Source organism: Thermobia domestica, chromosome 4 (genome assembly GCF_964235325.1).
Source record: "Thermobia domestica chromosome 4, izTheDome1.hap1.1, whole genome shotgun sequence".
NCBI lineage: Eukaryota > Metazoa > Arthropoda > Insecta > Zygentoma > Lepismatidae > Thermobia > Thermobia domestica.
Genome location: NC_137457.1, coordinates 297,787,188 through 297,912,963, shown reverse-complemented (window position 1 = coordinate 297,912,963; position 125,776 = coordinate 297,787,188). Strand labels below are relative to the sequence as shown.

The 125,776-nt window shown below is 34.8% G+C and overlaps 2 protein-coding genes across 4 annotated transcripts; one reads left to right on the top strand and one right to left on the bottom strand.

Moving 5' to 3' along the window:
* Window positions 1–21,609: 21,609 nt before the first annotated feature.
* Window positions 21,610–60,509, bottom strand: LOC145684224 (F-box only protein 9). 2 transcript variants are annotated; one of them, XM_081756313.1, is made up of 9 exons: window positions 60,352–60,509; window positions 54,340–54,498; window positions 51,573–51,710; window positions 49,359–49,527; window positions 43,425–43,564; window positions 42,144–42,307; window positions 37,751–37,939; window positions 33,016–33,256; window positions 21,610–29,677 (listed from the first exon to the last, which is right to left on the bottom strand). In XM_081756313.1, exons 1-9 carry the CDS (start codon window positions 60,352–60,354, stop codon window positions 29,486–29,488), a joined length of 1,395 nt encoding a protein of 464 aa, XP_081612439.1. In that variant the 5' UTR covers window positions 60,355–60,509; the 3' UTR covers window positions 21,610–29,485. The 2 variants fall into 2 exon arrangements, with proteins under 2 accessions (XP_081612439.1, XP_081612440.1); XM_081756314.1 differs by having other exon boundaries at window positions 49,485–49,527.
* Window positions 60,510–61,194: 685 nt separating this feature from the next.
* On the top strand, window positions 61,195–111,879 carry vtd (RAD21 cohesin complex component verthandi). Of its 2 annotated transcripts, none has more exons than XM_081756311.1 (14): window positions 61,195–61,332; window positions 67,977–68,159; window positions 71,412–71,641; window positions 73,754–73,937; window positions 76,860–77,049; window positions 80,094–80,274; window positions 87,119–87,315; window positions 88,624–88,844; window positions 89,434–89,631; window positions 91,954–92,274; window positions 94,406–94,732; window positions 97,473–97,604; window positions 98,765–98,920; window positions 102,724–111,879. In XM_081756311.1, exons 2-14 carry the CDS (start codon window positions 68,016–68,018, stop codon window positions 102,847–102,849), a joined length of 2,607 nt encoding a protein of 868 aa, XP_081612437.1. In that variant the 5' UTR covers window positions 61,195–61,332; window positions 67,977–68,015; the 3' UTR covers window positions 102,850–111,879. The 2 variants fall into 2 exon arrangements, with proteins under 2 accessions (XP_081612437.1, XP_081612438.1); XM_081756312.1 differs by lacking the exon at window positions 61,195–61,332 and adding an exon at window positions 61,456–61,739.
* The last annotated feature ends 13,897 nt before the right edge of the window (window positions 111,880–125,776 follow it).

Sequence of the window (125,776 nt, the reverse complement as noted above, 5' to 3'; positions counted from 1 at the left end):
TCTATTTACAACGTTATTTTTTTATATCAAAATTGATAATGTGTATTTAACTTTAAATATCTAGATTTTATTTAAAATGAAGTAAATTATGATCACTTGTAAACTACGTATGAGATCCTTGAATAGTAGTGAGATCCTTGATCCCTTTAATACATGCAGTATGCTATACATATTCAATTGTGAATACTTATATAAAAGAAGTACAACATCCAAAAGTATTAGTAGCTATGTAAATTATCAAAGAAAAAAATGTGTTCTACAATATTATCTCCAAAGATTATATATTAGTTAGATAAACCTAGGTATTATATTTCATTGTTCATACCTAATTCATTCTAGATCATTCACATCTTCCCATAACCATCTCTGAGGGCCTATTTTGCCCTTACTAATATCCTTTACAAATCACTAGACCACATGGTCATTCCCACTGGTCTCGTGCCTAGCCGCGCGCCTTTCGTGCACGAGGTCTCAGGTTCGATTCTCGGTGGGAAAGCATTTAACAAATTATGGTGGTTCGGACTCCACCTTAAACTATATGCCCACGTCTTATATAGTTTCGGTGCTGAAATGGGAAGCTAAACTTATAAAAAAATAATAACCAACTAGATCGTATACCTCTCGTTATTCATTTAATGAATTATATTACATTCTAGCAACCATTACGCAAGTATTTAAGCTTAACTATCATGTAGTCAGGCTACTGCGTCACAATAAAGCAACTTCTGCCAACAATAACTTATAATTCTTAGAAGTGTGCTGGTATAAAGGTATATTTACATATTAGTAAATATGATGATTAAACGTCAGGGATAAGAAATACTGTATAATAGCTTCAAATTACAAGCTAAGAAACGAAACTTCGGTATTTGATTAGTATAGTTACACATAGATGTTCTTGTAGCTATACAATTGAAATGTTCCCGAAGCTCTGTAATGATTTATCATTTAAAATATTTCAAATCATCAGTAGATCAAAATATAACTGTGATGTAGTTTTCCTTACAGATCTCATATATTTTAAATCAACCAAAATATCATTAATCATTAGAAATCACAATGATAAATTATGAGAAAATGTACTCGATTTTATCAACTGAAGAAAAAATGCAAGGCCTAAACAATAATTGTAGCTTCTCAATATCATCCTTCATTTCTTAAAGATAGCGTAAAAAGTGAGAAACGGGAAAGTATTTCATTAAATTATTTGTGGAACTAAGATGCAATAAAACAAAGTATTTTTTACAAGAATGGATACCGATAATTGCAATAATAATGTAAGTATTCTTATTATTATATTAAAAGAAATATAAATTGTGAACCTTAAATGCTAACTTGATTTAAATTGAATCGTAATGATCAAATATATATATATCTATATACGTGCATGAAATATATGTATATTTTATCAAGCTACGAGAGAAAAAAATAATTATTTTTGTGAATATAAAGAAAAGAATTTCAGTTTCTTGCTCAATCCGAAGTTCTTCCAGAATCCTAGAGAAAGCTTACACCAAAATTTGTATCAATGTTATCTCCAAGATACGAAATATCATTTTATATCAAGCGAAGCAAACATTTTTACTTTCTTTATTACATTGTTATGATCTGTAATTTTTGTTGTGAGTAAAATTTTCACAATCGTGTTCATGTTTACCCAAGAATGTAGCATGAAATAACTACTTACAATTCTGCGTACAAATGGTTCAAAATTTATTTTTAAATATATGTTTCTTGTAAATATTAATTTTCTTGTTCATAATAACACTATCTATGGCTTTAGATTTGATATTATAACAAAAGAATACTAACCAAAGCTTCAACAAAATATGTTACGGTTTCGGATGTCTACCATATCTTTCATCAGACACTATAGAACACAAACGAAGATGCAGTCATATAAGGATGACTATATATATATATATATAGTCATCCTTATGAAAAAATCTAAGTTTTATTGGCTGAAGTCTTCATCCAATCTCGTAGGTGAAGAGGAGGAAAGACACCAATGTGGTATACAAACATGTTAAGGAGACTACTCACGAAATTAACCGAGGTAAGACAGAAGTATTGGGGATAGAGAAGAGAATGATAATAAGGAAGTGGAAAGAAGCAAATTGGATAAAGAAGGTAGGAAGAGATAAGCTGATGAACTGGACAGGGGGCTTACCTATTAATGCGTTATGGCAGAGAATTTTGGATTGCGTAGACACGAATATGGAATTAAAGATGGCCCTTATAAGGATCAAAAATGGCAGCACGTGATTGGCAGGAAAATTGACACGGAGACCTACGGGATTGGCTGAAGGCTTCATCCAATAGAATTTAGACTTTTTCATAAGAATGATCTATATATAAGTCCGTATCTTCCTTTATGTTCTATAATGTCTATATAGTGTACGATGAAGGATATGGTAGATATCCGGAACTGTAACACATTATAGTTTAAAATACAGTTTTTTTGTTCATATATCTAACATAAGAAAAAAATTAAAATAACATATTATGCCGGGTAAAGTTGAAGCATTTGTAAATTTGACATAGTCTTGTCTACAAAGTTTAAGTTCTTAACTGCGTTATATCACACTATTTTAGTAGTTAAAGCTTACATATGTTTTCAAATGACAATGTTGCTTGTCATCTAAAAAAAAAGGAAATAATCTCAAATATTTCATCTACAGACAGGGTTCATTTGACGAATGTATTTTCTCAATACATAATGCCAAAAAAATATATTTGTTGTGTTGACCAAAATAATTTGCATTTAAAGTGTTGTACAAAAACACAAGTTTATCATTAATATAGTACATATTATATATGTTACTGATGTTAGAGAGTTTTCTTAAAGGCATAAGTCAAAAGTTGCTGAATAGAAAATAATAAGGTTATTCCCAAAAAACTATAATCGAATGGGATTTTTAAAAATAAGATATGAATATATTTACGAATTTCATGTAAATTAATAACAGAGAAATAGTGGTGAGTCAACAATAATCTGTAAACTTGTGAAAACTTTTCTTACACAAGAAATGCTAACTTTCACAAAACTACATCCTCGCTATAGGAACACACATTAGCCAGTATTCAAACCACATATTAAAACAGTCCTGAGGCCCCTTTAGGATCCTCCTCTGAAGCGCGAGTTGTGCATGTCCTTATCTTTTCTGCCGAGGCAAACCAGAGTTCATTTGATAAAAGTTTCTGTGCATGGGAAACAGGTAGTTAAAGTCAGTAACAAGACAAAAAGACATGTATATGTCGCGCTCTCTGAGATATTTCCTGAAAGAACTTTGTAGGACTATTTTTATAAGCGGAACGAATTATGTCAGAAGTGTGTCACTACCGGTGAAAATGGGGTTATGTAAAAGTTTATATTTCTTAACTAATAAATGTTTTAACATGTTTTCAGTTTATTCCTGACTACACCACGTGAAACTAAAGTTAAGAAAGGAAAGAGTTTTTTTTTTTTTTTTTTTTGTATATATGTATCCTACAGTACTTTGAATTATTTCTTTGTTTTCAAGCTGCCGATAATATAAAAGACATTTTCTTTGAGGATACCATTTGTAAATTCTTCATTGCAGCTTTGGAAAATTCAAGATTACTAATAAAACTCAAACTGACCAAAGCAGTATATATATATATATATATATATATATATAGAGAGAGAGAGAGAGAGCAGTATATATCTGTGTTACAGTTTCGGCTATGTAACATAGCCTTCCTCAGACACATTATGAGAGAAATAAATACCCAATTTTGACAGGCTATATACAGTCTGAATGCAAGATCCGCCCACTTTCTCATTACAAAACGTGAACTTTTAATTGGTTCTAAAAAGTAAATTTTTAATTAGATGTTGTCACTTTCTCTTTTTGCGTACCTGTTATGAAACTTAAGAACTAAACTTTTAATTAGGTGTTTGTTACTTACACTTTCTATTCACTATTTGTCCATCTGCCGTTCTCCATTGTACACCTCCTCCAACAGCTCGTATTGATCCTTTTAATTCTTTCTTTCTATTCTGTCTATCATCTTTTCCCATAATTCATGTATTACAAGTCCACTAGACCAATTCATAAACGTTTTCTTCCCATATTTCTTAATCCACTGGGTTTCTTTCCACTTTCTTATCACACTCCTTTTCTTCCTTTCTAATCCTTTTACTCCTTCCCAATCTATCTTATGTCCTGTTTCTTTAATGTGTCTAAGGAAGGCTATGTTACATAGCCGAAGCTGTAACACAGATGTATACTCTTAAAATATATATATACTGCACTGGTTAGCTGGAATTTTGTTAGAATACAAGTTGAATATTTTCCTTATTTATATGATATGGAATAAAATACGAACGGAATACGTATACCTAGACTCCTGATGTGAGAGACATAGACGATCTCTATATTACTATGATTACTGGACTGCAATATATTAATCTTAGTATTTGTCAATAATTTTCCAAGTAGAGATACTCCCTGTTTTCTCAGGTGAGTATGGAAGCGTCTTTGTATCATTTTTGATAGCCTATATACAAAATATCAATATATCTATAACAATATACTAACATGAAATCCTGTAATTTATGTGGCTTTAAATACAAAGTAGCACGTGAAATGATAGCATATTTGCATCTTTAACTAACATTTACGTTTTAAAACAACAGTGTAATATAACGGTTCACAAATCGCTATTCCAGATTCTATCCCTGCCAACTTACTCACGCTGCACACACACATTAGCGGTTTACTGTAATTGTACAAACTACTGTACTTTGACTAACTTTCCAAACTGGCGTTTTCCGTAAACCATTGTATTGCATTTTTGTATAATACCAACAGAATTAAGGTAACAGTAGGACATCACGTGCCACCTTACATTGAAAAAACACAGAAACTGAAGTCTATCGATGCTTCAAAATTGATCTTTCCTTTCTTAATGTTAATTAATATTTCAGATTTTTTTTTAAAAGTGTACGCGAAGTTTTACTGAAGCATTGAATTTGGTTCAATTTTGTCAATTGCACACCAGTTAAAGTGAATATAAAATGAAACATTGACTTTTTGACTTATGTAAGAAACATATCATTGTTGTTTTCTCTATTCAATTTTTAAAAGAGTTGAAAAGTATTTATATTTATTGTAAACTACAACATAAAATATAGCAAAACTTATATTTATTTCGTTTAATATTATAAGGGTTTTCTAAGAATTGCAAGCAGTTAAATAAAGCAAAGTGTTTTCAAAATGGCATATTAATCTTGTTTTGCTATTACATTAGCCTATGTAATTGTTGAAAAATGAAATATATACGAGGGTAAGTCAAAAATTATCCATAATGTTGACATAATTCTTCTTATAATGTTCATACTGACTTTTGTCCTAATTTATTTTATTGTCATGCTGTTGTGGTTATGCTATGAAAGTTTGATCCTAATTCCTTTATTTGTCTTCCTTTTGTTGCAGATAGATAATGATCGCTCCATTAGAAGTTCGCACCAAAGAGGAACAAGGAGCAGTGATCCGCTTTTTGTGATCGGAAGGTGTATCGTAGGGTCCGTAATCCATCAAAGACTTTCAGCACAATAGGGGAATAGTACTTTGCCACATCTTGGAGTGTCCAGAGATGGATTGACAAATTCAAAAAATGGTCGCATAAGTGTTACGCGCGAGGAAGGAGCCGGATGACCATGTGCTGCTACAAATAATGACAACATTGAGCATGCACGTGACATGCATGGTTCTGTTAGTCTGACGAGTGACTGTTTCCGTATTGTGTCCAAAGTCTTTGATGGATTGCGGCCCCTGATATACCTTCCGGCCACAAAAAATGGATCACTGCTCGTTGTTCCTCTTTGGTACAAACTTCTAATGGAGCGGCCATGATCTATCTGCAACAAAAGGAAGACAAATAAAGGAATTATGATCAAACTTTCATAGCTGACCACAACAGCATAACAATAAAATAAACAAAGACAGAGGTCCGTATGAATAATGTAAGAAGAATTATATCAAAATTGAGGATAATTTTTTACTTACCCACGTATATTGTTGTATCTATCGCAATTGTTTCTCCATTAAAATATTGCATTATGAGCATAAAATTTATATTATAATGCAATAATAGCATAATTTATATGCTGTATAATTATGTTTTAAAATTATTGTTATTGAGTAATGACTTAACATAATTGAACGATGTATAATTTTACTTAATTTAATGTCATAGGTACCAGCACAACTGAGTTAAAGAACATATTAAATAAGAAATAACTGGAAAGATATTTTACTCTTATGGAAAAATTACGAATACTGTTAATCTGTTATATTTCTTGCGAAGTCTTACAAGATATTAGTGTGATAACTGCCTTGCAGTACAAAAATTATATATATATGTATGAAACCGACAATGAAATTCGTGTGCATAGAACATAAAAGACATTATTATAAATGTGAAAAACGAACACAAAAGTTTAACAACATGAAGGAATAACATTATTAATTTATACCAACTAATTAATACTGATTGACAAAAGAAAGTATAAATAATAAAACATGATTGTGAACTGATCTGCACTGACAAAACAAAAGAACAGATGAAACTGTTATAAGACCATATGGTATAAAACAAACAGACAAAAAAATAGAAGAAAATTTGCTGAAAATAGGTGCAAATGAAACACAAAAACAGTGTTGTGAACTTATGCGTTCGTTTATAGATATTTAGTACGTACTATATATATAGTTTTAAAGGCAAGTGGAATACTGTTGCAAAGAACCAAGAGAATGTCTTTCGTTTTTTTTTTTTTTTTTTCTCCTTTTAAAACAAGAAGGTACATATACTAAAACTTAATGTTAGTTGATTACGTAACTTCCATTTAAATCATGATAACAATTATAATTAGAGATAGTTTATAAAATCTCTCAATAGTCAATAGAAAGTTTACAATTATCAAACATACTATTGTAATGCATTATTATAGATCAAATAAGTCGAATTCCATTCTATATAAGAACTTAGTATATATATTGTCAGCACAAGTTTAACTAAACATGGATGTTCTATATACAATACAAGGCTTATTTAACTACTAAAAATATAGATGACATAATATCCAATTAAAAGAGAAAAAAACAACAGAAAAACAAGTTAACATTAGCAATAATGCATGCATTTCAATCTTTCAAGGAATGTGATTTTGAAATAATCTCAAGTAAACATACAGAGTTTTTTCTTTTTCACGTACATAACAACTTTCGTCAGTTCAGCCACCACATAAAAATATTGTATTTATTAAAGGAAGTATCACCGTTCTCTTTAATGTATTTCTTTTAAGTAATATGAGTTCCATGCAGATACGAAGAAAAGGTGTGTTTAGTTGACCGATATACGTTACTTCTATATTGCCAAGTTGGTTGGGGTGATAATCATAATGAGACAAAATAATCAAATACAAAACGTAATCGCGACTTAAAAAGGACTACCTAATGAAATCTTGAAATATTTGAAAATTTACTATACTCAAATTAAAAGTTTTGAAAACAGTCATCTTCAAGTTAATGATATTTTACAAACAATATTACTACTTTTGGCTTACAGTTTTCAAGCGCTTACAAAATGCCATCAAGTAAAATGGCCGCCGTTCTCCAGATGTCATTCAATGTTTCCTAGTACGTCCGAAAGTCAATTATTAATATCCAACTTAAAATAAATTTCACGTTGAAAAAACTTTAATATTCATCTGTGTTTCAGTATCTCTATGGGCCCGGATAGGGTTGCAGCAATGTAAACATGTATACTTAATACCTTTGAAGATTTTCTAGCATCAAAACCAGTCACGCTGAAATTTGTGATGTTATTATACCTCAAATTATTCATTTAGTAATGTTCTTCATCAATCTTTCCACCAATATTTCGAGTTAAACACTCAGACACTCATTCTCAGAAGAATACAGTGGCTTAAGAGCCTGACATACTAAAAATAATACAAAATTTACCAGTTTTCTTTTGCTTGTTTTTCATATGTGAAAGAAGATAATGAAAAGCAACTCACCACAATGATAGATAATGTTATTTTACAACATAAAATATGAACCTGAAGAATTTTTAGTCGTTTTCCATAGAAATTACAGTGTTGCCAGAATAACATTTCCCCCAAAATCTAAGTTAAGGCAACGACTAGAGGAACGAACTCAACTGCGTATCATGTTGTTTTGATATCCTGTGAGCTACTTTTTAAATAATAGTTCTATTTAGTTTGTAATATACAAAATAATTTTAACATACAGTTATTAAAATTAAACAATAATGTTACTTAAAAAGTAGTTCACAGGATTCCAAGACGACATGATACGTAATCAAATGCAGTTAAGTTCGTTCCTCTAGTCGCTGCCTCAACTTAGATTTTGGGGAAAACATTGTTCTGGCAACACTGTAATTTCTATAGATCGCAACATTGAAAATTCTTCAAGTTCATATTTTCTGTTGTAGAATAACATTACCCGTGATTGTGGTAAGTTGCATTTCATTATCTTCTTTCACTTATGAAAAAACAAGCAAAAGAAAAATGATAAACTTTATATTGTTTTAGTACGTCAGGCTCTTAAGTCCCTTTTTACAACGCAATGTGCCCCTAAGAATGAATGATTGAGCATTTCAGCCAAAAATTGGAGGAAAGACAGATGAGGAAAATTGCTAGGTTAGTAATTTGAGATATTACAATGTATCCCACATGCTCGACAAGTAATTATAGTGATGTTATAATTAATTCAAATAGTTAAAAAATTCTTCTAACATTTGAGTACTTGCTATTCAAATACATTGTTCAGTTATGTGAATAAATTTTTCAAATTTAATATTCTAGAATTCATTCTACATCTGGAGATAATTATCTGAACAATTGTTTGTTATTGAAATAATTATTTTGCTCCAGTATTTGCATAACGAATATTTGTAGAATATCTGGTCCAAACATTTTATTTTTTTTAACAATCTTAGTAGCACCACTATAGAATTCCCTAAAAGAAAAGTGAGTATTTAAGTTATGCAGGTACGGTCATCCTTATGAAAGTATTTCTATAAAACCCCGTATTTTCTCAAGTACACACAAGTCCATTTGTTACTTTAGCTCCAAACTCTTTGTTTGAGCAAATTGATCGTATGAATAATATCAATGGGGATGTAAGACCAGAATTTTTTAACATTATACGCGAGTCTAACAAAGTTATCTTTCTTGCTTTCCTTTGTTTTATTTTTACAGAAAGGATCTGAAATACATGTAGCATACTTCGATAGAATGCATTACATAACAGAAAAATAATTATTCGCTAGTTGTCCAATTTTTATTTAAAGTTTAGCTTATTTGTCCATATTAACTCAAAAGATCAAAGTTGAAAACTCACTCTATTTTTTTTTTTTTTTTTTTTTTTACTCGAAAACTGATTTTGATGGAAAAATACGAAGGGCGAAATTTAAAATCCATGAAAAAATTGAAATATTTGGTAGCTTCTTAACAAGAAAATTATTTAAGATGGAAGAAAATGAGAATTCAGTACTAAAAATTCAGTACACCGATCTCAGTACTAAAAATTCTACAAAAATGCTTGTAAATGTTGCTTGCTGTGATGCTTTTGCTCTTTACATACCATCCCTAACTCGAGTTAAAAAGTTTCATCCATCTGTACGGCGACACAAATTCTTCCTTTTCTCCATTTTCTTTGAGATTTTAGTCTTCTGGTGCAGACCTAGGTCTTAGTTACTTAAATATATCAGTAAGTAATGTTAATGTTTTTTTTTATCGTAGTAAGTTCAATATAAAAAATTATGGAAGTGATAGGTGATGTTAGATGGCGAATGAATTCAAAGGATATTAAAGTACGATGTATGAAACAAAATAATGAAAGGGCATTAAAAGAGTGTGTTAATGAAATTGAAAGAATACTTACTCAATTGGAGCCTAAAGTATATGAAAATGGATCAAGTTTTAAGTAAAAATGAAATCTTTCAGTTTTACGTCCCACGGTTATGCCGTATAGGCTAACGAGGACGGTGATGATGAGAATAAATTAAATTGTGGAAGAAAGAAAATGGGAGGAACAAGAACCCCAAGAAAGGCTACGCACACGTATTTGTCCATCACAAAGCCCAGTTGGCGCGAGCAACTGGTACTAGTACTTCAGAGCTAGTAATAGGTTGAATAAAATAGCAAAAAGGTCAGTTTTCAACATTAAGTTAATTTTTTATTGTTGATATAGCAGTAAAACAAAGATTTTTTTCTCACAAAATATATTACAGTTTTAAGTTTCAACATGTCAGTCAGGTGATGATGAGGTAATATATTGAAACAAATTTTGAGGGGAAAAAGTCAGTATTATTTCTCTATTTAATCGAAGGATTTTTAATACAGAGAAAACGATATACATAATTACATCAGCATGTCATAAACATTTTGAATATGATAAGTTCCTAATGTGAGCGAAGAAAATATTCTTTATATGTATAAAAAAATGAATTTAGGATTACAAGGTGATTCTTTTTGTTTCATGGTATTACTGTGTTTAAAGACTACGTCAGAAGTGTCGCAGTTAATTCGCTGTTTTTAAATAATAATAATAATAATAATAATAATAATAATAATAATAATAATAATAATAATAATAATAATAATAATAATAATAATAAAGTTATAAGGGATGTTAGACATCGCTGTTTTTCTTCAAAATCATGTTATAGGGCTATGTTTCATCAATCTGCTCGAAACTTGTCAGAATTATGAGTAAGATTTGATGCCCGTGTAATGGAAACAAATGATCTCAAACTAGAAAATTACAATTCATAAATCAATGAAATATTTCACGAAAATGTCGGAAATAATGATAATAATAAAAAAAAAATGCATTGTAAGTTTTGTAACGTAGAGCTTTAAACCAAGAAAATATTTAATTAGTATATGGTTGTATATGATACATAACACTACTAGATTCAAAATTGAAAATAGCATATACTAAGTATATGTACTGTAAGGTTTTGATCATAATGATGTTACTGGTGCAATTGGCTCACTTAAGTACTTCCTTCTGTCAAGGACTTGCTACTAAATCAGTAACTTCCAGCTGAACATAGTGAAGTGGATATTGTTTATATGTTGTGAAGAAGAGATTGTGATTTTACGAGTGTACAATAAAATTATGTACTAATACATAAAAAAAATATTGCGAGTACTGTAGGTGGAACAATATATTAAGAATATTAAGTTAGATTTTGTAAGGTATTAAGTTTTAAAATAATATTTTAAACTTACCAAGGCTGACTCCAAAGTTGAACCTTGAATCTGGGGATAACCTATATATCTCCTGTAAGGATTTGTCGAGTAAGTTCCAAAACAAGTTTGACTTCCTTGCCTGGAAGTGACTCCATCCCTTCAGGGTTGGAAATATATAGAACAACTTGAGATATATATATCAAAGTGATCTGCATGACTAGTAAATTAAGTATATAATATGCACTACTCAATTATATCCTGTATTAATGGACCTATAAAGCTGAGAAAAGCATATTCATAATATCTAGTCAACAGTAACTCATTTGGTATCACAACTAATGTGACTCATTGTTATGACTAGATGTGACACATTCGGTGCACGTATTTCAATTTATATATTTTTCACGATTTCACCTATACACGTTGTCAGATCAGTATATTCATTAAATATTCGTCAACTGCTCATCTAGACGAGTTGTTTGATAGGTCACACGGTACAAAAACGTTCCATAAATTTTGAGTTACTGATTAGGGAAAACTAGTCATGGTGGTAATTTGAATTCATCTACTCGATCCGAACAACTCTTTCTTTGTAGCAGCTATATAAACCCAATTTGTCACCCTTCAGGGTTTAAGCCCTCAAGCTACGACAAGGTTCAGGTAATGGGAAGGAAGAAGGCTCAGGTTGGATGTTGTTTGCCGGAGCTTGGCTTTAGTTTTTGGCTATGTGTGAGGGTCATGTAACTCACACGTCACGGTCCTGGCAAGATGGTGCTGCCAGGACTTGGCCTTTGTTTTTAAGGTGTGCGGGCCACGTAACTCACACTCTCTCACGATCACTCTATGGCGGTACACTAATATAGAATATTTATAGTGAAATAATAATTTTATGGTTTTATTACCTTGATATAGGACAGTAGCGGTTCGTGGTCTGTAGAAGTACCGGTTGCAATGTTGCAATATCAAAGGTTTTCTGAATATGTAGTTACGCGCAAGTGTTCCCCTCTCCCAGCATTCTTGAGTCTTATCCAAAACATATTCAGAAAATATGAAGAGGAAAGTCCTTTTAAGCTCCATTTGTATATTTATTGATTAAAGTGTATTCTCTAATATTTCTTTAATATATAAATTATTTCCTTTTTTTTCCAAACAACCACTATCAATGTACGTTTATATACTATTTATATACAAAACTTCTACGTTTATGTTATTGAACAAAAGATAAATCGAGTATATAGCATGTGCTGTAAGCCACGAATGACATCGTTAACCCAAAAAGAAGGGAAAAAAAAGCAAGAAAATTGCATATATTCATGCACACAGTTAAATAAAATTGTTTAATTAAGTAAATATGCATTATTTTAAAGTGGAAGGTATTTTTTCGTTCTTTTCGAGCTTTAAATTTTTCTATAACTTCATTGAAATCTGAAATGCTGATCGCCAAGTTTTTCTGAATAGAAAGCATCATTACTGTAAATATTTTCCGCTTTATTTTCTTTAGGTTACAGAAACACCTCTTTCCTCCGACAATATGCATTTTGTTAGCATTTCTTTGTATGAATATAAGGAACAAAAAGTACATTTTCAGTAACTACGTATTTTTGTCTGCTGTTCTACTATAAAGAAACATGAAATATAAGATTTGTTTCCTTCGAAAATTGAAAAAAAAAAATAGTTTAACATTCCAGCAATTTAGTCTAAAGAAGACAGATGAATATTGAAAGTGAATGATTTGAGATTAATTTTTTATGCTCTCCGCCGGAAATAGAACACGGAATCATGTGCACGAAAGACACAGAGCTAGGAATTAGACCAGTGGTATGATATTTTCTTCTTCGAGACTCGATCGCTCCCTCCCCAGAATAGGATATTTTTTTTATTTTAAAAATAAAATCTATCTTAAGAATTTTCACCCTTGTATTATAAATGTAAAATAAAATCTATTGACTTCGAACGACCGCCCTTCCCCAAACATTCAGCCTGGACCCGCCCCTGCTATCACCAGACACGTATTTTTTCTTGCGAGTTTCTGTTTTGTGAATAACTTCTTTCTTCCAAGCGTCTATATCTCACTCACCCTATCAATTGAGTCAAGCGCTGCCAAGCGGAGAAATTCGTAACTATTACAGAAGCTGACTATATACCAGTTGCGGACGAAAGAGCAATTGGAAGAGGGCAATACGGGAAGATAGCAGCGATGCAAGAGTAAATCCACTTCCCCATGTTAAGAGATAGGCGCTCGCTGCCATATGCTCAATGTTACTGCTTCCAGTGGCAATGCTCACTGCAACTAGAAATATAAATCACTCTCTTTCTCTCAGTTTTTTAAAATTGATTTTTTTAGAAATGCATCAATACTGTTTTGCGCTCAAGAGCAAAGGTTTTTTTTTTTTTTTTTTTACTGATACACTACTTTAATACTTAAAAATATCTTTAGTATTAAGAAAAATATCCGGTTGTACAACCATGCAACATGTAGTACCAGCCGCCGCTGATATAGGATATAATTGGGTAGTGCATATTACATTCTTAATCTACTAGTCATGCGGAGTACGTTGATATAGAACATATAGGTCAAGTTGTTCCATATATTTCCAACCCTGAAGGGGTGGGGTCATTTGAGGGCAAGGAATTGAAACCTGTTTTGAAATTTGCTCGACAAACCCTTTCAGGAAATATATATAGGTTATCCCCAGATTCAAGGCTCAACTTTGAAGTCATCCCTAGCTAGTCCTAAGTCGTTAAATTGAAACACCCACTCCTATTCTCGAGTATTGAGTTACCAGATGTGTAGAAAGCAATTCAATAAGAAGAAGAAAAAAAAAAACTTTTTTTTTAAAATTAAAGATCATCCTTTTCCAAAAGTTCTATTGAATCATTTCTTCTTTCTAAGAATAATCACATTCGAAAATATCTTCTGGGTTATACACTATATTTCCATACGTAACCCTAAAGAACTTTTAATATGATTGTATAATTAGAGTATCTAAATTTATAATTATATCCTAAATTTATTATTGTTTGGCTGCGTAAGTATACTTTTTGAAACCGCTGTTACGAAGAGGATGAGATAGTCTGTGATAATGTGTATACATTCCATTAATCGTATTAACACTCACGATTCAAGTGTTAAGCACAATTATACACCATAAGCTGTTTGTTTTTCTAGATGATGATGATGATAATAATTTAGAAGTAAATGCTATTCACATTCTATGCATGACACTTTTTGCTACTATTATTATGATGGACTTCATAGTTAATTCATTATTATTGTGTGAAAATATGAATTGGAACAGCTTTAAAATATATACTTCAATAATACCACAAAATGTTTTTATATTTGTACAGTTGGCAGCAAAAATTCATACCCATCCTATATAAACACAGGTTCTTCATCAAAGAATGGGTAAATTTTTGTACGTGAATAAAAGAGCTGTTTAATATTTTACAATGTAATAAACTGTAACATTAGGGATTGTCTATTAACAGCTGTCCAAACTAATCATACGCCCTTAGTCCCAGCATACACATCTACACAAAATCAAATTTCAATAAAACTTGACACGAATTCTCATTTTTATATAAGCATAAGGTTTCTATAAACATTCTGGTTCACATGCTCATATTGTTCTGATGTGCTGATTAGCGGCGACGGCAGAGGGCAAGCCTTTTCCAACTCCAGATATGCTATATTGTAATATATGCCAAGTAATATAAAAATTATCATTTTTGGCATACGAAAAAAATAGCTCCACCCTCTCCCCCCAAAAAAGGCTGTCGTCGCCACTGATGGTGTTTCTTTTCGAAGCTAGAAACAAATCTTCCGTTGCACTCGAAACAAAGCACACACACAATGTCCCTTTTTCCCTGATGATTAACTATTTTGGAAATTGGTAATGAGCCTAAAGGAACTTTTGACATTGAGCCTCAAAATCTGCAACAGCTGCTATCCCTAATGTGCAAGTTACACTTGTATAAGAAATTTTTAAATAATTTCCAGAACTTTACCATTCTTGTATAATTAATTTCGGAATGAATAAATAAATTTGCATACGGTTTTCTGTTACTTTTCAGAGAATTACGCTGTCTATAAGTAAAAAAAGAAGACAATTTAAAAAGGTCCACTCGTTCCCAAATTACTGACCGAAGAATATTATAGGGTGGTGTGCCTTTTTCTACTGTACTAGCAATATATGTGAATTATGGTCATACCTTATTGAAGTATGTATATAAGAAAGATGTTCCAACTACATAGTTTTTTTCTGTAGAGCCTGAATGAGAGATTTTTCCCATGTTTTTTCTTATATACATGCAAAGATTGCTTACATATTAGCAATCTCGGTACAAAATACATCAACGTGTTTACCATCTTTATATAAGAAAAGTGATTCTAAGAACTTGTTTGGTGCTATACAAAGGGAAAATACGAGTTTGTCATTTAAAAAAAAAGATCATGTCACTTCATTATGTAATTCATGTTCATTATCTCGAAAGAATTTCTTCAGAAGAATGTAATCACCATCGAGGGATCTGAACTTCCAGTGAAGCATTGTGATCAGAAACTTTTTTTTTTTTCAATATATTACAAATATTCATAACATACCATGAAGCTTGTTATTACTTTTAGAAAGTAAATAAAGTTTTAAATAAATATTGTAAACTAGTTTTATTTTAAAAAATCCTCTACATTTATAACCTTAAAACAATTTGTGAACCATATTAAGCCAACACCCTCTTTACACTGGTTTAAAATATGTAAAATACTTCAACAGAGTGACCAGAGTGGCCAAAGATTGGGAAATTTGTTTTTGTTCTACAATACAGTTTCTCAAACTGTTTTCTAGTAGGGACCACTTTTATTAGTCAGAATATTCTACGGACCTTCGAAAGGAACTTTAGCATATCGTTTTAAAATTATGTTTTTGAGCATATACTAGCATACATATAGTTTCGAAATAGCACTAACCCCTAGAGTACTAAGATGGGGCCAATTTGACCCGAGAGACATTTTGTCGTTTTTTGTGCGTTAAAAAAATGTATGCTGAAATGATGATCTAGGAATTCTTCTATACGTGTCACTTTAATAATTTTGTATACTTACTTGTCCCTACTTCAGTAAAAATCTTGTCACTGGAAATAGACAGATGTTAATGGTAATTCACTTGCGATTTTTTCAGTCTTTTTTTTTCTCTTCATTACCAGACGGCGGAAATGAGTACTAAAAACACTGCCCCAAATCGCATTTATGTCTCCTTTATCTAAATTGAGTGCGAGTTTCTCCTTATGAATGTAATAAGTCTCTTTAATTTTTCGTTCAGTTGTTGTTTTTGCTTTTTCTATTAAACATGAATGAACAATGTTATGGTTATTGTCTTTGAGATGTGATGTCAATCCGGGTAACTGTTGTAAACTACAAGATTTGGATGTGCGAATGTGCTCAGCTATTCTGGTACAAATATTCCTTTCTGTTTGACCTATATATATTTGGTCACATTGAAATTTAATCCGATAGACACCGCTACTTTGATGAGGATCAGTAAAAAGTGCTTATTATTATTATTATTATTATTATTTTATTTTATTTTATTTTATTTTTTATTTTTTTTTTGAATTTTTATTTGTTATATGGATTTAGGAGGTGATATATTTTTCTATGGATTTAGGCGGAACTTCTGAGACCTTGATGTTATATTTATACAATACCTTCTTGATTTTTGCCAAAATATGTGGGACCAGAGGGACAACAATCCATTTGTTAGCCTCGGCAATTGTTGTTGATTGATAGTGGGTGCCGAGGATCTCCTGTAACCACTTCAGTAATAAAGACTTCTGAAAACCATTTTGTTGTCCAATTTTAATTAAATATTGAATTTCTTGGTTGAGGCCACCAGATAGATCCGAAAATAGCAAGGCTCTCCTCAAAACGTTTTTCCAAATCTTCAATTTCAAGTGAATTACCATTAACAACTGTCTGTTTTCACTAACAAGATGATCTTTATTTCGCATGCTTTTCAAAATCCTTTTTACCATTTCTACCCATTCATATTTTTTTTCCCTATGTTTTAATCCTTTTCGAAGTGTGCCTAGGCTAAGGACCATGTTCTTTGAGAGTACTTCCTAGAGGAGTGGTTTGTTTCTTGCGTTGAGTATAAGCCTTTTACTTACTTCTCTAATTATCATCACCGCTCGCAATAGTGACAACTACGTCTGTTTACACTACCAGAGGTGAAATTTGACTTCACCAGTCCACACCACACTTTTTTCCAACTCTGGTGCTCTTCCAACTTGGTGAGTCACTTTTCAGCAAACTGCAAGTTGAATATCTTAATTCAACCTGTTGGAGAGTCCCGGATGATACGGTTTCAATGATGATATGGTATGTTCTGGGAATTGTCAACGATGCGGACGGACGGCGTGATTTGGATTTATGGAGTAATGACGCTAACATTGCTGTATCCCTCATTCGCTAACGCCTCCATCCGCTGCGATCCTGAGAGAATCCAAGACAATCAAACTCAAGAAAAAGGTTAATTTGTTTACTCCGGGTTATTCCCAGAATACCCCCCCCCCAGAAAAGGCTACTGAGGGTAGCACCGGAAAAGATCAGTCTCTTTAGTCTTACATAGTTGTTCTAGTGCCTTATAACTTAAATAGTGTCCGAGAATTACACCAAAACAAATGGAACTTCAGTATTATAAATAGGATTCACTAATACGAACTTTAAAATGAGATAGAATGAATACAAGTGATATTTCTGTGAAAAGCAATCAATGACATTATATTTTGAAGATAATGTCGCTAAAATAAGTGTATTCCTCTCTTTTGCTGGAAAGGTTCACATACAGTACGCAGTAAAATTCGCAATGGTGTGTTTTCAATGTTCCCTTTCATTTGACGAATTGTTCATGGCTTATTCTCATATACCTGAGATAATCCCTTAGAAAATAATCAAAATAATCAAGGGGGGGAAGAGATAACATGATCTGCGCGGCGGGTTCATATAATCATTTCCGGCCACAACGCATCCGAGGAACTTTTCGCGCAATAAATCTACAGTAATATGGTAAATTCGAATAAGCTCTTGTGTTGTTGAATTCCGTATATCTCCGTTAATTTGCCACAGATTATTAAACACAGCTGTCTCAGTTTAATCAATCCAGTCAGTGCTGCCAGAACACAGTTTCAAACTTCTGACGTTATTATTGGAAAAACCTATACATGATCCAAACGAATTTAACCTATATTTTTTTGTTAATGTAAGCAAATAATGCATTATTTAACTAACAAATAGAAAACTGGTACTTCCACTGTGCTGAATTATAATTTAAAAGGGAGACAGTTTTGATAACTTACTGCTATTATTTTCAATCCATTGGAAAGAAAAATCGCTGGAGATGAACACTCTATTGAAGCAATTGAAGCACCCCGTCGAACAACGAAATATGTTACATTTTAGTGTTTTCGAGAAAAACTTGGAGTACATTGCAGGAGTGCAATAGGATAAAATAAAACCAGGTCAAGCACATTGTGAATGGTTGAACAATACCTGATCTGATGAGTGGTTAATTTGTAGTCTTGAGCAGCATAGCAGGCCGCGAAAAAGATCGCCCCTGGAACAACGATATACATACAGGATGTTAATGAACTATACCGACAAACTGTAAGAGGTGATTCCTCACATCAAAATAAGAGAAAAAGTTCATATGGACCTATGGCGAAAAGTGTATAGTTTCAGAGCTAGGGTTGTCCAAAATCGCGAAAAAGACAAATTTCAATAGGTCCTATTTCAAATTCCAGAAACTGTGGATGGTATCAGCGTAAAGGAAGCCATACATACACAGTCCTAAAATACATGTTTCATTAATGTTCAATGGTGTACAGAGTACTCCATGCAGGGTGAAATTCCCAGACATGCCATCAACCGCGTTTGAAATATGCTCTGATTTTATGATTGGTCTAAAATACGCAACAGGTAAGTCTTGACAACAATGGACATCCAATGCTTCGGAGGAAAGGCGGAAGTGTCAGGAACAGGAAATTCCATGTTTCTTTGTGTTCGAAATAAAGTGTGATGATATGTATTTCGTCACAGTATATTTCATGTTTCCTTCACTTATAAGCATGATAGAAAACATTGCAGCATGCGTTTTCCCGAGTACGAGAGACCGTGCTACTGATGATCCTTAACACTTCCAACATCGCGCCAAAGGATTCTGTGTTCACTGCTATCAAGGGTTATCGTTTGCCTGCTTTGGACCAATCATAAAGTCTGAGCATATCTCAAAATTCGGTTGATGGAAGATCTGGGAATTTCACCCTGCAGGGAATACTCAGTACACCCATTGAACATTAATGGAATATGCATTTTTGGATTGAGTATGCGTGACTTCCTTTACGCTGAGAAGGACCACCATCCACAGTCTCTCGAATTCGAAATAGGGTCTCTTCAAATTTGACTTTTTCGCGTTTTTGGACAGCCCTAGCTCTGAAACTATGCACTTTTCGCCATAGGTCCATATGGACTTTTTCTCTTATTTTGATGCAAGGAATCACCTCTTACAGTTCGTCGGTATAGTTCATTAACACCCCGTATATGCATAACTACAGTGCAGTACGGAAAGTTAATGTGTTTTTGAAAAACCTGTAATAGATACACAACACCCACTGAACGTATCAACATGTGGCAAGGTACGCTGATACCAGTTCCTGAACTACAATACAAAAGTAGTGGTTCGATGACGTCACAACACACACTTTACTCTGGAAAAAAGTCTCATGCAGTTCTTGACACACAATAAAGACAGAGCTCGGGTACACTCTGACAAGTTACTCTGATGCCAGACCGGTAACCAAAATAAAACTACACCTTTTGTCACCGCTAAAAAAACAGGTATACTACTTTACAAATTTCAAACGACCTCCATTTTGTAATACTTTGCTGGATCGTGATGATTTTCATACTAAACTCAGTTCTTGTAAATACCAAGTTTTTGAACAAATTTGGTTTCAATCGATTATTAATTGTGGCAATTATGAATTGCTGAACTCCTCAAAGGGCCGCCATTTTTATTATTTTAATCCAAACTTTTTGGTTCACGAACCTCTCAAGACATACATACAACCAATTTTTCTCTCAGGTTTGGTTTACTTTATCTTACAGTTTCTTGCACTTGTTTTATGGTTCCAATTTGATATATATCGTTATTCCACTCACCTTCGTTGGGTGACATTTTGCCCTGATATTCTTGTCTCTTCCACTTCTGAGTGCTTCCCCTGCATCCCTTCACTTTCAACTTGTCCCGTTCTTTCATGCAGACACGTTTTTTTTTACGTTTCTTGCTTCTATTACTCCGACGAACGTGGCTAGCTGCCATTGCCGTCCGCCATCATGCTTTAACATATACAGTTGTCCCGGTCAGAATCCACTTTGGCAGCACGCCAGTGCCACCTCGTGGTCAAGGTGGCCACCAAACTTTCAATATATGTCCGGTATGTTCGGTAGAGCATAATTCCACTGATAACTCAGAATTATCCAAGATGTCACATGTATCGTTGTTCGGCGAAGTGCTTCAATTCTTATACCGATTTTGGAATGGAACCAATAGCAGTAGGTTAATGAAATCGTCCTCAGTTTAACCATGTCGGTCCCGGCGTCCCCCACAAGGGACACAAAATATGACGAAATTATTATTTCTTTACAACTTTAAAATCAGACTGGCAACATTGATCACAGTTGGATCATCCCCTGTAAACAGTTTCCAATGTTGCCAGTCTGATTTTTAAAGTTGTAAAAAGATAATAATTTCGTCATATTTTGTGTCCCCTGTGGGGGGACACTGGGACCGACATGCTTAAATAATAATACAATGCAGTGTTAACTATCAATTTGCTATTTATCTCTGCACTGCACTGTTTTAATTTTTTTTAAAAATAGACTTACAGTCCGATAATAAGGTCAGAATCTAAAACATAAAACTACGAATAAACTCAAAATTATTTGTGTGAATTATTTTATTTACATACTGTACAGTACATTTTTTTCTTCCTTGATCATAATGTGAATAACAATTCTAATGCTTGATACAATGAAAATCTTAAAAACTTAGTCACAAAACAATGAGAACGATTTCCATTTTTTAAAAAAAGCTCTTAATGTCATTATAAGAAAAAAAGGTCTAAAGCATATTTATTATGTACAAAATAGTAATTTGAGTGAGTTTTCCGTCTTGGAAATAAAATATACATCAAACCAATGATATGGAAATCATTCACATTACATTAAGTCATTACTAAATAATTGTTGTACTTTTTGTCACAAGTCATTGACCATTATTGTTGTTGTTACCACGTTTTGTCACGACTAGCTTTCGTTATGCAATATTTACAACTATATTAACTTCCCAACAATTCATTTTCTCATATTCGCAGACTTTTTCATTTTCAATACTCACTACAAAAATAAACCTCTAAAATCACTGCAAACCGCAAGTGTTTTTTTTCTTTCGTTTTTTTTCTATACAACTACTTCAAAAAATATCGTTTTGTTAATACTAGCACACAGCTTGTCATGTTCACACTAATCATAGAAGCGGATAGTAAAGACCATACGCTAGAAAGAACACTAAGATTGAAACTGTTTGGCAAAGAAATTGTGAATCTAGAAGCGTTCGTCAGATTATGTATTACTTCTTGTGTAAGTAGAGTGTCGTTCTCATATTAGGATTTAAAGTGTTATTTTAAGCTTAGAATTTGTTCTGTTCATTTCTAAAGAAACTACAAATCTAAGGTAATTAGGAGGAAAATAACTTGATTAGAGTACTGAGAAATGAATACAGGGTGCACCGGTATCTAAAAGGACTTTACAATTTTCAAAACTTATATTGACTTACTTCTTTAGCTTACAGACATGGTTTTGGTGTCATTTTGTAGCAAAATACATTTTTTTTAACTTTATACTTAAAGAGCTTCAATGTGACTTCCATTGGCAATGCGGAACCATTCCATCTGAAGTCTCACTTGCTCTATAAAGTTTTCAGACGTTCGGGGATGACCTGAAGATTTGTTGTGTCTTAACCGAACATCTAATTTCAATAAAACGCTTATGCCACTGATAAATAGTAGACCTACTGGGAGGATCTTTACGATACTTTGTACGAAAATTACGTTGCATAGTCGTCGCAGACTTGGAATGTTCAAACCAAAACACACAGCTAGCACGCTCGGAACCAGTAAAGGCAGCCAGCCATTTATGCTGCAACTGTCGCTAGCGCTTGCGGTGGCTTGTTTCTGAACTAATGTACTACGTGAGTCAAAACTTGATATATTTTGCTACAAAACGACACAGAAACCATGTCTGTAAGATAAATGGGTAATAGTATACAACAGTACCTCATCTGCGTTTCTTATGTGTTCCATTACCACTTCTACATGAAATAAAATCATTTTTATACGTAGTACAACAGTAAGAAGCATCCACGTGCACGTGACATGCGATATGTGTTTCAAACCCCCCACATATACTCATACACTACGTACAAGGGCACATTATTATTCTTCGCATACCATAAAACACAACGAAACGAAACGCAAACCGACGTACATTTTATTTTATATTACTCAGTAATTAAATGAAAGTCGCCTTGTTACCTCGTTTTCAAGTTCCTAGATCCTCAATGAATAATCCGTAAAAGACTGCACTTCGTGAGTCCTCGCTAAATGATGAGGTACTGTGGTATACTATATCCGATAAATGAATTAATTAATATGAGTTTTCAAAGTTGTGAAGTCGTTTTTGATACAAACTGTATAACTGGTACTCATACACTTAGAAAAAAAAAGTTCTATTTACAGATAAGAAAAATTACTGTTACATTGCATCCTGGAAACAAATGTAAAAAAGAACGGTTTAAAGGCATCACTAGCATCTTTATCAATGTATCTACAAACAGTATCTATCAACTTGTTCGCAACGTAGCGGCTAGAGATGTCTTGAAATCATTCGCTTTGATATTTATTTCCAAGATGCACGGTAAGAATAGTGTTTTTTTTTTCTTTCTTCACAAAATATAAAATGCACATCCCTAGCGAAGTAGCTCAAGTGGTAGAGGGTTGGCTTCGCATTCAGGAGGTCGTGGATTCGATTTCCACTGCCGACCATCCTGGCTGGAGTTTTTCCAGGGTTTTCCTCAGTCCTACCAGGCAAATGCCGGGATAGCACCTACTGGAAAGGCCCTGGCCGATTCCTTTCCAAATTCTTTCCATTGTTGTTGTTGTTAGATATCTAGTATAAAAAAATGGCCCCTGAGCTGTATTTGGTGATTGTTAAACAAATAACTAAATAAATTAGTTTGGAAATTAACGTAGGCTACAAATGATAGACAAATCAATCATTGCCACTGATAAGACAAGGAAATGTACAATGCAGTTCATATATTTTATTAAAGATGATCAGATATGTTAATTCATTTTTCATTATATTCAGCCTGTGCCTAACTTATAGGAATAGTTAGGGTACTGTTTCACAGGAAGTTATGAGAGACATGGTAAAAAAGTATGATTGATGATGAGAATCACAATTCTGGAAGTGTTTCATGGAATGTAGGAAGCGTGCTTTACCCACTCGGAAACCAGGTAACATGATGACATCACAGAACGTGAAGAAATAGTCATCTGAGAAATTTATTTAAATGGAATTACCTATACATGAGACGAATCCTGCAGGTTTTCCTTTTAATTTCGATTTTTGATTTTTTCCCCCCTCATTTCTTCAAAACCACGAGGATAAACCCCATGCAGGTTTGAAATGTCACTGTTCTTTACAAATGGAAATGCAATAAATATGTACAGTTTTGCTTTTAATAATAATAATAATAATAATAATAATAATAATAATAATAATAATAATAATAATAATTATTATTATTATTATTATTATTATTGTCTTTAAAGTCATATCCTGGCAGCCGTGCGTACAAGATTTTAATATTTTGATTTGAAACAAAGATCCCACTATGCATAGTCCAATTCTGTTTTAACAGACATAAAATTAAAATAAATTCCATGTCTTTAAACTCTAAATAGTTAAATTGAACACATATTTTCATTTCTTTTTTAAATTTTAGCCCATGTCAATAGGGCCGAGAGGGATATGGTTCTTGTGTTTACTTTCAGATGTACTTTTAAAAACTTGGAATCTAAGTTTTACGTCCCACCGTTATGCTGGCTAGGCTAAAGGAGACGTGATGATGAGGATGAATGAAATGGTGGAATGAAGAAAGTGGGAGGAAATGGGAGAACCCCGAAAAAAAAACTCACGCACACGGTTTTCGTCCACTACTAAGCACACTTGGCGCGATCTGGGATCAAATCAAAGACCTCATGCACCAGAGGTGAACATTCTACCACTTTGCCACCGCGGCCCGCGGATGCACTTTGATTTGTCACATTTTATGTATCCTATTTCTCCACATTCATTGAAAATGCAATTGCCTTATAAATAATATCCGCTTTACATGTATTGTCCTTTTACTTTTGAATTCAATCAATCGTTTAGTTGAAGTTTCGTAAGTAGGTTAACGAGGTAGGGTAACTTCTTCTAAAGTAACGTTAATCATGTCTAAACATTCACTCATCGTTGGCACTTTGTCTTCGTTATTTTATGCATTATCTACATGAATGTAACAAATCACAAGTGGATTTGCTATTCAAGTGAATTGTGATTGACGTATGCTATTCAATATAGAATGTACTTCCTACTGAATAGTCACGCATTTTACTTGATACAAACACACTGCTTAAATGAACCTGAAGGGTATGTAGGCAACAATTTGTCTTTCAACGTTAAAAAAGTTGGGTTGAATCATTCATTTGAGCCTTCAAGTGCTTGAATTCCTTAGCTCCTTATTTCTCCTCCGCTTTACACGAACTACAGAAATCAAATCCATAATTCAATGTTGGAGGAATTGGTGAAAGAGCTCCAAGTCCATAAGCTCACCTGACCTGGGATTATTGCAGCAGAGATGATGTTCTATCACCAAGTTCCAGTGGCTCTTACGAACTACAGGATGGAGCAGAGGAAACGCATGTTTTTTAAACCGCTAATACTTGGCGACGAGTAGGATACTGGTTTTGAGCGACCGTTGATAGCCACCTCACACACAATTTTTAGTTTTCATATACCTAAGCTGGCACTCATTCGTTGTAACTGTGTATTTACATTGCTAAAATTGTATGTAAAACCTTGGATATCTTAACCATGAAATGAATGAATTGGCTGGATATTTATGAGAATTTGTTTGTTCGATTTCCCATCTCTTTCCAGCACCAAGGCAATACATGAATCTACAACTTAACATGGGATCCGAATATGTGACTCCATCAGACAAAGGAAGAAGAAGAAAGAAGTGGAAAGGGCGACAATGAAGTGTTCGCATTATGTTTAAATGGAATACGAAGAGCAGTCAAAAAGTTTATTATCACAATATAGGTAGACACTTCACTTAATCGCCTTCCAAATAGGCTCCTTGAGAACATACACACATTTGCTCCAGTGCTCCTGCTATTGCTGGAAACAACGCTGAAAGTTCTGTTTTGGAATGTTCCGAAGTTCAGCTGTTGCGTTGGTTTGGACCGTCTTCTGTGCTTACCTTTGAGGTCCTTTTTGATCTTGGGTAAGAGCCAGAAATCAGCTGGTTCTAAATCCGTTGAGTAGGGAGGCTGGTAGAGGAAGGTTTCTGACTCTTCATCAAGACCAAAAACGGCCTCAAAGGTAACCGTTTTCCCACTGTAGAAGACTTCTGAACTTCAGAACATACGAAAACAGAACTTTCAGCGTTGTTTCCAGCAATGGCAGGAACAAGTTTGTGTGTTCTCAAGGAGCCTATTTGGAAGATGATTAACTGAATGTGTACCTATATTGTGATAATAAATAGTTACAACGAAATTCCGGGAAATTTTTGACTGTCCCTCGTATATGACAGTCACTTATGCCAGACCATTCTTCAAATGATGATAAAAGAGAAGACAAGGTCCGAACTGCATACTTACAAATAAAGACCAGGAGGTACTAAATAGGAAGAGAGAATTGGGATGTAATGAGAAAAAAGAACCATCACACACAAAATGCTTGCTTGTGCTAGTATTATCAAAACTTCCGTTTCATTTCTTCAAATGAAACAGACCTACTTCTAATCTACGAATCCCTTCAACAACAGGCTCTGTTATCAGTCAGTTAAGTGCATGATTCATTTACTTACAATGCTATGACGCAGTGAAATTACTGAAACAAAAAAACAAAAATGTCACTTACAAAACATAAGGCTTTTGGCAACGAAACAAATATATATACTGGGTAAAGTTTGTATTCAACCTAACACCCGGCCGGTGATAATCTCGATCGTAGATGTAACGGTTCAGGATTACCGATAATGTGAATCTTCAAGCAAGGTTGATTTCTTACGAATTTGTACTGACGGAGGCGAGTAACTGAGAAGTCTTACAATCAAGACTACCATTGTCTACCGGTCGAATGTTTGGGTGAATACAATCTTTATTAGTATTACATTTTCATCCTATGAATGCATTATGATATACGGTATGTTTTAAGTATTCCCATTACAACCTTGAGAAGTGACTCTGCCACTAAAATAATCCAAAAATCTATGTGAAGAAATGTTGACCTCGGTTTTGTTTTTGCGTAATGAGTCTGGCAGTTCGTGGGAAGATGAACTTCGATACCACTCAACATAAATACTTATGCTTTACAGGACGCGGTGTGGAAAATTTCATGGCAAGTCCTACTTGGACCAGTCAACAGAAAGTTTGGAATACTGCGCAAGAGATTTTTAATTTTGATATTTATTCGAACTCCTCTACCCCGTTGGAGAACTTCTTTCTCAAAGATTCTGAAACTGATTTTATATTGATTTGCATGCACTCATATATAAGTATATATTAATAAAAATGTGTTAATTTATCTTAAGTGCGTTTTATCGTACCCTTAACTGATAATTTCGACTTCGACATCTTCTTCAGGATTAATTGTATTCGGTGAAAAAATCGAACTGCTTACCTGGATCACATACCTTCACTTTCTTCTTAGACTCCGGTTTTATCTTAAAAGTAAAGAAATAGCCTAGGGACCTCTATGATTCCCAGTTTCATCATAAATTTACAAATTTAAAAAAAAAAAAAAAAAAAAAGATTAGAATGGTTCTAGAATTATAGCAATTAAGTATTTATCTTTTCTCGCCTAATATATTTCTAAAAAGATAAATTTTTAAAGAAGTTCTAGAACTAATCTCATCATAAATTTTGAAAACGGTAAGTATTTGAACTAGTTCTGCAACTATTCTCCTCATACACATTTCTGGATTCTACAGATTTAGGACACAACAAAGAAGTGTACGTATATACAGTCTATGTCTACAGTTTTAAGCAGGGGTAAAAGTGAATCTGAAAAGGTAGGGGAACGGTATGTAGCGGCATGACGTCATGCCATCCCCACATTTTTGCCCATTGTAATTTCTTAGGAACTGGGGGGACGCCATATTTTTTGGAGGTGGGGGGACGGCGTCCGCCCGCACATTTACCCCTGGTTTTAAGATAATCTAAGAATATGAAGGTATTTGACACAGATAAGTAGATTTTAAGTTTTCATTCTGATATAATTAACCCAGAAATCGTCTTCAGTACCAATGAAACTCGAAATTATCGGTCATTAAGAATAAGATAAAAACACACTTAAGGTAAGTTAACCCCATTTTTATTAATATATCTTAAAATTGAGTATTATTAATTAATTTCAAACATTCTAATGACAAGCTCAGGGATTCTAATTACCATTCTACTTATAGGTTTATGCAATTTCTGAATACCACTAGCACTTTCCCTAGAGTCTTGATCACGGAAGATAAAAACAAGGAAAGAAAGATAAAAATATCAGAAAAATAAAACTGGAGAACTTCAAGTGTTCATGCAATTGAAAGGATGTTCCATAAGTAACGCAACTTTTAAAATACCCGCTATTTCTGTTCTGGTAAGTTGACAACACTGAACGTCACTCGATTTTCATCTGTTGTTTTTGTAGTTAGTCGCCACGGAGTGCCGAATAGCTCATGATCGTCATCTGTTTTCTGTACGGGTAGGAATGGAAAAAAATGAAATCTTTTTGTTTTACGTCCCACTGTTATGCCGGTTAGGCTAAAGGAGACGGTGATGATGAGAGAGGAGTTACGTGGTGGAATGAAGAAAGTGGGAGGAAACTGAACCCCGAGGACGGTGTTTGTCCACCACAAAGTCCACACGGCGCGAGCTGGGATCGAACTTGGAACCCCAAGTACCAGAGGTGAACGCTCTATCACTGAGCCATCGCGCCCCCCACGGGTAGGAATGGAGTGCTTCACGTCATTTGTAATACGTTTTCACTATGATAACACGCTGATCAAAATGCATTATGCTCATTTGACGTACGATCTTTGGTTTTGATAAAGCGTCGCTAGCACTGCTCTACTTTGATGCTCTTATTTTTCCTTCTCTTTATTTTATCCTCCAACCAAGACTCCAGGAGAAAGTCGAAAGCTCGAACTGCAAGTGGTATTCAAGAATTGCATTAGCCTATAAGTAGAATCACTATTAGTTAGATCATATATACACGAAATCATTATATATATATATATGATGATATAATAGTGATTCTACTTATAGGTTAATGCAATTCTTGAATACCACTTACACTTCCGAGCTTTCCACTTTCTCCTGTAGCCTCAAAGTTCATATTCCCACATAATGCAAAACTTGTAACTGAGAAACGAAACTGGCTTCGAGTTTTCATCCCATTTTTTTAAAGCTTATTTACTTGTGTAGAATCACCTCCCAAGCTTTGTAATAAGAATCACCTCCCACTATGTATGTTTATACCTATGTCAAAAGCAAAATAAAAATATTCTGATATATACACACACATATTATGGTTTACTGCGCTATCGCAGTACACAGAAAAAAAAATATATGTGAAAATACATTATTTACAACTGCACTATGAAGATAGAGGGAAAAAACAGAAGATATGGAGTGTTTATCTACAAATCGGGCACAAACTGAAGAAATGTTGCACACTAAGTTTATGTTGCATATTACCGGTGATGGGCAAAAAGAACCACACAGAACAAATAGAATACCAATCAACCAACCAAAAGTTCAAAGTGTTTCGGTTTCCTTTCTAATACACTATTGCAATGGGTTCTCTGACTCGGCGGTGTAGCTCTTCACTCGTGAAAACCAAAAAGGTGGGAATTTGTTACTTACAAGGTCAAAGGTAGTTGTACTTTCTTGGCCATTTCTGTATTTCGTCAGAACAGAATAAAGTTGCCAGGTTAACTGAATGTTGATCTTGTTTTTGTATGGATGGATCTGCAGTTCCTTAAAAAATAGAAATAATAAACTGTATTAACGTGCTGAGAATAGCTGAAAGCCAAATAATAATAATAATAATAAAATGAAATTTTTAAGTTTTACGTTCCACGATAATGCCGGATAGACTAAAGGGGATAGTGTTGATGAGAAATGAATGAAATGTTGGAATGAAGAAAGTGGGAGGAAACAGAACCCCGAGAAAACCCACGCACACGGTTTGTTTACCACAAAGATCACTTGCTGCGAGCTGGGATCGAACCAAGGACCCTATGCATCAGAGGTGAACGCTCTACCACTAAACTATCGCTACGCCAATACAATTATTATTATTATTATTATTATTAAATGAATTATGAAGAGAAAAGAACAATGGAACAAGCTGCACATCAGCTTCCCTTCTTTCCTGAAGATACTGCAGAAATTAAGTAAAATACAATAGTTTTCTGCTTAATATTCTAATAATTACACGATTCTACTGAGTAAACTGGTCAACGCTCTTCATTCTTGGTCAGTTTATATATGGCTGTGACGTCATAATTGATTTGAAGACTAATTTTTTGACAATTTGGAACATATCGACAACACAGACTGTTTCACTAAGTAGTAATTTTTAGTGTAGGGTTTTAGCCTGTAAAAGCAGCGGTCTCAATACAAAAAACATGTGTGTACGCGGAATAAAAACGGGTTTGGAATATTTTAAATAGATTATCTCTGGCTCTCAAGAAAACAATGCGAATTCAATTATATGCATCACAAGCATGCTCATATTTGTTTGTTTTTAGAAAGTGAATTTGCGTTTTGTCAACCATCCATTATAGAAATCTCTCTGTTTTACAGATTTAACTCATGTTCTTGATATGATGAAGCTTTATGTTATATAAGGGCACACATTATAAGAGGGTTATCCAGAAACTAAAGAACGTTTTGGCATGGTTAAATAAAAACAAAAGATATCAGCACAAAACTTTACTTACAAGTGACCTTACTCTACTTTTCTATGTAAAAGCCATAGTTGTCAAGACACTTGTTATAACATGAGGCCAGTTTTTCAATGCCGATGTTATCTCTCGCCAAAGATTTGAGCCAGGCTATCTATCACTGCTTGCTTGAGTTCCTTATCATTCGAGAACAGTTTTCCACTCCAAAATTCCTTAATTTTCGGGAGTATGTAAAAATTACTTGCTGCCAAGACAGGGCTGTAAACAGGATGACCAAAGATTTTCCTCTTTTGGACGTTGAAGTTCCTGCTTTTTTTTCGTACTGATGCATGAGGCCGGGCATTGTCATGGAACAACAACACTTTTGTCGATTCCACGTCTCTTGTTTTGGATGGCGCGTTGAAATCGTTGGAGAGTTTCACAATAACTTTTGAGTTTATTGTTGCTCCTCTTGGCATGAACTCCGTACTTCACAATGGCGCCGGCATTTTGAATCACTGCAAAACCAAGTAGCGTGACCGCACAGCATTAAGGGGACAGACTACTAAATATTTATCAAAAACTAACAATTTTTCTTTTGACAGTTTTTCGTAAGTGGAAAGAGATAATGAAATGTAACTTACCTCAGTAATAGATAATGCTATTCTACACCCGAAAATACGAATCGGAAGAATTTTCATTGTTGTAATCCATAGAAATTACAGTGTGACCAGAATTTGACTTACCCAAAAATCTAGGTTATGGCAGCGACTAGAAAAATGAACTCAACGGCAATTAATGACTTATGATACTGTCTGTGCTCCTTGTTAACTACTTTTTAAATAATATTTGTATTTATTTTGTAACAAAGAGTACAAAATAAATAATTTTGCAGTGTTACTGTTTATCTGCAGTGTTACTGTTCATCACAGCGACCCCGAAAACTATGGATTCGACACCCACATCGGCTATTTTCAATCATTTTTTTATAAATCTCCTTTCCCCTCTTCTAAGTTGCGGGCCTGAAATTTTATTTAAACAGTATCGGAAGTGTTACTATTAATCTCAGCAACCAAGAAAACTATGGATTTGGCACTAATATCGGTCATTATTGATCATTTTATGTATCTCCCGTCCCCTTTCCCCTGTTGCAATGCTGAATTTGAATTTAAGCTTCATCGGAAATGTCATTGTTCATCTCAGCAACTCCGAAAACTAAGCGTTCGACACTAAGATCGGTAATTTTCAATATATATTCGCACTTCCTTCCTCCAAGTTGCACTTTCAAAGTGAAATGGTAAAATCCATTTCAGGCCCGAATCTCATCTATGTTGAAATTTTTTATCGAGATCAGTCTGGTGGTTCAAGAGTTGTTAAGTTACAAGTATAGTCACTTTCATTTTTATATATGTAGATAATTTGTCGCACTAGAAAACTGGTATTTGTTTGTATATTAAATAATAGTAATTATATGTTTTAGTGCATGAGTATTAGTGAGATTTGCCTACTGCTCTTTCTTTTAAGAAGTAATTTGGTTAAAATTAACAAAAATTCTCGAGATCAAAGAGCACATTAAGAACTCAGTTTCATTCAAGAGCCCTATTTGTTGCAACAGAAACGCTTCATGATGGTAGATGTGTATGTAATTGTAAAAGACCTGTAATTAATGCACAACCAGGAGTAAACGACTAAAAGCCACATAAAGGAAACGAATGCTATTAAATCTCAAGAATAATTACAACAGTTTTATTTTCGAATGCTTCTTTTTTTTTTAGATATTCACAATATTGAAATTTCTCAACTTACATTTTTGACGAGTTCGAAAAAAAAAACTGTTTCATTACTAGTAAAACTAACCTAATACAAAGATTTTTGTTATTTTCCCAATTTTTCCGGAAAGAAACCGGAAAAAAAAAGTTTTTTACCAGCCGGTTCAAAATTTCCGGAAATTTTACAACACTAGTCGCAATGTCAGTTTCATTCGTTCGACCCGGCAGAAGTTCGCCGATAATTCACGAAGTGATCCACACACACATGAGGGTAAATGTAGTATTCTTCCCGTGCGAAGAGAGGAGAATACTAAATAATTACACGGGAAAATGTTAAGCTTTGATCGTTAATATCCGCAAACTTTTGAAAACCATGAAAAAAATGCAGCCGGAACTGTTAAGCACCCTCACAACTTCTTTTTCTTAATTTTCGCAATCGTATCTATATTGGTTTTGATTTCTCTGTAATTCGTAGATCTATGCGTGTTTACAAGATCAACAGAATTGACAATCAGACATGTTGAAGGTGGTAACATCCTGAATTTTAAAAGAGAAAAGGAAGAAAAGGTAAAATTACTAGTGTCGTGATTGCGTTCAACAGAATACACCTGTTTTATTCTTATGAATATTGAAATTTAAAAAAGACCTACTAACTTACAATATGAAATGTTTGTTCCCCCAAATCTTGGCTGTAGTCTCGTCGCCTGCGAAATCGGTTGTTCACTGCTGTCTTCATACTTTCTTGCCTTCGAAGAACTAGTGTCACACTGTTTCCACGAAGCATGTAATGGCCACACAAAACAGCAGAATTTCGTGGGTTCCGGGTACGAAGATAAGACAGCGATGACATAGGATCGTCTGGGGTGGTTAACATTAACACCAGGCCATCAGGAAAAAACCTGCAATAAATTCAGTAATAACAGCTTAAAGCTAACCGTATTTAAAAGAGGATACCTCCTGATGTAATTTTTTTTTCCGACAATAAATATTGAATGATTACCGCACAACCACAAAAATTCAAGAAAATTAGCACATAGAGTTTTATTTTTATTAAACAAGTATTAAACTAACTAACTCTATGGCTAGTTTTTGGCTGCGTGTTCAGCAAATCGTCAAAGGAAATCTTTCCATCTATTTAAGACGCTATCTGTATCAGTGAGAACTGTTCCGTTAGCTTTCTTTAATATAGCACGAGATTGATAGCCTTTCTTAAATTCGGGGCCGCGGTGGCTCAGCGGTAGAACGTTCACCTCTGGTGCTTGGGGTCCCGGGTTCGATCCCAGCCCCCGCCAAGGGAACTTTGTGGTGGACAAAAACCGTGTGCGTAAGTTTTCTCGGGGTTTTCCCGTTTCCTCCCACATTCTTCATTCCACCATTTCATTCATTACTCATCATCACCGTCTTCTTTAGCCTAACCGGCATAACCATGGGACGTAAAACTCAAAAGATTTCATTTTTATTTTTTTTCCTTTCTTAAATTCGTTGATCCCCTTATACATGTCCCGAATATTTTTATTTTTACTATTATTCTCAAGTCTTTTGTTCTTAAAGTTTTGGAAATTTCCCGCCTGATGTCTTTGAAATTTTGTGTAGTTTTTCATTCGGATTTTGTAGCCAACATAATTTTGCCTGTTTTCTCTACTCTGCCAGTTTAATGCATTCCTGGTCAAACCATGGTTTGTTCCTACGTATATCCGCGTGTACCAATTTTTCTTTTGTTGAAATTTTAATGCTATCTCTAATTTCAATCCAAGGAATCCGGAGGTTCAATGCCACGTTCACAAAAGCTCTCCACTGACTTCTATCCTTAGCCAACTGAATCCAGTTTCTATGTACTTCGTATTCCTATTTTTGCAAGACCCATCTTAATATTGTCCTCCCATCTGCGCCTATGTCTTCCTAATGGTCGTTTTCCGATTGGTCTTCCAGTTAAGACTTTGAAAGCATTCCTACTTTCTCCCATCCTGGCTACATGACCTGCCCACCTAAGCCTCCTAGACTTGATGACCCTAACAATGTTTGGTAAACCGTATAACTTATGTAGTTCCTCGTTATGAAGTTTCTGCCACTCCCCATCCCATTCCTCTTGGGTTCCAATATTCGTTTCAGGATCTTCTCAAATACTTTCAGTCTATGTTCTTCCCTCAGAGTAAGCGACCATGTTTCGCAACCATACAGAACAACAGGCATGATTATCGTTTTGTATATTTTAAGCCTCAAATTCCTCGACAGAATTTGAGAGGACAAGAGATTTTGAACTGAATAATAACACGAATTCCCTGCTTTTAGTCGATATTTAATTTCTTCGTGAATATGATTTTCGACTGTTAATATTGACTCTAGATATTTGAAAGTATCCGCTTTATCAAAAGTATTATTTAATATTTTAACGTATGTATAACACTGATCTGCAAATTTTCAACTTTTCTCTGTTGTTCTGAAATAAAATGAAGTATCCGAATCGATTTTTTCTGCAGATTACGAAAATAACCTTCAAAGTTGTGTATCACGTTAGGTTTTTTTCACAAATCACGAAAATGTCAAAATTAAAAAAAAAAAACGAATTTTTTAACCTGTAGACGCCTACCAGGGAATTCATATCTTGACGTTGTCATCCCTGGCGCCTCTTCTAATCGTTGCAGAGACATAAATGACCTCTTGTTGGAAAGCTAATAGAACAAGTAATGCAACGAGCTATGTTTGGTGCATCTGAGCTCCCATTTGTAGAAGAAATAATTCGAAATATTTGTAAAAAATGTCATTTTTTTTTTTTAAATTTCCGGCCACGCTGGCAACACTGTTAGTTTTTCTACGTTGGTAAATAATAATGATAATAATAATAATAATACGAGTTCCTTACCAACCATACCAACCATATAGAAAAATGAAAGCCGTAGCTACAATAGGAAGCGAGGAAAAAAATCAAAGTGCATCCACCGTTTATAAAATTTTGTGGTTCGTAAACATTCACGTTGTTTACTGTAACTCACGTTACGGATTTTAACGCGCCTGCCCTATAAAAATTTCTAGTATTCTATGTTCCAAATCTCATGTCTATTTTCTTTTGCTGAGGTCGAGCCAAGTTACCAGTTCTTGTCCGAGCTTCTGTGAATGTTTCTCAAGAAGTGCTTTTTTTTTTTTTTAAAGGATGAGGTTGATAGCCTTACCCAAACCTCCAAGCTGGAGGACCACTCCTTTCTTCTGTCCGCGACTGCTTATTCAGAATATTCGCAGATAACCTCTATATCTAGAGGCCTTCCTACTTGATCCACAACCTGAGGACGCGTCATGCCGTGGTGACAGGAACCTACATTACACGGTTATTTAACAAGTATTGCATTACTGTTATTATTATTTGTTTACACTTTTGCTGTTAGTTCCAATTTGTCGAAAGTTTTTACATATAAACATTCTCGAATGCCTTTTTCAGTCGGTTAACTAGCTGGAATTTAACACGTTGACTGCCACATGTATGGAATTCCATACACACACTGGTCTCCCGTGCAGCGCCGCGTATATGATTTTCTATACACAAAGAAAATTATACATTTATGGGGTTAAAACAAAGGCGAAAACAAAGTATTACTAGCGGACTGTTATTTGAGGCACGCAGGTGATAACGGTCAACAGATATGGTAGCAGTAAGGTGTTTAATGTGCTTTCAACATGTAGGCTTTATATAGAGAAACGTACTATTTAAAGCGAAATCAGAAACAGTCCAGTTTGCATATGAGCCTATGTTGTCCGTCATACCCAGACCAAGTAAACAGAAAGCACATACTTGGTTGGTTATATTGTGTTCCTTTGAGTACTAGGCTATATGAGACGTATATCTGCAACGTAACGTGAGATCCAATGAACTTAGGATTTCCCAGCTCCCACAGCGAGTACGCTAATCATATAGTCACGAGGCAGCTTTGAAAGTACAACCGTTAGTCACAATGCCGCTATGTCGTTGTTACTGCTATCAACTGTCATTTTAATTGTTGCCACCAGCGACCCACACAGGAAAAAAATAATATATTTTAGACAAAACTACATAAATAAAAGTAAATGCATAAACATGATGTATGTAGGGGTATGATTACTTATGGTCCACACCCTACATTCCTTTTGATACTCTGAACACTTAATAGGTGGCGCTGACTCATTATTTAAGTTATGAGCAACTGTAGACGACTATAAAATCCGTGCTAAGTGCCAAAATGAAAATGTTGAGTAAAAAGCTCAGATTTTACTTCAGAACTGGTGGGACATATACTCACGCGCATTCTTCTGGCGATTATTTGAACTAGTTCCACAGTGAATATTAGATAGCCCGTTGTTCACTGAGCAGTGTTAGGCACACAGGCCACATTTTGACATTAAATCGAATTTTTCCATTTTTGGCATTTACCACGGATTCTATTTTTACTCTACAATTCTGGACTTTTTTTTTCTTTCTTCCAAAACTGAGGTAATCTAAGACTCAATTGTTCTTTTCAAAGTTTATCCTTGTGTACAAGGTAATCTCGATTCGGTAAAACTGGTTTCATTAGACTGAAGATTACATTCAGTTTGAAAACCAAAAGGTGTGTTATATATATATATATATATATATATATATATATATATATATATATATATATATAAGTGGTTAACGTTGCTCTTTTAACGTGTAAACGCAGATTACAGTGTGAACGAACTGTACTAATGTAGAAGTTCAGATTATGCATAAAAATAAATAATAAAGAGATAATTAACTAACTAGCATTATGGCTTATGGAACTCGGAGGTTCAAGGTTGCGTTCACAAAAGCTCTCCACTGACTTCTATCCTCAGCCAACTGGATCCAGTTTCTACTTCGTATTTCTATTTCTGCGACATCCATCTTAATATTGTCTTCCCATCTCCATCTAGGGTCTTCCTAATGGTCATTTTCCGATTGGATTATCAATTAAAACTTTGAAAGCATTCCTACTTTCTTCCATCCTGGCTACATGACCTGCCCACCTGAGCCTCCTAGACTTGATGACCCTAACATTGTTTGGTAAACTGTATAAATTATGCAGTTCTTCATTATGAAATTTGCACCATTCCGTTTCCGAATATTCGTTCCAGGATCTCGTTCTCAAACACTTTCAGTCTATGTTGTTCCTTTAGAGTAAGCGACCATGTTTCGCAACCATACAGAACAACAGACATAATAAAAAGGTACATAAATAATAATACAGTACATTTTGCATAACCGCCAAATACTACAGATTTAAATTAATTTATTATCATAATTAATATTACAACAGAGACTGACTTCTTAAGTTAATTTTCACCATCATTGAAATAGCAAACGCTTCTATTCCAACAGATTGCCTTTCTTTATAGTAAGTAAGTTAGATACCTATACGTTCACGTACCTGAGATAACGAAAATAAGCAACTAGATGCCAAGGTCGATAGAACTGATCTTGAAAACTATTTTCTCCAGGTCTTACGTAGGTTGTTTTGCTGATGTAACATCCATTGAAATGCAATCTGGGCCGTTCAATATACATCTGCCTCCAGGAATTATACTTGGTCAGCATTCCACAGTTCACACCCCATACCCTAGAAACGTTTATAAAGAAGAAAACAGAATCAACTTTTGAGGAAGGAGAAAAAAAAAGTGCAACTATTAGACATAATGGTCGAGCTTTGTAACCGAATAAAACACCTGTTTACTACTGATAATTGATCACAATGAACACATACTGTACTTAATAGAAAATTAACTAACTTTCCGTATTCTAATTTTTGAAATCTTCGTAATATTTTCAATAGCTAATGAAATTTTTAGTGTCAAGTACGGATGGATTAAGGATTACAATAGCTATGAGGGGTGATCAGAAAGTAAAATTACAAAGTCTGCAGTGAAATGTGTATATACTATTTCATTCAACAATACAGTCAACAGACAATACATACATAGGTTGTTTTTCGACATAGTCTCAATATCGGTTGAGGAATTTGAAGATTCCCTCCTGGTAAAAATCCTGTCCTTGCGTGTTCAGCCACGTTGTCACGAAGTGTTTCACCTCCTCGTCTGAAACGAAGCGACGGCCTCCTAGGTGAGCCTTCAAGTGCGGGAACAGGTGAAAATCGCTTGGAGTGAGGTCCGGGCTGTAGGGAGTGTGCTCGATGATGTCACTGCGAAGCTGCTTCAACAGCGTGATGATCTTCTGGGCTGTATGCGGGCGCGCGTTGTCGTGAAGGAAGATGACTTCCTCGGTGAGACGTTCTGTTAGTTTCCTCCGTAAAAATCTACAAGCTCCCGGGGAATTTCTGCCACTGTTACATGTTTCGTCCACAGAAATCGAATAACAGCGGATTTGTTCGCGAGACCAGTTTTCCAAACGAGTCGCCATTTGTGTTTACCCACAACTAGCGCCATAGGTGGCGGATGACTGAGATTCTGCACAGTTGCCAACTCTTATGTTTTAAAATTACCGCACCTTGTAACCTTAGTTTCTGATCCTTCCTCGTATAATTGACAAGCATTTCTATCAAATATAAACGCATCTCAAATTTTGTCAGTTCCTCACAATATTGGCACAGATTATACCTTACAATGTAGTAAACACTTGTCTTAAACACTTATGCGACTTCGTAAGAGTAAACGAACTATAGATAATACATCTCACATCTCCTTCTCATGGTGCACGTTACTTCTGTGAAAGATACTGAACAGCTGTTTTATTCACTTCAGTAACTTCAAAGAGCGCAAACAGACTGTCCTCAGCATCTCAAACTTGGACACTGTTCGTTCTCATGGTACACATTATAGCAGGCACTTTACTTCATTATAAGAAAGAAAAAAAAAAAAAGAAAGAAAAAAATAATAATTTTATGAATCCTGAATGATTTAGTTGGCTCTATAGTTACAGATTTTTACGTCCCAAACAAATATGTTATAATTTATTACTACTATTATTGTTATGCGCAACGGTTATCAGTTTTTGAGAAAATAGAAAATTATTTACCTGTACATCCAAGAACTTGTGGTAATGGCATTCTGACAAGCAGTCTCATAAATATTTTATCCTTAGTTCTGTATCTAGTCCTCCCACGAACTACTATCTTGTTCAGATTTCTACTAATTTTTTTTTATACTAATGAAAGGTGATTTTTGAATTTTAGTAAAACATTTATTTCTTTTGTTAACAGCAAAATAAAACTCAAGACATCAACAGAGGAAGAAAAAAAGAAGAAAAAAATATTCAAATTATTGTCATTAATTTCAAGAGGAAGATCATAATTTGGACAATAAACAATTATCATTACATTCCAATATTTGTTATTCTCTGATGCTGACTCTCTATGAATAGTTTATTGCTGTATTTCACTGTATATAAAATATTACAATAAATTGTCGGTTAAACATATTTCTAATCATTTTAGTTGTAAAACTACAACATTTATCGCTTTGGTCAGTCTAGGTATCGTTCCATTCAAACATTTAATATATTAAAAACGTATAGACCATATCCGTATTATTATTATTATTTTACAACTGTTCACGGTAATACCAATTCACAGATTTCTTCATTAGACATGTGGTTCACATATTTAAACATGTTATTATATTTCAATATTCAAATTCAAATTGTCGTTACACTTTACCACATGCATTTATTACATTACAACATATTCAAATCAATTATAGATATATTACTCACTAATAGAAGCCCTAACCTAAACATATTATCGACATATTTAAAGTACCCAAGAAATTAAAATTATTATCGCACTTTTATTAGGCATTTCCCGTGAAAGAAGTATGAAATTCATTACCTAGACTGAACTTAAAGTAGCATATGAGACAAGTACTATTCAATTATCACATATAACTAACGCAATGAGTTGATTCACAAATTTTCCGTGTTAGCTACATCTGATATTCAATAACGTATTCCATATTTGAGAATAATAAAATGGATGACTATGTTCAGAGGACACTTATGCATTATCATAGACCTGTCGCGATAAAGCTAATCCACCCCCATAGGCCTACCCAGGATTATGTGCAAATTGAACGAGTTTAGTTGCTCATGATAAGGAATTTAGCTTTTTTTTCTGTAAATTTATCATCACTATGAAAAGTTTTCTAAATAACAAAGTTCACTTTTACTCAAATTCACGAGTTCATAACAAGATGGCTATTCCTAATGGTTACAAATTCCCGTAAAAATTAATATTCAAAGTTTTAGGTTTCAAACACTTAATTGGCAAGTACCCATATGTACAAAAAATCCTAAGGTTATTCTGATTTAAATTTTAGCAAGGTTTATGGCCAAATTGTCCTTTTTGTGACGATATTTTTCAAATTGTGGATACTGCCCTACATAATTTACTTACATTACCTTTTTTATTCTTTTTCACTGCACCGGATATAATAGCGTCCCCTGGAGTAACTATTACTATTATTATATACTTCAATATATTCGTTTTATTATTAAATTTAGTATTATTTTATTTCCTAAATTTCTATTTTTAATTTTAGCAATCGAATTTTATTAATATTATGTATGTACATTATAAATTTGCATTTAATTTGAATTATCAAACTTCCTTTTTCCAAGATTTCAAATATGGCAGGTAGGGATGTAAATAAACAATCTTCACTGATTCTCGGTTATTGCTATTACTATTAAGACAATAATTTAACCTTAATAATCATATTGGGAAGTCCGTAAGTTCTATTTGAGAATAAATTTCTACTTTTTATAGAGGAAAAATGTATAGAAATGAACTACTCATATATTTTACATAGGCCTAATCCAGCAATATGATTATTTACTCTGTTCTTTATCATGTATATCAATAACGTGTTTCTGCTCTACATGTCCAATCAACGTCATAACTGTCCTCTGAACCCCGATTAGCTTGCAATAAATGGAATTTATAACCTGAGAAGCAAGCTTGAATACCGGTAAAACAAGACTATGTGTAATACCAAATCGTAAACATTGTCAACGGAAGTAGTGTTCACCAGCTGGCGCAGATTAAGAATAAGCAGACCAGAATACTTCCTCCTGAAAATACCCCATAAGATTCTCAATGTAAAATATCTACGTATTTATGTCTATACGAACATATAAAAATTATATTATTATAGTTTACGGGAAAAGTATTACTATAGTCTAAGGTAGTAAACAGTTATTTTATTCACTTACGTAACCTCACGCAATATAAACTAACTGTCGGTAAAGCATCTCAACTTGAACATCTGCTGTTCCCAATGGCACAGTCTACTCCTTCGTTATTATCTAGTTATTTTACTCCATCAATTTTCAATGAATAATTTACATAGAGGTACAGCAAAAGGGTATGCTATAGAATATAGAGGTTACTCAGATTCACTACTCACCTGGTATATAGAAAACAATGCTAAGTAGAAGACCAATTAATTACAAATATCACAGAGTAACATATTTCATGTTTACGTGGCAGATGTCTTCTTGATGAATGTTTAGATATTATAAACAAAGCAAATCACAACTTTCACAACTGTAGTCCGCTACGTAAATAAGTCAGGACAGGTGAAGGAGAGTTTTTTGGTTTCACAGATGCTAGTTCACATAAATCTGCTAAAGCATTATCTAGACACGTCGTGACAGTAATTTGTTGGCCACTTTCTTCCTGGTCGGGTTTAGGACTTATCAGCAAAATCTTGAAACCTGAAGCTGCGGCTACTGCCGTCATACATTAATTACTAGAATATTACGACTCTACAGATAGAAAATGTAACCTAGCAATATATTTACGAACATACCTGATACAAGCAAGCCTCCAAATCTCAGGATCTCTGCTGCAAAGATAGAATCCTCGACACACACGAGAACAAACTTCTAAAGATCGTAAATCTAGATCCGATGACACAACCCATCGAAAAATGTAGAGAATAATTTCCATTGGCAAAGATGAGATGTGAGTTGCCTGAAAACAATTATAGAAAATTACAAGGTCATGAAGCAATAACACTGAATACTACACACGTCACTTTAAGCGTTATCTCAAATCTAACTTTAAAAAATATCATTATACAGGGTGTTAAAAAAACTTGTCACAATATTTTGGGAATAGAAATCCTTACATCCAAATAATAATAATAATAATAATAATAATAATAATAATAATAATAATAATAATAATAATAATAATAATAATAATAATAATAATAATAATAAATCATATGGACCTGTGGTCGGAAATGCATAGTTTTGTAGTTCTAGGGTGCCAAAAACGTGAAAAAATAAACTTTAAAGGTCCATAGTTCCACTACTACGGGACCGATCGTAGTTGGGTCAACACATTACTGAAGAATTGGTATGTGAACTATTCAAATATCCATCTTTCAGAATCTCCGGTACTTGCACAATCATTTTTAGAGAGGTTGTTTGGGAGTACTTGATCACACTCCACCTACCTCTCTAAAAATTGGTGAGCAAGCACTGGAGCATTCTTAAACATGGATATTTGAATAGTTCACATACCAATTCTTCAGTAATGTCTTGACCCAACTACGATCGGTCCTGTAGTAGTGGAGCTATGAACTTTTAAAGTTCACTTGTTTCACGTTTTCGGCACCCTATAATTCAAAAACTATCCACTTTTGAACACAGGTCCATACGAACTTTTTTCTTATTTTGATGGAGGAATCTGTATCACCTTGTATTTTCGTGACTTGGCTTGAATTGTCTCGCAATGCACTAAATATCTCTAAATTACTGAAATGAAATCCTTTGTTTCACCGGAGAAAAGAATACTTTACTTTGTACCCGGGAAGAAGGCGACTTAAGGACTTCCTCTTTAAGAAAGAAAAAAAAAAAAATATTTAAACAATTTTAGACATCAGACTTAGGAAGAAACAGAAAATCCGACAGACATGCTCTGGAATGGAATCACTCTTTACGCCCAGATATACGCGTAAAGTCAGCTGCCAAGCGTCCTACAAATTTTACACTCAAAGATCCATCGAATCTTTCAAAACTTCTGAATGGGAGAAGCGGCAGCTTTTTACTTAGGAGTAGAGAGATTAAAATTTACGTCGTACCTTTTGTTCATACTGAGGTTCACAGACGCGATGTGATCTGCTGAAAAATCTCTGAAGTCGAGTCAATAAATCTCCTTCTTCATCTTCATCAGTGTCACCATCATGACAATCATTGTTGTTTAAATCTTCTTCATACTCATCTAGGAAAAAAGAAAAGAAAAACATTCTAAGCATCATGATTGACAATAAACATATGTTTGTCCACTCTAACAATACTACTTACTGTCTTATTTTAGGACACATATGTACTGAAACAAGATAAAGACATAATATTACTGGACGGGATTTATATGCAGTTCTTGTGGAAATTTTTCTAAATGCTACATCAATCCATCTAAGTATTAGTGTATATTCATCAATGCTATACTGTATCAGAGGAGATCAAAAAGTTTTTACGGATGTAATAGGGACCTGAAATTTCGTCTACCGACTCTTCCTTCATGACACAGTTACTTTCTACGGTCACACATTTCTAATCTATGGAAAGCTTTTTAATACTAACTTCGCAAAAGTCTGCAGATTTCGTAACAAACCAGCTCTCCGCAGGAGTCGGTGGAGTGGTCCTGTGATCCAGCTTTTTGTGGACAGTGTGGTAGAAAACGGCCTTATTGTGGTGGCTGAACTTGCATAACGCAACTGCATCAAATTTAACCGCTTCCCGGTTTAATCCGAGTTATTCGGTTTTACTAATTAGGTCACTTCTGGTCTAATTAGTCAGAAGGATTCGTACCAAAAAGGACCATTTTTTTTTATTCGTTATTTGCCTCGATTTCAAGAGGAACATGCGCATACTATCTCTCTTTTTTGAAAATCGTTAATGTTATGGAGATATGTGACGTCATAAAACCATGCTCAAACAAACCCGAGCTAACTCGTACCTTTTCTAAATGGAAAATATATATACACACACAAGTATACATTATCGTCAAGAAGGCGCTATTTATTTTAAATACGTACAAAGGATCACAAATAAAAGGATTACAGTTTAACAAAATTGTCTGTGAACATATGTGACGCCATAAAATAATGCTCGGACTAACCCGAGTTAACTCGTAGCAGTAACGTAATAGCAGAAACAGTAATATATATGACTGTATATTTTGCATATTTGGGCCCTAATTATTTGAGGCGCAAGCTACACCATTTGTAGAAAAAGCAAGCAACTATAATGCTGAGTTCTATAGTAGTAATCGTGGCTGTTGATCGTATACAGCAGAAATTACGTTTTATAGTTTACACCTATATGGCGGCCACTGTGTGGTACATATGAAAACAAGGGACAACATAAAGTGCTACGTTGCAATCTGGACACCAGAAACGAGATTAACGTCGAAGATACGGGAGAAACGTGACTACGTTGTACATGAAATATCTCGCAATGAATCACGAAATAACGGTCGACGAAACAAAGTGCGAATTTACTTGGGCTAGTCTAAATTGAAACAAATGCGGAAAATGTAATAGCTCGGATTGGTTTGATAGTACCTGGTTACTTTGGATAAAATGGACCGAAAAGTGGTTAAGTTCCAGTTACGGTTTGTAGCCCATCCCGTCTTTCATCACATCGATGCTTCGTAAAAGAACGCACAACTCAAATCAGTTCTCCACGGTTCAGTATTGACAACATCATAAGAACATTTCCCTCTAATGGTTCTTCAAATCGGGAAAGTGGCAGAAATCGGAAGATTAAAGGTTCACAGATACAGCGGTCAACAAAAGTGACTATTTCGGCAGTACGATCTGAAATGCATTATCGGCTAGAAACAACACACCTTTTGATAACCACATTTTTTTCCTTTTTCTGTATTTAAATAGACAGATTCCCGTAACTTTTATGTCAAGTTTACTACAATATGCTTCTGTTATCGTAGACTCATTTGTAAGTAATAACGCAACATCACAATTTTCTGGTCCCAAAATAAAAGCAATAGTATTGCTCCAACACGTTTTGCAAATATTCCACATATTTTCAAAAAGGTGCTCCTTGCAGCAAGAGTACTTATAAGCAAGATATATGTTAAGCTTAAAACTTGAACAAAATAAATATTTATAACTTCCGCTTATTCGATTCGTCCAGTGAAGGCTCTAGAGTTCTACAATGCGAAAGTCACATTGGTAATGGCGGTGAAACTTTTTTTTTTTTAACACCCCCACCTCCCATCGTAAAATCATCTCCTGGTTTTGGAGTCTCCAGTGATGTTTCATTTTGGAGACATTTTTAAAATTCTGATAATAGGTACAAATATTGCAGGAAAATATTGATACAATATAATCATACTAGCTGAAATACTATTCTTCGCATAGGGAGTGTATTTGGAAGTCAATGCCTGTGGGAGTGAGACCACTCATTTCAGCGACCGCGTAAATTATGGATATACGCGGTAATTTTGGATTATTTTACATGTTTCGGTAACCCCTCTCCCCGGCCTGCATATAATGATAGCTGAATTTGAAAGTCCTCGCTAATGGAAGTGTCACCATTAGTCTCAGCGACCGATGGATTTGACACTAATATCGGTCATTTTGGATTATTTTCAGATGTCTCGGTATTCCTCCCCCAGGTGACCCCCAGGCCGCAACCGAATGGCATCAATTTGGAAGTTAATGCAATCAGTTTCACCATTGATCTCAGCTACCGCGAAAACTATGAATTTGACACTAATATCGATCATTTTCTACTACTTTTACATATCCCGGTAACCCTCCCCCCTCATGAGACGTCCCTGGTTCGATTTTTTTTTAAACGCTTCATTTTGGTCTCGGGCCTGGACCAAGGTACCCGTGACCAAAATTTGGTAACTCTCGGTCCACTCGTCTGGTACCCAGGCTGCATACAGACAGACATACAAACAAACTCTTTATTTTATTTATATTAGATATCCAATATATTTGTCTTATAGACAGAATTATTTAAAACATCTACACTAATTAACCTATTTCTTCAATTGAATTTTCTGAGGTTTTTTCCCGGTTTTTTCTATGTTTGTAAACACCACCATCTTCACTCTTACCATTACAACTGCCTGCTATGAACTAACACGATCTCGCGACTCGGCAATTCAACTTGCTCCGCGTCAAGGACTGCTCTGTCAGACACCTCAGACGGCATACGTACCGAAGTACTGGTGGTTAAGTGGATCATTTGTCTTTCTGTTTACAATCATTTTCATGGTCATATTTCCATTACTATGTGCAGAAGAAGCATGAGATGAACGGCGTTGTATTTCTCCGCCTGTACCCTTTCGTGTTATTCATGCTACTGGTTATAGTTCTATTAAAAAAAAAAAAAAAATCCTGATGCCTTATTTGTCAATATTATTCTAGCACACCATACCTCCGTTTGACAAGTCCCATTTGATATTGCTGTTGACCGCAAACCATATATCGCTAGCGTTTCTCGTTTCTTCGGTATTTCAGGCGATACTTTTAGATGCCCTTATTATGGTGTATACATAGTAAAATGACATATCCCTGCGTGCTTTATTTATTTATTTATTTTGCCACAATATTTTACGATACTGAAATAAAATGTTAAAAACTTTGTGACAAAAAGAAGCTAAAAAAAACTTCAATTACAAATAAAGAAGAAGCTCTTAACACGAAAAAAAATTAGCTGATCGACATTTTTGTGAAAAAATAAACCAACTTATAAGTAAAAAAACTATTATTTATTAATTGTATATGCGTGTATGGGCTCCATACTGTAAATAAAAGGTGTTCAGAAACATTTTTGTATTGATTTGTGTCCTTTTTTTCGCCATTTTGCGAATTATCCGCAGGTGTTATGTCACCCAATTCAATGAATAATCGTAAGTTTACTGTATACCATTATTCTTCATCATCACAGAAGAGTGGAAACAAAAATAATTGATAATGTTTACAAAGAAATGATAACAGATCATGAATACACTAGTAATAATGTGTTTTCTGTTAAAATGTGAGGAACCCGTGCACAAAATGTTATGATTTTTTCCCATAAATTGTGTATGTTGTATTCTGGACTTGTTCAACTGAAATACAGAATAGTGTCTACTCATGTCGATATCGGAAGACTGATAACAAAATTTAGAAAATAACCCTGGGTATATTAATTTTTTCACCATGAGGAAGGTGCTGAAAAAATGGAAAAGACACGGGGAAAAAAAACGGATACAAATTGTCAAAGATGCACCCGTAACTAGATGTCTTAATGTCCACTATACACCATCACCAAAAAATACACTTCGCTTGCTTCCAGCTTGTGATTTTGGCTACCACGTGTTCGGAAGGCGATTTAAGTATGATGTAATATACTCCATATTCACCCACTTCCTTTCCAAGCAAAGTGCGTACAAAGTTCAATGAATTTTCCATACATGAGGTTTAGTGTGCTGACAGAGAAACTCCCACAGTAAAGAACGTAAAACTATTTCCTCCTATCAGACGTACATAAAACTGACTAACAATCAAACTATGCATGAAATTCCAAGAGATGTCAACTAGATTATGCAGTACTTAAGAACAACATATGGATATTTAAAAAAACGTCTTAATTGAGATCAATTTTAAAACGTCTCAACAGCCCTTTATCAAATTACGTATTATAATTCATTACATATTATCATCTTTTATATTCATGTATCACCATCATATTATTTACATATTCTCTCTCATCATATTATTAAAATCATTCATATTTCATCATCGTATTTCGTTGAGGGCTGTTTAATAAAACTAGAATTAAATTCTCAATGATATATGTATATAGACATAATCAAAATTACCAAAATCAATTATCGATCACTATGCTTCGTGAAACTGCACATCGCAGATAGACAAATACCAACACAATTGCAACAGCTCGAACCGATTTTATATATTTAGTTTTCATGATTATTAGTTTTTAGATAAAATCATATGTACAAATGTGAATACTGAAGGGTACACGAAAAAAACACGCTAAGTCACATTTCGTAAAATTTTCAGGAGAACAGTTTTAAAGCATGGACAAAGCGGGTTCTTCCTTATATGGGCTTTCTTTAAGCGTTAAGAAAATGGAATCAAGCTATTACTTAAGCAGTGTTGTTATACTATTGGTACGATGCCGCCTTTAGTTGTCTGAAGGGACAAACATTTCTAAATTATGTAGTTTGGAATTAGTGTGTTTTTCCCTTGTACCTTTCAACTGATTTTAGCTTTCGACGTTATATCCGACGTTTTAAATTATTTACGGTTGTATTACCAGTCAAAATCACGAAATATCTTCTACACCATATTTTATTAACTATATCATTTTTCTTCTTAATAGTTTGTTTATTAATTTCGATTCGAAAAAGGTTACGATTTCATTTATTTATTTATTTATTTAATTTTTTAATCATCCGAGGCAGAGCGGTATCCCTCTCAACATCTTCCAAAATGTTATGTAACGCGCCGGTTTAGCTCTACCATAGCAGCGCATTACAATGACGTCAGTATCTTTCTAAATGCTGCAGGTACTTAACAACAATACATTAATAGCACTTCTTACTCCTCTAACAAAAAAGGGGGGAAAAGTGTTGCAGACAGAGTGCTTAATTAGTTTAATTAATAAATGAATGATGACACTGATTTTATTTGTGTGGACATAAAACTCTCCTAAGGGCTACTAAAACTATGAAGAAACCATTATTATTAGTCAATCTCCGTTAGAGACAAAATTCTAACCAATTATGCACCAACCCAATCTTTCCCATATAACTTAGCGGGATTAAAATCAAATGTTAAAGGTGTTGTAACACCTTAATTTTGACAAAACTCTCAATAAAGAATTATTATTATTACCAATACGAAAATCTTTTGAAATGAAACATATACCACTAAATGTGTATAATAGTGCTTCTGGATCCTAATCAACAGTAGAGGGGTTGAGTGTTGTGCTACTTTAGCAGATGCTCGACTTACTGCTCATCTTACCTTCGCTACTCCCTGTTTCTAGCTTATCTTTCAGTTTTAGCTTATTACTCTCATAAATACGAAACTCTATATCTGGAACCAGTTGAACAGCCCGTCGGTAATACTGAATAGCTTCATACAACTTGCCTTCTTGTTCGTGCTGCACGCCTTTCAGGAAAAGACTTCTAGCCTGTCAAGCAAAATAAAGTCTAAATATAATACACAGTAGTCAATGGCATTAATGAATATCAATGACTGTTTCTATTCACCAGTGGTATTTTATTTTTACAAATATGTGGACTGTTTTAAAAATCCGTAAGTTAATGCAAATGAATTCAGTGATCAATTTGGAGGTTTTGTTTTCGAAATAGCGTTTTCTAGTTTTACATAGTGTTCACAGCAGTTCACCACTCCAAATATAAACACCGCAGCTAGTTTTACTGTCAAGATAATACATATTGTTCATTATACAGGGTGTCTACTAAAATTCCACAATGAAATTTTGTGACATTTTCTTTACCAAATCATAAAATTTCCTAACATTTTCAAGAGTGAATTTGGGTGCGAATTAGGCCGAATTTTCATCCATGCGATACAAACGACTTTGCTTGTGATTTGGTAGCGTCTAAAGCCGACCATAGACATTTTTGGTGTTGAATTTTGATGCTTTATAAAACAAAATTTTCTAATCTGTACTTACATTTGCACAGTTAAAAAAAATCGTGACCCAAAAGCTAAATTTCGTGACTTTTATGACCGTTTTCTGATTTCGTGACTTTTTCGTGACATTCGTGACAGATAGACACCCTGTTATATATCGTACATGGACGAAATAATTGATTCTATATCACATCGATTTCTTTACAGCTGCGAATGCAATCATATACAAGAGTAAGAAAATTCGAGTCCATGGGTTTTCTCGGGGTACTCCCGTTTCTCCCCACATTCTCATTCCACCAATTTCATTGATCATTATCACTTGCTTTTAATCATAGTCTCCTTTAGCCTAACAGACATAACTACGGGATGTTAAACTGAAAGAGTTCATTTATTTTATTTTTACAACCATACACGTGATTGGATGTTATACTTAACTTAAAATTAAGCATTTTTCCCCCCCGAAATAAAAACCTTCTGAGAAATATTACATTTTAAATTCCTCGTAACACTATTCTTATTTATTCGGAACACGTCATATCACGATTACTGCATTCAATACTAAGGCACTCCGATACTAAGTCCTCCGAAATTTTGATGTATGTCTTACTGTAGCATCCTTAGTTTGTAACACTGGGTAATAAATATGATATTGCAAGATTTCATGTAGATTTAAAATATGTGATAATTTCACGGAGTACCACTTGAAAAAGTACTGGGTTGTCACCACTGTGAATCTGGTGCCATTGAAGATATATCAAACGGTTTCCCCCTATAGATATTTGCATCATTTTTCATCTATTAGTTTCAATACTATAAATAAATTTTAAAAAGAAATGGTTCACCCAGTATATTTATTTATTTATCTTCGAACTTCAACAAGGATAAATCCCTAGTATAGAAGAAGCTTTACATACGTTAAAGTACATAATTTCATGTTAGACAAAATCACACAAAATCATAGAAAAATGTGGCCACTCAATCTTTACATTACAACAGTTTCGATTTATTCGTTTTACAACAGCACTTAAGAACAACACGAACGATGTCTTCATTATGTATATACGTATATTCTTTAATATTTTTACAAAATTTGCTAAATACTGAAATCTAATTCCCCATGCTTACTAGCTAAATTATTATGCGTCTTGCACATCTATATAATAAAAAGAGTTTTGTAAAGAAACAGTTCTGGGTGTATTATTTGTTAATAAATCCCTTGACCTTAAATTTCATTGCCTAACAAAACTTCCCCCCCCCCCCCCAAGAAAATCAATGTTATCCATTATTCCATATATAAGACTGCAATGTGACTTCAGAAATACATAATAAACAAATCAAGCCAACAAGTTTCCGCTTTACCCACGGGGAACATGCTTCGAGACACTGGTTTGGAAGAAATACTTTAAAAAAATGACTGGTACATACTACTGTTCCTTTCAACTCTACCTAAGATTAAGAGTATATGGCTCTAAAAAAAAAAAAAAAAAAAGCTATACAACAGTTTGCACTAGCAAGATATTTATTTTCAGATAAAACTATGTCTTAATAATTATGAAAAATATAATGAATCTTTACCTGCTCTTCATCTGATGTTAAAACCTGGTCCTGTACTTCTTTCTTAAGAGCGGAGTCTTCTTGTTTTAACGAAACTCCTTCAAGCTCTTTCTGCCACTGCTCTCGGAAATTGGCCAATGCATCCTCAATAGTCGAAACCTAACAATAAATAAATATATTTTGAAATAAAATGGAAAGAAATTTCTTGTTTTGCGTCCCATGATTTTTTTTTAAATACGTGAAGCTTAATCTCTTCATTAGTATTTGAATGTCAAAAGGCAACGGAACTGATTACTGAAATTATACTACGTACATACTATTCCGAGTAGAACTTCTACAGCAAGTGAATGTTACTTAATCTTAACATGTCTTAACAACAATGGGACGTTATACTGAAATATTTCATTTCATTTCATTTCTACTTCACATTGTGAAACTACGGTAGAGTTCCAAACTATGCTAATCCACAACTGAAAGCAGAAGTAGTAGTAAATTTCTGCCACTTCCGGTTCTAATACAGAGATGTGGGTAAAAAATCTAATCTTTTCTTGAGACGCTGAATCGATTCCAGAAACAGTTCATCATTATGTATTACCGTTTTTATTGTATGGCAATCGAAGTTGAAACTGGAAATGACTAATTTCTATCACTTCTGGTTCTAACAGATGGTTAATGAAAGCGAGAGAACTATTCTTGAGACGATGCAGATTTTGAAAGAGACCAATTTTCGCTTTCTCTTAACATTTAGCTCTATGACGATTGATGTTGAAACCGGAATTCGTTACTTTCTACCATTTCCGGTTTGAACAGAAGTTTGATGGAGAGGAGATAGAACCTATTGTTGAGACGATAAATCGATTAAAAAAAATACTTCTCGCCATAACTGACCGTTTTTGCTGTATAGGGTTTAATATTAAAATTGGTAGTAGTAGCAATTTTCTGGAGGGATAACGGATAACATGGAACCTATTCTTAGGACGCTGAATCGATTTCTGAAAAACAGCTTCTCGATAAATCTCACCGCTTTTGTTCATGACACCTGTTGATCCATTCTACGAAACGTGTATGGAAAGTAATTACTGTTTCGTTTGAACGCCACCGCAGCGCTAGTTTCACTGCTTCATTGCCTCTCCACTGACGCCAGTACAATTAAGTTGTCGCTAGTGTACTGTTGAGTTGATTTTGAGTTTTACGTCCCGTTCAGCAGCGAGGCTATATGAGACGTGGACCTACTGATTAACGTGGAATCCAAACCACATGAGCTCTCGCCGGGAATCGAACCCGGAATCCCACGCCAAAGGTGCGTACGCTAACCGCTTAGCCACGAAGGAGCTTGCTAGTGTACTGACCCCATAGCAGAACATGAAGCGATCTGCGAGGTGATCGCAGAAAATTTTGCCGCGCCTATGCAGAAAAAAAGGCCAAAGGAAATAATATAGTCAACAGAAAAGTATAAAAACATGCCTGGTTTGTGCAGATGTCTTAAGGTTAATGTAAAGGGACAAGTTTTGCCGATAGATGTCGCTACAGTCTTCGTATCTCTCCTATGTATTTTTTACCTTTCACGAAAATTTACAATTTCTCTTACAAATTTCAACCTAGAGACTTCAAATTTTTAGAGTGCTATGAAATGAAGTGATGCTACGCGATAGACAACTGTGTATAAAAATGAGACAAGTTAACCGCTATCTGAATAACGTCCCTTCTAGCTTTGATACTACGTATAACTTACAAAGGAAAATCTGACCAAAATACAAACTTATTATCACTAATCAGTGTTGAACATTTTCGGCAATATTATTTACTATTAATAATCTATGTTACAGTTTCGGCAATATTACTATTTTGTGTTACAGTTTCGGTAATATTACTTATTACTGCTATCCTGTGTTACAATTTCGGTAAAATTACTTATTATTACCAATCTATGTTATAGTTTCGGCAGTATTACTTATTATTCTATTATTTGTTACGGCAATATATCAGACCTATAATGTGTGTGATGAAGGGCATGTTTTATAGAAGTAGTAATTGTATGCTTTAATGGGACTTTATTTTCATACGAGTAAGAAATAGACCACTAACCTAAAAATTCTGCGCCAATATTCCTATAGAAGGAATATCTAGTTTTAAGTTTTACGTTCCACAATTATGCTCCATGACTCAACTAGACAGTAATGCTTATGATAATGAACGAAACAGTGTAACGAAGGAAGTGAGAGGAAACACGAGAAAGCCGAGAAAACCAATGTACACTGAGTTCGTTCACCTCAAAGTCCACTTGGATTAAGATTAGGAATTAGATTTCTGGGCTTTCGGCATCTGTGGTTATTTAGCCCGCCACGTATGAGATGACGTCCCTCGGCGATCCCACCATCCGAGGAAACGGAAGGAAGGAAGTAGGCTGGGACCTAATGTTAGTCCACCCTCACCTATGTTAGTAACCATCCTGACATTTACCTCGTGTGAATACCGAAACCCAGGAAAACCTCACTCAGGATGAATGGCTTGAAAAAGGTATCACACTTTTTCGACCGTGTCCTCACTGGGAATCGAACCAGAGATACCACGTACCATACGTGAAAACTCTACCACTGAGCCATTAAGGCCCCTACATGCATTGTTGTGAACCCTTTGGAATGCCAAAAATTGGTCGTCCGAAGGTTACACATTGCATGCAGTATACGAATATTTTACATACAGTATTTTCCTAAAGATATGCTCAAATAAACTTGTCTTAATTAATGAATAATAATAATAATAAAAAAAAAAAAACTAAAAATCTTACCTGTGCAGACGATGACGATGGTTCTTCCTGTTCTTCTCCCTCCACTCCACCACCAGCCTCGGCGCTCTGCTGGCCTCCTCCACTGCTGCGTCCTTCACCTGAAGACGAGCAATCCACTGACGGGAGTGAAGGACTATCACTAAACTGCTTGTTATTCGACTGAAAGAGAAAACGTATCAATGACACTAGTAAGTCATACAGGAATATCAAGGGAATACTACTAACTACTGTTCTACTCTTTCCAGTAAAATATAACCACTATAGAAATGATTATTGTTTATATATACAGGGTGTTTCAAAACAACACCGACAACGTTTGGGAGGTGATTCTTGACACTAAGATAAAACAAAAAGTACAGACCAACCTGGGTGTACAAATTCGACGCCATTTCGAAGTTATAGCCTACCGAAAACATGAACTTTAAAGGTCTATAACTCCAATACTATAGGACCTCCCGTAGTCGGATCAAGACTTCATTTTGAAACTAATATGTGCGCTATTCAAAAATATGTATTTCAGAATCCTAAGGTACTCACGCAACAATTTTTATAGAGGGAGTTTGGCTACAGGCATATAATTTGAAGTACTCACCAACTGCTTCTATAATAATTGTACAGAAATGAAAAAGTCCTACGAACATGCCCTTGAGGCTAAGGTAGACGATAAGTAAAGCAAGTGAATGATAATGGAAGAACTAATGGAATGAGAATGTGGGAGAAAACAGGAGTCTACAACAAACTAACTTGACCGAGGATTGAAACAGAGACCCGACGCACCAGAGGTAAGCGCTCTACCACTGAGCCACCGTGACCCCCACATGTTACAGATATAAAATAGATCATTTTTGCTCATGAAACTGGTAATAAATGATACTTAATTCCGTGTCTCGATTTCCTATTTCAGTATTGAATTTTGGAATTCCTTACGTAAATGTGTCTATTCCTGCGTATTCGGCATCCTAACCCTGAGTGCTATTCCCCTGCGTCACCTTGATATCGCGGCTGCAGCCCCTAACATTCGCAATTAATTATTGAAATTTCGATTTTTGTACTTGAAATGTAAATATTTCCTATAGGCATTTAGGTCCTATACACAAGGCGATTTGAAAAGGAGTACGAAAATTTTGAGAGATGAATTCTGACCTCAAATCCAGCAGAAAAGTTCCTATAAGCATGAGTCGAATTCCGCTTCGTTTTCGAGTTACAGAGTTTCCAACTTGGGACCCAAAATCGGCTCGGGACAATGGAAAATAAAATATAAATTTCGCGTTATATAATTTTCAAAACTGTGTGTCAACGTTATGATGAAGTTCAGAAAGTTGATTTGTATCAATATGATAATTTTTACGTGCGTTACAATTCGGTTGGCAGTGTTGACAACTTGGTACTTTTATTTGTTTCCAAATGACACATCGTGGTATTTATTTGATATTTGGTATTCATTAATGATTGTAAACATCATATGAAGCACAATTTTCCCTCACATCACCACAGTTTTCGAAAAAATACATGTATTTCATTAAAAGGTTTATCTCGTGCGTTATTGATAGTTTGCAACATTAAGTGTGAATTTCACTTGATGTTTGCCATCATTAGTAAAACCAAAATGTCGAATTAAAACTACGTCTGTGTAAGTTGTAATATAATAATAATAATAATAATAATAATAATAATAATAATAATAATAATAATAATAATAATAATAATAATAATAATAATAATAATAAGAAGAAGAAGAAGAAGAAGAAGAAGAAGAAAATTTATCTTTTATTATTGCAAAACCTCTCGTAACCCCATGCATCAAGTTTGAACTTGTTCAAGAAGTTCTGCTGTAACCACGAAAAAGTTTATTACGTGATTCAGTGTTGTGAACATCGTCCTAGTGTTTTCTGGAACCATAATATTGTAGTGTACTAGTTACAGTGTTTGTGTGGATCATCCTCCCCTAATAGTACGTTTGAGCAGACACGCTGTACACAATCCATATATTTTACCGCCAGATAAAATTTTTGCCCAGAATTCTTTCTGTGCACAATCCTCTTATGGGTTTTAGCATAATCAACACATTTAATACGGTCCTTACTGTAATAGGACTTCCCCATTGTTATTCACACAAACACTTAACTAGTGCACTACAATGTCATGCTACCAGTGAAAATTTTCATGGTTCCAGAGAACACTAGGATGATGTTCACGACACCGAATCACACAAACTATCAATAACGCACGAGATAAAACCTTTTAATGAAATACATGTAAGTTTTCGAAAACTGTGATGATGTAGGGAAAATTGTGCTTCACGTGATGGTTACAATCATTAATGAATACCAAATATCAAATAAAATCCACGATGTGTCATTTGGAAACAAATAAAAGTACCAAGTTGTCAACACTGCCAACCGAATTGTAACGCACGTAACGATCATCACATTGATACAAATCAACTTTATCAAAGTTTTAACACACAGTTTCTGATTTAACGCGAAATTTATATTTTATTTTCCATTGTCCCGAGCCGATTTTGGGTCCCAAGTTGGAAACGCTGTAACTCGAAAACGAAGCGGAATTCGACTCTTGTTTATAGGAACTTTTCTACTGGATTTTATGTCAGGATTCATCTTTCAAAGTTTTCATACTCCCTTTCAATTCGCCTTGTGTATAGGATCTAAATGCCCATAGGAAATATTTACATTTCAAGTACAAAAATCGAAATTTCAATAATTAATTGCGAATGTTAGGGGCTGCAGCCGCATGAACGGTTAACGGATATTAAATACTTAGGTACTTCTCCAATACATGTAAAAAAATTCCGATTTTTAAAAGGTGGGGTTTTTGAGAAAATGGCGTCCAAACATGGTGTCTTAATGAAATTTTCAGCTTTTCATCATGCTATAACGTGGGATGTAATAATCAGAAACGTAAGTCCTTTACATTTTCAAGAGACCTTATGGAGTAGATTTCGATGCTAGACGCAGATGGTTGATATTGCTCGTGAGGACAGAAAAAAATGTTTGAAGTTAGCAAAAATGTCATCAAAGTTGGCAACAGGGTTGGCAAAAACCATGGTTTTTATTTAAAAAAACCAAAAAAAAAAAAGTTTTTTTTGGGTTTAAACCAGGTTTTTATGGTTTAAATAATTTGCTCTATATATTCATATCATATATGGACAGAAATAAGTTTGTTTCGCCTTGATGTTATTATGCAACAACCGGGTTATGCTGGAAGGGGTCACATAAGCTTAAAGCGGAATAAAAACCGCTTCTCAAGTTACGTCCGAGAGAAATTGTCCTCCATTTGAACTCGGAACCAGGACTAATTGGCCACAAATGCGATACATCTGCCGACTCACTCACGAAGGAATCCTGATTAAAAAAAAAAAAAAAAAAAAAAAAGTTGTACTGATCTTTACATGCTTCTTAATATAATTGTCAAGAGTCATTTCAGAAGGACAAAAAGATAAACAGTTGCACAAGTGACACCATTACACAGAATTACATATGAACAATTTCAAAGTACTACGGAGTACAGAAGAACTAATTTAGTTCAAGTTAGTTAACAACGACTTTTATTGGTCCAAATTAAAGAAATACACCGACTTAATCTGCATATCAATAAGAAAAGTGAATAAAGATACGAATTATTTGAGTCCACTTTGGCTCAGACTCATTTATACATAAATAGATACCAAAGATACTTATTTCACTAAATGCCTCTCGTGGGGTCTGTATGACCCCCCCTACACACACACACAAAGTACGGAATTTTCGATGTATTTTATCAATAGTAAACATTGAAACGAAACAATATTTAGAATTTTTCTTCGACTGCAATTACATAACAATAATAACAACTACAAAAAATCACAAAATAAACATTTATAAACTTATAAAAAAAAGTTGCTTTTGTAGTATAATATTTTTGAGTAATGAATGGGGAATTTAGGTCTGAATATAATACGAATAATATACGGGAGTGAAACGTGATAACCCACAAATGTGTGTTCATCAAGATTTTACAAACACTTACACTTTTACGAACATTTTTTTGTTTTTTGGTTTAAACCAGCCAACCCTGGTTGGCAACATTGCGAGTGAATTGCGCGATTCCTATTGGACTAATAGACGAATTTTGGCCATCCACCGAAACATACAACTTTATACTCTTCCTGCTATTGCCATTATGTTACTAAGTACACTCGTTTCTCTACAACAAAACTTTTAATTTGACGTTTTTTACAGTTTTTCGAGCAATCCGAGAGGAGGGCAGCAGCCATTTTGGAAGGCTGTATGTCGAAGAATTTTTTTTTCAGCAAAAAGGAAAAAAAATATGGGTCTAATAATTTTGTATGTAGTTTCTTATTTTAAAAAAATAAACTAAATCTGAGACAGTCGTGTGGACCATCCTGGACGATTTGAAATGGAATCACTCTTATATTATAGGGAATTTTGAGGGGTGCTGTTTTTTATTTTTATTTTCCAGAGCTGGCAACCCTACATCGTCTATCTACTGCGCTCTTCCCGTAACTCGGTTAGATAGCATTCGTACATTTTAGTGGCCACCGCCCTGTTTAGTAGTTAATTTGTGCTTAATGCACTGTAGTTTTTATGGCATGCATCCACACACTGTATTTATACTCAACCCTCGTGAAGTCAATCTGCATCTATTAATGTAGCTCCTTTAAGAAACACTTTTTATGGCAGTAAGAGTACATGTAGTGTTCAAAGAAGTTTATTTTTCACGAATGTAAGTATTCGCCAATTGAATGGTTAGTACGCAGAGAAACAGTATTTTCGAATGAGTTTCATTAACTTCTAGCAACATGTTTTTAATAGGGAACACACCTTCAAACACCCCTGAAAAAGTTTATTTAAGTAACAGTTAGTAATTTCTGAGTGGTGAGTACTTTGCAACACTTGACATCTCGAAGGTACTAATTTTTCGTAGTAATACTACGTGGATGCATACGGATGTAGGATGAAAATAATAGAAAAGCAATCAAAGGATGAAAATAATACATATTTGTGATTAACAGTGAATAGGAAAGGCTTGAAATGAAACAGGAGAAATTGTAGCCTAGCTGAGGTATAATAAAGCACATAGTAGTAGTAATACAACGTTGGAAACAGGATCATATGGGCCTTATCCGGGGAAGCCATCTGCGGCACTTTGGCCAGTTATTAATTTGCTAAGCGAATTTAAGGTTTTCGATAATTTAGTTATTAATAATGTTAAATTTATTTATTACTGTTTGCGGTGTCCCTCCTTAACTTCTGCTCCATTTTTATTAGCGCCTGCCCCACAGCTTTCGGCGTCCTAATCCTCTTGTGATATTCGCTTACATTATTTTATTACTCCATTTGTTCCGTATTTCCCGATGGTTACAAAACAAACACTATCGAACAGTAAATGTACTGTATCTAATAAACATGTACAGCCACTAAAAAAATAAAAATAAAATAAAAACTTTCATAACGTTAGCTGACGATTAAAAAAGGGTAATAGTTAAGAACAGCTACTTCTCATCTCCCGTGCACGAGGATACATCTTCCTGTTGCACTACCTAAACACCCTAAGTACAAGGGCAAGAACTCAGTCTATTACCTACTTTTTAACATCCTAGATAGTCAATTAATAATTCCTAAAAGTATGGCGTTTCTCGTCCTTCCCTAAATGGGAAGTACGACTCCTTAACTATAACCTAAAAAAGAACTATAGAATATCCCGAAGTTTTGTTTTCTACAGCCACCAAGAATTGAGGGGTCTATTGCTCACCGCGACGATGTAAACACAAAATATGACCTTGCACTTAAAACTTAAATAAATTATTACTTTCTTTTATTCATAAATTTGTAATTGTAAATACATGTCAACTAAACTGTGTTAAACTAGTAATAACTAATAAATTCTTATCATAACAAATCACAGCAAAACTCGATCTTAAAATATTTTATCATATTACGCAGTTACTACAATTTCATGCACAATAACAACAGTTAACATAAATTTACTTACCATTATACAGCAAAAATTTGTCTTGTAATTGTTGCTTCAAGAAAAAGACTCGCGATCTGAGTAACGAATTACGGATCCACAATATTTTCTAGCTCTCAAGACTGCAGCCATTTTTGTCATCCGGAAGCGGAATACGGAGCTCAACCGTATGCGAATTATGAAAACGGTGGAAGACGTTAGATATTGTGGAACACAACAAATTGCCTATTTTATAACTACTATCCCCTATTGGTCAGTTATTGCAATCCCAACTCGTTATATTGTATTGTACGTCACTACCGCATAATTTAATTGGAAAGATAATATGAGCTAAATGTATCACAATTTAAGTTTGAGCTAACTTTCGTTTTTCTTCTTTAATATTGAGAGGAAGAAGAATTAACCAACTTACAAATTAAGCCATGTATTGTTTATTAACATTTATTTATTTATTTATTTATTCATTATTATAAAAATATGGAAGAACCTATGTACCGTACTACGATAATCAGTGGCATATTTAAGGGGGCATCCGAGCTTAAGCCCATTGAAATTTTATTTATTATTAAAGTAAATGAAATATCTTGCAGAATTTTCACATTTCCAGGAGTAAAGTTTGCAAAGCCGCCGAAACAAAATTCTAAATACATCATTGACGATAATGTGCAAAATTCAATTTGACAGTAACAACCAAACCCAACTACAGATCAAATCCATTGATCACTCAAACATATACATACTTGCTATAATATGATTAAGTTATACTTATAAAATGCAAAACATCATTCGAATTTTTTCGTAATAAATAATTATTGACCTTATCTTTGCGAGAAATATTAACTTGTTCTAGGGGAAACTTGGTAGTAAGTAAGTTTGAACTTTCCCTTTTGTACTTGGCAACGGTGTTTGCAGTGAAGCATCAGAGTTTTTGAGTTGTTGCAGTGTTTTTACTATTGTGGCCGTCTTGCAATTAATTATTTGTGCTTTTATGGAAAACAAAACGTAAGTATTATGCAAAATCAATCACTTTTTATTTGTTTAATCAAAATTTTCTAGATAATATAACTGTTATCTTAATCTGTGTACGGAAGTATTCATGTTAGTACTGGGCCGTTTCAAATTGTGCGCCAAAACACTTCGGTGACGCCATTTTTGTGAACAGATCTGTTGGTGGGTGGCAGTTGGTGTAATCGAAGTTCTGTAACTAAATTGTGCCTTTTTGTAACTGGTGTCGATGTGAAAATAGTACTATTATGCATAGTGATAGTGAAAAACTATAAGGTAAATGTGTTACTACAAGAACAATTCAAGGACAACCAAGAAAGCTGCGTCAATGTTCGGAGGCTAGCATATAATACACTATCTTCACAAGTAACCTGTACGGTTATTCATGTATAAGCAGTATATAAGTAAGTAAACCAAAGGATTCATAATGTTTTAAGATTGGTATTTTTAAAAAATAACAATTTGGATAATAATAGAAATGTTTAACTTTGTTGCGTTTAGTAACAGGAAGTAATCTTAAAATGGAACTCTGTGAATGGTAACTATTGAACAGGCCAAAAATTGTGTATGAAACCGGTATGTTTCAGTGTCTTGTTATCATTGGTACTTGTTCAGATTATTTTTCTTGCAATGAAATAAAGCCTTATATTGGTATTAATGTGAGGAGAACATTTTGGAGGGAGCACGAAATAGATTACTGTCTTCAGTAACCAAAGTTGCGCCTTTTTGTAGTGTATATCATTCGGCATTGCATTCATATTATGTAAACTGTAGTTCGTAGTTTACAATAGACCAGCGTGAAAATGGCAAGTCTAACGTGTAAGGAACTTACACGATCAAGCGTCAAACCTCTGACTAAAGTAGAAAACTAGAAATATTGAATAATACAGCTGTGCAGTAAGAAACACTACACGCAGTACGTATGTAAAGTAAGTAAATGAGGGAACAGATTAAGAATCCCTCAGCATAAAATCAACGTTTTATGATTGAAATTTATTATCTCAAAATGAAAGACCACTGAAATTTAGGCGGTCGTTATTTCTGAAACGAAAGTAGTATTAAATTTACTACAAGGAAACCTTCCTTAACGAACACCCATGCTATATACTTTTTTTCGCAGTATAAATATATGTATTGTTAATGGGCAAAAGCTTTCCTTGGTGGACTTCACAAGGGCCGCTCCAGTTGTAGCCCAATGCTGCGGATGGTATTCTTGCTCCATGGCTATTTTGGAGTCAAAAACGCCGCCATATTTAAAACAGCAAGTGCCAACAACATATGTAAGAAATAAAATAAAATTCCACTTTTAAAAGTTAGGAAAGCATAAAAATAATTACAAAGAATGCTTAGTATACGTACGAAGATAAACTGGGGCGTGTTTATCCCCGAGGCTAAATTTTGCAAATCCTCTCTAAACCCGAAGCTGTATATAGCATTGCTGCACGTCTTGCAAATAAGAACAGAAATATAACACTGAATTGCTTAACAAGACTGTACTCTTCATAAAAATACTATGCGGAGTGCAGTTTTACTATACGGATCCATAGTACAGTAGTAATAATAGTAGGAATGGATTAGAAGCTCCACACTGGTTGATTGGATTCTGTTCTCGACATAAAATGGGCATGCTGCTGAATCATCGAAACCTCTGCATCTTGCAAATAGTACCCACTTTGACATATCTTTCGTATTAAACAACTTTACTGCCAAACTTTTACACACCTAAACATCACGTAAGAACTCCAAATCATCATTTCTTACCTCATTTCCCGTGTAAATTTTCCTAACGGAGGAGCAATTCTAAACTCAACCCAAATGAATACTTTACATTTTATATTTCGATCTTCTAACCAAGATCCTCATCAGACATACACTCATGTGTATAATAGTATCCTTCACACTATTTTCGCCTGATATTTAGTATCTCCCACAATTTTGCGAATATAAGATCTCCCGTGTTACTTCACGAAATATAGCTGAGCAAGCGAAGGGTCTTCAAGCCCCGCAAGGCGCGTTTTTTCTACCTTTATCACAATTTAGACAAATAAAGGGTACTCGATTCTGGAGCCATGAAACAATTTTGGTGGAGACACTAAATGCCATCCCTATTTTAAAACCAAAATCACGCCACCACATTTTAAACACAGTATTTAAGAAATAATCAAAATAATTTCCATTTTCAAGGGGAAAAAACCCCATAATTTCCCAAATATACAATAAAATATGCAGCGGTATTTACCACAGTTTCAAAATTCAGAAGCAGCAGTCTTCTGAACACATAACTTTGGTTATTCAAAATATGTTACACGTAAAGCGCACACGTGCTAAAAGTATTTTACTCCATTAACTTGCCGATTACAACTGCTCTGTCTTTGGATAACTTCATTCTTGCCCCTCATGTATAGCAATCTTTTCCAATTTGATCAAAAGATGCTGTTCCAACAACTTCTCGTTGTATAACTTTCAAGTAAATTTATATAACACAATGAACTCAATACGAAGTTACGTGTAAACACACAATACTTCACCACCTTAGCAAACCGACCCAACCAGAGATCCATCACATACTGCACGTCATTTACATAATCAATCGATACTTAACCACAGGGTTGGCAAAAACCATGGTTTTTATTGGGAAAAAAAAGTTTTTTTTTTTTTTTGTTTAATTTGCTCTATGGATTTATATCACATATGGACAGAAATAAGTTTGTTTCGCCTTGGTGTTTTTATGCAACAACCGGGTTATGCTGAAAGGGGTCACATAAGCTTAAAGCGGAATCCAAACCGTTTCTCGACTTATATCCTAAAGAAATTGTGCTTCATTTGAACTCGAAACCGGACTAATTGGCCACAAATGCGATACGTCTGCCAACTCACTCACGAAGGACTCCTGATAAAAATACATTGTACTTTACATACTTGTTAATATAGTTGTCTAATTGTCATGAGTCATTACAAAAGAACAAAAAGTTAAACAGTTGCACAAGTAAAACCATTATACAGAATTACATATGGACAATTTCAAAATATTGCACATCACAGAAGAACTAATTCAGTCCAAGTTAGTTCACTATTACTTTTATTAGTCCAAATGAAAGAAATACCACGACTTAATTTGCATATCGGTAAGAAAAGTGAATAAAGATACGAATTATTTGAGTCCACTTTGGCTCTGACCCATTTATACATAAATAGATACCAAAGATACTTCTGACATCAATAAATGCCTCTCGTCGAGTTTGTATGAGCCCACCCCTCAAAAAAGTACGGCATTTCAATGTATTTTATCAATAGTAAACTAAACATTAAAACAAAACGATTTTTAGAACGAACCTTTTTCGTTTTTGGCTTAAAGCAGTTTTATATATATAGCTGGTTTAAACCAGCGAACCCTGCTTAACCATATGAAGAAAGTAGAGTCTGTTGACACCTAACACTATCACAAAGAAAAAGACAAATATAAACAAGATCTACTTTTCGCAGCGGATGAAGATATACTGAAGTGTAGGTTGTAAAGTTAACTCGCTTTGCTCTTACGGACACAGATGTTCTTCTCTATTCCCACTCTCACTTCTTTTTATGGTACAGTATTGCAAGTTGTTATAGAAATGGTAATTTTATTGTTAAAATGAATACACAGGAGGAAAGGGTGTATAAAAACAGCAATGGATGCGGTCCTAACAGGTTCACCCTGCTCTGCACCGGATCAGAGACAATTCTTGCATGTAGTGACTACCTAGCAAAGGTATCTAAGTATGATACGTTATAATTTTATTTTTTCACCTAATATTTCAGTAACCTTTCCGTCTCTTACTTTCTTTCTGGAGGGAGGCTTGGATTTAAATAAACTAGTATCACATTCCTTTCATTTTCTCCAGAACTCCTTTCCAATTTTCTCGAAGTGTACTTCTTTTAATTTGCTTGCCGAATGTCCAAGAATTGTATGTAGAACTTAATTATTTTTCATGAAAAATTCACACTTTGTTCCCTTGGAACTTAAGCTTCAAAGATAAAGGAACAAATCGTCAACAATTTGACGAAGGGTCGTATTTCAAACTCTCACTTTTTCAGACATAAAGAAAGAAATGAAATATAATTCCACAGAGGAGGAAAAAGTTAAATGTGCAGTAAATGATCAATAATTTGACATAATGATTATCTGGAATAGGTGACGAGTTATTACATATTAAACTGCTTTCCTGTCCACGTAATTATTATTTATGTCTGAAAAATTGAAATTTTGAGATACGACCCTTCGTCAGATTGTTGACGGAATGTTGGTTTTATAAGATTTCAATGAGGAATGTCTCTTCTCCCACCCTATTTTGAAAATTCCCCCAGTAATTCGAATACTAAGTGCAGTATTTCGATATTTTCCTGTACTTCTATAACTAATTATGCTCGTATGTACCGTATAGTGCATGCAGTTAACCACGTGAACTGAATAACCTCTGATTTTCGGACAAATTATTATGTCAATAGTATCTGCTCTGCAGACTTTTCATTGTAGTTTGTAACATTTCATAATGAAGTCACACTAACGCTGCAGGTGTGCTTGCGTAATGTATTTTTAAGTCCTACTGACGTCAGATAGCACTTTCCTCTACATCTTCGCTTAGTGGTATAAAATTAATTTTGAAAACTATATACTAATAAAAGGTTTTCTTTTACTTTACCTTTCGTACATTTGATTTTTTTTCTTTCATTTTGTGAATGATTTCGTTTTTTTTTTTTTAAAAATCTTTAGGGTTAATGGTTTAAGAACAGTCGAACTGCTATTAATGAAGGTCATATATATCTTGAATTGTCTTCTGTAACTTCGATATTACCCTTAATGTTTAAAAGGAAATCAAAAATCTTATTGTTTTCTTCATATGTCGTAAATTCGTTCGAATATGATAAAGCACGATCCTGATTAGAAGTTCGTTACATTTGTGAGCACTACTACCATTCTTACAGAAATGTCGACAAGGATACTTCAAGAAGAAAAAAATAAGATACTTCAGTTTCTGTTTCAGTTCTTAGCTCTTTGGTAAGGTCAACCGCCACGATTTCGAATTTTAGTGCTAACTTAGGTAATGGAAAGCACGAAAATTTAGAAAGCCAGCCAGCTAGTATCGACAACACGCTATTATCTAAACCAGAAATGGCCAAGTACGGGCCCTCTAGATGATAAGTCTTAGCATTTTTATATATTTTGAGTACCTAAAAATTTTAAAAATTGTTAAAATGTACCGACTTGGACTAATTCACAGAATGGACATATATTTAGGCGCGGAAACCAAAAATAAATTTAAGATTGATTAGTTAGGTTAATGTTTTATTTCATTTATTTTGGCACGTTATGTATCTGAAGTTTAAGTGTTTCCATGTCTGTTCACTCTGCAACGTGAAAAATGAGTGGTTGTTAATATTTTTAAACGCCAGTTCCATTGAGGGCAGGTATATGTTTTTATTTGCGATTTAAAATCTTTTTTGCTTTTTGTTTCCATGTTTGAGAAATTATCCAAGATAGTTTCATCCAACCGTAAGATTATAAGGATATTTTTCGAGCAAAACAGGTTTTGAAGTCTTATTGGAGGGATTTTATCATTGATACCTGGCAACTCTGTGTTGAAGACTGGTGCATTATATCAACACACTTCAGAATTGCAAAGTGTTTCCTCAAGAATTACATTATTTTTAGTTGTCTTTTGAGTCAGGGCCACTTCAGTATGAGTAAGAAAATGTCGATGTATTGTTATCTGTGTTTTGATTATTGATGTTTTAACACACATACGATTCATGTTTTAATAGAGTGTCATGAGTGTATATTATAAACGTCAAGTATCATACGAAGTTGTGACCCTCACCACATAAGCATTTCTATGATGCTGTCCCTTAGTTTAAACATGTCGGCCATCACTGATCTAAACTAATGAAGATTTTTCGTATAGTATATAAATTTGGGCGCTTATCAATTGTGACGTCATAAACTGCGCACCAGGATTTCTAGTCGATAGTGATTATGACGCCATAAATTGCATACTAGAATTTCTAGTCTGGGTTTGGAAGTAGTTATTAGAGTGGTTATGACGTTATAAACTGCAAAACAGAATTTCTAGCCTTTGAGTTTGGAAATAGGGTGCCTTTTTTATGATGTAGGCCTAATAAATTGTGCACCCAAATTTCTGGTTTATAAGGAAAGGTTTCGAAATAGTTAATTGTTTATTTCACAATCTAAATTGCCTGGCTTACTATCTTATTTTTGACATTCTTCGTTGCCTGGTTTGTGATTTTAGCAAAGAGCCTTATGGATGATACCGAAGGTGCAGAAGAAGTCAGTGTATATAATCTTAAAAATAGGTGTTGGCCTTTGCGAGAAATATGGTTTTGTTTAAAGTACTTAATGAACTGTAGGATAAGATAAACCAATATTGAACTCAAGTTAATAATGCAAGTGCTTCAGTGAGTTCAGTATTGGCTTATTTTGATTTTTTTTTTTTTTTTTTTTTTTAACTAGCTTACGTTCAAAGTGTTAACATTTGAAACGTTTTCTTTTTCATACACTCTTTCTAATTTGAATTTCCCTAACACCTAGGTGTTAGCTAGCGAAATTAGTATTTAACAAGAAGATAAAAAATGACTTTTCTTTCTTTCAGATTAGATTTTTCCTCTGAGTGAAGCTGCGTTGAACGAAGATGTTTTACGCTCATTTTGTTTTGGCCAAGAAGGGCCCATTGGCCCGTATTTGGCTTGCTGCCCATTGGGATAAGAAATTAACAAAAGCACATGTTTTTGAGACGAACATTGAGAAATCAGTGGATGGTATTTTGCAACCGAAGGTAGGTAATTGTAAAGTAATTATGAATATTACTTTGTATTACGATGTTTATGTAGATGAAACATGGTATTCTTTCTTAACGAGTATGTATCATACGGTGATACACGCACATATACCCTCTATTAAAATGCTCTAGAAAATATCCTGTTACAAAATGAAGTTTGTTTGTTTGTTTGTTTCTTTCTTGCTTTCTTGCTCTCTTTCTTTCTTGCTTTCTTTCTTACTTTCTTGCTTTCTTTCTTTCTTGCTTGGTTGCTTTCATTTCATTTCATTTCTTGAGGATAATCAGTCAACAACAGGAAATATATTTTGGCAGATGGGGGACAAAAATGTGTGTGATGATATCACTTGAAGTTTAGCCTTGAAGCACAGTCACATGTTTTATGAGAGGGTGATAACATTTTGTTTTGCTGTTCCAGCAAGGAGGCGGGCAGGTTTCACCACTGTTATCTGTTTTTGAGCTGCACAGTTAATGCATAAGTATTGATAAATGAATTTTATAACTTTCCCTTTCCGATCTATATACTGAAATTTTTCGTTCCGTGCTAACAGTTGCTTTTCGGTGACAGTGTTTTTTGTGTGAAGTTGTTGTTGGTTTGTTACTTGTGTAAGTGAAAGATAATTGTATTATTTCGAATGCCTTGTGTGGTAATATCAGAACGATAAGAGTGGTTCTTGGAAGTCTTCTTAAAGAGACAAGGAAGTTTCTTGGGTTCGATCCTCTTCGAAAGCAATTATGGCGAGGTATTTCTTCCCCCTATTATCTGTTAAATATATCGCAGTGAAATTTGACACACACATTACCTACTTGCACCGCATAATGTATTTCAAGGTACACTATGTTCATGTAGTTTTAGCTGTGGCCGCTTCAGAGAGCAAAAATTTCCCAGAAGGGATTTTTTAGGATGGAAATTTGTTGAAGCCATTTGAAAGTTGGTTTGTTTCTCAAGAAAATGACATGAATCGCATTGTTCGTATGGATAGCGCTGAAGCAGCGGCTACGTGAAAGTTCAAAATTTCCTTTAAAAATGCCACACATCAGAAGGGTAATAATAATCCATTATTGTTAGAATTGGATATTATGTTGCAGCGAGCCTTCCTGGGCAATTGTATCTCAATAAACAAGTAAAAAAAAATATCCAAACACAATCAATATTTACCTTTTATATTTATCTACAATGATCTCATCAAATGATGTTACCTCAAATACTTTAGGAGGATTAATTAGTGTATAATCAAATCATAATAAGTCTCGTCAAATAATTAATTTGTAAACATATTAACGGAAAGGGTAATTAATTTTAAGTTCTGTTGTTTAATGTATAGCTGTTTTCAATACATACGATTCTCAGTGTGTGCAGTTTACATACACTGTAAGCACCATGAAAAGGTTTTACTTACCTAATCTGCAAGGTTACTATTCGTGAGAGAAATTTGTTGGCATTGCAGTCGAAATGGGAGATGACTTTCCTGGGTGCTCTCATTCTTTTACGTTTTTGATTTGGTGACAGTTTTGGAAACCCATTTTACCGAGAGCTTGCGCATGTGCCAAAGTCATTATGGATTATGCTGCCGACACGTTTCTATGAAATGCTAAAAAAAATTCTCTCACTTTTGCGAGATTTAGCGATTTTCAAGAATAGTGTCATGAATTTCATCCATGATTTCCTAGACATTCCTGGTTTTTGTCTTCAGCACGTGGAGCATGACTGTTGAGAAGTCGCCACGTTTAAACTGTGACTCCCATTTCTTCACCACTGCATATGACGAAAAGAAAATCTCGTAGTGTTTCACTGATTTCCTCATGAATTGCTTCGATAACTTTCCTTGGTAGAATATAAATTTCATGACAGCTCTGATCTCGATGTTAATGAAATTCGCTAGTTGGACACAGTCACTTTAGGAGCCTTTAAAAAAAAAAAAAAAAAAAAAAAATAGAATTTCGTTATTAATGCAAAAATTTGTCTTCTTTACATACAAAGATGTGCTCTTTAAAACTATAGAATTTCATTATTCTACCTGTACTCTTTCTGAGTTAGGCTACGTATTTTCAGCAGCGCCTTATTATACATCCACACCTTTTCATTGACTCGCTTTTTTTCCTTTTATATGTGACTAAAGTTACAGATTCAAATTTCAGTCTAGATGTTTAATATCTTGCTTCTTGTAGGAATTGTTTATTACTTGTTTTGTAATTTCATGATAAAGTAAGTTATTTTTTTATGATTCATTTTTTCTAGTTGATTAGGGGAAATATATTACTCATGTAACATATATTGTTTTCTTGGTCTTTTTTTTTTCCAACAAGACGGAAACTCAGGCCTGTATAGGAAAAAAAAGAAAAAACGGAAACTCATGGAGTTCTTTCCAGTATTTTTTATCGTCATCTTGAGTATAGATTCGAATTCAATTATACACGGACAGTGAAAAGATGCACGGCTGTGTCCGGATTCTAATCTTTGTCCCCTGCGTACTGATGCTTTCATTTTTTTAAACTCTATAAGTTGCACCTATAAAGAATTTGGTGTGGTATAAAATCGGTTATCTCCTCCATTTATCTATATAATGTTTCTTAATTAGTCTTTTTTAAACAAAAAAAAGATTGATCCCTTACGATTTGAATAAAATATATTCATGTAATGGTGAATGCGAGTTCAAGCCTATGCGTACAATGATGTACTGCTAGACCCCTATTTCTCCTCAGAACATTTTCGAAAACTAGATTTAGCAGGGGAAAAACTACACTCTGCTCCGAACTGACAAAATTTATTATTTGGGAAGACGCCCTTAGTTCGGTATTCTTACATTGTTAGAGTTTAAAATAATAATAATAATAATAATAATAATAATAATAATAATAAAAAAAACTTGCGGCAATCACCCAGCACCATTTATTAGAATGACTGCTGATTAGCACTGGAGTAGCTTTTAAAATAAAAATGTACTGACTAGAGTGCCCATATAACATTTCGACTCATACTTCCCCGTCGAATTGTTCTGTGGGTAAGTTGCTCAGTAGATTTTTTCTGATTAATTGATGCATCGTGTCTGTCATTAAGTAATTTAGTTCTTCAGTTGCGTCGTAGTGCTGGATCAGTACCGAACTTAATAGGCGTTCCTGAAATCTCTAATAATTAAAAATTGAAGTTTCTTCGGCATTTAAGATAAACTTAAAGTTCTGCAGAAATTCCGCAAGTATATTTTGAACTGTAAAGAGATTTACTATTAAAGTGTTCTTCATGTTTTATTTCAGGTGAAAATGGCCCTTCGGACATCGGGACATTTACTCTTAGGAGTTGTTCGTATTTATTCACGAAAGGCCAAATACTTGTTGGCCGATTGCAATGAAGCTTTCGTGAAGATCAAAATGGCATTTCGTCCCGGAATGGTCGATCTGCCGGAAGAAAATCGAGAAGCCGCTGTGAATGCAATTACTCTTCCTGAAGTGTTCCATGATTTCGACACAGCAATGCCAGAGCTGAAGTAAGTAAGGGTAGTCCAAATTTCAGATTTAAGGGTTTTGAAATAATGTATTGAATTAAACAATGATTAACAGTTATGTCCTTGACATATTTTTAACTGTGTTAAGCTCCGCCCACTTCCTTAACTTTTAGTTAATAGCCAGGGTGTCTATCGGTCACGAAATCAGAAAATGGTCATGAAAGTCAAGAAATTTAGCTTTTGGTTTTTTACTGCACAAATGTAAGTACAGATTGGAAAATTTTGTTGTATAAAATGTCAAAATTTATCACCAAAAATGTCTATGGTCGGCTTTAGACTACCAAATCGTAAGCAAAGCACGTTTCTATCGCATGGATGAAAATTCGGCGTATCTCGCACCCAAATTCGCTCTTGAGAATATTACGAAATTTTAGGCCACGAAATTTCATTTTGGAATTTTAGAAGACACCCTGATAGCTAACCCAAGATTTAAAAATCCATTGAGAATTACATTCACTGTAAATAGTGTAACAAAAATAATATTAAAACAAAAGTAATTTTATCATTTTTCTATTTCAAAATCACGAAAAAGAAATGAAGCATGATAATTTTTATTTGCTTAACTGTTGCTTGTGGTGCTTAATGTGATATTGAAATTTCTCTCGAGATTACTTTCACGAGAACAAATACTAACAGTGCCTCTCTGAACGTTTGCATTGTGAAGAAAGCCAGAAAGTTTATTTTACCTGTAGGAAAATTCGTTTCACTTGATGATAACCAATTTTTGGGTAAAATTGCTGATAGATGCTGTATGGTACGTCTCATATAACAATGTGCTTATCTTTGCACCCGTGGTTCTCTTCGTTGTGGTTTATGTTGATATTTCGTCTCGCGCGAGAGTAGTGGTCGGAACTAGTTTCGTACCTCTTGTAGGCAGGAACTCTTACATTCTCATTATTAACTGTTTTTGTACTGTCGTTAAAGAGAACGGCCCCAGAGAATTTCCGAACCAAAGCAGTTAATGAGATTATAAGAATTACAGGCTGCAAGAGATCAGAAATGTTTGCGACCATAACTCCCACGTGAGTTGAAATATCAACATGAAGTAAAGCGAAGTGGACAACAGGTGCAAAGTAAGCACCATTATTTTCAAAGTTTTTAAAGTAAGCTTTAGAATATAAGCAGTATAATGCGTATTCCTGTACAGATTTAAAATCTTAGAAAAGTTTTATTTATAGATCTGAATTTTAGTTTTGAAAATGTTTGAATTCACTACCGTATACGATTTTTTTTTTTTTTTTTTTTTTTTTTTTAATTTTTACGTATTTATTTTGTAGTGAAATATAAATATGTTTGACTCCAGTCTTACTAAACAAAGCTACGAAATCTGAATATAAACCCGAATAGTGGATCGGATTCCACTTAATAAAATAAACCGTAGGTCCCATGCCATATAGCGTCGGTGCTTAAAAGGGTCATTGAACTCGCAGCCAATCTCAATACTTGCATGACCTTTGGAGTGGGAGACCCGGGTTCGATTCCCGGCGGGAGTTCATGTGGTTCGGATTCCACGTTAATCAGTAAGTCCACGTCTCATATAGCCTCGCTGCTGAAAGGGACGCTAAACTAAAATCAACTCAACTCAATACTTACATGAGAAACAGTTTCAATAACTTGGACGTCAACACTCACGAGGTAATGATGTGCAAATCATTGACACAGCTTACGTTCCATGTGTAGGAAGATTATGTAGTTTCAAGGATTATGTAGATAAAAGTTATGAATACATTGTTTTACGTATATTTCCAACTCTGTGAAGGTGGGCAGTCAGCAACAAAAGTTCGTTCCGTTTGGTAAAATTTATTTTGAGAATAACTGTGGTATGGCTGCTATTTTGGGAGTAAGGGTGGTGGTAACGTACAGAAAATCACATTCTTTTTAATTTACTGAAATCTGTACTCAAATTGACCGTCCATTCTCAAGTTATTTACAAAACTAATTTCATCAAACGGAAAGAACTTTTGTCGCTGACTGATATGAATTGAACGCGAGATACTGGAAGTAAGTTATTGTAAGGCATAGGTATCAATAAAAAAATGTGGGTATACGTATTCAAATGTATTGTTTGATGCATTTATTTGTAATATTTTTTAGTGATGTTGACATTCAAGCCCAGTTTACGTTAAACCAATCCCGTGCTGAAGAAATTACAATGCGAGAAGATTACGGGAATATTTCTCTTGTTACTAATGACGAAGGATTTGGTGACATGGGCTTTGATGCTTCCCCTCCTGAACTTATGCGTGATGCATCCAATATGGAACCTTCATTAGAACAGGTAATGTGATACTTCCAGTCTTCTAGTTGTTATCTTTTTATTACATTTAATTAGCTAATTATACATATTCTTAACTGTAGGAGAACTAAGACAGTTTTTTTTTAAAGTAACTATATGAGTTGTATACTTGTGAAAGATTGGTCAATTTATAGCATCTATTTTTTGCATGACAACCCCTTTGCATTGTCATTATGTAGCTCCTGACTTTTAAAAGATTTAGTAACTTTCGCAGCAGAGTAATTTAGTAATTCTTGGTGAAGTTTGGCGTTTTGGAAGGTGAGTCTACAAACACCACATTCTGTATATTGCAGAAAATTTATTTTACAAACTGATGGTATGAATTGCTGATTTTTGTCTCAGTCGGGTGTAATAGAATTAGGTTTTGTCAGCGGTAGAGAATCGTTCTATAAATCTGTTCATATGTTATTCTGTGTCCTGAAGTTTCATGTATTTGAATAATTTAAAGTCCTTTCCCATAGGCCGTGAGTGCAGGTACCAAGAAATGTAAAGAGAACAAAGTTGCTGGAAGTGATAGGTTTTCGATTTAAAGTGTTGGAATTTTTCAGATCGGACCAGCAATTTTGGCTCTACACTGGTAGTCTTCCCAATGATAATGGAAAAAAAGTGTGTTGCCAGTCATAATGTTACATAAAAAACATTAGTTCATGCAGTGCTTGAACGGAAAACAAGTAAAAATTGTGCTTTAAGGGAGAAACAAGAATACTACATATCTCGGTTGCAATCATTAGCATCTCCGGATGCAAGGGCGGGCGAAGATAAGAAAGGTGAAATTTGTTGGGAAAAGTGTACCAATGATATCATAAGAAACAATGCAACTCTTGCCACGTATTACTGCAACTATTACCTTCTCTTGCTACTTACTACTACTAATAGTCGGTGGGGACACTCGGTTGAAAAAGAGTAGAAGCTTTTTTAATCCAGCCATTCTGAGTGAGGTTTTCCTGGATTTTTCTCATCCACACCAAACAAATGTTAGGATAGTACCTAACATATAGGTTCCAGGCCTCTTTCTTCCCTTTTCCCGGGTAGTGTGATCCCCAAGGGATGTCATCCTTCATCCGTGACGGGCTAACATGGTCATAGTTGCCGAAAGCCCAGAATTCTGATTTCTAAATCCTACTACTAATAGTATTACTTAACTGATACTGACATGCTTTCATCAACACGAATGTCATTCATTATATAAGAGCTTTTCTGGTGAATGCAGGGGAGGAAGGGAAAATTTTAATTTCTTTTAATGAACCTCTACTTACAGCCACAAAGTTAGGTATTTAGAGCCTGTTGTGGCACAATATACGAATATCTGATGGCGAAAAATCTAGCTCGAAGGGAATAATGTATTTTATCTCTTTATATGTTAAAGTCCTGAATGACCGATAAGCGCCTAACCAGACTGCTTAGAAACTCGAACTTTGGACAGCAAATAGGAATTGTGATCTAAGATACCAGTAGGGAAAAGATTTATAGAAATGCGACATAGGAGGAGGGAAAGTGGACTTTGCAGATATAAGCCGTATTTCGAAATCTTTTTTGGTACGGAATGTGAAGGTCTAGGATCATTTCCATAAATGTCCTTTTAAATGTACATATATTATAAACCACGACTATACTGTGATAATTGCCATGTTGTACATATTTAAAGTATGTTAGTATATGTATTGTTTTTAAAACTCATAAGGAAAAGACAGGGTTAAAGGATTCAAGGCGTATCCCGAGAGTGTTAAACTTTCAGGGTAGCACAGGAAACACTTGTTTGGCCCTTTATAAATTAGAAACATGAAATTTGAAGTTGATCTTTTCATTTAAAAATAATCAAACACATGTTTCAGCGTTTTTTGATATTTGATTCAGAAGGGAAGAGAGGGGAATTGGGGGTTGCATTTATTATATGAAGGTATTTATATGTCCGGATGCGTTAAGTTTCCAGATTTGGTCTTTTCATTCAAAATAATTAAATATATGTTTCACCGTTGTTTAATGTTTGACCTAGAATGGGAGGAAAAAGAAATGGGGTTAGTTAATTAAAATGCTCATATGAGCTGTTTAAATTTCAGACGAATTGTTTGAAAGGTCCAGAAGGAAGAACGCAAAATATTGCCCGCAATAACTCGTAGGGACATTTGCTAATTATTATTTGTTCCTTTTGAAAATTGTTGAACATAAAGGCACTAAATTTGATGTATGAGGTTCATTTTGCTTCAGGAAGTACAGATGTATCATTCGCTTTCACGAGTTTGAGGTGAAGTCGCAGGAGAATAGGACTTTGAATAGGATTTTTTTGTAGTGAAAAAATGAAAAGACCGAATCATATGGGCAAGAGCTTGAGTGGGGTCTGTTGAGAATAATGGTACATGGCTATGGACACGGTTAGGTCAAGTCTATGTAAAGAGGGGAGTGGGGCTACATGGCTATGGACACGCATCGTTATAGAATACTGGCACATGCCCTTACCTTGAATATTGGTTGCTAGGATAGATACTTTGTACATAAATCATGTAGGATTGCAATCAAATCAAGATGGATTAGGTAATCTAGGATTCTCATATGTTCTTTCATGGATGATTATGTGAGAATTACGTGGATTACAATTAATAAAGGAAACTCCCACATGGAATTGGAAGTATAATGAAATAAATATCTGGAATAATTTGTGTATTTATGTTTGGTCTTGTAAGGTCATGTAAATCTTACTCGGAGCTTTGGAACGTATTCTTATGAATGTGGAAGTACTTAGTTGTGAATATAAATAAAGAATAATTGTGGCACAGTTACAGATTATATGTGCACAAGAATATCTAACAGGGTCGGGTCAAGCAAAGAAAATTGACATAATAAAATCCACTGTCGAACAGATCAAGTCTCAGGATTGGGAAATGTAACACATGCTTTTCTTTTTTGTAGGCAAATTTATTGTTCAGTGACAGTGGAGAGGTGCCACCAGAAGCTCCAGCCCCTGGACCATCCACTGAGAAGGAAAAAGAAGTGCAACCCTCCACATCATCTGCCCCCGAGCCGACGCAACCGGCCAATGAATTCGATACTCCCATAAGAGATGACGGATTTGGTGGAAATCTTGGACAAGATATTATTGGTTAGTATTTTTCATAAATATTAACCGTCGTTTACTAGCAGTCATTGAGTTAAAGTAGGTTTTTTATTTATTTATTTTATTCATTCATTCTACTTAGACATTTGTGAGGAAAACGTACATCGCTTCACTATCAGCGAAAACTGGCCAAAAATTAAGTCTCTTCATTCTTTGTTGATGGATTTGTTTGTTTTAAAGGAAAACCTTTACGTGTTTAGGTTAATGAAGATTGCTCGTGTATACCAGAAATGAAGTAAAATACTAACGCAGAACAAAAATAAAAGATTACGTTGTAAGCGTTTTAGCTTACTCTTCATTAGACGAGAAGGGGAAAATATAAAATTTAAAGAATACGTAGTAACTGAGAAACATCAATATCCGAAGCCAGGTTGCACGACAATATTGCCTGTTGGAAGTTAAGAGAGTTCAGTGATGGAAGATAAAATCCACGGAACAAGTAGTCAATAAGAGAGGAAAGAATATTTAATGAGGTGAAAAATATATAAATATGTGGGGTTCCTATATGAGAGTATCTTGAAAACTATTTAGAATAGACATCGTAGAGGAATGTATTTTCACCTCGGATGGATTTGAAGCATCATGTTTGACGAATTTGTTCTTATATTGATCAGCAGATGTTTGCGGGAAGTGGGAAGGGAAGCAGTCACCAAGCAACTTACTAACGCTTCATACAAAGTCTGTGATCTTAAAATTAACTTAGACGCCATTTATTATTACGAATATTTATGGCGAGCATTGGAGAATTCTGCATCTTCGAAAGTAATTTCTGTAATTGGTTCTAAAAGCTCCGCAGCCTAAACAAGGTCTGTGAAGAGCCCAGAAATGGACCGCCATTAGTAGCAATTTCTACTGAACACATTACTGCTGTGGGAAATGAAATGAAAATAAACCCAAAATCAAGGCACCAGGAATTAGAGGAAAGAAAGATGGTCGGATCTGCAGTATTAAACACGATACCCAAGTTTTTGAGAAATTTTGCGCATATAGCGGGAAAAAAAAAAAGGTTTCGTGCAATCTTTAACCATGACAGCGCCAGGTCATTCACAACTGCTTCGGTAGTTTACTTCGTGGCTGAAAACAAAGTGAACGTAGATCTACATCCTTCATATTCAGAGTACATGGCACCAACTGAGTACACGGTGTCTATCAGTCACGAAATCAGAAAATGGTCATGAAAGTCAAGAAATTTAGCTTTTGGTTCACTTTTTTTTTTTTTTTTTTTTTTTTTTTTTTTAATCTGTACAAATATAAGATATAAGTAGAGACTGGAAAATTTTGTTCTATAAAACATCAAAGTTCACCACCAAAAATGTGTATGGTCGACTTTTGATGCCACCAAATCCCAAGCAAAGCACTCTTCTATCGATTGCATGAAAATTCGGTCTAATTCGCACCCAAATTTGCTCTCGAAAATGATACGAAATTTTATGGTGTGGTAAAGAAAAAGTCACGAAATTTCATTTTGGAATTTTAGTAGACACCCTGGTACAGTTTTTCCATATTTGCGGTCTCAAAGGGATTGTCTGTTGGGAGATGATGTTACTAGCGCAGTGCAGAAATCTTCATGATTGTCTAGGTGTAGTGGGCGAATAATATATAGGCAGTTCGTGGCCTTTGAATATTTATCGAGAAAAAACAACAGAGGGGCACTACCCATAGAAAGTTACTGCAGCTGTAATATGAAATAGAAGAGAACGAGAAATTAACGAGGTACCCAAGAACACTGGAATGGAAGACTGGTAAAGAAAGTGGAGATAGTATTATAGAACTTGTGGATGGAGAAAGAGAGGGGTTTGGTCAAAAGTTCAGCTGTGACGGCTTGTATGTTCGGATGCTAGTAAATGTGGAATCTGATAAATATGGGGATAGGTTGTTGGTTGGAGCTAAATGTCCTTTTCAGCACAGAGGCTATATGAGATGTTAACCTAAAATTTAAGGTGGAAACCGAATCTCGTAGTGAGTCCAAATTTCAAAGGACTGCCACCAAAAATCAAACCGGAATCCCATACGGCTGGCACGCTAGCCATTAGACCGGGTTGGGCTAAAGGAGTTAAGGTTTTCCTATTATGAAATAAGGACAATAGGTGCAAGGTAGAAGACAGATAAGGTTGGAGGAATAACGGTTCCTACTGGTCAGAGAGGTCAGGGAAGTCGGGGAAAATGGTGCATGTCAGGGGAACTCAGGGGAAAAAGCTGAAAATCGATAAAAATTAGGGAAATTTTGTAAAATGTTTTCTGGCATTAATTGTACGCCAATTTCAGCGTAGCCAACCATAAATGATCACAGTATGGAACGTTGCTCAGATTTATATGGGGAGGGGGGGGGGGGGTAAGTGGAATGTACGTATGAGCAATTGATTATTATTTGTCTCTATAGAATAAATGTTCTCATATATAAATATTCACCGTTATTTATTCCTTATTTATGTCAACGACATCCGACATCTGTCATGAAAGTTAGGGAATTTCCTCCCAAAGGTCAGGGAAATAGATTTCTCCAGTTCAGTAGGAACCCTGAATAATAATTGCCAAAATGCCGGAAATAATTATTTTGGAAGATGATTGGAGTGTACAAAGGACAGACTCCAAAATAGAGCTGGTTTTCCATTTAAGCATTGATCCAAAGCGAAAGCGAAAGGTTATAAGTAGTATATGAGTTTGTATATTATACGGTCTATGGTACGCAATTTTGTAACGCATAAAAATGATTTTTCAATTTCTGTGCGTAACAAAAGCGAGATTCAGGGCTGCAAAGATAGGCGGTTAGGATAGTATTTTATATATCTCAGTTCTATTATTAATATTTGTGGTTGAGAAATATCTTCGGTTGATGATTGCTGATATTAGAGAGATAGAGATTCACTCTATATTATAATGTTATATAATACGTTTCAACCATTTGCTCTGAACTTGTTCTACAACTTAAAAGAATATTTGGATAAGTAATTTCTACATTTATAAGCATGTTAAGTAAGCTACCAGTTTAAGTGAATTGCAATTTAATAAATTAAATATTTTTGTTCCAGCTGGAGGCTTATTTGAAGGTGGTTTGTTTGACGATGCTCCTATGGGCGAAGTTCCTCCCGTTGATACGAGCACAGCACCAGTTCCAGAGCAGCCAGAAAAACCGGCTGAGGAAGCGCACCCTGATAGCGATGATGATGGAGGAGATCATTTCGGAGGTCCTCCGTCCGTTGGAGGAGCAAGGTTAGTTCCAATAGATATTTTTACTGTTGATACGATATCATGTCTAGTCTGTTTATAGAACGTGTAGAATATTATAAGGAGGAGGCAATAGTCTAACACCTACTGAATGCTATGTTAATTTTATATATAGATAGGGTGTATCAAAAGTCCGGAGCCATATGCCAACTCTGTTATGAGTATAAAGGTACGAAGAATGGAAAGAGACGTAAGTTGTTGGAAACAAGTGGTTTTCAGTCTAAAATAGTGGAATCATTCCAATCGTACCACCTGTTTGAGCTTACGCTGATAATGCGCCGTATGTTACATGAAAGAGCATTGTTGCCAATTCACCAGGCTATTCCCTTGGGTTCTCACCATACCAACAATACAACATTATTGCGAAACACATTTTAAATGATTCCTAGTTTTCCTCCCACAACGACGAACATTCTGTGCGCCATTTTTGAATGGCCGTACGTTCCGTTCGAATAGTGTGCTGAACCGGAAAGGTTGTTTTTTCATGTAACATATAGGATGCCTTACCAGTATGAAGCCCAAATGGGTAATGAATTTGGGGAAATTCTACCATTTTAGACTGAAACCCGCCTATTTCTAACAACTTTAATCTCTTTCCATAGTTTCGTATCTGACTCATAACGAAGTTGCCCTATGGCCCTGAACTTTTGATTCACTCTGTATATAGATGCAACGACTTGTGACCTAGCATTCCTTCAAATATATTTGTCTGACGATTATGGAGCAAAGTTTCCTAAGATCAGTATTTTTCGGTGATTATAGTTCATCCATAGAAACACTGTACTGTTCCTTTTCCGAATCGTTGCAAGAGATTGAAGTGGCCATTAGGAAATCACAAAACCATAGACCCAAAAGTTTCATGTAGCGAGGTTATTTAAATCGGATGTAATGTCTTGAGCAAACATTGATGTGTTTATTCCGGCAGGAAGGAAATTCTTATGGAATAGAAAACCTTAAGTATTTATAAATGATAATACTACTGATTGTATTAGTTGTCATGGGTTGTTCCAGAACAGTGATGGCCAACTCGTAACCCATTGCGGACCAGTAGAAAATAAGTACCATGTTCAAGGTCCATTTTCATCTTCTCTTTTTACTGATGATAAATGTAGTCACACATTTTTCGAATCTTTGTTCCACTATCCGTATCCTGCTTCTTGTTTCCTGTGTCTAGGCCAATTAGGGCCTGAGCTACGAACATTTGAAAGTAACTACATGAGATCTCCATTTTTTTTCTTTCTTGATTTTATTTATTTTATTTCAGGGTGGAAAAAAATCATGATTTTTTTTAAAAAAAAATCATTTTTGTTGATTTTTTTGATTTAAATCGATTTTTTTGATTTAAATCAAATTTTTCTCCTCGTATAATACAAGTCGCGAACTGAAAAAAAAGCAGTAGGAATTAGTATTAAATGCTAATTATGCAATTTAAGTTAAAGTATTGGGGATGAATTTTGAATTATCCCCAATCGTTAACCTATATCAATCCCAAAAAATGTTTCTTAACCCTTTTAAATTATGTTTTTTTTAAAGGTAAGTTATAGACTTTCAGTCAAGCAGCTAGAGCATCATCCCTATTTATCCTAGGATCATGATACATACATCACTCTAGAGTAGAACAGCTTTTGAAACGGTAACATTCACATTTCCCTATCATGTCCCTGAAGCGGGAAATTTTGAGAGTAATAGGCATTTTTAAAACTTTTTTTTTAAGTTTTGGATTACCCTGTGTTAACGCACAGATCTCAAAATCAACTTGGAAATACTAAGGGGTGTACTAAATGTGTGTACAAAATTTGAAGCTTCTATCTTGAGTAGTAAGGGTGAGGGAACTACTTAACAATGAGCTAAGAACATTCCCACAATGCCTCAGATGACCCGGATGTAATATAACAATTTCCTCAGACATCCCTATTTATCCTAGGATCAGGGCTGGCAGAAACCATGATTTTTATTGAAAAAAAAAAGTTTTTTTTTGTTTAAACCCGGTTTTTTTGGTTTAAATAATTTGCTCTACGTACTTATACCACATATGGACAGAAACTTTTTTGCCTTTTCATTATTATGCAACAACCGGGTTATGCTAGAAGGGGTCACATAAGCCCAAAGTGGAATCCAAACAGCTTCTCGGCTTACATCCGAGAGAAATTATCCTCCGTTTGAACTCGGAACCGGGACTAATTGGCCTCAATGGCGATACGTCTGCCGATTCACTCACGAAGGACTCTTGATAAAAAATACGTTGTTGTACTAATCTTTACATACTTGTTAATATTCAAGAGTCATTTCAGAAGGAAAAAAGATAATCAGTTGCACAAGTGAAACCATTATACAGAATTACATATGGACAATTTCAAAGTACTGCAGAGTACAGAAGAACTAATTTAGTCCAAGTTAGTTCACTACGACTTTTATTAGTCCAAATTAAAGAAATACGACTTAATTTGCATATCAGTAAGAAAAATGAATAAAGATACGAATTATTTGAGTCCACTTTGGCTCTGACCCATTTATACATAAATAGTTACAAAAGTTACTTCTGATTTCAATAAATGCCTCTCGTGGGGTTTGTATACCCCCCCCCCCAAGTACGGCATTTCAATGTATTTTATCAATAGTAAACATTATTAAAACGAAACAATATTTAGAATTATTTGATTGTAATTGCATAACAATAATAATAAAATATAAAAAAATCACAAAAGAACCCCCCCCCCCCCAAGTACGGCATTTCAATATATTTTATCAATAGTAAACATTATTAAAACGAAACAATATTTAGAATTTTTTTGATAGCAATTGCATAACAATAATAACAAACTATAAAAAATCACAAAAGAAACATTCATAAACTTCTATATTAAAAAAAAAGTTGCTTTTGTAGTATAATTTCTCAGTAATGAATGGGGAATTTAGGTCTAAGTATAATACGAATAATATACGGGAGTGAAACGTGATAACCCACAAATGTGTGTTTATCTAGCTTTTACGAACATTTTTCGTTTTTTGGTTTAAACCAGGGTTTAAACTACCTTGGTTTAAACCAGCCAACCTTGCCTAGGATCATGATTTGTACATTATTCTCTTCATAATAAATCAAATTTTCAAACGGTACCCTTCAAATGTCTCCGGCATGTATCTGGGGCGGGTTAATCACGAAAAAAGGAATTTTTTGTTAAGAATATATATTTTTTTAAATTTTTACTCAGTGAACCCCCCCCCCTGTCTTAAGGCAGAAATCTGAAAATATTGAGGGGTACACTGAGTAAATGTGCAAAATTTCAATCCTGTAGGTGCAAAAGTAAGCCCGCAAAAAATAATATTCCCCAAATACCCCAGATTTCCGTATAAAACAGGATCTCAGGTAACAGTTTCCTGAGACATCTCTATTTATCCTAGGAGCATGGTACGTACATCATTTTCTTCAGAATAGAACAACGTTAACACACGGTACCGAGGCGGGAAATTCACGAAAAAAGCTATTTCTGTTAAAAATATCCCTTTTTAAAACATTTTTGCCCTTCTGGACCCCGCTGTTCCCACGCCAAGATATGAAAACATTTGAAAATTATTAAGGGGTGCACTGAACGAGTGTGCAAAATTTGTCTTCTGAATGCAAAATGTAACCCGATAACAAAAAATACCTTTTTAAATTTATGACTTCGTCACACACTATGCCTCAACGCAGAAAGGCGTGAAAGCATATGTAACGTGTTTTAAAATGCCTCCTGTCTTGAAGAAAACGATGTAAAAAGCCTTGTTGGTACTTTTGTAATCGAATAATGAAGATAGTACCCTATTACCTAATAATATGTGATATAATTTAAAAGGTTAAGCATTAAGGAAAAGTACAGCAATGTTTATCAAAATAACACTTTTTTTCACAAAAGTTACTGATATTTGGCAGGGGCCTATTTTTAAAAACTCAGAACTAGCTTGCGGCATAAAATACGTAAATTTCGCCTAAAGTTATAAAATTAAAAAAAAATGGAGAGGGGATAGGACCCCTCTAAATACACCATATTATCTGGGAACAAACAAACAGACACGCACAAAGAGAATTTTCGTCTTAAATGTCGACGGTGATTTCCCCGTCGGAATAGTTAACGATTTTAAAACCCAAACCCAATGTTACGAAAAGAAGAAAGCAGGATTGCTCCGTTACCTGTTCAAAACGGGATTTTCCCTAATCATCCTCTGCATGACACTTGTTTTCATACTATACTGTACATTTGAGTCTCCTTGTATTATGATTATTAACTTCCATAATCGAAATAACAGAACAGAAACTGGATTTTACTTATTTTCACTTTAAATTAATTTATTTCGGAATTCGATTTAAATCAACGATTTTTATTTAAAAAATCAAGTGATTTAAATCAGACTGATTTAAATCAATCCACCCTGTTTTATTTATTTTCGCAGTTTAAAGTAGTCTCGATTCTGGTATTCTATAATAACCAGCTATACTCTTCTTTTTATAATGCACTGAGGTATCTCCAGTATTTGAGATAGTTTCAGATATTGGTCGTCAGAACAGTGCAAGATCAATAGTAGGTGTAGGCATCGTTGGGTGTTGCAGTTTTGTTTCACCCTGGTTTTAATCCTTCGACAGTAATTTAAGGAGTAGGTAGAATAATAGTTACACATGTATTTTTACCACTTATTTTAGTTCACTGTTAATAATATAGACTTTTTGCACATAAGTCATTAAACGGTGGTGGCACTCGGTCGAAAAAATGTAAAAAGCTTTTTGAGAGCAGCTATCCTGAATGAGGTTTTCCTCATTCACACCAGTTAAATGCCGGGGTTGTACCTGACATATAGGTCCCAGGTCGCTTTCTTCCTTCCCTTTCCCCGGATAGTGTGCTCGCCGAAGAGCGTCATCCCTCATACGTGACGGTCTAACATGGCCTTAGATGCCGAAAGCCCAAGAAATCTAAATCCTAAGTAAGTCTAAGAAAGGAATAAATCATTCGCTTTGTTATTTGTATTCACAGGATGGATAAAATATAATCGCAGACCGTCATATCTTCTAGAATGTATTATTAGAAAAAGACACACACAGCAAAAGGAAGATTTCTATTGAGAATGAAGTTACGGTTACAGTTGCTTGTCTGATCAAATAGCCTTGATTGACGATGTGTGATGTGTGCAGTAACATTCGAATGCTTCCCTGCAAGTCTTCGAGGTTAAATGGCTGACATGTATATACCAAGATTTAATTTCCGGTAGAATAGTTACCTCGGATACAAACTCGAGAAATGATTCGGGTTCTACTTAAGCAGCAAATCCCGGATTCAAGTTGTTTTCCTACCTTTCAATCAGAAATAAATGTATGCGAGTAATATTTTCATGAAGTTTACGCTGCATTTTTGTTAAAACATGGTGGTGGTTGATCTTGATTCTTCGCTATAAGGATTATAATTCAGTGCCCAGCGATAAAAAAATATTTTATTTCAGTTTTCCAAACGAGCCCTGAAGGTAGGACAAAAGGATCAGTCTAAATGGGTACTACAGTATGTGAAAGATTCTTCTTTAAAACCCTTAGTCACACGTATTTTCTAGTCATTACCATTTGAAAAGTTTTTAATGCTATATCAGAAAGAAGGAGCTACTATTTCATGAAGAAATTTTCATCATTGTTAGGTCGCTTCGTAAATGTCAATGAGTTTAGTTCAGTCAAAATTTCTAAGCTCATATTAAGAGTCAAATAATACTGAACTGGAAGTAGAATCAGACACAAGGAAAATTCTAGCAAAAATTAAAACTGAAACTAAATTCTGTTTTGCGTAATTGGAATGAGTTATTTTTATGAGAAGGTCACAGAACATGCGTTTTCAAAATTACCATTGACCATTTCTGTTGTGAGAAATAGCTAAAATTATCGTAACTTAGGAGAAACTTTGCCTTGTACAGCCATCACTTCACTGAGATGGCTGATAGATACTACAAAGTGAACAATCCCAGGTTTTTTCCTTCATTTCTTCAGAAGGACCAAAGAATGATGAATCCTCAAATGAGGAGACAGCACATGGAGTTCCTTATGTGCTTCCAGAATGAAAGGTAATCAAAATTGATTACATCTTGGCAAACATAGCAGTTAATAGACTTCAAACAACTTACAGAACTACTGCGCATTTTATTTTTTAAAGAAAATATATATATATATATACATATATATATATATATATATATATATATAAGAGCTTTTTAATATTGTCTGAATCTGATACAATCTTAGTGCTTAAAAGAGATGTGTGTGTTAATTTATTCAAACAGTTGACTGGGTCCGCGGTATCTAAGTGGTAGAGCATTCACTTCTGGTGTGTGGGGTCCCTGGTTCGATCTCAGCTTGCGCCAAGTGAACTTTGTGGTGGACAAACCGTGTGCGTGGGTTTTCTCGGTTTCTCCCGTTTCCTCTCACTTTATTCATTCCATTCATTTCTCATCACCGTGTCCTTTAGCCTAACCTGCGTAACATGTTGGACGTAAAACTCAAAATATTTCATTTCATTTTCAAACAGTTGAGTGTCTTCCCGATGTACTATTGTAAAGAATAGCTTGCAAGTGAATCAAGATACTGTGAAAATGTATATGGTCACAAGCTGAAAGTATATCCGCAGAAACTACAGAACTGCGTTATAATCAGTTGTAATATAGAAGAGGTAAATAACTTTTAAATCGGAGTAATCATTAGACGTGATATTTTAGGTATAATTACACTTGTCAGATTTATGGGCATAGTTACAGATATGCAGATTCGTCTTGCGTGTAATAATTGTATTAGGTTCAGTTTTAGAGTTTTTGGTTTTGTATTTTTCTCTAGTTCCGACGCAGAATCTCGACCAGCTACTCCGTTGGTTCCTGAACAGCAACCGGAGCCTGAAATTCAGCTTCCACCTTCAGAACCACCTTTCGCACCAACTGAAGAGCCATCAGTAAACACTCAGGATCAAACGACCTTGCTTCAGAACGAAGAAGAAAGTTTCGCCCTTGCTCCTGTTGATGCATCAGCTTTGAAAGGTTTGTTTCAATTTCTATTTTTTCATAAGGGGAGGATAACGCTTGATGGGTACAAATTAGCTAGACTGCATGTTCTTTTGATTAATGTGTTCTTATTAAAAGAAAAGCATATATAAACTATAATAATTATAGAGTTGTGTTAAATAAATGTATAGACTAGCTGAAATAGCCATTCGCAGAGACAGGATAGGTTTGTGGAGAATATTTTAACCCTTTTAACCCCCTAGGATATGCATTTCAGTTAACAGTAATCCAGTTGTTCTCTGCCGAGTATTTGAGCTACGTAAACTGATCTGTATCTTATAGCGTCCATTGGCAAATATACATAAGAATTAATTAGATCAGTTTTTTTAATAATAATAATAATAGAACGTGTACAAACCCTGTTAGGACTCGTTACGTTTGAAACAATATTGATTAGACCTAATTAATAATAGGCTGAATGTGATTTACAAAATAAGTCTAGCAGCTTTCATTAAATATTGATGTGACTTTAAATTTGTTTTGGGAATGTAATGTTTTAAGATATGAAGTAAGGTTTCGGAAATCCATATAAAAATGTAAGTTTGGTGAACGCCCGGAAATGACGTGTATATAGTTCGGATGTAGGGCTGGAGAACTTCCGTCAATATGTAGAATGTGAAGGATGTGATTTATATCAGTACAATACATTTGGTATTATATGGTGGTACAATACATTTGTCAGAAGTGAATGTGATTGATATTTGGAAATAAATGTAAAATTAAAAAAATAGTGTGTTACCTTATATTGCCGATGCATTGTTTTTTAGGAGGCGTTTATATATGTTATTTTGGAAAATAGAAGGGGGCATGGTAGCTCAGTGGTAGAGTGCTTACCTCGGGTGCGGGGGGGTCCGTGGTTTGATCCCCGGTCAAGTAAGTTTGGGGTGCACAACATCGTGATCGTGGGTTTTCTCGGGGTACTGCCACTTTCTCATTAGACCAGTTCTTCCATCATTCACTTGTTTTAATCATCATCTTCAGATTTACAAAAAGACTTCTTTTTTCTCGCAGTAATCATTATACATCAGCTTCTTCATAAGCATTAACCATATGTTTCTTTTTGTTTACAGGGCATAACCACGGGACGTTGAACTAAAAAAAAAAATCATTTAATTTTATTTCTAATAATAATCTCTTGTGTGCAATGCACGTTTATATCTCAATGAGCAAGTGCTGTATTTTCGCCATATGCTGTTCATTCACAGCAATAAACATTATTATTAGTATTAAGAGTTTTTGTAAATGTCTGCTGTGCTAAACTTAGAATTTTTGTTGTTTTTTCAGGCAACACGAAGACCAAACGAAAGAGAAAATTGATCGTAGATGAAGTAAAAAATATTTCTGGTGAAGAGATGAAGGCTCAGTTGTCGGATACCAGTGACATTGTAACAACGTTAGATCTAGCTCCTCCAACTAAAAGATTGATGCATTGGAAAGAAACAGGTGGCGTTGAAAAGCTGTTTGCACTTCCTGGACGACCAATTCCTGCACGAGTGTTATTTAAGGTGACTTATATTCATGATATATTAGGATTACGAGATGTCCCCAATTTCATATACAAGAATAATTCGCGAGTGCTTAATTTAGCGATTTAAATTTGTTCCGGAAATTTGGATTTCATTTTTTTTCTAATATCGTGTTCTAATTTCATTTTTTTTTTCTAATTAAAACGTAAAAACAATATCAGAACAATCGATGGAATTCATACTATCGTGATCAAAATTGGGGTAGTGATAGAACTTCACGAGCTTAGTACACACATGAAATATTTTGGTGTGCAGGCCTTTGGTTCCTGAATTTATTGACCATCAAATTTTGGATTCGACTTATTGAAAGGTTATTAATGTGGTATGCTATTGATAATACTAATAACCTTTAGTACGTACATGAAATCTCCTGTAGCTGCAGTGATGAATAAATTGCAAGAACCTTTCAGATACAATAATGTATTTTGCTAATTATGTACGTGATTGTAATTTCAGATTTATAGTCAGAATGAAAATTAAGCAAACTAGGGGAAAAATAATACATCTAGGTACTATATTTCGCAATAATTTGACTTAATTGCTCATTTTGAAATTTGTTTAATTGCAGAACTATCAGAGGCATTTGACTAGCCGCGCTGCAGACAATGAAGATTTCGGTATGATGGGAGACGCTGATCGGGACCTTCTTCCGTTGGAGCAAGTTCGCGATGCTGAAGCAGAACCTCAGCAGCTGGAACCAGTGACTCCAGGAGTTCGAAGAATGACGCGGAAACGACGACATCAGGAGACTGAAGATTATCCGACGGTAGATCGAATTTTCATTTTTTCTTTGTATCATCAAATTTTGTCAGCAACTTTGTTTGGAACTTCGTTAACAAGGTTATAATTAGAACTTCTTTATGTTCAGCAATAAATAACTAGATGAGCGCTGACTTTCAGAATCAGTATGATGGAGATAAATTACTGCTTCTAGTATCCATTACCTATTTATTACCTTAAGAAAATAAAAAATTTAGTAACCTCAGAGCTTCCTTATTGCTATGTTACCATACGCGTCTTGGGCGCAGGAACGCTGGTTCGATTCCCATTGGGAGCTCATGTGGCTGGGATTCCACGCTTAACGCTTTTAAGTTGTAGGTACTAACGTAGTGTCTTCATTATTCGATTAAAAGAAGACAATAAAGTTTATTACTTTTTTTAAGCATGGGTGCATTGTAGAGCACATTACGTATGGTTTCATGTCTTTCTGCGTCGAGTCAGGGTGTGATGACGTCATAAGTTTAAAAAAATATTTTTTGTTATGCCCTTATTTTTTGCACGTAGAAGACTGAAATTTTGCACCTCTTAGTATTGTAGATATTTTTTTCAGATCTCTGCGTTAAAACATGGGGGGAAGGGGGATCCAGAGAGGAGCAAAATTTAGAAACAAGGGATATTTTTTAACAAAAAAAATCCCTTCGCGATTTTACCGCCTCAGCTACATGATGGAGACATATGAATGATACAGTTTGAAAGGCTGTTCTATTCTGAAGAGAATGAGATACGAATTATGATCCTAGGACAGAGATGATGGTGTAGACACTTGACTGGGAATCTATAATTTACCCCAAAAAAGTCATAATTCAAAATGATTATGCCTTAGATACAAGTCATTATAGCCTCAGTGCTGAGAGACGTTAGATTCCAAATTAACAACAACAACAGTAATTGATTTACGTATATAATATTTACTTGAACTAATCTTGGTATTGTCAAGTTATTTAGTAATTGGCAAAATTTTCAGTGGGACCTCCCACCTCCCTCAGCTGCGTTTTCTTAAGAGCCTGAGATACTAAAAAATATAAAATTTACCATTTTCCTTTTGCTTGCTTTTCATAAGGAAAAGGAGATAATGAAATGCAACTTACCACAATCATAGATAAAGTTATTCTACAACAGAAAATATGAATCTGAAGAATTTTAAGTGTTGCCATCCATAGAATTTATAGTGTTGCTAGAGTAACATTTCCCTAAAAATCTGAGTTAGGTAGCGACTAGAGGAACGAACTCAACTGTATTTGATTACGTATTATGTTGTTTTGATATCCTGTGAACTACTTTTTAAATAATAGTTGTATTTAGTTTGTAATAAACAAAATAGTTATAACATACAGTTATTAAACAGAAATAATAATGTTATTTAAAAAATAGTTCACAGAATACTAAAACAACATGATACGTAATCAAATGCAGTTGAGTTCGTTCCTCTAGTCGCAGCCTTAACTTAGATTTTTGGGGAAATTTTATTCTGGTAACACTATAATTTCTATGGATGGCAACACTTAAAAATTGTTGGGGTTCATATTTTCTGTTGTACAATAACATTATCTATGATTGTGGTAAGTTGCATTCCATGATGATCTTTCAGTTACGAAAAACAAGCAAAAGAAAAATGGTAAATTTTCTATTATTTTTAGTATGTCAAACTCTTAAAGTATTCAATTCCATAACATGGCATCATTGTGGTATGAAATTACCAAAACTCGGTTTCTTGTATGGATGTCATGTGATGTAATAAGTTTGCTGTAGATACTGTGGAAAAACGCTGCTGAAAAATGATGGGAATTGACATTCAAAATTGGGGCAAATACTAAGGAACAGATGTATACCAAGAGTAGTGCAAGTGAGTATTAGTAACTATGCATCAGTTCAGTTCGTTAAGTTGCGTGGTTGGAAATTACTGTGTAGAATGAAATACTTTCTAATATTTTATGACAATTATTATCTTTTGATGTGCATCTCAGTGATTTAAGACAGATTTAAATTAATTTTTTGATGTGACTCTATTTTATATTTCAAAATATTAATTTATAAGTTGTAGACCAAAATATCGTCGGCCATCGTTTAGCTGACTTTGAATTCCAAATTATTCATTGCCATATTTGGATTTCTGAATATTATTGAAGTAAAATATTGTAAATTTGTGATAATTGCCACAGTGTTTAATTTGCAGTATTTTTCGAACCTACTACCTTGTTTATCCTACTCCTTGACTCCTGCCAGAATTTCTGTTTGGATACTGACATCGATTTCGAAATTGTATTGTGTGTGTGTGTTGTGAAGTAACAATTGTAATTGTTATTTATAGCGTAAGATGGTGGAACACGAAGCCCAGAAGGAGTTGGAACTGGAACAACAATTACCAGTACCCACACCCCAAATGCCAGTGGATGTGCCACAGCCCATGTCAGTACCCCCTGAAATCCCAGAAATACCTCCTATTCCTTCTATTGCTCCTATGCCACCCCACGAGCCACAAGAGAGCATGATACAGCCTCAAGTGGACGCTACACCTCAAGCACCCCCTCCACCTCCCCCTCAAACACCTATTCCACCTACACCCGTGGCACCGATGCCAACGGTCGACCAGGTGGAGCCGCCAGAAATGCCTCAGATACCACCAGAACAGGTAAAGAAACTTGCAGCTTATAGTATGCAGAAATTATTGGTTGTTATTATTAGTAATTTGGTGATGGTTCCGAAGTTAGTGCGAAATTCATAGTTAAACGAACAATTTGGTTATCTAGAACAGATCAGCGCGATTAGATTGTGAGAGCAGTGTTTTTTTGCGCCGCCACACCAGAGGTATATCCAAATTTGTGAGCCTGGCACAATCCGCCTCGAGCACAATGATCCCGAATGAATACAATAAGCCCAAGTCTTTAGCGAACGCGAACCCAATAACGTAAGTGGGCGCGAAATTAAACTTGCGCCAGCCTAATTGAGAATAGCAAGCCTCAACTCATTATTGACATCAGTAAAGGGGAGCCTGAGTTTGAGTAGGTCCTGATTGCAAAATGGACATCTGCGCTATGATGAACTGGAAGAGAGATTAGCTTGTCACCCTCATACAGTCGACATGAATCCCTTCGCAAGCGTGTTAGGGATATTGTGTAACGAACAAAGGTTTGTATTGAAGAGCTGAAAGTAAGGATTTGATACACAGAGGCAAGAGTAAACAAAGAATGGAATCCAATTGTATTATCTGTTAGGAGAGGCATATGAGAAGGGATAGAGAAAGAGCTTAAATAATAACGTTTTTATACAAAGAAGAAAAAAAACTTAGTCAATCGCCTGCAATCATGAATGAAGATTATACAAATAATTAGAACACGTGGACATCTCCAATTAATTGGAGTCTCGCCTCTGGTCTAGTGGCTGGCGCGTCTCTCTTTCGTACATGTGATCCCGAATTCGTTTCCGTGTGAGACAGCACAAAATTTTTATTTCACAATATATATTATTTCACTAACCGCAAATTATTCCACAATGTACAGCACATATATGAAAAAGAAAACTTGGATATAGTTTAACGACAGCCTATTATGTATGTGGTTAGTGCTTGAAGCTAAAGATGATGGGATGTAAAATATTTTTTTTCGCCTTAATTTTATAACGGATAACCGCCTGATGTGGATTTTGGTTCACTAGTGCTGAGTTGAAACGAGAGAAACCGTTATAAGTAACTTTCGTTAAATACGTAGGTGGTTGAAGTAATTTTTTTTTAAAAAAAAAAGCAATTGCTTTAAAGAGCATTTTATTGCATGTTATTGACACGACCTAGATGAGTCAAAAAATAATAAAAAGAAAACAATTCTTAGATTCTCCATTAGCCAGTCAGGTTTTTGAACAACGAAATTTATGTATTTTAATGTAGTGTTACGGATCGTATTTATGTTAAGAACCGATTCGGATAGAATGTTTTGTGGTGTTTTCTCAAAAGAATAAATTTCCAGTAATTTTCAGCTAAACGAAAATAACAATTTTAATTTAATGCCAAATAGTGGTAACAAAATGGAAATGAAGAGATTTCTCAGTTTCATGTAACAAAATACACGTAATTTCTCTGAATCAAATAATAAATATTGACTATATGCAAGTATTTCAGAAACGAGCAATATGAGTCTATTAGAGCATGTTCTTAATAAAAAATAAATACCTGCCCACTTTCAAAGCTTCCTTCAATGTCCATGCAAATAAAATAAAACATACATACCAATAATACGGCAATAAAACATTACTATTCAAATCGTTCAACTGCCGAATTTAACTATAACTTGTCTGATTTAACTATAACAAAGTCGAATTTAACTATAACAAAATTTTCCAACTATAACAGAAAAGACACTTCAGTTCTGATTCACTGCCTCAAAATAGCACATTTCAACACATAATTTAGACGTCCTATTATAATATTGAACTACATTTGACAATTTAGATGTAGTACATTCTTGCCTTTAGAAACCAGCTGACGAGCGAAAGCGAAGCACACCTCAACGTTAGTTCGTAGAGGGCAACACTTTCCACACTTCAATCAGCGATACAGGCAGCCAACTAGCATACACTCATATCAACAACTGTTTGTCAGAAATGGATGCCTTAGCTGTTGAAGTTTGACTTTTATTTATTTATTTTTAGGGAACAGAAGATGGTTTGTCTATTGCTTTGAATTAACTCAAAAACTCTTGGTCTAATCGATATTTGAGGTAATTCTTGTTCAAATGTGTCAATTTGTGTTAATAACAATTGTTGTGTTGTAGGTTCAGTCACTTTTGGAGCAAACACCTGCACCGGAAGCTGTACCCATGGTTCCAGAGCAGCAGCAGCAGCAGGAACAGCAACCGCAGCCTGAAGAAACGCCGGTACCTCCTGTACCAGAGGTTCAACCGCCGCCACAGATATCAGAAGAAATACAACCGCCTCAGGCAGAACAGATACAGCAGCCGCCGGATCAAGAACCACCGACTGCTCCTCAGGAACAACCAACGGAGCAACCAGCAGTCGCCCAGCCGGAGCAGACGCAGGTACAACCAACAGAAGAGCAGCAACAGCCACTTCCTGCTATGGAGAATATGGGATATGATCAGGTTAGTGGATAAGTAAATAATTACATTAAAAGGCTATCTCGATTAGAAAATTCAAGAAAAATTAGTCTTGTGCGGTTGAATAATTCAAGAACCTGTCTGTGATGTGCGTGATTCTGCGTTTGGTTTAGGAACATACTGACTGCTTCCCGATATCTCAACATTTCATATAAATTGACGATTATTATTATTATTTTAATCGTTAAATGATCTATGCTGGTCTAGTAAAACATTATCTTTGAAGTAATGTGCTAGTCTATTCATAGCGATAATATCATAATTTCTTACGTTGTCTATATACGGTCCAAACAGCATAAGTACATTTTTAATTGTTTTATTATTCTAATTGGAATACATACTTATGCATACGAATGTCAGGGCATGTTTTCCTGTTTCGTTCAGTTGTTTACGTTATTCAGTTTTTGCGATATTTGTCCCTTTCCGTTTTTTTGACACTAATTTGTGGAACTGTAATTTGAGGAGTGATTTTGTTCTTTTTCTGGAAATTCTAATCTATCACATTCCCCCTCCCCCCACTCAGTAACGAAGTAGCTGAAGAAAGTTAGGTACCCGCTGTCAATACCATTTAGTCATTTTTATTGTTGCTAGAAGCTTCACTGAAGGTTTATGGCTGTATCCTGTTGCACAGATAAATATCTTCATTAGAGTATTAAAAGTTGTAAATAACCCACCTTTTTTCTGTCAAACTAAACATTTTCGGTAACTCGTCACCCTCGAGTTTGCGAGACTCCATGTTACTTACTTTTGTTCATTTGTTTATTTCTAAATTTTTTCACGGTGTTGCCTTTAAGCTCAAAGAGATGATAAATAAACGATGATAATGAAATGAATTGTGGACAGAGAATATGTAGTCCGCAGACTCTAATCGGAATGCAAACCCGAGACAGGCAGGTCTTGAAATCGTGAGTCTTCAGGCTGACTACTAGTTGGTGTTAGTAGGCCAGTTTTAGGTTCTACCCTGGTTGTGAGAATTTACGATGTGAAATATAGTGTTTGTGAGTCTTTCTGGGTTGCTTTCGTTTCCTTCTATTTTCATCTTCTGTAGTGTACACGGTATTAGAACCGCCCATAGGGCTGGGAAGCGTGAAAAAATATCTTTTCTTTATTTAATTGTGATTATTTTAAGTTCGAAATTACCAACAGCGACAGAGTAATCATAATTTGCCTAGATAAAATAAAATTAGGTTTTTAAAAAATGGATTTACTGATTTTCGAAACATACTTTGATGACAAGAGTAAAGTTCAATCCATGGATAATGCATCAATTTAGTGAGTTCTGAATTGTTACATGGCAGCTTTGATGAAAAACGGAATTGACACCAATTCTGATGACCGTTGGGGAGGTTCAAAGAGAATTTGTCTGAAGGTCCATGAAATGTATGGGCGGCCCTGATGCCGTGACAGTAGAAAGTCGAATTCAAGGTTTTATTTCCGAGTTTTGGACTGGTATCTGCGGCTTTATATATATATATATATATATATATATATATAACGTGCCCACTACGTATATAATCCAATTAGCAAGCCATTGAACTCGTTAATATTTGCCGTATGTTGCACCATGAACTAATGTAAAATAATTATAAACTTCCTTTCAAATTTTATTTTTGTGTATCTGCGCCTAACAATAACTTCAGGTGTGGTGATCTTCCAACGAAACCAAACTAGTGATGTCATTTTTCACTCATAGTCTTCTGTTCAGTTTACACGAGCCTTTGGTGCTACAGTCTATTTGATACAATTTGTTCTTTCTGACAGTTGGTTTCCTCGGTATTTTCCTTCCTGCACGTGGTTATAACAATCAGGCAAGAAGAACTGTTTCTAATGGCAACAGCACATTCAGCCAATTATAGTGGCTCATTTCTCTCGCTCTGCAATGGTAAACATTCCATCCTTTCCGCACGTTGCTAATTTGAATATAAATAAATACACATTGTTTTAGTTGAATCTCAACTTGAGTAGCGGGCCTGCTAGTTATTGAGAGCATTCTTTTTATTTCTCTTTTGTGTCATTTAATTTTATAAAACTGAGATTTACTTGCAGTGAATAATTTCGTGTTCCAATACCCAATTCAAAAGCTGGCAAAACAGAATTGAGCACCACGTGCGCACAACGAACTGTCAGAAAGGACAAATAGTATCAATTGCAGTATGATTCTAACATATATGTCAGTGTAAATGTTGAAGGTCCTATGTTTCAAAAGGTTTTACACGTTACTACAACAGTTTCAAGCAGTACGTATAACTTCAAATTTTGGAGTTAATTTATAGTAAATTAGAAGACAAATTTTATCTTTGAATATAGAAATTTATTTGTTTCACAGTATAGATAGTGTGTCAAAAAGGCCAGTAAATATGTCATGCCGTAAAATGTGGAAAATAAAGAATTAAGCTTTTACATATTTACTATGATAAGAAAACGTGCTTGTTGGGAGAGAAATTAGAAAATTTTCTTCAAGTAGAAGGAAACCACAATTTATTTTAACAAGAAGTCCTAGCTTCCCATGTCTATATTTTATTTATTATTCTCGTAGGGTTTCACTTTATTGAATAATAGAACTTATTGCATGCAAGCATCTTACATCAAGATTATACGTAGTGTACTTATATTGTGTGAATTTTATGTACTGTGAAAATTAAGTATACTATCAGTAGGCGTATTTTTTTGTTAACTGGTAAATTTTTATACACAATGTCTTAAATCCATCCTTCATTTGCTACAGAATAATCCTCAAATGGCCAACATGGGTTATGATGAACAGCATCCACCTGCACAAACTCCCGGTGCGATTTCGGAGAAAGGACAAGCTACACCTGGACATGAAGATTATGAATTCCCCGCATCTGTTGGTCCTGTGAGTATTCGAAATTATATATGTCTGAAGTTTTCGTGGGCCTCGATATTCAGCGTGCTTTACGTGTACTACTTCTTAGGGTATGTAAATCAAGCCTATGCTCAGAATATATATGATGAGTAGATGGTTGTTATTAGCGAAAAAGAAATAGTGAAAAAAGAGCCTACATAATGAAGACGATAACAGGCATGCGGTTTCAGATGATATGGCGCTTGTTGCGAAATCTGAAAGGAAAATCAATAAGATGTTTGAAAACGAACATTCCATGATTATGTACCTAAGCTAAAGGGGCAGTGAAAATAAAAATGAAATGAAATTTTTGAGTTTTTACATCCCACGGTTATGCAAGGTAGGCTAAAGGAGACGGGGCAGCGATAATGAGATAGATGAGAATGGTGGAGTAAAGAAAACTGGAGAACCTCGAGGAAACTTACGCACACGGTATTTGTCCACCACAAGAAAAGAAATGAAGGTAGTGGTAGTCATTCATTCATTCAATCCTTTAAGTGATAGTGGTTATATTTCTAACCACCCACTCTTTCATAAGTTCTCGCTGCATGGCTGAATGGATAGTGGTTACTTAAATAACCATCCGATTTTTTTCCTATAGCATACATAGTACTTATTACCCAGGCAAGGTATCACGTTATAAAATCATGATAAGAAACTAAGAACCTAAATACAATGAGATATTTGTATTGGGACTTACAGGGAATTTTGCCACTTAAAAGGTTAAATTGACAAAACCCTTAAAAGGGTTAAATTGACAAAACCTTTAAAACTGAGGCCGCAGAGGATAAATGAGAAACTACCTATATTTTCTAGATAGTTGCTTGAAATCCTATATTCACAATACTTATTATTCATAACATTACTCCCTCTAAAACTTTGGCCTGAAATATCACCCATGTTAAAGCTATTACACGACCGAATGAAAAATCAAGGGTCTTAGAGATAAAATGTATTTGTCAGGTGGGCCTTATATTTGACTGCAACGTCATATTGCTATGATAATGTAGAGCACAGTTGCTAATTTGATATAATCGGTAATTTTATTCTTGTTCCTCAGCCATTACATTAAATTTCGTTCAGCTGTAGGTTTATAAGTTGAAGTAAGAAAGAAGTGGCTATACTTCACACATGTTTTCTTATTTTTCTAGCTGGAAGAACAGCAAAATGATGAAACATACGAACAATTTGAAGAGCGTGTTCTGAATAAGCGAGCTGCACATATGTACCACATAGTGAAGAGCAAGTTAGCGAAGGACAGTAAATTGTACTTCTCAGAAATGACGCTTCGGAACAACCGAAAGCAGGTAAGAGTGCAATTCAAGTTAATAGCGTTTTTAAAATTGTATCAATTGCACTAAGAGTTGCCAGGTATAGTGCGTTTACTCAATAGAAGTGGAGTTCGGCAAATTTCTTTCAAGTTCCCTTGTTGATTTTTACAACAGTATTCTTTCCTCCCTCCAAACCTGTTTTGACCACATTTGGGGGTTGGAGCGTCTGAACATTCACTGTGTCTATTCTTCCCAATATTATGGCTAATATGAAACAAAGGTCAAGCAATGTAAGAACAAGAAAACTGATCTTAGGAACAGAGAATCGAATACAAACTTAAAGGACATCATTCGGAACTGTGGCAACAGACTCCACGTGGAGTTGACAAGCGACTGTCAGTTGCTTGAAGTGAGGCGTGTGGTTGACAATTAGTTACCGGTGGTGTTTTCCGCAAGTTCCCTCGGAGAATGATATTTATGGCACCACACGTAGAAGGCGGCATTCTTTGTATATGAACTACACTTCCTTCGAAGAAATGAACTATACTTGGTGAAGAAATAAAGAAAATAAAATAAAGTAACGAACAGTCATGCCCAAGAGAAGGAAGAGGTGGCAGATATTGCGGTCTTTGTAGTGATATAGTGTAAACCTGTTACAATGCATGTCAGTCCTTAAATCTTGTGCTGAGAATCTGGTCAGTCATCTTTTTTTCTAAAGCGTGTTCTACTCTGAAAGTGAAATTGAGTGTTAACACGTACACAAACTACTCTCGTATTGCAAGAATTTATGAGTGTGGAAAGGAGATTTAGAAACACGTACTACAGAATGATTTTTGAATGAGTGTGTACTTGAAAGAAAATAAACGAACTTAATACAGGACTACACTTGCACAGAAATTGTTTTGAAAGCTTTAGAGTTCTAAGACAAAAGGAGAAAAGTGGCAAGAGAAAGCCTCCGATAGTGCATATTTTCTTTCCACTTGCTGATATCGATGTCTGCTCTAAAAACTTCTGTAGGATAACTATTGTGCTGGTTTGTTCTCGTATATCTCAAGTTAGTCTTCTTTCTCTCCTCAACCATAGATTGGTGAGCAACATGAAAATTTTAAAACGTTTCTCTCCCTTGGGAGAGCTGTTTTATACTTTGATAATGTCTCTTCTTCGAAACTGCATCTAGATATTCTATCCTCCCTGGTCTTCCTCTTTCTTGTTTTCCTTTTTCCTTTCCCTCTATCAGCACGGTGAACCAATCGGGAGTGCCGAATAAGAAGGCCAAGCATGCTGTTTCTCCTTTTTCCTATTCATGATCTGTCGTCTTTTATTACGTCTTTATTCCTTTTCCTTTCGGTCCATGCTATGCGCAGAATTCTGCGCCAACACCACGTTTCAGATCCTTCCAGCATGTATATTTCAGCTTTTCTCAATATCCACGTCTCTGATCCGTAAAGTGACACGCACATAAAATCAAGCTTAAATAAAACTTAGAACTAAGAGATGCAGTTTTGCAATAGGCAGAAGATCAAGGGATCTGTGTAAAGAGATACCTTTCTTTCTGAACTGAAAAAAAAAATACTTTTTCTCACTCCTTTTTTAAGTTAGTTCCTCAAAGAGAAGATTTTTAAAACACTATTGTAAGTCGAGGATGATGAGTCGGAATCAGACACTGTAGATTAGGCCACAGGGAAAGGTTTTTAAGAATTTATCTCCCTAGGAGGTATCCGATGTCATCAGTCGGGGCTAGTGCTTTTATTAGTGTTAATATTAGCTTTTATTAGTATTTTTAATGATTAAAGGGATCTAGGATTGAATCAGTTTGGTGTGAACAGGTTGTATGCCTGTGGTTAGTTCTGATACGTAGAGGAGCTCCAAGAATATATGAAGATTCTAGTTACATTTTGTTTATTTATTTATTCCAATTGTAAACCGCGTTTTTAATGTCTTTTAATTTAAAATCTCATATGCATCCAATTACTTGAAACATTTGATTCCTATAAGGTGATTGTGAACGATTCTTTCCTTTTTTCACGAAAGCATAATACGATTATGCTATGAGCTATCTGTGATTAACATGATTCAGGGACGTATGCGAGAGGTATCATAGTCAGCAATAACCCACTTTTATTATTATTATTATTATTAGAAATCTAGACATTGATAATTTCTACACCAATATGCATGAAAATTCTGTTAATGTGAAATGAAAAGAATTGTGTTTCGGAGATTGATTTCAATTCGTGTAAGCGATGTTTATTCGTGTCTGTAGAAATGTTCCAAGTACTGTATCATGACTAGGCACTGACACATATGAAGTGAGTTCATACCTTTTTGTTGTATTGCAGAAATACAGATGTCTGAATAATACAAGTCCTGTAGATGACACGTCGGTATTCGTAACTATCACATTAGTGTTCAAGTCGGATCCAAGATTGGATACGGCGGCGTCCTCTTACTATAGTCTAATGTCCCAATGCCACGGCTTAGAAACTACCAAGTTCTTCGACTAATGCTGAGGCCATGCACTTAACTGTACTCGTGATAAAAATTAATAGGTGCGTGTACCTACAGGAATATACGTCGATCATCATTTTTGTCAATGCATGAATTAAACGTGATGACGTTGTGTAAGGTAATTGACTTTGGTACGTAGAAATAAATTCAAAGACAGAATTACAAAGCAGTTTCTGCAGGTAAAGAACTCTTAAGTTAATCATAAATGAGTTTTGAAATATCTAAAGTTTCCTTTCACCATCCTTTGCAAGACATTTTGAAGCATGGTGAACTAAAAGTACAATCACGGACAAAATGTTGAATAGAGTTTCACGTGGTCCGTGACATTTAAATAAGGTTCTGTGTTATACTTGAGTTCAGACTTAATTTTAACCCTAAAATTTACAGAATATTTCAGGATACCCGTATATTCTCGGGATTTTATATCTTCGAAAAACTTATTTCAATCGTTTAAGTTGATTGGTTTAATTTTGTATTTTATCGGCTGACTGCCTTCTTATTTCGCATTTCCATAATTGATGATACGAGAAGGAGTCCGAAAAAAAGTTTCCTCTGTCGTTTTCCTCCAAAAAAGCAAACGGCGATGGAGAAAACAGGACAGCGATTGCACGCGCAACACACCCAGACAAGTGAGTATCGTTCGCCCGCGATTCTACAGATGGTGCCGTCGCAGCGTCTGCATAAAACGAAGACGAGTGTCTCAGTCAGCCTGGTAGCTACGGAGAGGAAAGGTGTTGTTGCTGGACTTTAAGGTTGGAACCATCACTGCTGCACGGTGCTGTCACACCTGGTCGAAGTTGAAGGAGGTGATTCGGAACAAGCGGCCTGGCCTTCTCACATCTGGTGTTCTGTTGTTGGGTGACAATGCGAGACCACACTCAGCGACGGCAACGCAAAACCATATTGCTACTCCTGGGTGGGAGCGCCTTGCCCATCCTAATCTCGCACCCAGTGACTTCCATCTGTTTCCGACTTTGAAGAAGACGGCGGCAGGCGTTTTGAAAACAATGCTGAAGCCACAGAAGCTGGTCTGTGTTTCTTCTGTGTGCAGAGCCCTGAATTTTTCCTGGAAGGGTTTTTGAAGCTTATATACCGGTATGAGAGATGTCAGACTGTACGTGGTACTTATGTGGAAAAATAAAGGTACGTCTGATCTCTAATGTCACATGCTATTTTTGGTCTTGCATCCCTACCTTTATCCACAGTCGCTTGGGGAAACTTATTTTTGGACCCCTCGTAGTACTCTGTTCGCAGATCTTTAGAAAAGAATACAATTTCAGAACTTATGGAGGTTTACATTTCTACATTATTTCTTTCTTTCATTCTTTCAGGTCGCCCAGAAGTTCTATACTCTGTTGGTGTTGAAGAAGCATCAAGCGTTAGAATTGTCCCAAGACTCCTCGTACGACGAGATCTTAATTACCCCTGGACCGAAATTTGATTGCGCAACACTTTGAAGAGTTTAGTAATCATGTGCTCGATGAAGAATCGTTTGATTGTGAATAAGCTAATCTCACAAGACTGAAAATCCGAATCAAGTGTTCGATCAGCAGTGGGAATATTGGAAAAAAGTGATCTCAGAAATCATTATATTATTACCAGGTTTGGTTATAACATACGTAATTAGGTCACATTTAAAATAAAAGAACGATATGATTTGAAAAAGAAATACAGATGAAGACATAAAACTCATATTTTCTAATATCCGTACTTTTTTAAAAGGGCGAAAAATAACTAAAATAATGAATATAAATATTTTCAGCAATTTTGGGCTTGATCTGGTGATATACGAAAGTTGTTGAAAGTTTTCAGTACCTAAGAGTCATCATAAACACTTCTTTGAGTGATTCCGGAATCTTCTAACAACAATGACAATATACTAAGATGCGTTATAGTTAGTGCGAATTTTTATTTCTTCTTCGTTTCAAAGTATGCAAATCGTAAAAGAAAGAAAGCTTACTGCCAATAACATGGTGCATTTTTTAAAAAAAATAATTAAAGTTTTATAGTACCACTGCTATATAAAGAGAGAAAAAAACAAAGCCTTAAGAAAATATAGGGAATGCAATTCTCGTTACAAATAATCTGAAATATTAATCTTTATTTGTGAGATGTAAGTTTTTAATATGTGGTAACTCATACAAGGTAATTAGCAGTGGTCTATACACTAGTTTTGTTTCATTTTTTTTTAACTTCAGCTTTCACAGGTGTCAGTTTATATGTAGAAGGGTTTAGTAATTACTTGTTATGATTACTCTTTGTTTTTTGGTTAGAGAAACAGAGAAACTTTTACTGCAAGAGAATTAGATATAAGTCAGAGGACAACTTTATTTATTTATCGTAAGCGTCTTGCAAGTTAACCGAAATAAGTCAATCGTGTGTGCTGATTATGTTGAACAGGTTGTTTACCTCCATCTTATATTCTTCCGAGTTCCAGTTCGTTCAGTATTAATTTGCTTGTACTTATCGGATTAATGTGCACGAATATTAACTATTGTGAAATAGTTAGTGATTAAGATTAGTACAGTTGCCAATTACTGTCTCTTCAGATTTTACTGCCATTAAGTCAACTATGCGTTATGTGTGATACACAAGTTTCAGACGCCTTGATAGTATAGTTGTTACCGTTCTCGCGATTATTATATAGTGTAAAAAATGGAGTTTGATGCCAATGAAGTACTCTTCATTTTATCATTGCAATAATACTATCAGTACCGTTCATTTTTGGCTCAATAGTAGAACGCCTATCCCTTGCTGCGAAGAATTGTAGCGTATGTGAGTTTGTGATGAGTCTTACGCCCGCACCTCAGTTGGCGCCTTTGTGTTGTTCATACCAGAAGCAGACACTGCACCAGGCTATAGTGGGAAAGTAATCATGAACAATTTTTAATCGATATTGCATTGTAGTCCTGCTCCAAAAATAAGCCCTACCATGAAACTATCCCCCAGTAATTGCAGGACACGAAACAGGTTAGTTTACACACTATAAATATACAGATAATTGTATTTCTGTAAATATGTAAACGTTAATGTGTCTTTTGGGTAAGAAAATTAATATATGACCTAATCTTATTTTCGAGTAAACACAGGGATGATTCTCATCAAATAGGGTGAAGGGTAATTCTACAGTTTTCGTCAACAGATGCTAGAAAGCTATTTAAGGTTGGTTTAAAGGGACAAGTTTTGTCCATGTATGGCACTACAATCTTCGTATCTTTCCCATGTATTTTTACTTTTCACGAAAATTCACGATTTCTCTTACGAACTACAACCTACAGACTTCAAATTTTTAGCAAAGAACTTCATAATCTATCGAAGGCAATAATCCGTGCCGTTTCTTTATTTAGAATTTTCTTTATTGTTGAAATGGCTGAATTTTGAAATGGATATCCAAAACCTTTAACAACAGAACTGTTTCAACAATGAAGAAAATTCTAAATAAAGAATGGACACGGATTATTCCCTTTGATAGGTTATAAAGTTTCTTTAAAAATTTGAAGTCTCTAGGTTGAAATTTGTAAGAGAAATTATGGATATAGTATACATGAAGCTGCATCAGTTCCCGTAGGAGCAGGACGCTCATACTTTTAGGGATTATTCATTGAGTATGTACGAACTTACAAAGGGTGTAACAAAGCTACTTTTATTTACTTATCGACTGATACGAAAATAAAAAAGAACGTACCTGTACTTCATATCTGCATGTGTAGTGCACTTGTACTTTATCTATGACTGTGGGGGGGGGGGGGAAGGGGGAATTTAACGCATATCGCATGTCTTGTGCACGTGGATACTTCTTACTATTGCACTACGTAGAAAATTTATGGTATTTCATGTAGAAGTGGTAATAGAACACAGAAGAAACGCAGATCAGGGGGTTTTCATGTATACTATTACCGAAATTATAAATTTTCTTGAAAGGTAAAAATACATGGGAGAGATACGAAGACTGTAGTGACATCTATCGGCAACACTTGTCCCTTTACAGCAACCTTAAGTGAATTTTAGAGAAGAAAGTAGATAGCAGCATTGAGAACTTTCTGTATGTGAAATGTGTTAAAATTTGAATAACTTGAAGAGCAGTAATGTGCACCCATTGCTGTTAAATCTGGCTTTCTAGATCAGAGTTCATTACTTCCTAATTTAATTTGCCCCCAAATTGCGTCACAATTCCCATCTCAACACCAACAATGTTCAAATTAAAGTATCTGAACGTAGGATTACGCATTCTAAGGATTCAGCTACAAGAGAGTTTTCGAGTTCAAGTTCCGGTACAATAAAGCGATGTGTAGTTGTCATGTTACACTTATTATTACATTTTCCCAGAAAAAAAAAATCTCGTTTTAACATTTAATTAACATGTGTAACCTATTCATTTACTAGTACTAAAGTATGTAATCTACAAGCACATGCGTAAAAGTGCGGACGTTGTCTGTAAAGACACGTGAGCTTGTAAGCGACAGCAATGTAGAGTTTTCTTGAATTTCTCTTGTTCTCTTCCCTTATTCGAGCAAGTGGATATCTTTCTTAACTCTATTTTTCATTCCCCTCCTCAGCCTAGAGGAAGGGAATTGTGGTCCCATATAATTTTATTGTTCATGTTGGTTTAATGGAAAATCCAAATTATTCTGTCATAGATCAAAAGCCATCCATCCAATTAATGTGCGTCAAAAGCAGCAAAATTTTAATATTTACCGTAATTTATAAATGGAGATTCTAGATCGAAGTAGATTATTTCAGTAAAGGCTGTCAGCATTTTTAGATTCAGCTTGTCATATGCATTGTAATTACACTTTCAAAGATAGCTTGAATAAGGATACTCGTCAGGGTTCTTCGCCCAATCTACCTTTTCAGTCTTTTTTTTTTAAAAAAACGTAAATATGAAAGGTAATTTGTTTAAACTTTAAAATATTTTTATTACATTTATGAATCATTTAGCAGAATATTGAGTAAAATAACATCAATATCTACAGCATTGGAAAGACAATCCTTTTTCTTGCTTGCACAATTAATTTGTATATAAAATTCCTTATTTCAGTTGACTCTTTTACATACCGCAAAAATTTTACATTATTAACATCATCATGTAAAACTAAAAAATACAAAATTACTAATATCATGAGTTGGATTTTTTCTTTAATAATTTCGTATATGTTGTACAGTTAATTAGTTACCTTAGTTGAACACTCTTAAATTCATTTTTAATGAACTATATATATATATACAAACTGATTTTCTCTTTAAGTGTGTTGTTCTCTTGATTCGTCCTCATTAATTTTTATTTTCTATTGTTGCCACTAGTCTGTAAGACAGAATCGTGAGACATAAAACAATTATTAATTCATTGTTCAGTTATCCCCAAACGTTCTTTTTGTTGGTCCAGGTGTTAAGTACTATATTTTGTTAGACAAACTTACATTAGTCACTTCGCGATTCTTGTGAAGTTCTGAGTGGATAACCATAATATATAATTAGAACTGAGCAATGTGTTTCAGCGCTAACCAGCCATCCTAATTATGTAGTTACCAATTAAGTGTCAGCATTGTAACAAATTGCTTCCCTCCCTGGCGGGATTAAATGGTGATATGAAGCCTTAACAGTTGTCCAGTAATCGAATAATCATTGTATTAAAAACGAAAATAATTTAAAGAAAAGAAAAGAGGAAGCCACCCACCTTTCTTTTAAAAAGACCTTATTATGTTAGGATTGTGGTTTAAAATAATGAACAGCCAAAGATGATTCACATTTGTTGAATTGAGGAAATAACCCATTTTATGTCGTACCTATAGAGGAATTGGTAGGACTTCAATCATGAAGAAAGAGTGAAAATATGCGCGACTAGACATTCGAACCTGGGACTCCGATGTGTTACGAGTGTCCAAGCATAACAGTAGTAGTGGTGCATTTCGTGTCGTCTGAGCGGTAGCGTAGTGGTTAACACATTGGTACGGTAAGCCGAAGACTCAGGTTCCAATCTGTTCAGTTTGTAATTTTTTACTCTGTGTATATCATTATAACGCTCGCACTTCTTTGATTTGCTTCCGCTCACGGATAATCAAGACAAGCCGTTTTTAGCAAATGGTGGGTGGGTAGGATGTTTAGAATGAGTTGGGGGAGGGGGGAGAAATATGGAAGTTCGGTGTATGTAATCAAGCAATTCTTTATTGATTCTGCTTGCAAATTGAAAATAAACAAGTAAATTACATGGCTGCAAAGTTAAAAGAATATGGTATATCTATTTTACGTAATGTTGGCGTGTAATGTTTTTTGCGGACTTACTGAATAATTGCTTAGTACTTTCTGATTAATATGTATCTAGGTATTTAATGTCTACGGCAGGTACATAAATAATAAACACATAGCATTGTGTCATGTCATGAAGAGTTGATGTGTATCTTAAGGGAAACTACAATATATATATATATTTTAAATCAGTTCAAAGAACAAGTATTTGTAGGTAAGAGAAGATTAGAAAAGCCAGTGTAGTATAAAATACCAGAGTAGCTTTAACGTCGTAAGCTTGATTTTTTTAGTTCGTGAATTACGTATAATGCAGTCATGATCAGTTTGAAGTAACAGGTGGGAAAGTATCTAGCCTGTCATGTAATATCCTCGGTTCGTCAAAAAATTTCTTCCTTGTGTGGGAAATACTTGTTTCATTTCATATATACATATTTCTCAAATCACTGTTTTAAAAAAAACTCTGGAAAAAACCCTTCCCCCTCGGAAAAAAAGGGCTCGATTTGAACTTGGGTCATGATACATGATTACATATACAGTACCGAAAAAGAGTATGAATACTTCTGCCAAAGCTGTAATGCATTCACATTTACAGGTAGTTCCTTCGCATTTGATTGTAGTCCAACGGATTATACCGTGTCCAAAGAGAGATTCATTTTCCGAATTATATGTATGATCATGGACCGATTGGTTAAACAAAATGTAGTTAAAATGCACCCTCAAATTGTAGTTGGTAGCGAGAAAAACCTGAGATAAGTTCAAATTTGTAATAAAAAAAGACTTTTTTTTTTAAATAAATAAATACTGTTCTGATATCGTATCTATAAATGTCTTGTCTGTTTTCGCGTTTTGTCATGTTTTCTGTTTTTCATATAATATATAACTTCCTCTGATATATGTTAATAATTTTCTTGCAGTTTTTTTTTTTCCAAATATATATAAATAACTAAGATTATCTTTTCCTGTTTATTGTGTACAGATAGTAATTATTAAACGTCATTCTTATGTTGTGAACATGCCAAGAATGATGGTGTACAGGTCTCTCTATGCAACTGCATAAGAGTGAGTGAAACAGAATGTGTGTGTGTGTGTGTTTTTCTGTAAATAATAGTTTGATCGTATGAATGGGGTAAATGTGAGAATGGTAAAGAAATTAAAAAAAAAAAAACTAGTTTATTCATTGTATTATACTTTCAGAATTATTGGCATCGCCGTATATAAGAGTAATGTATAAAAAAAATTATAAATATAATATATATGTATGTATGAATCAGTTTATGACAACTGCCCAGGAAGTATTTGATTTATTATTTTTTATTTTATATAAACACTGCTAGAGAAAAAAAAAATGCATTGTACAGATAAAATTGTGTCAGGAATTCTACTGTACAGTCAGGTCAATGGTATATATTATGAGTTGTAAACGTCACTTTTTTTTCTGTATGATAGTCGCACCTACATTCATGCCTTTGTATGTTACTGCATTAGAGCGTATTTTTAATGGTGGTATTGTATCATTGCGCATAATTTTTTTCTCATTTTTCATCTTTAATCTATTACTATTTAGTAACCCAACATCATGATGCAGGATTTAAAATGATTTTTTTGTAAATAATGGTAACAAGGTTCATTGGTTCAAAGAATTTTGTTTAGATGTATTCAAATTGTGTTATCCAGCAGTTTCTTAAACAACTGGTATTTCATTGACTATTTTCTTTCTTTTTTTATTATTATTATAATGTGAATAATTTTCTTTTACAAGAGCTTTCTCTTAATTTTTAACTACGGTTGTTGCTTTTGATTCGTAAGATCCCCGGGTTCGGTGGGAGTGTGTGTGATTCGGATTCTGTGTTAACCCTGTAGGTTCATATCACTGTTCTCGTATTTTGGAATCGTAATAAATATTGACGGGTTGCTTCCCGCAAAGATGTTGATCTGAACGTAGGAGTTAATTGGCATAGAAAGGAACAGAATTGACCCTCCGTGGTCACATTTATTTGTGACACGGAGGTCACACGGGTCTGATGGACTTGAGAAACTTTTTTGTCTTATTTAATGTTTTTTTTATTTATTTGTTTTTTCAAATTTTGTTGTTTTTACTATTCTGTGATAGACGCAGCGTACCAACCATAACAGGCAGTGTTGCCAATTGAATTTACATAGATGAGAAAGGTTTCAAAAAACAAGGAAAAAAATCAGAACTAAAATAATTTCTCTGGGGTCTGTCAGATCCCAGTATGACCACGGAGGGTTAAGAACTTCGATTTAACATGGGTCATACATTTTTTTTTAAATGACATTGTAAATGAAGATATGTTAATTCAGCTATACTGATGAAAGATTCACGGGTATTAAAAGTTAAAATTTATTTATATTACTCTTTAAATTGTCCATGGTTCATACAGGTGATCAATAAACAATTGCGTATAACTTTGTAGTGCTGGCAACTCTTACGATCTTGTTGCATCAGATCAGGTTCTTTGGCGTTCAAGGAGGACAATACCACTTCCCTAGATGTCCGTTGTAAATAACTTCTGAATGCATTGATTAATCGAATACTTCTTGATGAAGAAAAAGAATTCTGTGGTACCGAAGATTTATTCAAATTGGGACTCACTCAAAAGCTTATTTAAAAGAAAGTAATTAAAGTATTTTAAATACTATTTAAATAGTGGTGGTGTGCACCTACGTTCATTATTCCATCTTTAAGTGTTAGTGAACCGTTTCTGTAAAATTTTCCAACAGTTCACCCACATGAAGAGAACTAGCCACTTTATGAAGAGACATATATTTCTCTTTAAATGCACAGGTTCTAAAATTGAAAATTGAGCTGCCGATCTCTTGATGAATTGCTTTTGCAGAAATTTCTTTGTAAAACTGTTAAAGATTTAACTAATCATCTGTCGACTCGAATCATGTGAGAGTCTCATTTGGGTAATACTACTTTATTCTATGCAAAAATTGAAGGAAAAAGTAGTAATTCTTGTAATTGAGAGTATAACAAACCATTTTATACACTAAAATCCGTGCCAGTTTTGTTTTTACGTTAATAAATTTTATTATTAGTCGTTCTGAACTTACTGTCAGGAAATACAGGGGAAACATACCTACTTTTGCCAGTGATTAACCATATTCCCGTCCTCATAATCATAAACGTTGACTAAGGAGATACATATATTTAACTTTGGTTCTTCATCTTATAAAATTTTGAGTTTGCCCAGTAATTTTATATTGAAGTTGTTTGATTAAAGAATTAGAATTTTATTCGTTTTATTGATCTATATTTATTTGGAGTGTAACGTTCCGTTGCAACACCGACATTGTGTTAATGGAAAGGTAGAACTCAACATGGAATCTGAACTACATGCGCCACTGCTAATAACCAAATCTAGGAACATGGATACTAAACGAGCTCAGTAACCTGTCTTCAGCTTAAGAGCGTCTGACAACAAATATGGACTTCAAATTCACCAATGGTTTCCTTACGAGAAACCAGAGGTATTCCAGCAACCTTTATCTACTTAAAGGAATCTGAATACTGATACATATAGCCTATTTTAAAATTAGTTGAATCTTATTTTAAATCATTAATTATGAATCTAGAAATCGTGAACGTTCATGTATTTTAAGTCAGCTTAATGTGCAAATTATCAGTTAATGGCGTTTTAATTTGCTTAATTAAAAAAATATTTATGTAGTTACTCAGAAATATTATGATGATATAAAAAAAGGCTTTAATGTAAATTTTGTTCTTTCGTGTGTATGTGTATATTAAAAAATAATGAAGCCCTTTTTAAATCCTGTATCTGATGAAGGTAACTAGTATGCACTGAAAATTTACTTACTTGCACCTATTGAAGTGAAGTGTAGAACTTGCTTTATATTTACAGAGGACCAATGTGAACGCTGTTCAAATGTTTTGTTTTTAAGTGGAATATTGTATGTTGTACAAGCTGTTAGATATAACTTTGTACAGGTTTCCTTTGAAAAAAAAAAAAAAGTGCTATGCAAAAAAGAAATACAAGGCAAAAGAGACAATTTTATTGTATTTGCAAGAAGTGGAAATAATAATATTTATTTCATTTTTAATAAATAAATATAAAAGGTTATTACACAAAGCCAGTTTTACATCCATGAGTCATTGTCACATCATATCGCAAAAGGTCAAATGTGATGTGTATATTACATATTTCATCACAGATGATGTATAAAGTACAAAAAACATTAAAACAGTTTAATTTCGTAAATTGCGTTCTTTTATTTAGTTACTATGGAATCCAATTTTAAGAAATGATAGAATAGCCGTAAAAATGTAAATGATGGTTTTATTGAAGTACACTAAAAACGGAGAAACTAATTTGGATGGCATTTAGAATCTCCCCCAAATTCATGAGCTTCTTACAGTGTGTCATTGTGAACGACCTCGTTTATGCGTACACCCACAGTCGCTGACGCGCCTGCTCTAACTCGGTTAAATGGCTTTCATGGTTTATGAACTAGTTTTTATGTCATTCGTCCATACTGTATTTATACTCATGACTACATCAGAGCTACAAATAACGAACCGTAATCACTACCAAGTGATTTGGGGGAGAAACTAAGTAATATCCACTAATTTTTTGAGGGAGTAAAATTAAAAGCATTTGGCGCTATTACTGAGATTAAAGGCTGAAGTTTTTATGAACAAAACATTGAATATAGTCTTAAGTTATGTCTTAGTTTCATTTCTTCATTTTACCTCCCCCCCCCCCCCCCCAAATGATCTTTTCAGTGGATTTTTATAAGGTACGAGGCGCATCCAAAAAGTAAATTTTCCGAGGTCGATAAATACAAAGAAGACAGGGACAGCAGATTACACTACTTCTCAACCTATTCACGAGCGGAATTCAAACACTTGTCATATCATGGTATCAATTTTCGTATTCCGATGTAACAGTCAGCCACCTGGGAATAGAATCAGCGTATGGCAGTCGTCTGCAATTCTTCATCTCAACCAAAGTGCTTACCTGACAGGAATTTCTTAAGGTGTAAGAAATGAAAATCGCTTGAAGAAGGATCCGGGCTATACGGTGGGTGACCGAACACATCCGAGTGGAACAACTGCAGATCAGTTGTCACCCATCGTATAGTCCGGGCCGTGCTCCGAGCGATTTTCAAGCGTTCTCTCTCCCAAAACATTAAAAGATGTTCTGAAAGGGTATCTAAGAACTGAAGACCACGTAGTTGTCGAAGATATATATGAAACAGGACAACGTATTTTTAAAATACAACTTTAAAAAAATGGAATATTTGCTGTATTATTTTAACTTATTTAAGTCTACGAAAACTAATTTACGTGTGAGTATATGAGAGAAAAATGAACTTAACGCAGTTATTTGGCAACGTTGCTCGTATCTGAAAGTACACATTTAATGATTTGTCTTGTAGTGGGCGGGGATATGCTTATTTAAATGGAGTCTACAATATGTGGGTCACAAGCCTTATTAGAAATGACCCAGCCTACATTTTAAAAATTTAAAGATAGTGAAACCTCTGTTTAATGATATGATGGTATGCTACCGTTGTAGACAGGATTCCGTTTAAGCAAAATACATAATGATTGTTCCAGTGTTCAACACGCGCTTTTGGTGCATGTGGTCTCGGGTTCGATTCCCGAGAGGAGCATTGAACGCATTACGGTAGTTAACTGTAGTAGATCTACGTCTCATATAGCCTTGGGGCTCACAAGAGACGCTTAACTTCATTGAACAATAATTACAACATGCAGAGAGGAATTTATTAACAATAGGAACATTCTTGCTGTAATGCGGTCAAGTTACAGGATAATAAGTGATGCACATGTTATGAGAAAATGCAGATACTACAAAAACGAGGCCAAATTAATAGGTTTTACTCTTGTATTTCAGTTTCGAAAAACATTGAGGACTAGAGAAGAAAGAAAAAAGTTAAATGAAATTAGAAACTATATAAATAAAACGAGTAAGAAAGAATTGAAGATAGAGTGGAAGAAAAAGCATACAAAAGAATTTATATCTAAATACGGCGGGCTATCAAAAAGTTCGTGCAATCATCTAGATGATGATGAACTCGCCCCGACATGCATTTTATAGTTAGGTCCTTATATGTTAACCATACACATTCTGGAATCGTTAGGATTTTTTTTTAATTTTTTTTTTTTTTTTTTTTTTTTTTTAAGGTAAATCACTGAAACTGTGATGATTGGCAAACTTGAGGCACAGAGCGTCAGTAAGTTCCTTTATCTTAAAGGAAAATCAGCAAAGCAGACCTATGAAGAGAGAAAAGACATCTATTGAGGATAAAAGCTCATCCTATGAGATGGTATGCAAGTGGAAACGGCAATTCCAAAGTGAACACATGACCACCGTGGATGCCTCTAGATCTGGAAGACCATCTTTCACTGATGATTCCGCCTTGACGGAGGAAGTTAAGATCATACTGAAAGACAAGAAGATAATAATAGAAAGTGTTATGTGTGTATAGGTATGTGTTTATGGGTCTGCCTGGAATATCATTCACAAACAGCTACATGTTTAGGTGCCACGACTGCTCAAATCTTCAGAAGAGAAATCGCTGCAAGAGAAATGTTGCATCACAGTGAGGTGGATGAAGACTTTTTCGGCAAACTAATCACAATGGATAAAAGTTGGGTTTATCTTTATGACCCATAAACAATGGAAACATTCCTCCCCAACCCCCAAAAGGTGCGAGTGCAGAAGTCTGCCGTCAAGGTGATGCTTTACGCTTTCTAGCACTGTGAAGCGGTCATCATAACAGATTACCTACCACAGGGGCAAACTATTACTACTACCTATTATTCCCTTCTAAGTTACGAGAGGAACTGATGAAAAACGTCGTTCATTGGTCACAAAAGGGGTCTGTTGTTGACAGATAATGCACCAGCTCATTCCGCCATGCAACCATGATGAGGGAGTGGAATTAGGATATGAAATATTGCTCCATCCCATACTCAACGGACTTAACACCAAGTGACTTCTTTCTCTTCCCAGAAATGAAGCGTCCACTCAGAGGACGCCATTTTGGCAGTAGGAATGACGTCATTTCTGAGGTTAAACTGTGGGTTAAAAGCCAAACTGCATACTTTTACAAAGCGGGCTTACGGAAAGTGAAGAATCACCGGCAAAAGTGTGTTACTGAGCACGGTGACTACGTAGAGGACTAATACCATCATAGTGTCAGAGTTCTCCAGTATGGATTTCTTCTAAGTGATTGCACGAACTTTTTTGGTAACCCTCTTAATAAGATAACAGTGACGCAATTTGCCTCCATTAATGCAAGAATAAGCAAAATACGAATAAAGGAAAATGTTAGGAATATCTACGATAACAGTGAACTCTCTCACGGAGGATAAAGACTGGACTAAAATACTCTTAGGGAAAACTGAGAGGGATATGATGGAATAACTAACTATAATATAAAACTAGAAGGTGTTAATACAATAGTAGAAACTGATTATACAAGAAACAAAATTCACGGAAAATATTCTTTACATGAAGACGGTGAAAATAGAAATTGACTAATCCAGTTTTCAATACAGAATGAATTGATGTTTAAAAGTATTTGCTTTCCGCGTGAAAAGGTAGATCTAGAAACTTGGAAGCTACCAGGCAATAACACATTAACCAAATTGATCACCCACCCACCCCTAATCAACTTCAGACATTCATCATCCATTGCTGATTGTTAGGTTTATGGAGGATACAAGGCCAATACGGATTGCTACAGGGTACGTTAAGGGGGAACGGTGTTTTTGAAAAGACTCGCACACTTATTTTTGAACGAATTTCAAAAAAATCATGTTATTATCCATTAATTGCCATTTGAGATTACATATTGCAACAAAGAAAAAAATACTCAGTTGCGAAAAATCACATCAGTTAGGTGGTGTCCATTTTTATCGAGACATTCTTTCAGATCACTGATAAAATTTTCCATACACCTAACCATGGCATGTGGAACCCTTTGAATTTCTGGCGTTGTGGTATCAGAAAGGGCTTCAAGAAAAAAATGAAATCTTTTGAGTTTTACGTCCCACGGTTATGCTAAAGGAGACGGTGATGATGAATGAAAATGGTGGAATGAAGAAAGTGAGAGGAAACGGGAAAACCGACGCACACGGTGTTTGTCCACTACAAAGTTCACTTGGCGGGGACTGGGATCGAACCTGGGACCCCAAACACCAGAGGTGAACGCTCTACCACTGAGCCACCGCGGCCCCAAAGGGCGTCAAGAGTACGTGATTTGTCTATGTATACTATACCCATAAAATTCACAAGGTGACAGGTCTAGTGACTGAGAAGGCCACTTAACATCCCCACGCAATGAAATCAGGCGTCCACGAAAATGTCTCAAAAAAGCAATAGTTGTTGTCGATATGGCAAATGGTCCCATGTGAAACCACACATTATTGAGGTTAACGCATTGTATTCTTAATTCTGGCAGGAAATAATCACGTAACATGGCAACTTAGCGATCTGTGTTAACAGAAACTGTTCATCTGCTTTCACGAAAAAAAAAAAAAAAAAATCAATAATGCAGGTTCGAGATAAGCCACATCAAACAGTTAATTTGTCACTTCAGAGATTTTTTTGAAGTTCTTCCGGAATTCGAAACCGTCACTGTGTGAAACACTACTGAACGTCCTATTTCAATCAAAGCGTCGTAAACAAATACACGATACGTTACAGTACAGACAAAGGCTCTATTGCTACTGAAATGACATGTGGCAATAAATACATTCAACCATTCTATAGTCCATATTCGGTCCACCGCAGCGCTCATTAGACGTCTTTTCAAAACCGCCATAGCTCCATGCCGGATCCCGTATTTCTTATATAAAGAAAAGAAACGAATCAGTTGAGAAAGGAGGAAGAATGGAATAATGAGAACCAGAATCACAGAAACTGACGACGATGAAATATCAACAATAGTAGAGTAGGGTGGTCAAATATAGAAAATAAAAAAAGAACAGGTCACTCGGCAAACGCATAATATGTCAGTCCACCTAGGTATAATCATTATTCATGCCAGTGAGAAGTAAGCTTCCATTATCCACTTTCAGAAGGTTATCGAAATATGGAGTTTAGTATGAAGCTATCGGTTCAAAAAGCATGAAACTATTTTATAAGATTCTAAATCTAAACGCTGGTGTTAGAATAGGGAAGGAAATGGCAGAGGAGAGTGCAATTGGAAGGGAAGTTCAACACGAATTCTGTCTCTTGCCTATGTTATTTAATATCTATCTAGAAGAGATAGTGAAAAAGAGCCTACAGAATGAAGACTGCATTTCAATAGGAGGTAGAATAATTAGAAGTATACACTTTGCAAATGATATGGCGCTTGTTGCAAAATCTGAAGAGAAAATCAATAAGATATTAGAAAACTTGGGGAGTTGCTGTGAAGAATATGGGATGAAAATAAATGTTAGAAAGACAAAAGCCATGGTGATTGGAACGAAGCGGTCAATGTCAAATATAGAAGTAGGAGGGAAGAAAATAGAACAGGTGACTAGTTTTTGATACCTGGGTACTATTATTAGTGATGATATGAAATGTGAACGTGAAGTAAAAGCAAGAATAGGAATAGCGAAAGAAGCCTTTAGGAGGAAGAAAACACAATTTTGTGGGACCTTGAATAAAGAGTTAAGAAAAAGACTCATAAAATGCTTCGTGTGGAGTAGAAACAGAAACATAGACATTACGCAAAAATGATGAAAAACGGCTGGAAGCTTTCGAAATGTGGTTGTGAAGAAGAATGGAGCGAATTAGTTGGGTCGAGCGGAAAACGAATGAGTGTGTCTTAGAAATGGTAGGGGAGAAGAGAACAATTTTAGATATTATTAAGAAGAGGAAGAGAAACTGACTGGGACATTGGATAAAAAGGAATTGTACCATGAGGGACGTGCTAGAGAGCATGGTGGAAGATAAAAGAGGAGGAAGCGAAGAAGACTACAAGTAATACGATATCAAAACAGAAAAATCGTACGTGAAGACGAAGAGGTTAGCGGAAGACCGTGGAGCATGGAAGGCTCTCAGTTGCAGCAAGTGGCCTGTCCATTATGGCAGAATACTCATGATGATCCAGACGCATATATAGTTGTAAATAATTTTGCTTTGGCCAACTAACGCATTACCAGGCCGTGAGGACAGTGAGCATTTTAAGTTACTATGCGTCTATGTTGTGTGACGAACATGGTATAACTATTAATGCTTGACGTCGACTTCACAAAGATTATTACATGTTATTTATTTAGTTCTTTTAAAAAGAAGAAATGTGAACAAACATTTTTTAATTATTGTGTGCAGGTGATCACTAAGACTTGGATTTCTATATGTCATATTTTTATCTAAGCATTATTTTACATATCTAATTAAATATAAATATTTCTGGCTCTTGTGAATACGAAAATACGGCTTTATTGGTTATATAAATGCATTTTTGAACTATATTTAGGCCCGAAGCGATATAAAAGCATATTTTTGATCATATTTTAGGTAAATTTCACTTACTGTTCAGAAATATATTTTTTAGTATTGGTAACCTTGGTAACGAGGTTATTCGGAATTCCATTGTTATTTTGTTCGTATAACGGGATATGAAGCAATACTGTATAGTGTGATGGATAGCGGCGCACCATCAACTAATTAAAAAAAAAATCGCGATCTCAGTCTGTCTGTCTGTGTGTGTACTCTCCACTGCAGTGCTACCTGAAGTCTAGTTTCTTTATTGCGTACTAGCAGCGTTCACCCCGCTTCGCTGCGGTCACCCCGGAACGCAATAAACGTTGTTACTTAGATAATTTTTACTTTTTCGCTTTCAAGTGATATGATAAAAACCATAGAAGATTGCATTAAATGTTAACATTATATCGCCTGTCATTTATGTTAACCCGCCCCGCTTCGCTGCGGTCACCCCGGAACGCAATAAACTTTGTTACTTAGATAATTTTTACTTTTTCGCTTTCAAGTGATTGCAGTAAATGTTAACATTATAGCGCCTGTCATTTATGTTAACCCGCCGAGTGACACGGTCATGCGGGTTGCATATAAATACGTTTATTTTTACCTATGATGAACTAACAAAGGATTTGTACGTTATGGACACTTGAATGGTCAATTATCTCAAGACACTGGTAATTAAAAATTAAAGTGATATGATAAAAACCATCTAGGGTCCAAATCCTAATAACCCCCCAAAAATAAAAGAAATTGGTTCAGCCGTATTAGCGTGATGAGGGAACAAAGGATTTGTACGTTCTCTTTTATATATATAGATTGCTGGGAATATTTTACATCCATATCTAGGGAAGGCTTTGAATACAGGGGATGAAAGTAATGCCACAGAAAAGAGGTTCCTCTATGGTAGTGCTCTGAAGGTACTGGTAATCCACATAAGTACGATCGAAGATAAGACCTTCGAAAAATTTTCCCTCAAACCCCTTCCTGCTATCATCGTTACCACTTACGATAGGACTTCTTTATTATTATTATTACACCATAATTTTTTGAGTATGAAGGAGATTTGATTTCGTTAGCTTTTTAGTCAGAGAAGCTGGCATTACTGAGTATAGTTTCATTATGCCTAAATCCCTAAAATTAAGTGTTTTACTAATGTGAAGGTGTATTCTTTTAAGTTATATTTTAGGTCGTATTTTGCCTCTTTCAGGGCATAAATGCATGGTTACTTTCAAAACTTTTAGGTCAAAAACTCCAAGCTCTAGTGATCAGCAATACTTACAACTAGAAATAATATCACACACTGACCTTGAAAGTCAGAGAAATCCTTCAAAATATGCCTAGAGTCAGTGAAGTTACTATACTTTACAGAACAATCATGGAAGATGTAATCAGATTTTAGGAAAGTAGTCATTGAACTGCTCTATTACTCAAGCGATTCTAAACAAGCATTAGAATTGTTTACAGGCTATATGACGAACACTTCAAATAATAAATGCTGATTCAAAGAGATCTTTAGACCAAATTATGGTATTTTTTAAAAAAATTTTTGAATGTATTTAGAATGCTGAGATATTACGTTGGTATTGTGTTATTGTATTCCAAATATAGGAAGTCTAACTCATAAGTATTTACAGTAAGAAAGTATGTTTATACTATATCTATAAAATAATGTAACGAAAAGAGGTCAGAGATATTAAGAAAAATGTATAAGCAAATGGAATATAGGGAAAAAAACAGGTAACAATGCGTGTACACTCATGTTCAAAATTATTGTCGCATGTCTATAAATATGTTGTAGGGATATAATTCGATAACGAATTCGCCCGGTATTTCTTATAATGTTAGTATGTGTATAATCGGCAAAGACATGTATGTGGGAAATTTCATGTCAAAAGAGCAGTAAATAATAAAAAAACGAAAATAAAACTGTCTTGTTCATTTAGCAACATTATGTTTTACTCATTCTAATTTTCGTATTTATAATTCTTTTCCTATCAAATTTACCACAAATATGCATTTCTCGTTTATACAATAGTATCAGTATTAAAAGTATCCTGCAAAATCATTATCAAATTATATTCTTACAAGAAGATAGTTATGGATATACGACAATCATTTTGGACATAAGTGTACGTTATATTTTGTTGTTGTTGTTGTTGTTGTTGTTGCTTAAGTGTAATTAAGAGAAAAGAACCTTGAAACTGATATCCTAATAAACAGTAATATAGTTAATACGTTTTCTTTATCGAGATCTTTAGAATGACCTGTTAAACTAGAAGAAGAATAGGTGCTACGTGAGCTTATGGGACTTTTAGTACTGGGAATTACTAATGGGATTCTTGGCATAACTGTGGTCAGGTAGTTTAGTATCTAAGCGCAAATTAGATATTAAAAGACGGACTTGAAATCTAAAGGCAGCCTTGGTTTTGGAGATTACCAAGCGAGGCAGTCTGAGGGAACTTCGTGCTTCGAGACAAAACAACCGATTTCACAGATACCATAACAATCATATATAAAAGACAGAAACTTGTACTTTGATGTAGAGATTTATCCATCATATTCATGTAAGTTACCTTCCTTGATGTATGTAAAATTTAGATAGAATTTAACTTGAGCTTATATTATGGTTTCCTAGCGTAAATTTGTTCATGTAATAAGATTTCATAGCAACTCTAAGAAGCTTCCCCTGTTGTCTCTTTCGTTTATAAATTGTAGTTTGGGTAATTAGGGGTAGATTGGTTCCTTTTACTTGAATTCCATATAGAAAAAGAATAGAACCTACTTCACAAGTTTACATTGTTCCGTCCGGACAGGTAGCAATACTGTTTTTTCCTTGAGTTTAACTTTATTTGATACAATATATACCCCATAAATAACCCCAAAACTTTTATTAATCAATAACAAGGAAAGTGTTAGACGGCTATGGGAATAGTAGCCATAAATGATGCCATTCTAGTTGTCGCAGGTTAAAGAAAATTTACTTAAGTCATGGAGATTCAGGAAAATCAACACCAGAAATCCAGTGTGAGCCATGTAATAGTATTTTCTTTGAGAAGGACTACGTTAAGTACTATTCATTTATCTACGTTCTTTAATTAGTGCATGGCAGTCGATGGCAACAGGATTGGTTGCCGAAATCATATAAGAAAATTAATCATCCAATTAGGATTGCCAGGGCACATAAAACAATCGTTTAACAATCAGAAACAGATATTTAAATGTAATCATTAATGAATCCATTATTACAGCGTGAGATACTGTTTTTGGCATAAATTTTGAACACTCCTGCTGCCTCTCTTATACTACACGCATTTTAATGAAAAACTCTGTTCGAACTCGATCAAAACTCAAGTTTTTATTAGGTTCTCATTACAAACACAAAACATACTCATATTATATATATTATTAATATAGCACATAAATTAGATAAACACAAAAAGTTAATAAAGAATTGAATAGATGCAATAATGCTTAACAAAGTATAATACAGAGCAATTTCTACTCCATGGAAGAGTTTCTTGTGGTTTCAAGGCTACTACGCAATGTAGCATTTGTAGAACCGCCAATGGTCGTTTCGATCGGGAGTAGTAAGCACACTCGCTGTGAGAAACTACAAAGTTTTGTGGATACCTTTTACATCATTAGCTTTTCTGAGGAGGCAATATTGTATATACAGAATCAGGTAAACGCAAGTAAAAATCCCTCAAACAATCCATTTCTAGTGTTTCAAAAGTCTTGTATGTGTTTAATTACACAACTATGCTCAACAATTAGTGTAGACCAAACAAACTAAGTAATGAATATATTTCAGCATTTGGCCTAACAGTAATCAACGTGGGTATTTAAATTGCCCGAAAAAAAAAAAATATTCTAATTTATTTGATCATATTACTAACAAATGAGCACAAATGGTACTGTGTTAAAATATAGAGCTGCTACTCCAAATAAATAGTTCAGTATAACATACACATACTTACCAACAAGTCTTAATACAGTGAAAAATATGCTTAACGAAATATCACAATACATTATTTCCCTTTGAAATGTCTTGCTGTGAATTGTAAGTTAATGTCACCTCTCGCGTAGCCAGCCACATGGGATGCTAAAGTCACTGTTTCGTAAAACAAGCATAGTTTGCATCGAAGTAGTTTGTAATTGTTTTTATTCAAACTTAATTCAGGTGCTTCGGTCAATAGTTCTGAACATTTCTCCATTTACGTATTATCTATGGCATTACGTATTTTGAAGCTTAAGAATCTTGAATCGAGTGCAAGTTTATTTCATTCAACGTTACACATAAGCAAAATAGTTTCTTGGACTTTCTCTTGTGATAAAATTAATAGCAGTTTCCTTCAGAAGCTGGTAAAGTGCGCCAACGCTCTATCCGAACTGGAATATCGCTTCTCGAACTGGAAGATCAGCGATGTCAAGCAGTCCCAGGTCTAGTCAGACGAAAGATGGGTGACCGTCCGTACTCACTAGCTATTGACATTGCGTCATCCAACCAGCAGCGTGAGGATAATTGAGGAGCTACTTAAAGAAATAGCTATTTCCAGTCTAGAAAGTAAGCATTAACGGCAGGGGGAGACGATACGCTGACCACACACCACCTCAAAAGGCACGAGTGCTACAAACCGGTAGGTAAGCCTTAATAAGGTTCCCTCCTTTCCGCAGCAAAATCAAGTGACACTACATGGGGGAAGAAATGTACCAGTGGTCCTTTGTCTGTAATAATGTAATTAAAATCTTCGTAGTGAAGAGCGGATCATATTTATCTAAGTAATAAAAAAGAAAGTGAGACAATTTAACCCATATAGGCCCTATATCACATACAATAAAAATATAGAGTATATAGCCTACGTAAGGGTTTATGTTATGTTACGTACCTAAATAATTCACCATAAAAAATAGAAATAGTTAGCACATCCCAGTGCATTAATACAATAATGAAAGACGAGACATTTTAACGTCCCGACAAAATCCTAGAACCCCCACTCCCGGACTCTTTCGTCAGGTTAAATTAGCTTTCACAGTATAAGAGCAGGATTTACAACATACTTAATCATCATCATCATCTTCTAAGCATTTTTCTCAGTTAGATGGGATCTGCTTTTGGGATCGCTGTTCTCCCCGTTTCAGTTTAAAGAAAGCAGAACGTCGTGTGGCAACAGACTAAGATAATCTTGGCCTCACATAAGTCGGTCTGATGACATGATAGAACGAGCCGAGAAAGTTGTTTTGGAGGATCACCGAATGAGTGTGTAACACATTACCTCCAAAGCTGGCATTTCCGTTGTTTCTGTGCATACAATCCTGCATAAAGACCTGAAAATGCAAAAAGTGTCCTCCAGGTGGGTGCCACGAATGCTGACGGACGATCACAAGGCTGCACGTGGCATGTTGACGGCATGAATGGGACTTTCTTTTCATCGATTGTGACAATGGATGAGACATGGATGCCGTATTTCTTGGAATCCTGAAACGGCGCACCAATCTGTTCAATGGAAAAAAAAAAAAAAAATCAACACCACTAAAAAATTCGGGTAAGCACCAGTGCTGAAAAATTGATAGTGGTCATATTCTCGGGCAGCGATGGAGTAATTCTTACTAATTGCGTTCCAAAGACACTACGGTGATAGGTGCAACCTACGAAGGTGTTTTGAAGAAGCTCTTCCCAGCATTGCGTGAAAAATGGTCAGAAAAGCAGGTACTCTTCCATCAAGCGCACCGGACGAACGTGACGCAGCAGTTTCTTCGTGACAACTTCGAAGTGATTTCTCATGCTCCTTACTCACCTGAGCTGGCTCTTAGCGACTTTTGGCTGTTTCCAACGAGGAAAGAGACTCTCTGTGGGCTGCCCATTCACTAGCCGTGCAGCTATTGTGCAGCGATTTTCAGTGGTCAAAACAAGACTTCTAAAGAAGCGTTCGGTATGGACATGGAATCATGGCGTTGACGTTGTGAAAAATTTGTACGAATGCAGAGATATTACGTCGAGAAATGATACAAGTTTCATAGTTTTTGTGTGATTAGTTAGTGAGAAAAAATAGATGTTATAAGTTGAATGCACCTCGTACGTGTACTTTTGTAATATATTGTTTCTTTTATTGTTGCTGAAGAATAAAATAAAACGTTCTGTAATAAATAATTAAAAAGTGGACGTGTTATTTCAAATTATTCAGTTTGTCTTTGGACAAAGTTTGAATATCCAGTTCTTGAAGCTGATTCAATGATTGTGAATACTGTCGCTTCCTACAAAATACATTTGAAAGACAGGGAATGTGTGCTGTCATCTGTTGCAGATAATCCAGCCTTTATACTTACCTTAAGATACACAATACCACAAAAATTGTATACCTATCTGTTTTAATAAGTGAGAGATTATGCTTTAACAAATGTATACAATTACTTACGATATCCTTAACAGGGTTCCTACTGATCTAGAGGAATCTATTTCCCTGACCTTTGGCAGGAAATTCCCTGACAGGTGTCGGATGACATCAGCACATAGATAGGGAATAAATAACGGTGACTATTTATATGAGAACATTTATTTTATAGAGACAAACAGTAATCAATTGTTCATACGTACATTTCACTTACTTCCCATAAAAATAGGTATTATAAAGGTTGGCTAAGCTGAAATTGGTGTACAATTAATGTTAGAAAAATTATATTTTATAAAATTTCCCTGATTCCCAGTCTTTTTTCTTGAACTGCACAATCTTCCATGAGTTTTCCCTGACTTACCTGACCAGTAGGAACCCTGTATAACCACTTTGATAATGAAAATTACGTGGATTTCCGAACGGCTGACAGCTTCAGCATATGTTATCAGGCTCATAACAGTTATTAGCACTTGACGACAGGATAGCTTGAATTTAATGTAACTATTATTATTTAAAGACGGAGCAACAGTCAAATAACTGTTACAGATATATTTCGCATACTAATACTTTTAACAGTAAACGAGAATATATATAGAGTATTGGTTGAAAAGTAAGGGACATAGGCTCTTTCAGTAGTGAGCCGAAAAATTGATGGAAATCAATATAAGTTATGAGAGTGACAGAGGTGAGTTATCAATCTTGGGTGAGTTGAATTCAAAGGCGGACTTCTGTTTCTGCGGCCTTGAATCTGGACGTTCTCTGCTCTATTATTACTATTTAGTAGTATTCAAGATAAACAATTACTTCACTTTTTATAGACTAAAATTCCAACACCAGACAACAAATATGAATGTTATGGAACAAAAGGAGTCACATAGATAATTGAAGAGTTTAGAGATAAAGGTGTTATATTACAGTAGAGCGTCGATTATCCGAAGTAATTGGGGGACATGGGTGTTCGGAAAACTGGTTTGTTCGGATAATCGAACTGTACATGTTTATTTGCCATGCGCGGAGCGGCACGCCTCAACTCTAAGCTGGTGCAGCTGTTGCTGTGAACAGCTTTGATACTGCCGCTACTTCTACAGCCAGTGCCAAACCGACAGAAGTGTGCTGATTGTTGAAACACAGCGACTGGCGGCTTGGTCGGTCAGCAGCGCCTTATGAAGGCCCCATTAGAAGCAATGTTCCGCCAGCGGTGGCTCAGTGCGGCGACTACTGTGGGAAACTTGGTTTGGGAGTGAGGGGGATGATGGACC

Excerpts from the sequence above, each read along its gene's own strand:
- LOC145684224 (XM_081756313.1), bottom strand. Across the intron at positions 49,528-51,572 it reads TAACATCAGATGAAGAGCAG|GCTAGAAGTCTTTTCCTGAA; the intron begins GTAAAGATTCAT and ends TTTGCTTGACAG. Across the intron at positions 29,678-33,015 it reads GGGAACAAACATTTCATATT|GAACTGCAGATCCATCCATA; the intron begins GTAAGTTAGTAG and ends CTATTTTTTAAG.
- vtd (XM_081756311.1), top strand. The coding sequence starts at position 68,016 with ATGTTTTACGCTCATTTTGTTTTGGCCAAGAAGGGCCCATTGGCCCGT. Across the intron at positions 92,275-94,405 it reads CTCAGATACCACCAGAACAG|GTTCAGTCACTTTTGGAGCA; the intron begins GTAAAGAAACTT and ends GTTGTGTTGTAG. Across the intron at positions 97,605-98,764 it reads TCCCCGCATCTGTTGGTCCT|CTGGAAGAACAGCAAAATGA; the intron begins GTGAGTATTCGA and ends TTATTTTTCTAG.